The following is a 144,179-nucleotide window of genomic DNA, read 5'->3' as shown; positions in this document are numbered from 1 at the left end:
GAGTTCAAGCTATTTGGATAAAAGGACAGCACAATAAGTCTTGGGTAATCGAAAAGCAGATAGAGGTGAATAAAAAATTGCCATTTTGCCATCATATCGAAAGTGTGCTGGTTCTGCTGAGAAAGGCGATAATGAATACATTCTCCTTATTTTATAAGCGACCATATCAAGTGTTACGGCTCACATCAGAGATGAATCCTGGGTTGCAGTTAGCTACTCGCCCTGTGTTCACACATTTTGACACGCTAAGGCCACACCATTGTCATTTGACACCATTCGCAGCTGTAAATTCTGTTGAAACTTCAAGAGCTAAGCACAATATTTCCCAACGAATTTCTGCTTTTTTTCACCCCTCCGGTATGATCCGTGGTTCAAGACCTGCTTTCGCAGGCTTTATCTTGCTGAAATTGTCGTATTGTGTCGCCAGTGAATCTAACGTCCTTGTCCAGAATCTCTAAATTTATTATTTATGGATAGTGACCACAGAGATGCCAGCTGATCGAGTCGTTCGCTCTGTTTCTTTTTAGCTTTATGATCTACTGTATTAACTGTTATCTTTCTTATCTCTCACCACCATCCCATTCTTCCTGGTATAACACACGGTCATAGAGAAAAGTTGTTACGTACTAACACGTTTCCCCTGAGCCCCATCATACCAACCTGTCCATTTCCTAAAGACTCCTGATTCATTCTTCTGTTGTAAATTGGGTATCCCAAGTAAATCCTGAGTGCTTTGGCTTTCGACGCACAGCTGCCAAGCTGAACAGTCTGTTACGTCCTTCAGAGCCCTTAAAAATGTTGCAGCATTCCTTCAGTTTCTGTACTTCACGGTCCTTTAATTGATTTTTTCTAAGTTCGTCGATAATATCAATTTTACTGCATGTCTTCCTTCGGTTTACTCCGAATGCACCATTAGTGGTCATTAGACTGTTCATTCCATTCAACTGATCCTGTAACCGTTGCCCACTCATACTGAGGGTAGCTACGTCACCAGCGAATCTTATACTTCGTATGACTACGACCTGAATCTTAATCCCACTTTTGAAACCTTTTTATGTTTCCGTCATTGCCTCATTACCGTATAGATGGAGCATTAGGTGTGAAAGTTTCTCCTGATCTTCAGTACTGTGGATCTCCCCGTTGTTCAGCTCCGTTTTTTCATGAAGGGGAGCGACTGGAGTACCAACAGCGCTGTAATTTATTCTCTTTTGGATTCTGAGAAAGACATCGTCATTGTGTTTGCACCCATCTCTGTACAGTACTTAGAGTTTGTTTGCCAATTGTTTAAAGTATCCTTCAGTCTTTCCAGTCAACGTAAACAAGGCTTTCGCAGAAAACAAAAGCACATCTCAGAAAATCAAGAGGTCAGATGGTTAGCTACAAGAGAGACGAGGAAGATGGAAGGAGTATATAGAGGATCTGTACAAGGGAAACACACCTAAGGAGCAGAATAAAATCGAAGCATTAGAGACATAGTACTAAAGAAGAACAATGAAACTTGGAATAATCTATAGGCAAAGATCGGTAATATACAAATGCATAACAAACAATAGGAAACAATTGCGATCCGCGGAGTGGCCGTGTTGTTCGAGGCGTCATGTCACGGATTGCGAGGCCCCTCCCGCCAGAGCTTCGAGTTCTCCCTCGGGCATGAGTGTGTGCGTTGGTTCTTAGCATAAGTTAGTTTATGTAGTGTGTAAGCAGTGACTTCCACGGAGCGCCCCATTCTGCTCTCTCACCATGTCTAATGACTACTGAGGTCGGTGATATGGAGTACCTGACAGTAAGTGGGAGCACAATACACCTAATATGAAAAACCTATGTTTCTGGGGGTGTGGGTTGCGGGTACTCATGATCCTATGAATTCATACTATGAATGCAGCTAGGTAAATGGCTTGTATAGGAGGTGAATCTGGGAAGATCATGTAGATAGTCCTAAGCACCCACCAGTTTAAGGTCACAGAAAAGAGCTCCTAGCTTCGTTCATGGAGAACATCGTTTGGCACTAGGACGCCGTTAAAGTCGCCGACAAGAACGATCTCATCAATTCTTCCCTGAAAAAGAGAGCCACTTCTTTCATAAGGAGTGTCGGCGGTGTGTGGAATCGGACGGAGAATAGAAATTTATAAGTCACAACAGTGTGAGTGATTTGGAATGTTGAACACGTCATGAGCCTGTAATCCCTGCTTAAGGAGTACTGTGACGCTGTTTGTGGTTGGTAAAACGTGGAGCGTAAACGCTGTGTAATAACATGCGTTGGGCAATGCTGCTGTGATCACCTCTATATATCTGAATTCCACGTCCTCTATGAATGATTGCACACAACCACTAAGGTGCGAAGGTGAAGCGTTGGCTGTGGCGCAACCACCGCTGCCTGTTATTGCAGTCGTTGTCCCTGTGATGAACGGTGGGCATCGTCATGCCTTTCATCTTCCGCTGTTGACACCTCAGCTGCTTCTATATTGTCCGCCCATGGAGTATGGGAGGGCAATGGTTGTGGTGAGGTGTCATCCATGACGGCGTGTAACAAAATCCGAGGTGACTGACAGGGGACCAGTTTCTGACGTCAGCTTACGGGGTGAAGAGTTGGTGGGGAGTGAAATGCACCCTTCTTGTTATGTCGAAGCTTATACAGTGCTATTGACTATTTTAATGTGCATGATTACTCTGACTTTAGTGAAACATATTATAAAATTTTTCCACGTCAATGGTCAACGGATCGATATATTTATTTCCTAAGTTTTAATGAAATGAGTAGAGCGTTCATTTACAGCAAATAGAAAGGATAAAATAAAAGTTACCTTTATAGAACAGAAGCTATGTGGCAAAATACTAACGGAAAATTTTAACTGACTTCCGGTTTTACTTCTTTTATCAAAAGACAAATGTATTTTCCCTACGCGGGATCGTACATTGCCCGTTATCAAGATGAATGTGAAATACTGCACTAGTAATTAGACACGAGGTCATATGATGTACTAAATAATGTTAATAAACGTTTCTTAAACGCTGATTGATAATACTTTTGACAAATGGTATTGCCAATATAGTAAATAGTAGCTCGGAATAAAATAAAGCTTTCCGAAGTGGAAACGAAACTTCGTGAAACATAAAAAGGCCGTTGACCAGGATAAAGAGCTTCATATATTTAATTTACGTCTAAAAACTGCCTTCTCCATGGTTCTTTGAAGTTATCGTCTAGATTGGAAACCGTAACGTACTTTGATCACCGATTCAGAGCCGAATTAAAAATGTATCATCTGCGTGGGTCGTAGGGTAAGTATCGGAGAAGGTAATACTTTTAAACGACGTCGGATAATTTTCTGACTGAAGTCCTTACTTACGTTTCAGGGGGAGACTTTTGATCTTTGTGTACAGCGTGCAAAATATTGTTTGAGCACCGCAAAAAAGTGGGTATTCATTTGTCGCGTGAAAGGTGTACGAAACATACTTCGAATTATTTCGAGAAGGCGAATTAAATTTTTCAACGCGCTTCCTTCGCATATAGGGCGTAGCTGCTGCCGATACCTCCCATTCGGAATGCGTCAAGGGTACCATACGGCCAAGACACAGAACAGAATCAGATACTGAGTTCTAATACATCAAACTGGTTTCTCGGTAACCGGGTACCCCTATCGCGAAAAAGAGTATTAAGTTATTCAGAGGCATTTTTGCCAGAGTAAATTTTCTCTGACATTGCAGGCAATGCACTCTTTAGGGATAGTGGCCATGTTAGCAATTTCGCTGTGCGATAGACGTCTGCTACTACACAAAGAGAACCTCATCTCTTTTGATTGTTTCATATATGAAATAGGGTCCAGAATTCTCTTGAAGGAATTTCGCAGTTACAAATGTGTTGTGGTGTTGTAAGACGTTCCAGAGGGTTTGTTAGATCCGCTGTTTACCACAACAGCACGAGTGTCGCTGGCCGGTAGGCACGTTTCTGTGCAGCGCTTTTAGTGTACGCTCTGGACGCCGACTGCTCGAGATTGTCGCATATGGTGTCGACGCGTTTCTCAAAGCACCCGTGCTGGCCATCACTTGAGTCAACTGTTGTCTACTGGTTCTTGCCGGCAGCTCAGTTTCCACACATTAACGTGTCTGCGGTATTCGATCGCCGCAGTATCGACCATGTCCCCGACCTCGTAGTGGCTAGAATGGAGGGTAGTTGTGGCAGGTATGACGTAGAGTTCTTTCACTGTTAGCTGCTCTCACCCATTTCGTGTTAGGCATTCGGGAGATTTGGTACAACATATAAGGGATTTCAGTATCTCCTCATCAACAGCTTTCTTTTTTCTTTTAAATGAACTCTAACTTGCACTAAAATGGTTCAAATGGCTCTGAGCACTATGGGACGTAACTTCTGGGGTCATCAGTCCCCTAGAACTACTTAAACCTAACACACCTATGGACATCACACACATCCATGCCCGAGGCAGGATTCGAACCTGCGACGGTAGCAGTCGCGCGGTTCCAGACTGAGGCGCCTAGAACCGTTCCGCCACTCCGGCCGGCCTGCCTTGCATTACAAGTGATACACTTTGCCTTTCCTATTGTTTCACAGCCTGAAGCAATATTTTATCAGTTACTTAAATCAGAAGGAATTTTCACAAATACTGTATGAAGTGAGGCGTTTCCGACTGAAGAATGTTTTTCTATGAATTGATACGTCAATTTTGGACTTCAGTCCCGAACGTCACGGCCAGTTGCTTCCCGTAATTAGTTGGTACAGTGAGCCAATCCTTGCAGTATTAGAATGTGGGATTTTTTAGTGTGTACGACTTTCTTCATTTCGGAAGATTCGTGGTGTCAGCATTATTTACCCATCGCTGTTCGTTCGTGCTATGAAGAAGTTCGCAGGTTCCGTGGATGTTTGTTCAAAAAGAGGCAATCTAGCGATTTATCGTCACAGCCTTTAATAATGCATGGCAATGACAGATGAGAGGGATGGGAATTCTCAATATATATTATGCAATCTTATATGTGACGCTTACTGCCAAGCTGCTAGCGAACGATATTACAATTCCACACCGAGAGGCTTTCAAGATTTAGTTGACAATAAAAGAGTAAAGAAATAGGACGATAGAGGGAAGGCATTCACTGTTCACCACATCAGGAAGCACTATGTGCTAAATTTGCGGACATGCAGGGCTTTAAGATACTGGTGGTGTGAACAATAAAATTTCTGATGTCGCACGCATTATTCCTCTGTCAGTTGCAACTGTTTTCGATGGAATTGAAAGAAGAGCTGGAGACTTCAAATAACACTGTAAAGAACGTTAGTGAAATGAAGGGGAAGCTTGGAACGAACTGTACGTCTAAAGGTCTTTTTCGTTGAATTTATAGCGGTAAAAGAAGTGTACGAATGTCAATTACAACATCCGGAATGGATTGTACACCTCGGACTTTCAGTGGACATCACTGCACACTGCTCACAGTAAGACACTGCAAGGTGAGAAAAAACTTCACTCTGACGTGCTGCGGATGCGTTTAAAAAGAAGATAGCTTTGTACAAGGAACAAATTTTGACAACGACAGTCCAGTTCCCGAAGCTTGCTAGGTTTGAAGATTTCATTGTGGCCTTTAAAGAACACGTTCCTAAACGTTCTGAGGAGTGTCAGTCGTACATTTGTTTTGCAACTGTTTTCGAGACTGCTTGCCGTTTCAGTTGAAAGTGCCCCTGTGTGCGTGCTGATGTAACAGATTGACCAGCAAAGTAATTGCCATTTTAATGACAAATCCGTTTACGTTATATCTGTAGAGAGCGTTTACATTGCTTTCCTCAGGTAGAGTTCCCACGTCTCCATAATGAGGTTTCAAAAGTGCTACAATATTTCGGTCTGTATATTGTGTAAGGAATGGGGTACCTCAAAGTTCATTGCTCAAAGCGTCATATAAAGCTGCACCCCTTCAATTGGCCATGCAACACTGTCGCTGCACAGAAGTTTGGTGTGGCGAGTAGATTTCGGCATGTTATGGAATGATGCAAAGTTTCGAATGCAGCGATAGCCCAAGGGTGCATTTAGTCCGCATTACGTTCTACTTAAGACCATAGGCGTCCAGATACGTTTCCTGGCTTTGTTTGCACTATGATTTCTGCGCACTCATTCAGGGAAGCGTGAACATGAATTAGAATTTTTATTTTATCGTATTCGGTAATCAGGAACTGCCCTTTCCTCTAAATCTTCATGATGAGTGTACTATGGGCCAGCGCGACTTCCAAGGTTTCAACAGCCTTATTTACAGGTGTTCCATGTTTGGGTTGTTTATTTCAGAAACCAGTCAAGCTTCAAAGCCAGAAAAAATGAAGTAATGGCACCATATTTGTCTTTAATAGTAATTGCACATTTCAGTACAGAAAGCAGTCAAATATCAATTTTTGTTGTCTGGCATGACGTTTCATTTCGCGTTTGAATCAGAAACCAGTTAAACGACTCCGTTTGCCTGCATGGCAGTAAACTGTGGGGACACTTTATGTTTCTTTTTGTCAGTTCGTACTCGCGTTATGAATCAACAATAGTCAGATATTCAAAACTATTCACTGTCGTCAGTGATCAGCTAGCTTGAGCTTTTCGAATAATTCTGATCTGTTTTCCAATGTTCATAGGTTTGTGGTAACAGTAGGCCACTATCAAAGTGATATATCTGCAAGTTCAGAAAACGAACCTCAACACAAAAGGAACCGAGGAGCAGTAAAGGAAGACTCGTACAAACATAATCGTATTCGGAATTCAAGGGTGAAAGGACAAGGATATGTTTCTTACTCTGGAAAAGAAGCACCTACGAAAAAGAAACACAGCAGCATCATTTGTAGGTGCAATGCAAACTGTTATTTAAACATTAACCAGCACATCATTAATGAGACAAGGAGACATTTTCATTCTCTTGAAAATAAAAACTATCAAGATATCTATATTCAGACTTCGATGGAGGTTAAGCGTAGATGGGGAAGCCAGGGTCCAGACAAAAGGTCAGGCAAAGAAAGTGGTAGGTATAATGAAGGCAGTTTTAAAAGGACTCACTTTTACTGACGTAATGTAATGACTGGCGGTGTACTGAAACATGTTTGCAAGAACGTAAATGTGTTTATGGAAATCCATGGTATATCGAGTAACAGATTAGGGAGAATTGGCCAATTATTACTTCAAAATGCCACCCCTAAAGACAGGAGGGGCCAGCGCAGGAGTGGCAAAGCTCTTACTGGCAATATTTGTGTACGAATCCACTATCATACTGAAATACTTGAAGTTAAATAGACCCATTATGGTAGGCAACACAAAAAGTATTTGGATCTCGTTTAAATGTCACAAAACTTCAGGAGATGTTCATTAATGACAATTCTGACTTAAAAGACACTGTCAAGTGCTATTTGTTATAATTCTTATTTTCATGAAACTTTGGTTACTCATTCGCTCGACCACAGGTTGACGAATGCAGTCAATGAGAAAGCATAAACGCTGAAGTGAAAGATAAATCCTTGAACGATAATGCTAAAAGTACGGCAACTGCAGAGCTTATTGTTCATACGAAGAGGGTCAAAAGTTTGGTATGAGTATGAAAGAAACGTCTCAAAATGATGACGAAGAAACCGCCCTTTGTGTTTTGTTTATACGTAGAAGTTGCCGATCCCGTACATTCCTGTTCATCAAAATTTTACATGTGGCAGTTATGGTTTAACGTTTTAGGTTTCTATGACTTGGAAAGCAGCAAGTCAAAAATCTATCTTTATCGTGAGGGTGACGGTAACAAGTCTCCAGATGAGGTGTGCAGTTTTTTATTGAATTACATAGAGACTGAAATATCCAGTACAGTAAAGAGACTGACTCTTTTTAGTGATGGGCCATCAGGACAGAAGAAGAACCGCATAGTTGTTGGGTTTTGATGAACCTCTGTGACAACGGGTGATTTGGCAGTATCACCCACAACTTTCTAGTTCGTGGTCAGCCATACTCACCATTTGACAGAGACTAAGGGGCTATAAAGCGTATCGTGTAAGAAGTGGATTGAATTGAAACACCAGAGCAATGTATGGAGCGTATGCTGAAAGCCAGTAAAACAAACCGTTCTACTGTACACAAATTTTCCTTCCTAGATATCAGAAGTTTCAAATCATGGTGGCCTCATGCATCCAAAAAGCTTAAAAACTCAGATCAAACTTCTGGTAGAGATGTTCCCAAAGTCCAAAACGAGAATTTCAAGATATCCACATTCTAATAATTTTATGACAACAGTAGTACACCTGGAAACGTGTCAGTAAAGCCACGTATTCACGGAATCATTTAGTCAACTCTCAAACTGCTGAAAACAGTGCCTGCTCCTGATTTACTCACCAATTTGACCTACCCTTCAGGAAGTCAGTTTATAAATAATATAATTATCAGGCAAATTACACAAGAATTACTGTTAGGTGTAACTATCTTCTTCCATTCAAACGTTTACGTAAAATATTGTAGTGCAGTCTGAAATAATACATTTCTTTAACATTCTCCATTCGTATTTAGGTCTGAGCGCAAATTCCTTCGTTATTGTTTTAGTTTCCTATAAATATCCAGAAGCTGTGAGACCTAAATAACGTACGACATTACCTGGTATGATATGAAACATTTTACGATAGAATTTTACAATGGCCTACTGCAGAGGCAGAATGTGCTGTGGAATTTGTTTATGAGAATTGAGTAGCTCCTACCGTGATGATTGAAGTAGTTTATTATTTCTTCTGTGTATTAGTAACGTAGTCTCAATATCATTAAAAATTTTGTCCTTTTCCAAATATAGGAGTTTTATTTGTAAATCCTAAAAATATGGAGAATTATGCATTAAAACTACGTTTGCTCTGCTCGTTTACTGTAGAAACCAATTAACTAAAATTCTTTTTCATTCCATTCACAGCAATGTTAAATAACCGAAAATATTTTTTCTTTCATACAATGATTTGCAATATATACTAAGTTCAGAAGAAAATACTGAAGTCACTACGGAAACATATGGTAGATAGTTTTTGTGTTTTTCCAAAGTGGAAAAAGTTGGTGCTTGACTGGTTTCTGAAATAAACGATTCCTTTGACGAACACTCAAACACTGATCGCAGCTCAACTGGCCCTATAAATCATCCGATCATGGCCACATTGAAAATTTTTTGGAACAGCGGGTAAACATAGCAGCCAAAGTCCCGAAATCTGGTAGCTCAACTGGATGTGTAATACTGAAAGTAACTTATGCAACCTCTTCCTTACCGAATTAAGGCCTTTATCAACGATAGCAAAGGTGGTGTTACACGGAGTCAGCTCGATGTCTCCTAAGATGTCCAGCTGATTCTTATTAATGGTACGTAGTTCCTATGGAATACCTGACTTGGGCATTGTTTCTGTAAGTAAACATTTGTCTGTCTTGGGTGAGCACATTTGATGACGTCCACCAGGGTTGCCTCTCTTATATTTTTTCTTTCATACAATGATTTGCAATATATACTAAGTTCAGAAGAAAATACTGAAGTCACTACGGAAACATATGGTAGATAGTTTTTGTGTTTTTCCAAAGTGGAAAAAGTTGGTGCTTGACTGGTTTCTGAAATAAACGATTCCTTTGACGAACACTCAAACACTGATCGCAGCTCAACTGGCCCTATAAATCATCCGATCATGGCCACATTGAAAATTTTTTGGAACAGCGGGTAAACATAGCAGCCAAAGTCCCGAAATCTGGTAGCTCAACTGGATGTGTAATACTGAAAGTAACTTATGCAACCTCTCCCTTACCGAATTAAGGCCTTTATCAACGATAGCAAAGGTGGTGTTACACGGAGTCAGCTCGATGTCTCCTAAGATGTCCAGCTTATTCTTATTAATGGTACGTAGTTCCTATGGAATACCTGACTTGGGCATTGTTTCTGTAAGTAAACATTTGTCTGTCTTGGGTGAGCACATTTGATGACGTCCACCAGGGTTGCCTCTCTTACCCCAAACATTTTCCTTCACAGTACCGCTTCCACCTAAGCCTCAATTATCTGTTGAATATATTGCCATCTCTGCTTTCCCCTACTGCTTTCACCCTTTACAGCTTCCACTCGTAACTCGGATATTAATCCTGATGTCTTAATAGATATCCTGTCACGATGTCCTTTCTTCTCAGTGTTCTCCGTAAGTTCTTTTTTTCGTAGGTTTATCATGGAACTTCCTCATTTCTTACCGTACTGTTAAGAGTCCACCTAATTTCCTTTCTGTCATAATATCCAACCTAATATTTGTCTGTAACGCCACATCTCAGACGCTTCGTGTCCCACAAGTTATTGTTTCCCACTGTCCATGACACACTTCCATAAAATCCTTTGCTCCAAACGTAATCCTGACAAATTTATTCCTCAATTTAAGTCGTATTTTTCGTACTAGTAGACTACATTTTGGAGGAATGTCTTCTCCGCCTATGTTAGCATTTTTTTCTTCCTTTCTTCAGTTGTAATGCGTAGTTTTGATTTCCAAAGTAAGAAGATTTCTTCACTTAATCTACTCTGTACACCTAAATCTATATATATGCTCCGCAAGCCACCAAGCGTTGTGTGGTGGAGGGCACTATTCGCGCCCTCTGTTCCACTCGCGGGCCGTGCAAGGGAAAAACGACTGTCTCAACGCTTCAGTACGAGCTGTTATTTCCCTTATGTTTAAATGGTGATCACTGCGCGATTTGAAAGTTGGTGGTAGTAATATTGAAACGCCCTGCTAAGCCCGCAGGACGGGACAGGTAGTTGGAATTGTGGAAAGGGGCCAAAATGAGCGGCAGTCAGTCACACTCGAACACATATAACTGTATTTATTTGACCAAACATTACAGTACTAGTTTTTGAACTTAGTTATCGGCTGAATACGCCACACTATCCTATGCCTTAAGGGCACAACCACTTTAATTTAAAAGAAACGGCTAAAAAGCAATTAACTCAAAATTCAGAAGTCAAAATGAATATTTAGAGGGCAGAAGGCCTCACGTTAAGTAAGTTCGATAATTTGGCTTAACGCTCAAAAATCTAACACATGAAAAGCAACAACCTTAATTTAAAGACAGATGAAGGCCGATGAGTTAAGCCTCAATTTAAAATTAAAAACAAAGAAAAAAAACACAAGGCAAAATGCCTTATCTTCAATTACGCTGAAGGCCCCAAACAGTCTGATGCTCGAAAGACCCTATGACTTAAAACTCAAGGTAAAATAAATTTAAAACCAAAAAAGCCTTATATTAAACTAGGCTGAAGGTCCCATCACAGCTGCAATCGGCGCTGACTTCGGTCGTGCAGCTTGAGGCTGTTGCCAATGGGCACCACTGTGGGGAGCCGGACTTGGGTATCACGGGGATGTCAACCTCGTCCCGTGTATCCCCAGATCGGTCTGCCGCTGTGGTTGCCCCGGCTGCTGCCCGCAGGGGGGCTGAGCCCTCACCTGTGGTTGATTGGGAGGTCGTTCCAAGGCGTGGCAGGCAGCGAAAGACGTCCCCGGAGGCTGATCAGAAAGCCTCCCCGGTGCGTCTGACAAACCGGTTTCAGGCACTGTCTCTGTCTGAGCCAGATGCAGCTGCCTGCCCTGTTTCAGAGGATCATTCTCAGCCTTCAAGGTCCGGGCAATCGCAGAGGGTGGGCTTACTGGTAGTTGGGAGTTCCAATGTTAGGCGGGTAATAGGGCCCCTTAGGGATACGGCGGTTAAGGAGCGGAAGAAATCCAGTGTGCACTCTGTGTGCATTCCGGGAGGAGTCATTCCTGATGTGGAAAGGGTCCTTCCGGATGCCATGAAGGGCACAGGGTGCAGCCAGCCGCAGGTGGTGGCACATGTCGGCACTAATGACGTGTGTCGCTTTGGATCTGAGGAAATTCTCTCTGGATTCCAGCGGCTATCTGATTTGGTGAAGGCTGCCGGTCTTGCTTACGAGATGAAGGCAGAGCTCACCATCTGCAGCATCGTTGACAGAACCGACTGCGGACCTTTGGTGCAGAGCCAGGTGGAGGGTCTGAATCAGAGGCTCAGACGGTTTTGCGATCGTGTTGGCTGCAGATTCCTTGACTTGCGCCATAGGGTGGTGGGGTTTTGGATTCCACTGAATAGGTCAGGAGTTCACTACACTCAGCTGGCGGCTACACGGGTAGCGTAGGCTGTGTGGCGTGGACTGGGCGGTTTTTTAGGTTAGAAGGCCTCGGGAAAGGACGGGGTGGGTTGCAATGTCAAAGGGTGCATGGCAATTACAGGACGTGCTTGGATCAAGGAACAGTCGGAATTATAGTTGTAAATTGTTGTAGTTGCGCTGGAAAAGTCCCTGAGCTTCAAGCGCTAATAGAAAACGCAGAAGCTGATATCGTTATAGGTACAGAAAGCTGGCTAAAGCCTGAAATAAGTTCTGCAGAAATTTTTACGAAGTCTCAGACGGTGTTCAGGAAAGATAGATTAGGTAGAATTGGTGGTGGAGTGTTTGTGTCTGTCAGTAGTGGTTTATCTTGTAGTGAAGTTGAAGTAGATACTCCGTGCGAATTGGTATGGGTGGAGGTTATACTTAACATCCGAATTAAGTTAATAATTGGCTCCTTCTACCGACTCCCAGACTCCGATTATACAGTTGCGGAACAGTTCAGAGAAAGTTTGAGTCTCGTAACAAATAAATACCACACTCATACGGTTATAGTTGGTGGGGACTTCAACCTTCCCTCGGTATGTTGGCAAAAATACTTGTTCAAAGACGGTTGTAGGCAGAAAACGTCTTCCGAGATTGTCCTAAATGCTTTCTCCGAAAATTATTTCGAGCAGTTAGTCCACGAACCCACGCGAATTGTAAATGGTTGCGAAAACACACTTGACCTCTTAGCCACAAACAATCCAGAGCTGATAGAGAGCATCATGACTGATACAGGGATTAGTGATCACAAGGTCATTGTAGCTAGGCTCAATACCATTTCTTCCAAATCCATCAGAAACAAACGCAAAATAATTTTATTTAAAAAGCGGATAAAGTGTCACTAGAAACCTTTCTAAAAGACAATTTCCATTCCTTCCGAACTGACTATGCGAATGTTGACGATATGTTGCTCAAATTCAAAGATATGGTAGCAACAGCAACTGAGAGATTCATACCTCATAAACTGGTAAGAGATGGAACGGATCCCCCGTGGTACACAAAAAAGGTCCGAATGCTGTTGCAGAGGCAACGGAAAAAGCATGCGAAGTTCAGAAGAACGCAAATCGCGAAGATGGGCTAAAATTTACAGACGCGTGAAATTTGGCACGGACTTCGATGCGAGATGCCTTTAATAGGTTCCACAACGAAACATTGTTTCGAAATCTGGTAGAAAATCCGAAGAAATACTGGTCGTATGTAAAGTACACAAGCGGCAAGACGCAGTTAATACCTTCACTGCGCAGTACCGATGGTACTGTTACCGACGACTGTGGCGCTAAAGCGCAGTTATTGAACGCAGTTTTCCGAAATTCCTTCACCAGGGAAGACGAATGGAATATTCCAGAATTTGAAACACGAACATCTGCTAGCATGAGTTTCTTAGAAGTAGATACCTTAGGGGTTGCGAAGCAACTCAAATCGCTTGATATGGGCAAGTATGCATGTCCAAATTGTATACCGATTAGGTTCCTTTCAGATTACGCTGATACTATAGCTCCCTACTTAGCACTCATATATAACCGCTCGCTCACCGATAGATCTGTACCTACAGATTGGAAAAATTGCGCAGGTCGCACCAGTGTTCAAGAAGGGTAGTAGGAGTAATCAATCATTGACGTCGGTTTGCAGTAGGGTTTTGGAGCATATACTGTATTCAAACATTATGTATCACCTCGAAGGGAACGATCTATTGACACGTAATCAGCATGGCTTCAGAAAACATCGCTCTTGTGCAACGCAGCTAGCTCTTTATTCGCACGAAGTAATGGCCGCTATCGACAGCGGATCTCAAGTTGATTCCGTATTTCTTGATTTCCGGAAAGCTTTTGACACTGTTCCTCACAAGCGACTTCTAATCAAGCTGCGGAGCTATGGGTATCGTCTCAGTTGTGCGACTGGATTCGTGATTTCCTGTCAGGAAGGTCGCAGTTCGTAGTAATAGACGGCAAATCATCGAGTAAAACTGAAGTGATATCAGGTGTTCCCCAGGGAAGCGTCCTGGGACCTCTGCTGTCCCTGATCTATATAAATGACCTGGGTGATAATCTGAGCAGTTCTCTTAGATTGATCGCAGATGATGCTGTAATTTGTCGTCTAGTAAGGTCATCCGAAGACCAGTATCAGTTGCAAAGCGATTTAGAAAAGATTGCTGTATGGTGTGTCAGGTGGCAGTTGACGCTAAATAAAGAAAAGTATGAGATGATTCACATGAGTTCCAAAAGAAATCCGTTGGAATTCGATTACTCGATAAATAGTACAATTCTCAAGGCTGTCAATTCTACTAAGTACCTGGGTGTTAAAATTACGAACAACTTCAGTTGGAAGGACCACATAGATAATATTGTCGGGAAGGCGAGCCAAAGGTTGCGTTTCATTGGCAGGACACTTAGAAGATGCAACAAGTCCACTAAAGAGAAAGCTTACACTACACTCGTTCGTCCTCTGTTAGAATATTGCTGCGCGGTGTGGGATCCTTACCAGGTGGGATTGACGGAAGACATCGAAAGGGTGCAAAAAAGGGCAGCTCGTTTTGTATTATCACGTTATAACGGAGAGAGTGTGGCAGATATGATACACGAGTTGTTATGGAAATCATTAGAGCATAGACGTTTTTCGTCGCGGCGAGACCTTTTTACGAAATTTCAGTCACCAACTTTCTCTTCCGAATGCGAAAATATTTTGTTGAGCCCAACCTACATAGGTAGGAATGATCATCAAAATAAAATAAGAGAAATCAGAGCTCGAACAGAAAGGTTTAGGTGTTCGTTTTTCCCGCTCGCTGTTCGGGAGTGGAATAGTAGAGAGATAGTATGATTGTGGTTCGATGAACCCTCTGCCAAGCACTTAAATGTGAATTGCAGAGTAGTCATGTAGATGTAGATGTAGAATCTAACACTTGACAAGCAAGGAACATTAATTTTAAAACGGCTAAAGGCCCATGACTGAACACCCAACTAAAATAATTTATATTAGGCAGAAGGCCCAAGGCTTTATCTTTAAACAATATATTAATCAGGCTGAAGGCTCAAACAACCTAACACTTGAAAACCAAGGAAGTTTAATTTTAATGCGGCTGAAGGCCCATCACTTAAAACACCACTAAAACTATTCACTTTAATTCAAAACCACTGGCTAAGAGCCATACAAATACACACAACAGAAAATAAGAAAAGGCAGTGCAGCTAACGGCGCTCAGAAGTTTCTTGTATCGGCCAGCACTTGAAACACTAACGTTCACTTAGGTGAGACAGGCAGTCGGCCCCAGCGTTGTCGATTCCATGACAGCCCAACCAACAGACACTCAACGGACCCGCCGATTCGCGCTCCACTCAACCAGAACACAACCGAGAGTTCAATGCAAACGTAAAAGGCGTGGACGCCCACAAGACAGTATTGTTATTTGCCCTGCTATGCTATTATACATACTATTTTTTTCAGGCTACAAGTTTTTTCGTGGAAATTATTCAATCGAATAGGAGTCACCCAGGAAAAGTAATGTAAATTAATTTTAAAACTTGCTTTGGGACATTACCGTTCTTCTCAACTTGTGATGGGTTTCTTATGATGGTATTGATTGCCGAATATACGTATTGTGAGGGCGGAGTAAAAATGTCTACCGCCTTAAAATGGAGACATGACGTCCGAGGGTGAACACTACATATTACTCTTACTACTAGCTTTTGTGCAATCACATATATGCCGTAACACAAGTTATTACAATGACATCTGATACAATTTACAAATCGTTATTACAATGACATCTGATACAATTTACAAATCGTACTTCGAAACCAACTTAATACCTCACTACCTCGCCTCCGATCGGCTGAAGAGGTCAGTGAGTAAATCCAAGGAAGATAAATGTATACATGCAAGTGCAAGGTGCTACACAAAAATATTATAACGTGTATATTTTTATTATACTTTTGTAGAATAGGAGTATAAAATCATTTGCTATGTATTAGGTATTCAATTAATACAGATATACACCTAATGAGGTTTTTATGGCTGAAGGCTTGAAATGATATCCCTAAACACATTACTATTTAGTATAGAAAAACAGGAAATATGAGTTACCTCAGCACCAAATGAGAAGGACGTTAGATCTCGCTATCACAGCAGAAACATAACACAGATTTCATTTCTCAACGTCTTTAGCTAAGCATTTCACAGACATAAAAAACTCCTTCCTCTACTTGTGCAATACTAATGTTAGTGAGAGAATGTTCGTAAGTGAGACGATGAGCTACCAATACAGCCTACACAACTTACTAATTTTGTTGTATTCAAGGATCCGTATGATCGATGACTGTAAGTCAAATACTGTACATCACTATTAACAGCAGAAATTACTGTTACACACAACGAACCATCTCAATGCAGAGTGAGAGAATATTGATACTTCCTTCTGCTGTATCAGATTTCACTTCAGAAGACGCCAAGTACAGTTGTGGTTAAGACATTGTCGAGACTTTATATATTCCGTCTTCTAGGTTGACCATGTATACTCAATGTTTTCCAACTATACAGTTTAACCAATACTTATCGACACACTTCTAACTACATACGTGTTCAATGAAAGTATTCGACATTGTTCATACAGACCCTCTCATTTACTAATTGTTGATAAGGCTGAAACTCAGCAGGAAATTAACATAATACTTTATAACGCAATAATTCTTCAGGGCACTTCATAGCATCATGGTTAAAATGGCTCTGAGCACTATGGGACTAAACGTCTGAGGTCATCAGTCCCATAGAACTTAGAACTACTCAAACCTAACTAACCTAAGGAAATCACACAAATCCATGCCCGAGGCAGGATGCGAACCGGCGACCGTAGCGGTCGCGTAGTTCCAGACTGTAGCCCCTAGAACCGCTGGGCCACCCTGGCCGGCTTATCGCATCATGTTGTAAGATGAGGTATGTACAATATTTTCAACCTCTTATACATTGGGCATTGACAGTATGTATGGGTAATACAATGGACATACTTTAACTTAAATACACTGCTTTATAACATAACGTGGGCTATCACTCAAAATAATTTTATTGAAATCGACTATGACAGGTAAGGCCAACTAACTTACATTAAGCAAGACAAAAAATACGAAAATACGAAGAGTCTATAAATAACTTAGCACTAATAGGAATGTAATATGCTGCAGTGGATGCCAGGTAGTGTATGACAATATCCTACCTTCGGTTAAAAGCAGTAATTCTTTTAACACCCTGTTGTAGACAGCGTCATTCAAATGTTTCTCAAATTCACCGAGTATTTTTTAATGTCGATGGGCATAACATTTCATAATAGTTCCAGATGACAAAATAATCTCGAAAATTAACTGTAGCTATAAGAGTGATTTTACTTTATGTGATATTTACTTGATAGTAGGGACGAAACTGTATTTATCACAACCATTCGCACGTTCCATGCCTTTTGTCTCAAATATTTAACTGCATAATGATGAACAAGCCAGACAAGTATATTTGCTATCTTTTAAGGCATGACCAAATAACTCTATCTCTTTCAAAAGAGCATATAGCTTGTTAAGTGAATTAGCGGAATCTGTATCCTAGATCCTAGATGCTCCAGCACAGTCTATTAACTAGCCAAATGTTTTGGTTGGTTGGTTCATTGATTAGTGGAGGGGACCAAACAGTGACCTAAGGTGGCAGAAACTAAGTGAGATATAACACAAACAGCTCAGACCAGTCAAGGGGAGCGGGAAACAGGCAGACAAAGAGGTTAAAGGAACATTGGGACAGCAGGAAGAGCAACGAACTGGAGGGAAATGGAGAGAGCAGGGCACCCCAGAGAAGCTACAACCCTTGGGCACAAGCACCTTCACTGAACATTCCTGGTCCCATACCGTACAATGATAATGACACGGTAGGAGTAACCCCTAGGGAAGAAGACACAAGAAAAGGGTAAACAAAATGGCATGAGAGACCAGATTACAGAGAGATGGGGGAAGAAGCTGAGCTGTCTGTCGTGGAGACATGGCCAAGACCTTCATAACCAATGCTAGGGCTGACCATAGGATCCAAATTCCAGAGGGAAATTCAGGAAATTAAACCGGAGAAAACAAACCACTTTCGTGAGGACAAACATGACCATCCAAGAGTCATACTCTAACACTTAGGACAGGGAAGGTGAGAGGCTCTATTTTATGTGAATGGTGAATAGGTATAGCCAGTCCTACAAAATATGGATCACTGTGAAGGGCACCACAACTGCAGCAATTGTAGAGGAAAAAACAGTGGGTGAAACTAGTAAGTCTGCTACAGAGACAGCAAAGGGTGGTAGGTTCCCAATACAAGAGGCAGATGTAAGAATGCCATGTAGTGGGAACTTCCTTGATTGCACAGAGTTTACCATGGATGGGGAGGAGGTAGCCCCCAGGATTAGGCCCACGTTTGAGCAAAAAGGGATTAGATGTAGAGCCGCAAATCCACCCTCAAAGAGGTCATGGAGAATTGGAGGTAGGTAGCCACCAACCCAGCCAAATGATCAGCAAATTCATTATGCCGGATACTCACACAGCCAGGAATTCAAAGGAAATCGACTGAGCAACTAGCATCGTCAAGATCGACAAGGAAGTCATGGATGGCAGACACGAAGGGTTTGCGAGGAAAAACACCAAGCAATAGTCTAAAGACCACTCACTGAGTCGGTAAATAGTAAAACACGGGTTAGGGAGAACCATTTAACAAATAAATGACCATCATTTCCACGGTAAACGCCACATGGGGCAGACTAGAAATGGCTTTCCGTGCCGACAATGGCCAAGTGATTGGAGGAATTAGAGCCCATTAGTGTAAAAAACAATAGCATCCTGAAACTGCCTGAGAGAGCAGAAAAGTCGAACGGTCCTCATCTCATGAGATGTAGGCATGGATACGAAGGACATTGATTTTACGAAAACAGAAAACCTTCAGAAGTCAGAATGATGCAACAAATTAATTTGTTATCAAAAAGAAGACCCAAGAAACGGAACTGGAGGACCATAGTCGGATTTGGATGTTGAGGTAAAGCTCCAGATCAGGGTGGTCTGTAGAATGGTTGGTAAATGGGAGAGAACAGAATACTGCGTAAGAGTGTTCACATGTAAAAACTCTGGATGGCACACAGGAACTGTTACTCTGCAGAGACCACCGAGTGGGAGCTAGCCCAATCACAGAAATCATCCAGATACAAAGCAGATGTGGCCAGTGTTCTGGCAGATGCCACAATTCCTGTAATAGCGATGAGAAAAAGATGGACACTTAATACAGAGCTCTGTGGAACACCATTCTCCTGGATCTGTAGAGAGCTGAAATCTGAACGACTGATGTGACAGGAAGTGGCGGATAAAAAAATACACAAAAAAGACCCCACTCAAGGAATATAAGTAGGCTTTGATGGCGGGAAGCTGTCTAGGAGGCCTTACTGAGTTTGAAGAGAACTCCAACAAGATAGCGATGTTCAGAAAAAGGCTGAATAACTGTGGTTTCCAATATAGGCAGACGATTGACTGAAAGCTGCACTCATGAGAGGACATTGGTCAGACTGACTGGCATGTAACTATTCTTGCTAGGCTTAAGGACTGGAATCACCAGACTGTCTCTCCATTAGGAAGGGTAAATACATTGGAGCCAAATATGGTTATACACCTGCAGTTTATGTGGAGGACTGAGATGTAAAAGCAGTTGGTTATAGATGGAATCAGGGCCACGCGCTAAGTCATAGGAAGAAGGGAGACCCAGTAGAATTTCCCATTTAGTAATAGGTTCACTCTGGGATTCCGCATGAGAAGAGGTAAAACATAGGTGAGAAACTTCAGCCCACAGTTTCTGGAGGAAGCACACAGCAGATTACTAGCTGATGTCAATGCTGTGGCAAAATCTGTCTCGCAGGTTTCCTTGAGAACTGATAGAACAGTAAAAAAAAAACACCTAGATGAGAAGGACGAGAATGGAAGATTGCTGTTGAGAACTTAACTTTGGAGATGCACAGTGTTGTCCACCTTGTCATGAAGTGGCAGGAAAACCTGCGGAGGACAAAGTGATCCCAACACATCCATCTGCTCCGTTTGATTGAGTAAAGGGCCTTGGCGTGAAGGCAGTTAAGGGTAATGAGACTTGCAGAGGATGAGTGCCATTTAAGGAGTTGCAAGGTGCGTTAGAGATTACAGATGGTTGTGGAAATTACCATACTATACCATGGAAGTAGCTGGAGGCGAATGAGGCCTGTTGAGTTGGAAACAGCAATGCCATTGGCATGAATCAATTTGGGTGACAGATCTCAAACAACTTAATCAACACAATCTGCAAAGGCCTGGGAGGTATACAGAGACCAATAAACATAATGGAAATCCCGCTGGGGTATTGAATTTACGGAAACATTGGGAGGCGGGAAGGTAATGACGGAATCAATGAGAATTGGTTATCATCGTAGAGATCATCATGTGGCGACGAGTGTAAGGAGAAAGCAGGGGAGAGGAGGTGAGTAAAAGATCACTGGGAGAGTAAGTGCCATTGGCACTACTAAAATGAGTTGGGCAACCATCATTAAGGAAGCACAAATAGTGATCCACAAGAAAATGATCAATGGAGAGGCCCCAGTTAGACGAAAAAGGACTATCCCAAAAAGATTGATTGGCATTAAAATCCCCAAGGACGAGGAAGGAAGAGGGGAGTTGCTGAAAAGAGGGCAGTTGGGGCAGGGGAGGTAGATGGGGTGTCAGGAGGGAGACTGTGACCACAGAGTCAAAATGGACCGAGATGAAGACGGATCCATGTATTAACAAAGTCTGTAGGGCCTAATGTGCAAATATGAACAGAAGCCCTCGAAGGGCCACTAGGTTCCAACAGAAAACATGGAATCCATGAAGGGTCAGTGAGTGAGCATCGGTAATGTGATCCATGTATTAACAATGTCTGTAGCGCCCAATGTGCAAATACCAGCAGAAGCCTCGTAGGGCCACTAGGTTCCCACAGAAAACACGAAACACGTGAAGGGTCAGTGAGTGAGCATCGGTAATATGGGCATCCTGGTAAACGACTCATGCTTCTGATTAAAAGGACATGAGGGATTGTTATTTCAAGATGTGATGGTAATATCCATTATAATTCCATTGAATGAGGATGAGATGTAGATTCTAGAAAGAGATGAATGTTCCGCAACCAACCATGGTGCTGCGCCAATGCAGATGGGATGACATCCATAAATATGAAGTCAGATAGAGGTGTGAGGGGAAATGGCACCTTCAGTGGCACTGGAGGGGCCTTGTTCTGCGAGTTACATTTCTTCTTCTCATCTTTTATATACCAAGGAGAGCAGATGATGGAAAGAGAGCAGGCTTTTGCAATATCCCAACCGAGAGGGTCAGCATTAGGGCGCACAGATTGTGGGTCCCATGTCTGAGTTGTCACAGCAGAACTCTAGCCTGGGAGATCCCCGGTGGACAAGCCCCAAAAGGGAGCCCCATCACTGGCAGGCACTGAAAAAGAGGAACACTTCTCTTTCTGGGGAGGGGGAGCAGCACACAGAGAGGAGTGCATGGGAACTGCGGTTGAGTGGGAGAGGAGAGGAGGGCAGCACTAGGGTAAGGAGGGACCTGGAAGGCCATCTCTTTGCAATGCCAGAGTAAAGGTGCCAGTGGCGATGTGACTGTCCTTATGATCTTTCTGAACACACCAAACAAAATGAATACCCTGCTGGTCAGGTTGGCATAGAGCTTCTCATCAGTTTCAAGAATGATGTAACATAAAAATTTATTCTGTGAACCGTATTCAAAGACTGGCGAGGAGTAATCGACACTGGGATGGTCGCCAAGCATGAAGGGCTGCTGACTTGGTGGCACACTGATCAACAGCGACCCTGACATATCTTACAGAGAGACTCCACTTTGTCAGACTTATTATCGGTATCTTCCAAAAAATATTACGAAAGTGTCCCCATCGGTCCTGGTGCTGTCTAAACAGCAGGGAAAGTGTTCCCATAGCCATCAAGTGGTAGTTCTCCCAGGGGGGAAGGGAAGGCTGTAGGGTGATAAGAAGCACCACATAAACTGATTCATTGCCAAATAAAGAGACCTGTAGAAGAAAAGCCAGTGTCATGAAGCCTAATACATTTCGTATGCAAGGCATCTATCCTGATACCACCCATACTCTTCTGAAACTCTCCCTGTGGGCTTCTCCCAGCACAGAAGGACCATCAGCGAAAGTGGCCATTGCTGGGAGTTCAGATGCACCAAAATTACAAGCAACAATTTCTATTCACTGGCAGGGATGCAACAGCTCTGGTATCAGAAATGCAATACTTGTGTTGTCAGGGAACTCAGCCGGTTACCCGTCAGGCTTAGGCCCCTGCCAACACAGGGATTGCTCTTCTGATACCTGTCGATGGAAGTACAGCCCCATCCTTGCCATAGATGACAGAGAGGGAAATCTTCCCCAAATGGAGAGAAAATTTAGATGTGGAGGTCAAACTGCAAATAGTGACCAAAAACGCCAGAAAGAAAAGATGAAAAGGAAAAGACAAGGGAAACAAAACCCATAGTTAATACTAGTAAGGTAACCAGGTGAATATAAGCATGAGCTCTCACAGTAAGGAAGGAGGGGGCGACAGGGAAGACGTGACGGCAGAGAGAGAGAGAGAGAGACACATGGATGGAAATGGAGCCTGGGAAGGAAGAATGAACTGCAACAGCTCAGGGTCCTGTGGGCGTGAACTCAGAGTCGTGATCCAAATGGGGGAGCTGAAGATAGTTCCACCATGTCGCAGGATGGTGCCACCACTGAACTTCAGTGGAGAAGCCAGCAACAAGGTCCCTTGGGGACCATTTTTCTCTCTGGGTGTAGAAACATATCAGGCGGCAGAGAGGAGACCAATTGACGACACAGAATCAGGAGTGGGACCAAGAACACTCGAGTAACCAGCATGAAACCGCTTAGAGGTGGACAACGGCGGCGCCTGCTCTCTGGGCGTGAGGATCCAGGAGCTGACTAAACAGACATCAGCTAGAATCCTACACGCACCTAAATGAGCAATAACTGTGGTTTGTGCGGAAGAACGCCGACTTGTTAATATTGTGAATAATGGATTCCACGAAAGTAATGTTTTACTAGCTTTTCAGTTCCCTACAGCTATCGTGACTTCACGCGGAGGAGTCTCCGCTTGGCCTCTCTATAAATTTGCGTCGGAAGTGTGCACTCCAACATTGTCATTAGAGGACTTAGTTTCAGAATTATTCAACTCCAAAGCTTTTACATCTAAGGCATTAGTCTGCATCTACAACGTTCACATATCGCAGCAGTAACCGCAATGCGGTAGCCACCAAGGAAGTTATACTCTTTCTTTTACTGCGATATGGCAGAGGCGTATTCATGGGTGTGCTAAGTCTTAAGTATTTTTAGTGATACTTGCTGATTTATCAGGTTTTGGAAGAAATTGTAAGGAGACGTATTCGGTACTGGTGAGATGTAATATTTGTAATTCACTAAGTTCGTACCAATAACTTGTTCTGTACTTCTAGACGGTGTGATAATGCAGCATACGAGTGTAATGAGTGTCACTGAGCGAAGATGAGGCGAAAGAAGAAACTAAGTTCAATTTCGTACATTGTTAACAGTATTTCTCTTGTTTTCTTATGTATTACTTTGTTTGAAGCACGTATTTTTCTTGTTTTCTTATATATTACTTTGTTTGAAGCACGTTTCATTACAAGATAGTGGTAACTTGCACAAAAATGCTAGGCACCAGATTAGCTTGTAATGGTAGAACCGCTCGAATGGAGCAAGTGTCACAGTTATTAGCTGAAAAAGCTCAACAGTGTGTACGCTACGATAAACTGATGGATCAGTTACAACTTTTACGGGTTTCACTTGAACCACTGTCAGGTTCTAGTAATGTTGCAGTTCCACCAACCTACACACTTTTCAACAGATTCTTCAGTATTTAATCTAATCACACCGTTCTCTGGCAAAATGAAAGACACCGTAACGGGGTTCAATAATAATGTATTGACTACAGCCGGAATGATCAGATTGAATTACTCTGTGGGTGCAAGTTGCCTTACGGATGAAGCCAAGACATAAGTGATGTATCACGAAACGCTCAGCTGGGGAAGTACATTTGAAAAATTAGTAGGAGGTCCGCTTCAGAGAGATCGTTATCAGAATTTTTTAGAGAAAAGTTTAGTGATTTCACACAGAAGGGAAATGAAGCTGTGGAGACTTTTTCAGACACAATCCATAACGTAAATGCACAATCATACGATTTGACACAAAATCGAGAAGCGTATCACAGGCAGAAAACAGGCCTCTCAATGTGTTTTCGAGAGGAATTCCTGCGCAGTTTCCACGAAGAGTTCGAATGGAAAACCCGTAGGATTTTGCTACAGAACTAAATGTTACTATATATTTCAATAAACAAATATTGCTACTCGAGTGAGGAGTGAAAAGCTGAAAAGCGAATTTTTGCTTCTGAAAGGAATTGTTATCATTTGGGTTGAAATGGCATGCTACAGATGTGGGCGTTTTGGCTACAAGACAGACACATGCGGGTATAGAAAGCAGGGTAAAAGAAATATGCAGCGGAATGTGTTAAACTTAAACAGTTTTTAACGGGCAAAGAACGTAAAATTTTGTCGATACTGGTGCACACATATCTGATTAGACCTTGTGGGTAGGAGAAGACTAGGGACTACAAGGCATAAATTACGTGAAATCTGAAATAATTATTTGGTGTCATCAGGGACAACACAGCTAATTTTTAGGTTTGGAAGTATAGAGTTTCGTGAACATATAGAAGTGTTTCTAGCTGTGCGACATTCTCGGACTGGAGATCGTCAATAGGCAGAGTGCAAAAATTAATGTTGAACAGTGCGCAGTTGGACTTGGCGGGAACATTTTTCGGATGAGTTTTTCTTCTTCTTCTTCTTCCGGATTATCTACGGCTGGCGCAGCTTCTCCTCCCAAGGCGACATCTTTTTGTGTCTTGAATATCCTCAACCTTCATATTTCTTGCTTGCGTTGCCTCCTAAACATCATTTTGCGAATTGTGTCGTGGGCGACCCCTTGTCTTCCGACGTTCCACATTCCTTGCTTCCACTGCCTCCTAAACATCATTTTGCCAGTTGTAGCGTGGGTGATCTCCCTTCACAGATATCTCCTCTCATTTTCATCCATTACGTCCATATAGTTACAGTAAGTACAGCATGAGCTTCATCTCATCCTTTTGTTTTGTTCCATGGAACAGAGTTCATTGCTCTTACTTCAGCTCGTCCTTTATTAATCCTACGAACGATTTCATTTGCTTGTGACCGGTTTATTAAAAAATACCCAAAGGTATTCTGCCTTTACCTACAATTACAAGGTGTACAACTTTGCTTCCGCCGTTTTTTACCCAACATTTTAGCCTTTAATGAAATAAATTGATTACACATATATCATTCAAAGTATTTTCCATCGCTGGCCACTACTTTCTCCCATCTTTCGGGCAATGTACGAATCCCGCATCGAAACAATTGTCTATGTTTTGAAGCGATCCACGAATCGACCCAATATGTGAATTCTTTATGAGATCGGAACTGTTGGTCAGCCAGGTCATGCTCCATTAATCTAAATAGGTGAGGGAGAAATGTCTGGAGAATACGACGGGTGGAGTAGAACTTCGTATTTTAACGTTTCCAAGTACGTTACGACCTCTTTTGCAACGTTGGGTCGAGCGTTGTCGTGCTGCAAACTCACTTTATCGTGCCTCTCGCTGTATTGCGGCCATTTTTCTTTTAATGCTCGGCTCAAACGCATTAATTGCGTTCTATGACGAGCACCTGTGATTGTTTCACTTGGTTTTAACACCTCATAGTACACGACGCCGAGTTGGTCCCACAAAATGCAGAGAGCAGAATTGAAGCCGTGAACATTCGGTTTGAAGGTCGACGTGGAAGCATGGCCGGGATATCCCCATGATTTTTTGCGTTTAGTGTTATCGTAATGAACCCATTTTTCGTTCCCGGTCACAATGTGATGCAGAAATCGCTTCCGTTTTGCCTCTGAAGCAACTGTTCACAAACACACAAACGCCGCTCATCGTCTCTTGGATTCAGCTCACACGGGAACCAAGGTAGCTCTTTTTGAATCATCCCCGTAGCCTTTAGACGTTTTTAAATGGCTTGCCGTGTCACTCCGACTAATCGTGCCAATTCTACTTGAGTTTAACGCAAGTCTTCACTGAGCAGTGTTTACAATTCTGCATATTCGAAAACATTACCTCTTTCACCACTATGTCGGTCTACGACGTTAAAGTCACTGTGGTTGAAGCCCTGAAACCACTCAAGACACATTCTTTCACTAATAGCGTCCTTACCATAAGTACCTGAGAGCATTCGATGAGACTCAGCCGCTCTTTTCTTCATATTGAAACAAAACAGTAACACTTCCCGCAAATGACGAGAATTAGGATCGTAAACTGAAATTTTCAATCAAGAACCACTTTATGATGCAGACACAAATCGACTAATGTTTGAATGAGGTTATGTTGACCGAGGTTCAAGATAACTGCCTGATGTTTGTGACCTGTTTCTTTCGATTCTTTCGACCGCTACTTACCGTTGTCGCCACCTATCGGCAAACGGCGGAAGCAAAGTTATACACTTTGTATTTTTCCATCTGTCTCCAACTTATCTACTTTTTTCATTCCAACAACCAAGTACTCACAGTTCTTCATGTTCATGTTTAGTTTATCTTTATTGGATCCCTCTCTAAGCTATGTTATCGTATAGTCCAGATCATCTTCATCTTTTACTAGTACAGTCTCGTAATCTGCTAAAAAGCGTTCCGTGTTCAGGCCGCAAGTGGCCCATCGGGACCATCCGACCGCCGTGTCATTCTCAGTTGAAGATGCAGATAGGAGGGGCGTGTGTTCAGCACACCGCTCTCACGGTCGTTATGATGGTTTTCTCTGACCGAAGCCGCTACTATTCGGTCGAGTAGCTCCTCAATTGGCATCACGAGGCTGAGTGCACCCAGAAAAACGGCAACAGCGCAATGCGGCTGGATGGTCACCCATCCAAGTGCCGGCCACGCCGGACAGCACTTACCTTCGGTGATCTAACGGAAACCGGTGTATCCATTGCGCCAAGGCCGTTGCCTAATCTGCAAAACACATGCTAAATAAATTGCTATCCTCTAGTGTCTCTCCCACAACCTGGCATTTTCTACTCAAAATGTGCAGTATCGCTACTAGATACAGCCCAAGAATGGTCGCTGACAACCCACATCCTTGATGCCGACCCTTATTCACCTTGAACTGCTCCCAATCGTAAGCTCATTGTGTTAGTTTCACATAATTTCATGTAAGCCTTTGGCCATCTTTGTTCCACCGTTATCACTTTCAACTTTTCCCACAGTTTGTTGGTGGGTATATTATCATATGCTTTTCATTAGGTCAATTAATGCACCATGTATCTCTATTCCAGCCTTTGTGCGCTTATCACATATTAGTTTCCTTGGGAAGACGTTTTCATTCCTGATGTAACTGCTCGGAATCCGGCTTCATCTAACTGTATCTCCAAGAATTTCGTTAGAGCAAATTTTCCTGAGCTCTGGATGTATTGATCCATGTCCTGGTGCCCTCTAAATCTTACAACTCTTCACAGCCAGTTGAGCAAGATGTATATCCAAATGAAATAAATCCGCCTGTTGCATTTTCACCTCAGGCCAATTTTCTTGGAACAAATCCTTAGAATAAGTTGTTTATTGACCATGACTAATATTATTATGACCTAACGTGCCACTGGTTGACACTCACATTGACTTGATTCGTCTCCTTGCCTCAGCATTATGAGCCCTACGAATCATCGGCTCTGTATGTCCACGTTCTCCTTCCTGCGCCTTCTATTGCCTTTTTAAAACTTCTCTTTCTAATTCTCTACTTAATGTTCCATATATGCCTCTACTTTGACTGCCATTCACATTCAGGAATGTCAAACAAGCTTCTTTTCTCCTATCGATCATCCCTGCTATTTCTGCATCTCACTAAACCGATTCCTCTTCTAATGTTCCCTTTGCTCTCTCCAATTTGTCTGCCAGTAGCTCTTGGTAGGAATGGTATTATCTCCCCTTAAAGCGACCAAGTTATGCGTTATAATCTCAGCGAGCGCAGCATTTTACGATCTCTTCTGTTCGCCACTCCTCCGGAAAGTAAATTTTACATTCCACCAGATAATGGTCACTTCCACAATCTGCCCCTCCTTTAACTCTGACATTCTGAATTTTTAAACTTTTTTTCCTCAAAATTAGATAATCAGTCATTGATTTCGACAATCTTGCATGGTTACATGACACAAATTTATGTATATACTTCTGAGCAAAGAATTTATGTTCTACTCATAATTCCTATGCCTCCATCAACTCCAGCAACGTTTTCCGGTTCTCACTCCTAACATCCTCCCCATGAATCCCAGTACCCTTCCTGTTTCTCTCTTTCTCTACTCTGCTTTTAAAATCTCCTGCCAGTATCAGTTCATGGCGACTTTAAACGACTTCTAGAGTCTCTATTAGCATCTGTTCAAAATCTAAAATTCTTCATTTACTTTAAATTACATTACATTAGATTAGGTTTACTTTCGTTCCAATTGATCCGTAGTGAGGAGGTCCTCCAGGATGTAGAACATGTCAGAATGGCGAATGAAAATTGGATTATTTGTTTAGAATAGGCTTTTCTCCGAAAAAAAGACCCCCAAGCATTCAAACAACTGATTGGCTTCGATGAGGAATGAATCCACGACCTTCAGTGCAGATGCACATTTACCTCCGCCCTCCTGGGGGAATCTAAAATTAACGGGCATGGAGAACATGGATAGAGGCTGAGGATAGGTGGCACTGAACGGAACTGTCAGTGGGCCTGGGAGCGCACGAACATAGTACTCGCATTTGCTCTAAACTCTGTGTCTGGATATCGCAGTTGTTAACCAAATAATAGGAGATGCTGGATTCTAGTCCCGGTCGGGCACACGTTTCCGCTAGACCGCTAGTCCGCATTAAATCCCGAAGCAGCTGATAACATTTGTACCCTCCCTGTCCTTTCTTTTCTCCCACATCCACATTCAATTTACATAACAGGCTTGTCATATGTGAAACAGTATCCGCGTACCAACTTCAAAGGGAAATCTTTGTTCACAAACCAAGGGCGATAGTCATTTGAAAACTTGTTTGTCTCAGGATGTTCTTGCTGTCCACTTTATATACTACGATCAGCATCATTTAGATGGGCACTTAGGCACTTGAAAAACCAAACACAAGATGAAACAACATATGACCTAGTCCTCGCTCTATAAAGACATTAGGAGACTGGTTGGGCACTCCCTAGAATGTAAGTTGACAAAACCTACTTCGGACGGTAAGAACGGACTGCAGCACACCACCATTATGGAGATCCTTCTCACTGATCATGTTGGCCCACGTTCCCGGACTCTGCTGGGTTACCGCTATCCACTATGTGATCACTATGTGATCAGTATCCGGACACCCCCAAAAAGATATGTCCTTCATATTAGATACATTGTGCTGCCACCTACTGCCAGATACTCCATATCAGCGACCTCAGTAGTCACTAGACATCGAGGGAAAGCAGAATGGGGCGCTCCGCGGAACTCACGGGCTTCGAACTTGCTCAGTTGATTGGGTGTCACTCGTGTCAAACATCTTTTCAAACTCCTAAACATCCCTAGGTCCACTGTTTCCGATGTTATAGTGAAGTGGAAACGAGGAGGCACACATAAAGCACAAAAGGGTACAGATCGACTTCGTCTGATGACCGACAGAGACCGCAGACAGTTGAAGAGGTGCGCAACGTGTAACAGGCAGATGTGTATCGAGACCATCACACAGCAATTCCAAACTGCATCAGGATCCATTGCAAGTACTATGGCAGTTAAACGGGAGGTGAGAATACTTGCCGGCCGGAGTAGCCCTGCGGTTCTAGGCGCTGCAGTCTGGAGCCGAGCGACCGCTACGGTCGCAGGTTCGAATCCTGCCTCGGGCATGGATGTGTGTGATGTCCTTAGGTTAGTTAGGTGTAATTAGTTCTAAGTTCAAGGTGACTGAAGACCTTAGAAGTTAAGTCGCATAGTGCTCAGAGCCATTTGAACCATTTTTTGATTTGAGAATACTTGGATTTCATGGTCGAGCGGCTGCTCATAGGCCACACATGACACGAGTAAATGCTAAACGACGCCTCGCTTGGTGCAACGAGCGTAAACATTTGACGATTGAACAGTGAAATAATGTTGTGTGGAGTGACGAATGATGGTATACAAAGTGGCGATGCAATGGCAGGGTATGGATATGGCGAATGCACGGGGAACATTATCTGCCAGTGTATGAAGTGTCAACAGTAAAATTCGGATGCGATGGTATTATGGTGTGGTCGTGTTTTTCATGGATGGGGCTTGCACCCCTTGTTGTTTTGCGTGGCACTATCAAAACACAGCCCTACATCGATGTTTTAAGCACCTTCTTGCTTCCCACTGTTGAAGAGCAATTTGGGGATGGAGACTGCATTTTTCAACACCGTCGAGCACCTGTTCATAACGCACGGCTGTGACGGAGTTGCTACACGACAATAACATCCCTGTAATGGACTAGTCTGCACAGAGTTCTGACCTAGATCATATATAACACCTTTAGGATGTTTTGGAACTCAGATTTCGTGCCAGGCCTCGCCGACCCACATCGATACTTCTCCTCAGATTAGCACTCCGTGAAGAATGGGCTGCCATTCCTCAGGAAACCTTGCAGTACTAGATTGGAAGTATGCCTGCGAGAGTGGAAACTGTCATTAAGGCTAAAAGTGGGCCAACACCAGACTTAATTCCAGCACTACCGATGGACGGCGCCACCAACTTTTAACTCATTCTCGGTCAGGTGCCCGGATACTTTTGATCACATAGTGCATATTAATTGTCGTAGGCGCCTTCTTGCGTTTTGAATGGTTCATGTGGAGTGGGCGGAGCGATGGAGAGGGGAGGCCATAACCGCGTGTGTGACATTTTTCGAAAATTATCATGTTCTTTGGTCCTGTCATTCTCGTCAGTAATAACGCTCCAGTTTTCGTTCTTCGGAAATTCTGTAAGTTGTGTTGCATGGGATCCATCACGTAACTACGTTCCCCTATAACCCTGAATCGTCTTTCGCGGAGAGGGCAAACAGGAGCTTGACAGTTGCGCTTATTACTTACCATTCTCAGGTACAGTCGAAGTGGGACCATTCCATCGCATGGTAGAATTTTGCTTTTATGACACCGAGGGATAAAGCTCATCAAGCTGTCCCTTAGCCGTTAAAGTTCGCTCATCGTTTAAATTTACCATTGTTCAACTTGTGGGAAAAAAACTCTTCCTGATCAGGCGACAAGTGAAGTTCTTAGGGATAATTTGGGCAGGTGAGTGCGAACATTGTGAGGGCTCACCAAAGAGAAGCTGTGCACTACAACCGTGGGCAATGGCATGCCAATTTCAACATTGGGGACATGGTCTACGTTGACAACCATGGAATTCGTGACAAAGGGGGCAAGGTATCAGGTAGGTTTAAGCAACGTTTTGTGGTCCTCACCACGTTTTGTTGTGAAGTACGAGGCCCATCAACCATTTTGAAAGCGTACACATAAGTCAGATTAAATCTGCTAATACTGATTGATATGTTTTTGCTTTCCGTTCAGGAGACGGTGTAGGTTCTTATGGATAATTGGCGGAGGGCTAGAACCAACATTGCGGGTTACCATGAAAGAGAACTCCGTTTATGGGGGTGGGGGAGCTCAGTCATGCTGCGAGGTAGACAGCTCACTCCCGGCCAGCTGAGCACTTTCTTTGGTGACTGCAGGGCTTTTAGTTTCTCTGTGGTTCGAAGGAAGGAGTGGAAGGAGCTACAAGAAGATGGTCGAAGTTGCCGGAGTTTGGTAGTGGTGTCAAATGGCGCACATGAGCTTCTTGGGGAGCAATTGGCCAGTATCGCTGGCGCACGGATTTTCTAATCCCAGCATCATGAGCCGGCTCTTACCATAGAGGATGCTGTGTTTACTGACGTACGTGCTCAGTGAGGCTACCCCTGTCCTAGCTGTGAAAATTCGCCTGGTTCTGGGGTTCCTCCTGGAGAGGTCAGAAAGATTAAGGTGAAAGCTACGGATCGCACCCCGGGCTGTCCAAGTCGCTCAGAACACCTTCATCGTAGGAACTGGTTAGACATCGGGTCAAGGCCTCCTGTGGTTCTCCTGTAGTGGGCAGATCCACGTCCTGCCTCCTCCTGTTCATGGATGAGCATTATCTGTAATGTTCGCAAGGGACTTGTCTCGGTTGTCTGCAGTTTGCTGAAGCAGCTTGCAACTTGCTTTCCCCTTGGTTTTATACTTAAGTTTTGCTGTGTCCCCTCATTATGCATTTAATTGTTGATTATTTGAAGGGGCCGCTGTCATGTGCTCAACTCCCTCCCATTTGGAAATTGGCTAATCTATGTAGAGTAGGTTTAAAAATAGTTGAGCACCCTGTTTGAAGTAACAGTTCAAACTTTCTTGCGATTTTGATTTCAAGTAAGTTTTAGTTTTCACTATGTTGAACTAACGAAATGGGACCCACTTCAATTAGTGTCAGCGACTTTGTTCTTGTACGGTTGTAGATAGCACAATTACTCTCCAGCTGAATAACTGGAATTCTTTATGTGATACTCAATCGGTGCTCACAGCTGTTACAGTTTATACCATTAAGTTAACAAACAGCGATTCATGTAAGAAGGGTGAAGCTACGTTTTGAATTGTGGATATCAGCTTTGAAAGCGGCCTTTGGAGTTGTCAAGATTGTGGTGATACTTGGTTTACATTCAAAGTAATAATTTACATTTAAAGTAATGATAAGTTTTTACTCTTGGTTATTCCCGTGTTTTTACTCGCTCTACTTGTGGCATCTTTCAGAGCTGGGCAAAATAATTTAGTTTAGTTTTACCCTTTCACTGTTTAGGAGTGCGTGCTGCACATGTTGTAGCGCTCAACTTGCTCTCACTTACCTTGTCTTCGCCATGAACAGAGGCCCGAGGTCTGCGCTTGGGCTCTGATATGCTGCCAGTCGACTTGCGCCCAATTACCAATATTCAGTGCGGTTGATTTTTGGTAATCGTTTTAAAACTGTGAATCACGTCTAAATTGCTTAACATTTGTTATTTGGAGATTAACTACTTTTCTTAAAACTGGTCATCAGTAATTTTTTAATAGAAAAGCTTTGATGTTTGGTCTTGTTACTGGTTTGTAAAGGAATTTCTTGTTGGTTAAGTATTTTAGTAGGTGGTACTTCATAACCAATGATTTGCTACGGTTTTCCCCATTTCTTCCTCAAGAACGGGGTACACTACGGTAAAGCCTCTTTCATTCTGAGTACCTAGCGCTTGTGGGATGTGTAGTAATAAATTTAAAGTTGCTTGTTGTGTCTGAGCTGGTGTCCGTGGCCTATGTTGAGGAGAAGGGATGAGTGGTGTTTGAGTTGCACATGTGCGGTGACAATAGCGATCAAATTATAACAGGTTGTAGCTGGGACAGCGCAAGCTCACTTCTTCCTGAGAGAGCTCTGATGTACGTACACGTCATTTTAATCTTAATATTGGACAAAGAATTGTCAATTCTGAACACCCTCAGTCGTAAACAGCTAGCTCTCCACTCTCTCTTTCCCACGCTCCCTGTACGTTTCACCAAGTTCCGAAAACGTTGTCCTTATTAAATCCAATAGAGACACAAATACTGTATCATTAATATGGTCTAAGCCCGCCGAGGAAGCAACGATAAAGCTGTAAAGATTGGTTTCGCTCAGTACGACGGGCTTAGAGAGAGTTCTGTGACGTTGAAGCGTGTAGTAGTAACCGCGTGGAGGTCAGGAGAGGCTCTAGAACCCGTAAGAACTCACTGATGTAGCCCATGTGGCGGCATTTATACGTAGGTTTGAACTTAAATAGTGGAAACAATATGCAATGGAATCTACTATTGTCGCTGATAGCACACGTTACCGACATACCTACCTTACCTCCGAGTAAATGGACTCGCCCGTCCCACGTCACCGGCATGAGCACAATAGAGGGAAACGCAGTCACTTGTGTGTGAGCGATCTAACGTAATGGTATCACTATGTCTTCGAAACAGGAACAACGGACTTGGATCAAGATCGAATGTGCCAGAGGTTGTACAACACGACAGTGTCTTGAAGGTCTGCAAGACGCATGCGGGGAATCGACATTGCTCTACAGAACAGTGGCACGTTGGGTAAAGTCCTTCAACGAAGGCAACCTAACCTAACAAACTGTTGCAGGCACGCATCGGGCAGGTCGTCCGAGCGTGTCTGAAGAAGAAGTGCATGCTGTTGCAGCGTTAGTGGACAGTGATCGACGCCATACGAATCGCGAGATCGACCACAAAACCGGATTAGCGCATGCGGCTGTGCTTTGCATCCTGAAAGAACTCCTGGGCATGCGAAAAACTGCATCACGATGGGTTCCGCATGACGTGACGGAAATGCAGAAATGGATGCTTTACGACGCTGCTCAGGCGCTCTTGGAGCGCCATGAGCGTGAAGGAGAGGCTTTCTTACGCCGTATCGTAACACTGGATGAGACATGGTCCACATCGTACGAGCCAAAACGGAAACGCCAATCCAACGAATGGCGTCATTATGGGTCGCCGCGAAAGTCGAAAGTGCCTCAGAAAGTTATGGTGATTCTTGTGTACGACTCTGGTGGTGTTATCCTAACGCATTACGTTCCTCCACAGTAGACCGTCAATGCACAATATTAGTATGGTTTCTTGGAGCATCACCTGCGACCAGCTTTGTGAAAGAAGAGGCGACACTTTCTGCGCAACCACCAATGATTTTGCACGATAATGCGCTGGCGCATACAGCGCAAGCTGTGGCTACTCTGTTCGGTCGATGGGAATCAGAAGTACTGTTGACATCCACCGAACTCCCCGGAATTAAGTCCTTGTAACTTCTATTTAATTGCGAAGATGAAGGAACCATTTCGTGGCATTCGCTTCAGAACTGTTCCAAACATTCGACAGGCAGTAGACCGCTCCATTCGCCCCATCAACAGAACAGGATCGGCTAACGGTATACTGAGACTTCCACATTGCTGGCAAAGGGTTTTACACTACGCTGGTGACTAGTTTGAAGGACAGTAACAGGTGCAAACATGTATCTCTTTTGTATCGGTCCGCAGCTCGTGGTCTCGCTCTCGCGTTCTCGCTCTCCGAGCACGGGATCCCGGGTTCGACTCACAGTGTGGTCAGGCAATTTCACCTGCCTCGAGATGACTGGGTGTTTCAAAAACGTTTAAACGTGTGTGAAATCTTATGGGACTTAATTGCTAAGGTCATCAGTACCTAAGCTTACACACTACTAAACCTAAATTATCCTAAGGACAAACACACACACACCCATGCCCGAGGGAGAACTCGAACCTCCGCCGGGACCAGCAGCACAGTCCGTGACTGCAGCGCCTTGGACCGCTCGGCTAATGCCGCATGGCCTGACTGGGTGTTTGTGTTGTCCTCACCATTCATGAAAGTGGCGTTACTGGACTGAGCAAAGGATGGGAATTTGTACGGGTGCTGATAACCGCGCAGTTGAGCGTCCCACAAACCACAAATCGTCATCATCATCATCATCTTTTGTATCGGTTGTGAATAAATAGTTACCACTTTTTAAGTTCCAACCATCTTAGTTTCCGTTGGTGAAACACTCGTTATACCATTTCCTTGTTATGTGTTCTGCGGACGCGGAAACCGCCCCCCCCCCCCCCGCCCCCCCGACCCCCCCCCCCCCCGCCCCCCCCCCGTGGTGTACGCTCGTGACTGTGACGTCGAGAGCTAGCGACGTCGAGGTGTGCTGGTGCCGTGTAGACCGCACACGTGGCATAGTGCCCCTGATTACTGCTCCCTTTTGTATAGATCTACGCTGTAGCACTACATTTATTGCATTCGTAGATTTATAGAAAGCATATGGCAATGTTAACTAGACTACAGTCTTTGCAGTTTGTAATGTAGTTGGGATAAGATATAGAAAGCGGGAAGTTATCGTAATACAGCTATAATGTCGAAGGACGTGAAATGTAAACCAAAGTGGAGAAGATTCCTGAGAGGCGAAGCGAATTTTGTGAGTGATTCATTAACAGCCGTGAAGAAGAGCAAAGTTTTCAAAATCGAATTCTTTAGACCAATGAAGCGACGTTTAAACTTGATGGAACAGTTAACAGATGAAATGACGTTCAAACATGATGGACCAATTAACCGCCACTGTGCCAGGGAGAATCCATACGTAATAGAGCAAAGGCATGTTAATCTGCCACGAGTAACAGTGTGGTGTCGTCTGTCTTCTAGGGGGCTAATCGGGCCGTACTTATTTGGCAGCACTGTCACGGGCGACTCGTACTTGGAAATGATAACTCCTTGGCTTAGCGTCGTGTTTGGAAATGAAGATTATTACTTGCAACAAGATGGGGCGCCCCATCACTTTCACCTGGATGTGAGGGCATTTCTCAATCGTACATTGCCTGAAAGATGGGTAGGACGAATAGAGACGGTGGAGTATGTCGCTCGATCTCCAGATTTAACCTCTCTAGACTTCTATCTGTGGGGTACTCTCAAGAGCACAATTTACGCTGCGAGACCACTCACACTGGATGATGTTAGAGATGAAACTGAGGAAGCCTGTGATGCTATTCCGTAGGAAACAATAAAATTGACATGTCGCTCAGTCCTAAATCGTTGTCGACGGTGTGTTGCGATGGATGGACACCAGTTTGAACATTTAGTACCTTACGTTGGCCCACGAGGCACCTAACACCACTGAAATCGTATCTCTAACACCTTTCATTAAAGACATGTTCGTTTTCAATTTATGCGACACCCTATATACACTACGAGCCATTAAAATTGCTACACCAAGAAGAAACGCAGATGATAAACGGATATTCATTGGACAAATATACTAGAACTGACATGTGATTACATGTTACGCAATTTGGGTGCATAGATCCTGAGAAATCTGTACCCAGAACAACGGCCTCTGGAGTAATAACGGCCTTGATATTCCTGGGCATTGAGTCAGACAGAGCGTGGATGGCGTGTACAGGTACAGCTGCCCATGCAGCTACAACACGACACCACAGTTCAAAAAGAGTAGTGACTGGCGTATTGTGACGAGCCAGTGGCAAGAACACCATTAACCAGCAGTTTTCAATTGGTGAGAGATCTGGCGAATGTGCTGGCAACAAACCGAGTACGGAGGTCGTGGATGCCCCGCAGTGCAGTGGCGATCAGCTTTTTCTTGACGTAGCCCCATAGAAAAATATCCAACAGTGTAATGTCAGGTGAACGTGGAGGCCAATTCATGTCGCGCCTTGTCCAATCCTGCGTTCTGGAAATGTTGCATTTAGAGCTTTCCGAACATCGAGGGACCAGTGAAGTGGAGCAGCATCTTGCTGAAATCAAAGGTTTGGTTGCAAGACTGCAACCTGGGGAAAGACAAAGATCTCCAGCACGTCTACATACGTCGTTCCTGTAACAGTTGTTTCAGGAAAGAAGAATGGTCTAATTATTTGGTCACACATGAGGCCACACCAAACGTTCTCTTTCGGGCTATATCGTACCTTTTCCCTGGCTCTTTGTGGATGCTGCGACCCACTAATCCGAGCGTTATGATTGTTCACAGTTCCAGAGACAAGGAACGTGGCCTCGTCAAAACCGTTACACTTGACAGGAACTCAGGATTCGGATCGATTCGGTTAAGCATTTCATATGCATCATCGCTGCTTGTTATTAGGCTTGATGCCTACAGTATCTGTACCTTGTATGAATACAAACGCAAACGCTTTCTGAGTACTTTATGGACAGTTGTACCAGGCATCTGGAGTTTCAGAGAAGCTTGACGAACTGATTTTTGTGAACTTTTTCGGAATGTTTGGTGGATATTCTCAGCTTGTTCCTCAGAGACCCGCCGAACTCTTCCATGCCCCTTTTCAATGCTGCCAATTTCCAGTAAACGACAGTGCCATGCTTTTATGCTCTTGGTGTCTGGTGCTGTTTACCTGTAATCCCCACTAAGCTGCCTTTGCAGCATAATAGCGGATTTAAACTCTGCTTACTAAAGTACAGTTTGTGCCAACTGATGCCATTTCCACTTCTACGGACAACAATTCAAAAATGTAAGTGCACCAAATGTTGAAAAAATATAAGCAGCAACTTTAAGTCCTTATGACGCACCCAACGGAAAAGTCAGACCTGAAACAAATAAGGTTTTACTATTTCTAATTGCGTCACAAAATAGGGAATTTCAGTGTAGATACGCTGTATACTTCTGTGGCGCTGGTCAGCGCAATAGCCGTTGAATCTCACAGAATTTTTTATCTGTGGCATTCATAGTCCCATCGTCAGCTTTCCTGATTTTTGTGTCTTGGAGACTCGATGGAGAGCGACGTCAACTGATTACAGTGTTGGGCTTCATATCGCAGGTCGCCTCTACCCACCAGCAGTTGTTTAATGTGCATGGACCTGCCTGCTTCTTGACACATAGTTGCGTAATAGTCGTCAATCCGGCAACCAGTAGGGTACAAAATGTGCAACCTAGGCACAATTGTTCTCTTTTCCCCGCACATCGGATTCACACTGCGACAATAGGATTAGCCTTCAGGCCGATTGTATTTTCGTGTTTGTGAACCTTTGATTTTGTCTGACGGAATACGTCTGTGGCTGCAGACTCCATTCATCCCCCTTGATGAGATCAGTGTGCTAAAACAAAAAATACAAAAATCTGATATGGGTGAATTGCTAAAGGACCAAACTGCTAGACTAACACACTACTGAAGCTAACTTAACGCTAAGAATAACACACACCCATGCCAGGCGGAGGACTTGACCCTCCGGCGGGAGTGGCCGCGTAGTCCGTAACGTGGCGCCTCAAACAGCACGGCCAATCCGCACCGCAGATTTCGGTGTGTAAAATTGGTTCAGATGGCTCTGAGCATTATGGGACTGAAGATGTGTAAGATTAGTGAACTTCCTCATGAAGAAGCTGTGCTACACTATGTGATCAAAAGTATCCGCATACCTGGCTGAAAATGACTTACAAGTTCCTGGCGCCCTCCATCGGTAATGCTGGAATTCAATAAGGTATTACCCCACCATTAGCCTTGATGACAGCTTCCACTCTCGCAGGCGTACGTTCAATCAGGTGCTGTATACTTGCTTAGGGGATGGCAGGCCACTCTTCACGGAGTGCTGCACTGAGGAGAGGTATCGCCGTCGGTGGGCGAGGCCTGGCACGAAATCGGCGTTCCAAAACACCTGAAAGGTATTCTATAGGATTCAGGTCAAGGTTCTGTGCAGGCCAGACCACTACAGGGGTGTTATTGTCGTGTCACCTCCCCGCCACAGGCCGCGGATTACGAACAGGTGCTCGATCGTCTTGAAAGATGCAATCGCCATTCTCGCATTGCTCTACAACAGTGGGAAGAAGAAGGTGGTTAAAACATTGTTGTAGGCCTGTGCTCTTATAGTGCCTTGTAAAACAACATGGGGTCCAAGTCCCCTCCACGAGAAACACGACCACACCGTAACACCACCACCTTCGAATTCTACGGTTGACGCTACATGCACTGGTAGATGACGTTCACCGGGCAGTAGCCATACCCACACCCTACCATCGGCTGGCCCCTTTGCGTACCATGATTCGTAACTCCACACAACGTTTTTCCACTGTTCAATCGTCCAATGTTTACGATGCTCCTTACGCCAAGCAAGACGTCGTTTGGTATTTACCGGCGTGGTGTGTGGCTTGTGAGCCGCTACTCGACCATGTAATCCAAGTTTTCTCACATCCCGTCTAACTTTCATAGTACTTGCAGTGGATCCTGACGCAGTTTGGAATTCCTGTGTGGTGGTCTGGATAGTTGTCAGCCTATTGCACATTAGACCCTCATCAACTGCGGTGGCCTCTGTCAGTCAACTGATCATGTCGACCTGTACGCTTTCGTGCTGTACGTGTCCCTTCACGTTTCCACTTAATGATCACATCGGAAACAGTAGACCTAGAGCAGTTTAGGAGTGTGGAAATCTCGTGTACAGACGTATGACACAAGTCACACTCAATCACCTGAGCACTTTTGTGAGTTCCTCAGAGTGCTCCATTCTGCTATCTCACGATGTCTAATGACTACTGAGGTATCTCATTGATGTGGAGTACCTGTCAGCAGGTGGCACCACATCGCACCTATTATGAAAATGTATGTTTCTGGTGGTGTCCGTACACTTTCAATCACACAGTGTATTTTGTTTCCTGACTGGGTTATTCATTCCACGGTCGCCATTTCCGGTCATCTTGGTTCAACGTAAACAGGCATCATTAGTTCTCCTACTTATTGCACAATTCGCAGTATTAGAAATTCGGGGTCCTTATTATCTTACAGATCTCTCATCTGTTAACGTTAAGTGGTGCACTTTCTTCTCATTCGTTGTACCGATGTACTGGCGCCACTTGTTGAGATTCTCATCCATGGTGACGTATTTTAAAAGAAGACTATCGTAGATATCCTGTGTCAAGACCTTTATTACTTTTCAAACTTCGTCCAATCCGTTACATTCTGTTTCATTGTGTGACATAGAGCAAAAAAGCAGTCTATATATACTGATATACTAACGAAAAAACTGTGACACCAAAACATAGTATTGTTGAAATTTCGGGAAAATATTTGTCTAAGCAACATACTTAAGTGACTGACTCTCCAGGTTAATGTAAGCGAGAGATATGCCTTTTTTTTTGTCATCAGTCTACTGACTGGTTTGATGAGGCCCGCCACGAGTTCCTTTCCTGTGCTAACCTCTTTATCTCAGAGTAGCACTTGCAACCTACGTCCTCAATTATTTGCTTAACGTATTCCAATCTCTGTCTTCCTCTACAGTTTTTACCCTCTACAGCCCCCTCTGGTACCATGGAAGTTATTCCCTCATGTCTTAGCAGATGTCCTGTCATCCTGTCCCTTCTCCATATCAGTGTTTTCCACATATTCCTTTCCTCTCCGATTCTGCGTAGAACCTCCTCATTCCTTACCTTATCAGTCCTCCTAATTTTCAACATTCGTCTATAGCACCACATCTCAAATGCTTCGATTTTCTTCTGTTCCGGTTTCCCCACAGTCCATGTTTCATTGCCATACAATGCCCATACTCCAGACGTACATCCTCAGGAATTTCTTCCTCAAATTAAGGCCGGTATTTGATATTAGTAGACTTCTTTTGGCCAGAAATGCCTTTTTTTGCCATAGCGATTCTGCTTTTGATGTCCTCTTTGCTCCGTCCGTCATTGCTTATTTTACTGCCTAGGTAGCAGAATTCCTTAACTTCATTGACTTCGTGACCATCAATCCTGATGTTAAGTTTCTCGCTGTTCTCATTTCTACTACTTCTCATTACCTTCGTCTTTCTCCGATTTATTCTCAAACCATACTGTGTACTCATTAGATTGTTCATTCCGTTTAGCAGATCATTTAATTCTTCTTCACTTTCACTCAGGATACCAATGTCATCAGGGAATCGTATCATTGATATCCTTTCACCTTGTATTTTAATTCCACTCGTGAACCTTTCTTTTATTTCCATCATTGCTTCCTCGATGTACAGACTGAAGAGTAGGGGCGAAAGGCTACAGCCTTGTCTTACACCCTTATTAATACGAGCACTCCGTTCTTGATCGTCCACTCTTATTATTCCCTCTTGGTTGTTATACATATTGTATATGACCCGTCTCTCCCTATAGCTTACCCATACTTTTTTCAGAATCTTGAACAGCTTGCATCTCTTTATATTGTCGAATTATTTTTCCAGGTCGACAAACCCTATGAAAGTGTCTTGATTTTTCTTTAGCCTTGCTTCCATTATTAGCCGTAACGTCAGAATTGCCTCTCTCGTGCCTTTACTTTTCCTAAAGCCAAATTGATCGTCACCTAGCGCATTCTCAATTTTCTTTTCCATTCTTCTGTATATTATTCTTGTAAGCAGCTTCGACGCATGAGCTGTTAAGCTGATTGTGCGATAATTCTCGCACTTGTCAGCTCTTGCCGTCTTCGGAATTGTGTGGATGATGCTTTTCCTAAGGTCAAATGGTATGTCGCCAGACTCATATATTCTACACACCAACGTGAATAGTCGTTTTGTTGCCACTTCCCTTAATGATTTTAGAAATTCTGATGGAATGTTATCTACCCCTTCTGCCTTATTTGACCGTAAATCCTCCAAAGCTCCTTGAAATTCCGATTCTAATACTGGATCCCCTATCTCTTCTAAATCAACCCCTGTTTCTTCTTCTATCACATCAGACAAATCCTCATCCTCATAGAGGCTTTCAATGTATTCTTTCCACTTTTCTGCTCTCTCCTCTGCATTTAACAGTGGAATTCCTGTTGCACTCTTAATGTTACCACCGTTGCTTTTAATGTCACCAAAGGTTGTTTTGACTTTCCTGTACGCTGAGTCTGTCCTTCCGACAATCATATCTTTTTCGATGTCTTCACATTTTTCCTGCAGCCATTTCGTCTTAGCTTCCCTGCACTTCCTATTTATTTCCTTCCTCAGCGACTTGTATTTCTGTATTCCTGATTTTCTCGGAACATGTTTGTACTTCCTCCTTTCATCAATCAACTGAGGTATTTCTTCTGTTACCCATGGTTTCATCGCAGCTACCTTCTTTGTACCTATGTTTTCCTTCCCAACTTCTGTGATGGACCTTTTTAGAGATGTCCATTCCTCTTCAGCTGTGTTGCCTACTGCGCTATTCCTTATTGCTGTATCTATGGCGTTAGAGAACTTCAAACGTATCTCGTCATTCCTTAGAACTTCCGTATCCCACTTCTTAGCGTATTGATTCTTCCTGAGTAATGTCTTGAACTTCAGCCTACTCTTCATCACTACTATATTGTGATCTGAGTCTATATCTGCTCCTGGGTACTTCTTACAATCCAGTATCTGATTTCGGAATCTCTGTCTGACCATGACGTAATCTAATAGAAATCTTCCCGTATCTCCCGGCCTTTTCCGAGTATACCTCCTCCTCTTGTGATTCTTGAACAGGGTATTCGCTATTACTAGCTGAAAATTGTTACAGAACTCAATTAGTCTTTCTCCTCTTTCATTCCTTGTCCCAAGCCCATATTCTCCTGTAACCTTTTCTTCTACTCCTTCCCCTACAATTGTATTCCAGTCGCCCATGATTATTAGATTTTCGTCCCCCTTTACGTACTTTCAATATCCTCATACACTTTCTCTATCTGTTTATCTTCAGCTTGCGACGTCGGCATGTATACCTGAACTATCGTTGTTGGTGTTGGTCTGCTGTCGATTCTGATTAGAACAACACGGTCACTGAACTGTTCACAGTAACACACCCTCTACCCTACCTTCCTATTCATAACGAATCCTACACCTGTTATACCATTTTCTGCTGCTGTTGATGTTACCCGATACTCATCTGACCAGAAATCCTTGTCTTCCTTCCACTTCACTTCACTGACCCCTACTATATCTAGATTGAGCGTTGGCATTTCCCTTTTCAGATTTTCTAGTTTCCCTACCACGTTCAAGCTTCTGACATTCCACGCCCAGACTCGCAGAACATTATCCTTTCGTTGATTATTCAATCTTTTTCTCATGGTAACCTCCCCCTTGGCAGTCCCCTCCCGGAGATCCGAATGGGATCTTTTGCCAATGGAGCGATCATCATGACACTTCTTCAACTACAGGCCACATGTCCTGTGGATACACGTTACGTGTATTTAATGCAGTGGTTTCAATTGCTTTCTGCATCCCCATGTCGTCGATCATTGCTGATTCTTCCGCGTTTAGGGGCAATTTCCCACCCCTAGGGCAAGAGAGTGCCCTGAACATCTATACGCACCTCCACCCTCTTTGACAAGGCCATTGGCAGAATGAGACTGACTTCTTATGCCGAAAGTCTTCGGGCGCCAATACTGATTATTTATCAGACTTTAGGTAGTGACAGGGATTGAACCCGGGACCGAGGACGTTTTGATTATGAATCAAAGACGGTACCCCTAGACCACGGAAGTGATGCGATTACAAACGTGAGATACTTGTACATAACAACTGTCATAAGCTACAGAACCTTGAATATAAGCAGGTAGACGTTCGTTCATTGGGTTGTAAAGATGCCGGATGTGAGTTTGTGGGTAGGAGTCCCACGCCTGTTCCACCCGGTCGATCAATACAGGGACAGATGATGCTGTTCGTGGATGATGTTGGAGTTTTCTTCTGATGATGTCATGTATGTGCTCTTTTGGAGACAGGTTTCGTGAATGAGTACGCCAAGACAACACGTCAGTAATCTGTAGAGCATGTTGGGTTACAACAGGGGTATGTGGGCGAATTATCCTGCTGGAAAATATTCTCTGGGACGCAGTCCGTGAATTGCAGTACAACACGTCGAATCACCAGACTTACTAACAAATTTGCAGTAAGTGTGCGTTGGATAACCACTAGAGGCTTCCTGCTGTCATACGAAATCTCGCCCCCGACCTAAACTCCAGGTTTAGATCCATTGTGTATAGCATCCAGCCGGTCTGGCCGAGCGGCTCTAGGCGCTTCAGTTGGGAACCGCGCGACCGTTACGGTCGCAGGTTCCAATCCTGCCTCGGGCATGGATGTGTGTGATGTCCTTAGGTTAGTTAGGTTTTAGTAGTTCTACGTTCAAGGGGACTGATGACCTCAGATGTTAAGTCCCATAGTGCTCAGAGCAATTTTAACACGTTTGTTCCAGGAACTCAGCTGGCCTCCTAACCAACACATGGGCATAAGCAGCTATTATCAGAAAACAAGACAGATCTCCACAGTGCCCTTCAATGAGCTTTCACTTGACACCACCACAGTCGTGAATGTCGCTGATTTGGGGTCAGTGTAATGCAAGCCATAGGACGTTGTGCTCTGAGATGTCCTTGTAGTAACCGATATATAATAGTTCTTTGTGTCGCATTGATGCCAGCTGCTGACCAAATTGCTGCAGCAGATGCAGTACGGGTGTGTCAAGAGGCATACCGCGGACACCATGGCATTCCCCCTAGGAAGTACCACATGGCCGTCCAGAGAACTGTCTTCTTGTGACTGAACATTCTAGCGATCACCGCTACCAGTAATCGAGTGCAGTGGCTACATTCCTGCCAAGTCTTTCTGCAGTATCGCAGAAGGAGTACCCAGCTACTCGAACCCCTATTACACGACCTCGTTCAGCATCAGAGAGGTGTTGATAGTGGTGTCTTTGTCGCCTTAAAGGCATTCTTGGTTCATATCAGCTCACTATGTCCTTTCTCAAAGAGGTGTTTTTGATTAATGTCATCTCACTATGTCCTTTCTCAAAGAGGTATTTTGTAATTAATATCATCTCACTATGTCCTTTCTCAAAGACAAGTAACGCTCAGAACCGTAAGAGCGTGTATTTAAAGCAGACCTGATTTGCTTCGTCATACTGGCGCTACTAGCACCACTATTACGAGACTGGTGCGAGATTCCCGTAGACGTCGTCTTTTGGCTGTAGACACAAGCCTACCAACATTCGTCTATGTTACACAACTCCTTATTGGTGCTGCAATTTTTTTCAGTCCATTTAAAACTGTGTCGTCTCATCTATCCGCCGGACGCTGTTCTGCATTGTTCTTTGGACAAGCGGACGTACTGCTGATTTTTGACAAATGTTTTCTTAATTTTTTCCAGTTTTTGACCTTTTCCTCGTTCAGCATTGCTGGGCTTCTTCGTCGAAGTAGACGTTGGCACAAGACTTGTTGCCTTCCCATCAATTATTAAATGTGTTTAAAATTTCGTGGTGATATCATCGGTTTCCCTTAAGCTAGACTCATTCTCATATTTTTTTTTATATTATTCTAGCCATGGGCTTGCGATCACGATATCACAGATCTTATCATTGGTATACAAGCATTTGTTTGATTTTTGTTCAGTATTGTGATCTATAATTTGAGAATTGAGGAATTGCATGGAACGAGAGGACGTTGAGCAATGAAACAGAAAAATCAGTCTCCCTCGTAAGAAGAGTGTTTAACATAGACAGCAGAGAAGCAGTGGTCGTAAAAACGTTCGCAGTGCGTGAAACATACCGGTGTTAACCATTGCAACGACAATGAGGGCTAAGCTCCTAAAGCGTTAATTTTGGGGAGGGAAGCACGGCCAAGACAAGAAGGAGTTGAAAACAATTCAAATGTGACATTAGAAGACCTTTTTATGGAGTAGTATAACTGAAGAAACTTCAATTAAAATTTAGGAGGAGAACGGTTAATACAAATATTTTAAGAATAGCAAGAGTATAGGTTATCAGTAAAGTGGATTGATAAAGAAATTGGAAAGCGGAACACAGAAATACTGTATAAAGTAAACGTATTCACTGACTAAGGAAAAAAGACTGGAATTGGATATCAGAAGTAATGTTTATTGTCACTGAAATAATCATGGGGTTAGATGTACCATTCGTACAATGTCGTATGTCATACAGTGCTGTGAACTATTATAATATGCATGATTGCTCTGATTTCAGTGAAACATGCTCTACACTTTCTTCCACGTTAGTGATCAACTGATTTATAAAGTCATGACCCATGGATTGACGAAACGAGTAGCATGTTGCTTTGTAGCAAACAGAAAGATTTAAAAAAAATGTTATTATTACACAACCGAAGCTATATGAGAAATCATGAATGGAAAATTTTAACTGCATTGCAATTTTACTTGCCTTATCAAAAGAAAAATGTTCTTTCTCAGATGGAATGATACGTGGCCGTTATCACGGTGACTGTGAATTATTATAGCTAGCAGCTGGAAACGATGCCATACGATACAGCAAATAATCTTGACTAATGGTTCTTAGATGCTCTTTCATGACACTTCCATAAATAATATTGCCCATACATTAAAGAGAAGATTGAAATAGAATGAAGCTTTTCGAACTAGAGAGGGGACTTTGTGATGCGTGAAAAAGCCCGTTGACCAGGCATACACACTTACTGATGTTTCATTTACGTTTGAAAGCTGCCATCCAGCCACGGTTCTTTGAAGTTATTATCTCGACTAAAAGTCGAAGCTTACTTTGATCAGCGATTCAGAGGCGAACTGAAAAATGTATCATCTGCACGGAGCGCGAGGGTAAGTATCGGAAGAGGTAATACTTTAAAACCACGACGGATGATTTTTCTGACTGTAGTCTTTAGTTATATTTCAGGAGGAGACTTTTGACCTATGTATCAAACATGCAAAATATTGTTTGATCACAGTCCAGAAAATTGAGTATCCATTTCTTTCGTGAAAGGTGAACGAAACATACTTCGAATTACCTTCAGAGGGCAAGTTAAAATTTTTACGTCACGTCCGTCAATATAGGCCGAAGCTGCTCCAAGGACCACGCATTTGGAGAGCGTCAAGCGAACCGTAAAGCCGAGACACAGAATAAAATTAGATATTGAATTAATCTAAATCAAATTATTTTATCGGTAACCGGGTGAACCCTCAACGAAAAAGAGTATTAGTTTACTCACAGTCCTTACTACAAGGATAAATTTTCCCATACTCTACAGGCAATGCATTCTATACTAATGCTGGCAACATTAGGAATTTCGCTGTGCAATGGACGTCTAGTACTACAGAACGAGGACCCCAGCTCTTTTGATAGTTCAGTACGTGAAATGGGGTCCACAATTCTCTCGAAGGAATTTGGCAATTACAAGTGTATAGTTGCATTGTCGAATGTTCCAGAGGGTTTATCGTTCTTAAATCCGTGGTCTCCCACAATAGTACGAGTATCGCTGGTCAGTGGAGACGTTGCTGTACAGCGCCTCCTGGTGTCCGCTCTGGACGCTGACTGCCGAGGGTTGGTGGTTCGATGTAACGACGCCACCGCTGGTGTCGACCGATTCCTCAAGGCAATCAAGCTGGCCGTCACCCGAGTAAACCGTCGTTTACTGGTACTGCCGGTAGCTAAGTTTCCACACATTAACGTATCTGCTGTATTCGCTCTCCGCAACATCAACCACATACCCGGCATTCTAGTGGCTAGAATGGCGGATAATGATGAAAGGTAAGACATGGATTTCTTTCACTGTAGTCTAGTTGGTGTTAGATTATCTAGAGATTTCTTATTTTGTACAAGCGATTTCTGTTCGTGGTCAATAATTTATTTATTTATTTTTATTTAAAGTGATTCTGTTCTCCACTGCACGTGATTCAGTTTTGCCTTTCTCATTCATCTAGCATGAAGCAAAGCTTTATTTGCTATTTAAACCAAATTTCTTCTCAGGTTGTGGTTCCACGGAATTTCCACAACTACATTATACTACACGGCTCAGCCCCAAGAAGATCCTTTTATGATTACTTTGTTAACTTACAAAACTTTGTTAACTTACAAAACAGTGGCATAAATTTGGAGTTATATCTAGACATCTCATCCGATCTGTCTGTTTTAATTTCCCTTTGAAATTGAAGAGCAATTTTCGAGACGTGTGCTTAGAGGCTCTATGCTTGAAGATACATGTGTAACTTTATCTGAAATGAAACACGGTGAACGAAATTACTGTATGTGCTCTACAAATATATTAACTCTGAAGTACAAATATGTCGTTTGTATGTTCCTAGGAAGGTAACACTGTGATCCTAAAATTATATTACCCGGTGTGGATGGCGAAAAGAATAAGCTAGGACTTTATTTACGTTCTTCATAACACCAGTGATACAATTAAGACTGATATTAAGTCAGTGACTACAACTACGGATATTATATGCGCCTCAAAAAGAACTATTGAAAACGGACTTACACAGTTTTGATAAAATAAAATTAGATTATTCCGCGTGATAATAAAACAGTAAACAATTATACAGTCAACGTTTCTACTGTCTTTGCAACGATCCCTTCAAAATAGTTTCAAAGGACAGCTACAACGGCGGTAGAAACATTTTTGGCTTAGTTGCAGTTCTTTGCAATGACGCTGTTTAAGACACAAAATGTTTTAATGAAATTTACACTCACTATGGGAGCCTAAACAAATACACTGAAGCGCCAGAGAAACCGATGTAGGCATGCGTATTCAAATACAGAGATTTGTAAACAGGTAGAATTTGAGGAAGAAATTTCTGAGGATGTACCTCTGGAGTACAGCATTGTATGGTAGTGAAACATGGACTGTGGGATACCGGAACAGAAGAGAATCGAAGCATTTGAGATGTGGTGCTATAGACGAATGTTGAGAATTAGGTGGACTGATAAGGTAAGGAATGAGGAGGTTCTACGCAGAATCGGAGAGGAAAGGAATATGGGGAAAACACTGATAAGGAGAAGGGACAGGATGATAGGACATCTGCTAAGACATGAGGGAATGACTTCCATGGTACTAGAGGGAGCTGTAGAGGGCAAAAACTGTAGAGGAAGACAGAGATTGGAATACGTCAAGCAAATAATTGAGGACGTATGTGGCAAGTGCTACTCTGAGATGAAGAGGTTAGCACAGGAACGGAATTCGTGGCGGGCCGCATCCAACCAGTCAGTAGACTGATGACCAAAAATTAAAAAAAAAGAATATGGCGCTTCGGTCGACAACGCCTCTATAAGACAATTAGTGTCTGGCGCAGTTCTTAGATCGGTTCCTGCTGCTCCAATGGCAGGTTATCAAGACTTAATTGCGTTTGAACATGGTATTGCAGTCCGCAAACGACTGATGCGACACAGCAATCCGAAGTAGCGATAGAAATGGGTTTTTCCGGTACGATCATTACACGAGTGTAATGTGAATACCAGGAACACGTTAAAACATAAAATCTCCGATATCGCTGCGGCCAGGAAAACATCCTGCAAGAACGGAACAACGATGGCTGAAGAGAATCGTTCAACGTGACATAAGCTTAACCCTTCCGAAAATTTCTGTAGATTTGGATGTTGGACCATCAACAAGCGTCAGCTTGCGAACCGTTCAACGAACCACCATCGAAATGAGCTTTCGGAGGCGAGGGCCCACTCGGTTTTCCTGGATGACTACACGACACAAAGCTTTGCGTTTCGCTTTGGCCAGTCAACACCGACATTAATCTGTTGATGACTCGAAACAAGCTGCCTGGTCGGAAGAGTCTCGTTTTAAATTGTATCGAACGGGTTAGAGGCAAACACATGAATCCATGGTCCCTGCATGTTAGCAGCGGTCTCTTCAAGCTTGTGGAGGCTCTGTTATGATGTGGGGCGAGTACTGCTGGAGTGGTATGGGACACCTGATACATTTAGATATGACTCGACAGATGACACGTGCGCAAGCATCCTGCCTAATCACCTGCATCCATTCAGAGTACATTCCGAAGGTCTTGGACAATGACAGCAGGACGGTGTCACACTCTACACCTCCATAATTGCTACAGTGTGGCTCCAGGAACACCCTTCTGAATTTAAACACTTCCGCTGCCCGAAAAATTCCCCAGACATCAACAGAGTTGAGAATAACCTGGATGCCTTGCAACGTGCTGTTCAGAAGAGATCTCCACCTGCTTGTACTCTTACGTATTTATGGGCAGCCCTGCAGGATTTATGGTGTCAGCTACCACCAGCGCTACTTCAGACATTAGTCGAGTCCATGCCGGCTCGTGTTGCTGCACTTCTGCGTGCTCGCAGGGGCCCTGCTTGGCATTAGGTTCTTTGGCTCTTCAATGTATAACTTATATCGAGATCCCTCATGAACATGGACGATAATATTAGTTGTGAAGTGTAAAGAAATCGTGAGACTTTGTGTGACTGGTAGATTATTGTGTGCCAGCGTACGAAAATAAAATTTAAAGATACGCACTCCAATACATTTGAGGGCCATTCAGCTAACAGTTACAATACTGCTAATTTTCAATCGATAGTTCGCCGTCGTTCAGTGCGATTATCAGAAAAAAATCGTTATTGCAATGGCGTTATACGCAAGGTCATAACCCCACTGCCACTTTGCCGAGGCAGTCTCCTCTGCCGAGGACCAGGCAGACGAACCTGTGCTTTGATGAGGTAGCAGCTGCTGCCTGGACACCTACACATGCCATCATTTCGCCCCCATCATCGTCAGTACGAGCACCTTATTAGTCAAATAACGTTATTAATATCTGAGTACATTTCTCGTGGAAAACAGCGGTCTGGCGAACAGTACTTTAAATTGAGCACAAACAGTCTAGATCGCGAGAATCCTTGATGTATTGGTAACACCATGACCGAAACCAGTTACCACAAAATAAAGGTTTTTCGCGGTCACGACTGTGTGTGTTCATTGTATATAATGTTATTATCCACTAACACATTCTGATTCCACGAGTGCCGAGAAGCCGGTATTATGCAGTAAATCTTCCTGAAACACCATCCTGAGATCCTCCTTTTTTCTTTCTTCAATTCATTCGTCCGTCTGGTTTGACGGGGCCAAAAACGAATTCCTTTCCTATGCCAACCTCTTCATCCCAGAGTAGCACTTGAGGACTACGTCCTGTATAATGTGTTGTTTGTCTTCTAGACGAGGACAGCTTGATGCCGTGTGACGTGTCGGAATGAATAACAAAACCGTCTGAGACGTGTGTTACGATTAATCAAGGAAAACTCCCTTGTTGGGAAACGGGGCCAGAATTAGTTGGTTACTGTCGAGTTGCAATTTACAATTTCTTTATTGATTACTTCAACCATTAAAAGTCATTTCTTTACCACTTGACCGGGAACAGATCCATTAAGCTAGCAGGCATGAGTGCCTTTTCAAAACAATTTACTTTACAGTAAACGGCCAAGCCATATTACTTAAAACCAACTTTGTTAAAACATTTGATAACAAATCAAAATTTTCCAAGTAATGAAATTAAAAAGCTTTACCGTTAATAGCCAAGCCATTTTACTTAAAACAGACTTCGATAAAGTATTTAATAACAAAATTAAAACTTTCCAAGTAACGAAACAAAAATACCAATTTGCATACAATTTCGCTACCGAATATGTAAGGAGCTACTTCTTTCAAATTTTGCTATAACAAGATATTAAATTACAAGGGCTCGCTAACAGGTAGGCAGAACTAGCATTTTCAAAGGATGCCAAGTAGATTAAAACAATCAAAGTAAAGATACAGTCATTCACCTTTTACAATAGCTAACAATCTTAAGGCCACGTAATTTTAAAAAACCCTCCAATGAAAGGCAAACTTAAACTTTTTAAACAGTGGCCAAAAACAATCAGAGTAAAATACAACCACTTTAACATTTCACAATAACTAACAACTTTAATACCATGTCCTGCCACCAAAATGTCCTGGGATAGAAATAATTAACCGACCGGGTTTAAGGGCGGCCACAATTGTCTCCCGAAGGATGCTCAGGCTAGAAGCGGACTAACAGACCCACAACGCCTCACACTCATCAATCACACCGACATCACACGAGGCCAGGGGAGGAGGAGGAGGATTCAAATCAGGAACCATAATCCCCACCCAAAAATACACTTCCTCCCAGGCAGTACTAATAAGAAGTCAAAAGATTAGTGTCTATGATGACACCGGCGATAGCGACAGGAAATCCGAACGCAGGAGGCCACATGACAGAAGAAATGTAATCTAAAACAATAATCCCTGCCCAAAAATACACTTCCTACCGGGCACTACTAATAAGAAACGGAAAAAATCACTGTCTATGAATACACCGGCGACAGGGGTAGGAAACCCGAACGCAGGAAGCCACGAGGCAGAAAAGACACTGGTTGCACAAACCAAACTTATTTAATTAACATCTAAAGTTTTAACCAACTTAACTTGCAGTTTATCAGAGAAATAGCATGTGAACTCCGATGCAAAGGTTCCTCACACCCGACCATGTCCACGTCGCCAGCGTACCCAACAGAACACAGTCACGCAGCCACGTGCTCTGTCACCGAAGCCCTCGTCTTCTCTGCCCGCACGGCGGCAAAATACCACACCTCAGGCTAGGCGAGTTACTAGTCCATCATTCCCGCCTCCAGACGGAAAATTTAAAGACGTCCGTAGCCGCTCCCACCAAGTAGTGACTCGGAACCACAGCCGTGACCCCGGGTGTTCACAGCAAGAGCTTACAGCCATGTCCCGTCAACTTGTCCCACACGTCTCGCACCGCCAAGATAGACCACGCGGTTTCTCGGAACAACAGCCAACTCTCCACCGTCACGCCACGCCGCGGCCTCCTCGCACGACATTCTCTACTTCCCGATTTAAAAAAAAAAAAAAAACGACCGACCGACTCGTCACCGCTAGGCAACCAACCGACCATCCCTCCAAATATCTTATTCCCTTACACAACAGGAAGCAATGACTCGAAGATCGATAAGACCAGACACGCCGCCAGAAGGGAATCTCAACAGAATCGTACGCAGAATAACTATAAAGAATCAATTAACGATGGAATGGAAGGACTCAGGACAATCTTAACAGCGCGATATATGTTGAGAGCCGTCACACGGCTCACCGTCAGTTCGTTTGACGTCAGTCGAGAGCTGTGTACCTCTCTAGCCGACATTCATCTAAATGTAGATGTAGATGAATGTCAGCTAGAGAGGCGGGTCTGCAAGAACAGGACTGGAGGGTTCAGTCAGCTGTAGCGCTCTCGATGATAATAACAGGGCGAGCACAAGTAAAACAGAGCAGCCAATTTTTCTGTCTGTATGAGAAAATGTTTATCCGTTCGTGCAATGTGATAAAGTTGCAAAGTGTTTCGTACGTAACAAAGAACTACCGAGTAATAAGAAATATTATAATGTGTTCCATGCCAATGAATACGAGAAATACCAAGGAGAAGAACGTTGCAACGTAATATCGAAATTTAAAGAACATGCTAATGTTCAGGACTATCAAAAGCAGCTAAGCGTCTTTTCATCATACCTAAGGAATAGATATTCGTATGGCCAAGAAAGACAGCCCGTTTACTGAAGGAAACTTTGCAAAAGAAGTTATTCTGATGGTCTCTGAAGAAATAACTTTGGTCTCCTGAGACTATTGTGTGAAGTAGTTGGGAAATGCGTGTATATATCCAAGAGAAATTTCTTGATATGAAACCTGAGTTTGTACATTATTCATTAGCTATCGATAAGAACGGTGACATATCAAGTACTGCGCATTCAGCTACTTTCATTAGGGTCGTCAATGACAAGTTGAACATCATGGAGCAATAACTGAATTTAGTTCCCTTCAGGGCACCTCCACAGAGTTGGACATTTTCAAAAGATGAAAGAGCTGTTGAAAACTCTGGATTGGCCTGGAAGAAGTGTTTTCCTGTCGGAACAGATGCGGCTCCCTGGATGGTAGGAGTCCATACTAGATTAATAACACGAATGAAATAACTTACAAACCGTGCTCCTGCTCCAATACAGGATTTCATTGCGATCCACTGCATTCTTCATTAACAGAATCTTAGCGCCAAGTTCATTAAAGAGGAAAATGTTATGGATACCGTGGTGCAAGTTATAGATTATATTTAGCCAAGGGGCCTCAGAAATAGTTTAAAACTTTTCTTGAAGAATGTGGGTCAATATAGTGAACTCAGATATCAAATTACGACTGCAGTGTGCGCTGGATAATTGTGGGTAGGGTGTTTGTTCGATTCTTCGAGTTAGGAGACGAAAGACCATTATTAATGATTTATCAATTTGCCAATTTCTGGTTTAATATGTTACTTGAACGACTTAAATACCTCACTCCAAGACAAGGCCTTCATCTCAAAAGATATGTGCTTTCGAATGAAAAATTTCAAATTGGCGTTGCATCTGTGGACGAAACATTTTTTGTAAGCATTGCCCATTTTTCTCAGTTGCCGCGCAGATATTACTCTCTCTGAAGAATATGCGCAACTCATATGAAATCTTCGTAACTAGGCGGTGTCCAGGTTTCAAGGTGCAGAAACATTGTCCACTACGTTTCACCTGTTTGCAATCTCGTATGCAATGTCTATTAACAGTGCCCCTACCAGGTACCAAATCTAAATTTTTAATCGATAATTTGAATATTTCTAGAAGAATAAACATCATCAGAAGAAAAATCTGGCTAGTTGCTACAAGCATGTTCGTCAAATCAGAATTCCGAAATTATAAGAACTTGTTGCATATATATTATGTATGTTCGTTTCTACTCATGTGTGCGAACAGTTCTTTTCTATTTTGAAATTAGCAGAGTTCAAATTTGGAACCATGCTGTTAGTTCACAGCCTAACATGCAGCCTTCGACTGCAGATATTTCAGACATTACGGCCTTACATAGAAAAATTAGTTAAACAAAAACGAAACAGAAAATTTCGGATAATGTTCACAAAATAGTTATGTACAGCTCGCTTCCAAATTGTAGTGAAAATGGTATTATGTTCTGTTCTATTTAACTTATAAACATGACTCCTTTTTACTTTAAGCTAGACTGTTGATATAATTTTTCATAGTATAACCCGAAATGCATTCTTTTATAATCTGCGACCATTATATAACTGAAACAGCATTCCAGTTACGGTGGCCAAGACGTCTGTTAACCCCTGATTTGTTTCCTGACTTTCCTAAACTGTTGCATCCCTCACTCCTCTCCCCTGCAGCACCATTACAGAGGGCAGTGACATCATTTGTTGAACTCTCCTTCCCTGGGAAAGTGTACAGTGGTGTCCGCTAACGTCACGCGAACGCTACCTTCCCTCCTCCCACCCTCCCTCTGTGTGTATTACAAACTGTCTTCCTCTATAGTTTTCACCCTCTACAGCTCCTTATAACACCATGGGAGTTTTGTCTTAACATATGTCTTACCATCCTACCCTTTGTCTTGTCAATGTTACCCATATGTTCCATTATACGGAGATTCTCCGGAGAATCTCATCATTCCTTACCTTATCAGATGACCAACTTTTCATCATACTTCTATAGCATCACATCTCAAACGTTTCTATTCACTTCTGCTCCCACAGTACATGTTTTATAACCATACAATACTGTACTCACAACGTACTTTCTTAGAAACTTCTTCCTCAGATTAAAGGACAGTGTTTGATACCGGCAGGCTTTCCTTTGTCAGGAACTCCATCTTTGCCGACGCTCGTTCGCTTCTTATGTTGTCCTTGTTAAATCCGCGATGTCTTATTGTGCTTCCAAAGCAACGGAAATCCTTAACTTCGTAAGCTTCGTGGTGATTAGTTTATGTTTGTCAATAACCTCACTTCGGCTAGTTTTCATTACTTTTCTCTTTCTTCCGTTTAATCTCAGTCGATCTTCTGCACACATTCAATCTTCATTACAGTAATAATAATCGTTGTGGCATTGTTGGCCGGGAGGCCCCAATGCGGGGAAGTTCGGCCGACGTATTGCAAGTTCTTTTTAGTTGACTCCACTTCGGCGACTTTGCGCGTAAATGATGATGAAATTATGACGAAGAACAAACAGCACCCAGTCACGAGGCAGAGAAGATCCCTGACCCCGCCGAGAATCGAACCCGGGACCCCTTGCGCGGGAAGCAAGAACGCTACCGCAAGACCACGAGCTGCGGACTTCAACACCCCTTCAACATCTCTTGTAACTCTTGGCTACTTTCACTGAAAATAGCAATGTCATAACCGAACGTTATTATTGACATCCTTTCATCCTAAATTTTAAACTCACTCTTTGTTCCTGTCTTGTATTTCCGTCATTGCTTTTTCGATCTGTAGACTGAACAGTAGGGACGAAAGACTATGCCTTTGCTTTACACCCTTCTTCACATTTTTTCTGCAACTATTTCACCAAGGCTTCCCTATTTATTGCATTCCTAAGTAATCTACATTTCGGTATCATGTCTTTCCCAGAGTATTGTAGTACACTTTTTTTTTGTGAATCAGTTGTAGTGTTTCTCCCGTTAACCAGAGTGTCATCTTCAGAATATATCTGGCTATCCAACGTCTATGACTGCTGTTTTTAGAGATGTCCAATACTATTCAACTGAGCTACATGTTGTGTTACTCCTTATCTCAATATTCACATCTTCAGCGACACTGAAAATTATCTCATCATTTCGCCGTACTTCATTATTTCACTTCCTTCTAGACGATACGCTTCAGTCTTCCCTTCGTCATTACTAAACTATTATCCGATTCTGTATCTGCTTACAATCCGTATCTGATTGTGGTATCTCTGTCTGACAATATCGCAATCCAGCTGAAATATTTCCATATCCCAGCGCCATTTTCACGTATACTAGCTCACATTTATTACACAACTCCAATAATCTTTCTTCTCTTTCATTCCTGCTGTCCACTCCATATTCTTTCGTATACTTTTTTCTCAAACACCACACTGTCACATTCCGGTCCCCCATGATTACTTTATTTTCAATTTCCTTTACATACTGAATCACACGATCAGTGTTCTCATATACTTTCTCCGTCTCTTCATCTTTTGCCTGCGACATTGGCAAATGTACTTGAACTACTGTAGGCGGCGTTTCTTTGATGTCGATCCCGATGAGAACAACGGTATCACTGAACTGTTCACACTCTCTCCTACCTTGTCAATCATAATAAATCCTACTGCCGTTACACCATTTTCTGTTGCTCGTGATACTAACCTGCATTCGTCGGACCAGAAATTTTTGTTTACTTTCACATCAATTTACTCACTCCCACTCGTGGCAGTCGCCTCCCAGAGATCCGAATTGTCTAATTCGGAATCTCTGGCCAATGGCGAGATCGTGATGACTCTCTTCTAATTCCATGCCACGAGCCCTGTAGATACATATTTTGTGTCTTTCAAGAAGTAGTTTCCATTGTCCTGTGCATCCTCACGCAGTTTATCACAGTTAATTGTTCCGTATTTTAGGGGCAATTTCCCACCCCAAGATCAAGCGAGTGCCCTGAACCTCTGTCAACTCCTCGACCGTCTTTCACAAGGTTGGTGGAAGAAAGAGGGTGACTTCTTATGCCAGAAGCCTACGGCCGCCGTTTACGATGAATTTTATTCAAAATGTTTGCAGTGTATAGCTTCGAATACAGGAACCAATGACGTTTTGATTACTGGTCAAATGCACATATCCTAGACCATGTTGTCGTTTAGTGGTGTCCACATCCTCAACATTTCTGCACTCTGAGTGTGAAAAAATCCAGATACAATTAGTGAGGTTGCCAGAAAACGATGAGCATCACCATTTGAAAGTGGCGAATGAGATCCAACTGTTTATGATCTTTCGTAAGGCGTTTATGTTGACAACGTCTTATCCTTGGGATTGGAGGAAAAAGTTAGACAACCGGCGTTTGAATCTGACTGCAGAGCGATTTTACTGCCGCCAACGTACATTTCGTGTAAGGACTTTGAAGATAAGATTATGGAGGTTAGGGCTTGTGCGGAAGCATAGAGGCAGTCGTTTTCCATTCGCTCAGTTTACGAGCGGAGGAGAAAAGAAATGTCTACTAATGATGCAGTGCACATTCCGCGACGCGGAGTATGTACATATGTAGATGCAGATACAAAAACTGATCGTCATGTATCCGATCCACACTCTTGCTTTCCAGTCTTCTGCTGCCGAGGTTGTGTGGATGATATTTTACCGAAAGCCTGATGATAGCCCTCCGATCCCACAGACTCTACACTCCAAGATCAATAGTGCTTTGATTGTCATTTACCTCAGTGATTTTAGAAGTTCCGAAGCAACGTTATCTATCCCTTCCGCCTTATTGGAACTTAAGTCCTTCAAAGTTGTCTGAAACCCTAACTGAAGCACTGTACGATATTGTACCATCACACCAGGAGATATTTCCAAATAGTTAATTTAAATGCCATAATTGTCGATCCGCCATTCCATATAATATGTATCATAGATATACTGGATTAGCCGAGATCGGAGGTACGAAATAATCTGTGATTGCAGGCGATGCATTTCAGGGAATGGTAACTGTTGTCGCTCGACACGAGCGCGAGTGTAGCAATTTCAGCGGAGCAGTCTGGGAGCTGAGTCGTAGCAGTGCACTAACCGACTTGTTAGGCTTGTGAGGTAACGACCATTTCGCTCTCATTTAAGTATATGGCCGAAAGAGTCAGCCTTCAGGAACTGTGACGATAACCCTGTTGTACAGGACCGGATGCCACAAACGGTGCAGATTCACCACGAGATGGGGAAACCCACCGGCGTCTATTGTCTATTGAGGTCTAAGCGCTATAGTGTGCGAGTGAGACAGACGAGAACCTATGTCACAGGGAAACCCTGTAGAAGGAGTTTGTGGCCAAGGAGACGCGGCACTGTTAAATATGGCGGACCTAAGATCGGCCATAAAGGGAAACATTTATGAAAACTATTAAATTCTGTAATAATGCATGGAAGCAAGCCACAGTAATTTTAATCAGCCATACTCCACAACTTTCCTGGTGATCCCAAAAAAGCTTGAATATTGATCATATCTATAATAGTTTAGGATTTTCTGTTAAAGTAAAATTAACAAGTTTTGTAACAAAGACATTAATGCTAAAATCTGGAGTCACTGGTCGATCTTAACGATCGACATTTGATACAGAAGCGCCTCATTACGTTACAAATGCTGTAAATATCAACCCTGTAACTTTTTTGTTTAAAAGATATAGTAAATTTAAATCATCAGTATTTTCAGTTAAGCATCAGATCGCCATTTCCTCCACACAAAACTCAATGAACGATGACAGCATGACACCTTATTGAGCCATTAGGTAATACAATATCTGATGTAAAGTTTAGTGCATAATACTTACTTTCTTCTTTAATTATTTATCAGAAAGCACATTGGTGCAAAGCTACCGGCCGTGACATTCAAAGTTAAGAAGAAAATTGTATTGCTTTTGTGCAAATGAATTTAACGTCTATTATGTAATGGATATTACTGAGTCGAAACAAGGCCCCCGGAGTAGACAACACTCCATTGGAACTACTGACGGCCTTAGGAGAGCCAGTCCTGACAAAACTCTACCATCTGGTGAACAAGATGTATGAAACAGGCGAAATACCCGCAGACTTCAAGAAGAATATAATAATTCCAATCCCAAAGAAAGCAGGTGTTGACAGACGTGAAAATTACCGAACAATCAGTTTAATAAGCCACAGCTGCAAAATACTAACACGAATTCTTTAAAGACGAATGGAAAAACTAGTAGAAGCCGATCTCGGGGAAGATCCGTTTGGATTCCGTATAAACATTGGAACACGTGAGGCAATACTGACCTTACGACTTATCTTAGAAGAAAGATTCAGGAAAGGCAAACCTACGTTTCTAGCATTCGTAGACTTAGAGAAAGCTTTTGACAATGTTGACTGGAATACTCTCTTTCAAATTCTAAAAGTGGCAGGGGTAAAATACAGGGAGCGAAAGGATATTTACAATTTGTACAGAAACCAGATGGCAGTTATAAGAGTCGAGGGACATGAAAGGGAAGCAGTTGTTGGGAAGGGAGTAAGACAGGGTTGTAGCCTCTCCCCGATGTTATTCAATCTGTATATTGAGCAAGCAGTAAAAGAAACAAAAGAAAAATTCGGGGTAGGTATTAAAATCCATGGAGAAGAAATAAAAACTTTGAGGTTCGCCGATGACATCGTAATTCTGTCAGAGACAGCAAAGGACTTGGAAGAGCAGTTGAATGGAATGGATAGTGTCTTGAAAGAAGGATATAAGATGAACATCAACAAAAGCAAAACGAGGATAATGGAATGTAGTCGAATTAAGTCGGGTGCTGCTGAGGGAATTAGATTAGGAAATGAGACACTTAAAGCAGTAAAGGAGTTTTGCTATTTGGGGAGCAAAATAAATGATGATGGTCGAAGTAGAGAGGATATAAAATGTAGACTGGCAATGGGAAGGAAAGCGTTTCTGAAGAAGAGAAATTTGTTAACATCGAGTATAGATTTAAGTGTCAGGAAGTCATTTCTGAAAGTATTTGTATGGAGTGTAGCCATGTATGGAAGTGAAACATGGACGATAAATAGTTTGGACGAGAAGAGAATAGAAGCTTTCGAAATGTGGTGCTACAGAAGAATGCTGAAGATTAGATGGGTAGATCACATAACTAATGGGGAAATATTGAATAGGATTGGGGAGAAGAGAAGTTTGTGGCACAACTTGACCAGAAGAAGGGATCGGTTGGTAGGACATGTTCTGAGGCATCAAGGGATCACCAATTTAGTATTGGAGGGCAGTGTGGAGGGTAAAAATCGTAGAGGGAGACCAAGAGATGAATACACTAAGCAGATTCAGAAGGATGTAGGTTGCAGTAGGTACTGGGAGATGAAGCAGCTTGCACAGGATAGGGTAGCATGGAGAGCTGCATCAAACCAGTCTCAGGACTGAAGACCACAACAACAAACAACATTACTGTTGCTTTATTTAGAAAGTGAAAGTGCTCAAGCTTTGATTGTTTAAATATGTTGAAATGTAAAAAAATGTAGAATACGCTGTAGCCAATCAGGTGGACGGCTTCAGGAAAGGTAACTGCCCTACACAGTTGAGTGACGATGTTCGACGAGCAGGAAACGCGACCGGGGAAGGGCAGATACAGTGCGGATGCAGGCGCGAAAGCGGACAGTTCGGCTGGAGACACCAAAGGGTACAGCTCGGATTGAGACGCGAAAGCGGGCAGTCAGTCTTTAGCCAGCTAGGAAGTGAGACAACTTAGAAAGTCTTGCGTTGTGTGGAATAGCGGGACTTTTCGTGTGGAGTATCGGATTTGTGTTTCGGGATGCGATTTTGAATGATCGAAATGTGTCAAATGGATATGCGGTCGAGTGTAACCGTAACTCTAAATACGACCACTAATCGATATTAGTTTGCTTTCTGAATAAAAATTATTCTAAACAAATTGCAGCTGTGTGGCCTACATCATTTATGGATCGTTAATTTAGTTCCCGATATTATTACTGCTGTTATTATATATTTTGTTAACTTTGCATTTCGCTAACTTGCCATCAGTCAGACAGTTAAACCAAAGGGTTAGAAGTGTGTAATTTAGGACGTGTAATACGACACGTGCGGTTCAACTCCTAGACGAGTTTGAGCCAAGACATTTCGACGAAGAGGAACCAAATGTGAGCCCGATTAACTTTGGGATGCCAGTTCGCAGGCTGTTTGGCTAATCAGTGCGCAAAAGGGATATTCGCGCAGTAGTATGTTACCGTGTAAGTTTCACCGCGAAAGCGATCGGTAACATGTGATGGCATGTAGAATGTAGCTTAGTTGTGTGCAGTTACGAGAGTTCATAATTCTTGAGTATTCGTAATAAAACATACGGTTCTTGATCTCATAACAATCATTCTTCTCAATCGATTCAGTCATCATTCGCTTCACTAAATGATCAGCACATACAGTCAGTTAACTGTTAAATTCATGGATAGAGTTGAACAAGAAATCGTAGGAATTTAAACAGCCCAGGTATGTTATAGCCGGAGGCCGTATATCTTTCGTAATGACGTCCGTTTCTTCCTCTACTCGTCATCAGATATTTTCTCTCTCTCGTAGGGGTATTCAATGTACCCTTTCCACCTGTGCGCTCTTTACTCTACACTTAACACTGGTACTACTTTTTTACTCTTAATGTTGAAGCCTTTTCCTTTAATTTCACTAATTTCTGATTTCAATCCTCTGTATTGTGAAAGTCACTGCGCCGAACATTTATTTTTTTACATTTTATCGCATATTTGCTGTAGAGATTTTGCCTTAGCTTTCCTATGCTTGCTATTGACCTGTTATTCTGTATTACTGCTTTTCCTGAGTGTTTTCGTACCTCCATCCTTCGACACTCAACCGATTTCTTCTTTTACCCAAGGTTTATTCACAGTTATCTCCATAGTATTTATATTTGTCAGTCCAAATTACTTGATTGTTCATTTTAGACTGCTCCACTCCTTTTCCACCCAACCGCCTACTGTAATTTTCTTTATTACAGTATCTACAGCCTTAGAGAACTTCAAACGTACATCGTCATTCCACAGCTGTTCAGTACCTGCTGCCTTCATCGGTGATTCTTAAGATTCTGTTAAAAGTGAGTCACTTCTTCACCATTACTAATTTGTGATCTGAGCCTGTATTTGCTACCAAATATGCCTTACAATCAACCATCTGATTTCAGAATCTCTGTCTCCCGATGATGTGATCCAGTTGGAATCTTCCACAAACCTTCTTTGATAACCAAAATTTATTGCAGAACTGCATTAGTCTTTCTCCTTTTTCATCCCTATACCGATACCAATTATCCAGTCACTTTAATTTCTACTCTGCCCCATACTACAGTCTTGCAGTCGCCATGAGTACTATAATTTCATTGCGCTTTACACATTGTCCTTCAAAGTCTTCATACACTTTCTCTGTCTCATCATCTTCTGTTTCTGACGTCATCAAGTGCACATGAACTACTGTTGTTGACGTTGGTTACTGTTGACTCTGATGAGAAAACGCTACCACTGGACCGTTGGCGGATACTCACGCTCTACCTACTCCCATAACAATGTTCTCTGTTCTTATAAATACGCTCCTATACTTGTCTGACTTTATCTTCTTTTAATTCCGCTGCACTGACCCCATCTACATCTAGAATGCATCTCTGAGTTTTCGTTTTCAGATCTTCTAGCTTCTCCACGATTTGAAGACTTCTTACATTGCATGATACTACTCACAGAGTGTTACCATTTCGTTACTTATTCAATCTTTTTGTCTTTCTCACTTCTCCCTTTCCAGAACCAAGAATGGGAGACCAGTCTGGAGAGACAATCACTGAAGCTTTTTCCATTACAGGACACATTCCCTGTGGATACGAATTATGTGACTTCTATGGAGTGGTTTACGCTGCCGTCTGCATCCTTATGCCGCTGATCATTGGTGACTCTTCCGCCTTTTAGAAGCATTTTCCCAAACCAAGGGAAAGAGGTTGCCACAACCTATGTTTGTCCCTCTTCTCTCTTTGAAAAGGCCGTTGGCCTGACGGAGATAACTCTACACATCTTTGGCTGATGATTTTTATTCAGCGTTGAGACAGTGGCTGGGTTCTAATTAGGTACTCATGACGATTTTATTACTACCCGAAAATGCTAACCACAGACAGTGATAAGTTTTACAAACTGGTTTTCGTCTCCTACCATAACATCCGAATTTCCTCATAATAATTATGCATTTAAATGTTTGCATAACCTTTCTTTCTTTATACGAATATAAAAGAAATTGTATATATTATTTTTTAACCTTCCTAAGTCCTTAACGACGATGTCACTTTGCGCCTGTGCAAATAACGATAACATATTAGTTCGTTTTAATGTGTATTATATTTCTCTGAGTTGTTCGACATGACGGATGGTGATCTCAGTATGGAAGGACTGATTGGATGGCGTGTCTATACTAATCTAAAACAAAGAGTACATTAGTAACAAACAAAATAAAACATAGCCATGAATTAGTTTGTAGTTATGATTAACAGACGGGTACTGCACAATGTTAAAGGCTTAGGGAACTAACTGTTTTCAAAATATATCCTGTGTTGACGTACTCAACGTCCTAATACCCTATGCCCTATTTACAAGTCCTTTAATTTGTAATGATAGTTGCTATGAAGTCTTACATTTATTACAACGATAATACCACATCACAAAACAAACATTTTTCGTTATTTATGGGCTTAAGAATTAATCTTTTTTATTTTTTTCCCTTAGAAGCAGCACGGCAATCGCGTGTTTTCGTAGCAGAAAAGTTTTTATGATGTTTCTTCGGTGTTCCATTGTCTTTTCAGTCTATATGCTAGACATATCTGGCATTCTTTCTTGATGCAATATGTTCATGCATGAGTACCATCTTTACTTATTTTACTTTAATCTTCTATCTTAAAATTATTCAGTTCGCATATCATCATTTTTAATACTTTTATTTTCATCAGCATGCACCCATTTATAGACCTCATGAAACTCGCTTTTAATCCTCATAACTTATAAATATTTTACTATTTCTCAATTATGTTTCTGAGCTGTACACACTACGAAATTAGTTTTCAGACTCCGTCAACAACGCTTTACTGTCAGTGAGAAGAAAACGTTTTACAATGTCCTACTCGATTAAAAACAAGGCTTAAAACTCGTTAACAATATAGCATATTTGTCATTTATTGTTTGATGATATAACTAATTCTGATATATTTTAGGTTTGTCAAAAGTAAAGATGGCAACAATGCAACGCTAATTCTGATCTTATGATGTAAGGTAGCAAAATTTGGAAGACGAAGAGTAACATCAATATAAAACTGCATTAGCATTTGTCAGTTGGGACTTGAAAGCTACAATTCAGTCCTTAAAAGAATGATTTTACTTAGGGATCTATCACAATTTTAATTTGATGTATTTCTGTGAGCTTCGTTATGTTGCTTATACCAGAAGTTAAAGCTGTTCACTGAGGTGTCGCCTTGTCCACCAGCTTCGAATTGGTAACTCTGAGGTTGGCTGGGGAAGAGACGTGGCGTGACGAGCTGGTGGTGGCGCGGTGGCGTCGGGGACTTGGCTTACACCCGCCATCTGCGGACCTCTATCCCGGCAGGTTGGCAGACCTACAAGGGCGTCGGATGATACTTGCAGTACTCGACTACCCGCCATACGTCATACTCAACAGCGACGCTAATGTATTCGATGGTGTTGAGACACGCATCATTTTAGAGTTCGTCAAAAAGGTATGTAGTAGCAGTAGTGAGGGTAGTAGTAGTAGTAGTAGTAGTAGCTTTATTCGTCCTTAGATCTATTTTTACAATGACATAGGCTATGTCAAAGTATTTACAAGTTTAGACCAATTTAAAATAAGCTAATTCCTATCCACACACACTTACAGACTTCTAGTTAGAGACAATCATTGGATTTTCTCGTGGTATACAATACTATTTTTACAAATATCTTGTTACACAATGTAATACCTCACTGTTCACTCATATCGCAACACCAGTCACTGCGGACACTATACATGCATTGTTTCATAACACTTCACTCACTACGCACACACACACACACACACACACACATACACACACACACACACACTGGTGATCTCAGGGCCATTTTCAGTACCAAAAACTTCCCATTTGCTATCCTGAAAAACTGAGTCAGATTGCTTTTCGTCAATAATATGAAAAGGTATACCCTTTTCGATTATTGGTGGAGTTTCACTTTTCACTGTACTATAGTCAGTTCTGGAAAGGAATCAGCACGATTCCTATATTGCTCTGAAATCTGTCATGCAGAAAGAATATTCATCAATAGTTGCAGTGAACTAATAAATTATCACCAGTTTTCCGATTTAATCCGACAGTAGTCGTATGAATATCCCATCATTGTTTTCAATGTTATTTTAACGAATGTGAAACAGAATAGGTTATATACACCTATAACGATGTCGAGTTGAATTAATTTTCAACTACACATGTCAACGAGGTATATATATTATAATACCCACACATTACTTATTTTATTCAAAACAAACAAAATTGAACATACATTGCATCAAAAATTAAACATACAATTTTAACCAAACTAAAACAAGTTTTTGATTAATAATAAAGACAATTTAAATGTGGGAATCACACAGTTTATTTTGGTACAATGATCGAAATTCTCTCTTCAACAAGAGCGCTTTCGCGCTTTGATTTGTACAGACAAGCTCGTTGCATGTGACTTTCTTGTCGCTGTACTGATGTATCTTAATATGAGCCTCAGTTACACAACAGTTAAACCAATATTTCCGTTATTACTTTTAGGTACATGTATTATTTCAGTCCGCTCTGTCCAAACTATCGACATAAACTCCCTTCAAATGATCATGGCATGTCCACTTCTCACGCCAAACACACCGCTTCCTGATTTATTGGTTCCGCGCCCTACCACACTCGTAATACCTTCCTCTTTTTCCCTTTCTTCCCTCTTTCGGACTATTTACAGTATTCTCCATTCCACGCAGTGGAAGTCCCCACTTCTTCATCTTCTTAGGTACCTGAGGTGCTAGACATCACCTTTCTATTTGGGGCTTTATAAGTTCCCGTTCAATACTGGTAAGAAAAGTAGTTCTCGTCAGTACTCTATCTTCATTTTATTAAATTGAACTCTGAAAGTTACTTATGAAAGTAGAAAGACGAATGGTAACACTGATGGTCGCATGGATGATAATTGTCAGCCAGAGCACACAACCTGGATAAACTTATTTATGTACTACATAAAATAGGCACGTTCAAACAACAATATGAAATACAGACCTTCGAAGTGGACACGAAACTATTCAAATTCACGTCTGTGAAAAACCCATACGGACGACGACATAAAGAAATGAAAATCACCAGTTGGCATGTATCACCCGCGCAACTACTCCAGGATTAATAAACTGCTCCAGAGGACTTACTTCTATATCTCAGCGAATAAAAAAGTTCTGAGCATTTACCATGCAACAACCTTGCCTCTCTGAATGAAATCATTTGCAAAAAACTCGCTTCAGTACAGGATGTACATAAAGTCCAGCAACTAATTCAATGTTTTATTTTTATTTTTTACAAACATTATATATGAGAACGATAAGTCACATGGCAGACGTCAACACGGTAATCAAATTCTTTCCATACCCGTCCCAGCATGGCATCGTCGACTGTGGCAGTCGCTTCCCGTATTCTCTCCCGGAGCTCTGCTGCATCGCGTGGTAGAGGCAGTAATACACCAGATCTTTAATGTGTCCCCACAGAATAAAGTCACATGACGTAAGATCTGGTAATACGGGAGGCCATTTAATGAAACAGCTGTCCCCGTCTGTAGTACGGCCGATTCATCGATGCAGCAGCTCCCAGTTCAGCAACATTGTGAATGGTTTCATAGACAGATTCTGTCGTATGACTATCTACACTGTCACTGGAGCGATTTCAAGTTCACAAGATGCACGACACAACAATTTCTTTGAACTCCTTATGAATGTCTATAGACGCACTCTATATTCACTTCACTCACACTGTGACGTCCGCTTCTCTTTGCCACCCACAAGCAACGCGTCGTAACGAATTTGTTGTGGCAGTGGTAAATGGCCTTCATATTTGTTTGCTTCTTAACGTACTTGGTTCTAAATATCCGTTGAACAGCTGTACAAACTGAACTCCCCCTGTTTTCGACTAGCGTTGACTATCGGCAAATTACCAAACTACGCTGCTCGGTGTACATGAAAAAACTTTCAGGCTTTCTCTTCAAAACGACATATGTATAATATCTGAACAATGTTTGGTTCTTGTGCAATCAATAATTGAAAGTGTACCCCCACTTTATAAGCACCTTGCATCTAGCATTTATAAATAATGATGACTATTATGATCATATGTAGCTACCCAACACACAAAGACAGATTGAATTTTGCGCGCGCCCGATCACCAGATAGAAATATCAGAGATATCGTTATGCTCTAAATTGTAAACAAAATATCGATATTTGATTTATACACAGCAATTTACGAGCCAGAATCAACCATACCCATTGTTCTTGCAATGTATTTTTACATCAGAAAACACTTTGGAATTTCGTGTAATGATTTTGAAGAATACTCAGTATTGTAGAACACTCAGTGCAATGTCGTTTATTGCAAGTGAACCACACTTCTCGAAATATCACTATATACACACAAAGAAAACAAATAGCATGTAGACGACTATTCATTAAGAGCGTCGGTGACGTCCGTCAGAGCTGGTCCTAGCTCGGCGAGGAACTGGCTGTACTGCTGCTGCGCTGGTCTTTTATAGCCGGCGGAGGTCGGCGTAGTACTCCAACTTTCCCTGTGTCTGTGAGGCGACCTCTGCAGAAAAAGATTCGCATTAGTCTGTAGCAAGTTCTGTTTATTTTGAAGAATTGTTTTCCTCTTGTTTGCGCCTGTAAGTGCTTGTATATGTTATATGGTACACAGAGATGACATGAGTGTAGTCTACCTGATAGGGGCCGTCTTTGCCAGACGTAACAGATTTATTTAATTTGATGCAGTACAGCAACTATGACATCTATGACAAATAACGAAAAGAAATTCCGTCCTTTATAAAGAGAAGATCTCAGACTGTAAGATATGCAGACATCAAATTTTGTCAGTAAACAGTTTTCTCATAATCGAATAACTCCCTCATGGTGGAAGCAATGGTATCTCTCAGCACTGCTAGCAATATTTGGCAAGCAATACAGCGACAAGAAAGTCACATCCAATGAGCTTGTCTGTATAAATCAAAGTGTGACTGTGCACTTGTTAAAGAGAGAATTTAGACCATTGTATGAAAATAAACTGTGTTATTCCCATATTTAAATTAACTTTATTATTAGTCAACAACTTGTTTTAGTTTCCTTAAAACTGACATCAATATCAACCAAACATTATAGTACCTACGATACTAGTACAATAACTTTATCTTGCTCGCCAACATGTTTGTTATCTTCTGCTGATAATGCTATATCATGGTGTCTACATGATACTTCTATGAAATAACTTACTGCAAAGGAGTAGTACACTTTTGTACAGGTGAGGAGTGAGGGTTTGTATGGTGTCAGTTGCCCAAAGTCGGCCGTACATTATAGTAATGTCATGTAATTACAAAACATTTGTCATCTTCTGCTCATAATTTCAATTCTTCCAGTCACACAGTGGAGGCAGTCACACAGTGGAGGCTATGAGATGGTCCATCCTACCTGAGCACCATTTTTCAGTAAACTGTAACAAATTCCCTCATATAGAAACTTGTTATGGGAAAGTTGTATCACATTGCTCCACACACTGCTATGTTACAACAGAACTGTAACGAATTTGGATGGTTAGTTTACAGGGCGGAGAAATGTGGTAAACTGACTTGGTAACTGATATCACCCGAAATCCATGGTGAGAGTATATGTACCATATCCAGTCGGTAGGTTTTAGCTACTAGATCTCAAGTAGTGTATTAACAGCAGACAGTATATGCGCCATAACTTGGCAGTGAGTATCAGCTATAATAAGTGTCCTCAGTTACAGATAAGAGTCTAACTGAACTGTAACAAATTGTTCCATACATGACCACTGTACAGCATAATTGTAACAAATCACCCCATGTCACAGCAGTATTGAACAAGCTGCCTATGTACAGAATGTTTGACATCTTATACTATCACACAGTGGACAAACCAAGAGCTTCATGGCACACATCGCCTCATTTCAAATAAACTGTAACAAATTATACAAAATTTGTCCATACATTGTCATGTTACACCAAAGTTGCGATAAACTGGCCTGCGCATATTTATGTTAGAGGCCAAATTCAACAGATCTCTTCATACATTGCCAAACTGCAGAAAAATAGTAACACATTACCCCATATATCATCACTGTAACATGAAATTTTAACATTTAGCCTCATATGTTTCCACCTAAGCAAGCTGAGGTTTGTTCCAACAAGTTACTTCGCGTTCCAACAAGCAAAAATCCTTGGTTAGCTAGTTTAGACTTATGATATCTATCAAATCAAGATTTTCTCCAAAAAGCTAAGTGTTTATGTCATGAACTGCTGGCTAGGCTGACATACTTGTCTTAGCACAGCCGCCTTTACATCACACCAACTTGGTGAATAAGGAGAGAGAATATGGGAGTAGCTGCATGTGTATTACATCACAGAGGCTGCGCTGAGGTGTTTACACAATGAAATTTCCTAGCGGATTAAAACTACATGCTGGACCGAGATTCGATCTCGGGACCTTTGCCTTTCATGGTCAAGTGCTCTACCATCTGAGCAACCCAAGCACAACTCACAATCCACCCTCACAGCTTCAATTCTGCCAGTACCTTTTCTCCCGCCTTTCAAACTTCACAGAAGTTCTGCTGCGAACCTCGTAGACTAGTACTCTTGGAAGAAAGGATATTGCGGAGACATGGCCTAACCAGCTGGGGGGATGTTTCCGGAATGAAATTTTCACTCTGCAGCGGAGTGTGCTCTGAAATGAAACTTCCTGGCAGATTAAAACTTTATGCCGGACTAAGACTCGAACTCGGGACATATTCCTTTCTCTGTGTGAGGACGGGTCGTGAGTCGTGCTTAGGTAGAGCAGATGGTAGAGCACTTGCCTGCGAAAGGCAAATGTCCAGAGTTCGAGTCTCAGTCTTACAGACAGTTTTAATCTGCCAGGAAGAATTGTAGCAAACACTCCACTACCGAGTGGAAATTTCATTCTGTTTACATAATCTTAGTCAGCAGCTGATTAAGTGCTTTCCATGACAGAAAAATCTTGAGATACTGGCATCAGCGAGTTTCAGTGACATTACTCGAGGCGTGGAACATTGGGCAGTTGGTCACTGTCTTGCTGTGACAAACTGATATCCACTCCTGGAAATGGAAAAAAGAACACATTGACCCCGGTGTGTCAGACCCACCATACTTGCTCCATACACTGCGAGAGGGCTGTACAAGCAATGATCACACGCACTGCACAGCGGACACACCAGGAACCGCGGTGTTGGCCGTCGAATGGCGCTAGCTGCGCAGCATTTGTGCACCGCTGCCGTCAGTGTCAGCCAGTTTGCCGTGGCATACGGAGATCCATCGCAGTCTTTAACACTGGTAGCATGCCGCGACAGCGTGGACGTGAACCGTATGTGCAGTTGACGGACTTTGAGCGAGGGCGTATAGTGGGCATGCGGGAGGCCGGGTGGACACACCGCCGAATTGCTCAACGCGTGGGGCGTGAGGTCTCCACAGTACATCGATGTTGTCGCCAGTGGTCGGTGGAAGGCGCACGTGCCCGTCGACCTGGGACCGGACCGCAGCGACGCACGGATGCACGCCAAGACCGTAGGATCCTACGCAGTGCCGTAGGGGACCGCACCGCCACTTCCCAGCAAATTAGAGACACTGTTGCTCCTGGGGTATCAGCGAGGACCATTCGCAACCGTCTACATGAAGCTGGGCTACGGTCCCGCACACCGTTAGGCCGTCTTCCGCTTACGCCCCAACATCGTGCAGCCCGCCTCCAGTGGTGTCGCGACAGGCGTGAATGGAGGGACGAATGGAGACGTGTCGTCTTCAGCGTTGAGAGTCGCTTCTGCCTTGGTGCCAATGATGGTCGTATACGTGTTTGGCGCCGTGCAGGTGAGCGCCACAATCAGGACTGCATACGACCGAGGCACACAGAGCCAACACCCGGCATCATGGTGTGGGGAGCGGTCTCCTACACTGGCCGTACACCTCTGGTGATCGTCGAGGGGACACTAAATAGTGCACGGTACATCCAAACCGTCATCGAACCCATCGTTCTACCATTCCTAGACCGGCAAGGGAACTTGCTGTTCCAACACGACAATGCACGTCCGCATGTATCCCGTGCCACCCAACGTGCTCTAGAAGGTGTAAGTCAACTACCCTGGCCAGCAAGATCTCCGGATCTGTTCCCCATTGAGCATGTTTGGGACTGGATGAAGCGTCGTCTCACGCGGTCTGCACGTCCAGCACGAGCGCTGGTCCAACTGAGGCGCCAGGTGGAAATGGCATGGCAAGCCGTTCCACAGGACTACATCCAGCATCTCTACGATCGTCTCCATGGGAGAATAGCAGCCTGCATTGCTGTGAAAGGTGGATATACACTGTACTAGTGCTGACATTGTGCATGCTGTGTTGCCTGTGTCTATGTGCCTGTGGTTCTGTCAGTGTGATCATGTGATGTATCTGACCCCAGGAATGTGTCAATAAAGTTTCCCCTTCCTGGGACAATGAATTCACGGTGTTCTTATTTCAATTTCCAGGAGTGTATTTAGCAGTCTGTTACATGAAATGTAATGAAAATATGGTCACATTGGCCTACAGGCCCCATCCAATGAAGTTCGGCCGCCAAGTGCAAGTCTTATTTCAGTCGATGTTACATTGGAGGACTTGCGTTCCGGTGATGAGGATGAAATGATGATGAGGACAACACAGCACCCAGTTCCCGAGTGAAGAAAATCTCCAACCCTACTGGGAATCGAACCCAGGCCCGCTTGTATGGGAGGTGAGTACGTTACCACCCAGCTAAGCCTGTAACAATTTTTGGTTTTCATGATGATGTACACAATAATATGTTACAATTTGCAACATGCCCACTTTTATTGCCTTGTTTAACAATGTAGCTGTAAAACGGTGATACATGGGCTTATGTCTTCATTGTGATATAGCATATGATGACAAACGTTTTGTATATGGTGCAATATAATACAATTTTACTTTAACATGTGGTGATTTGCTACAATTTCCCTGTAACATGGAGATGTATGAAGAAAATTTTTATAAATTTTGTTCTTATCTGCCACTCTGCATACTATTTGTGACCCAACAGCTCACATAAACTGCCAAGTGATGGTACATAAACTATGAATTTCACGTCTTGCAATACTGTTTTAAGATGCAGGAATTGACACCAACTCTCAAGTTATGCTACAAAACAATTTTCAGATTTAGTAACTGATACCCACTGTCAAATTATCAAACACACACACACACATACACACACACACCCACACACACACACACACACACACACACACACACACACACACACACACACACACACAAACACACACACACACACACACATACACACACACACAGTCAGTTCCTGGTGTCAGAATACTGTATAAGTTACAGTAGCTGACACCATTTGTTATGATACCTATACTATCACCATGCATTACTGATAATGGTAGTACCTATGATCAGAATTGTGATACCCACCATATCAACTGAGACATGCAAATGTATTCAAGAGATAAGGACAGTCACCCTGCAAATTAGCCATCATTATCCTACATTGTAAACTGACTGCCATACCTTGTTACAATATCACTGCAATATAAAAACGTATATAGATATTTGTTAGTGTTGTGCTATAAATGGGGCAATTTGTTACAATTTGGATGCAAAATGAGGATTTACTGTGGTGGCAGAAGCGAAGTGTTTTGTAGCCTCCTCTATGTGATGGCACAAGTTAACAGTGTGTGCTGAAGATAAAAAATGTGTAGTACTTCAGAGTAAAGATATAATTTTTGCATAGGGTCACTATAAAGTTTGAAAATCGGTAGCTGAATATAGAGCAACTCTCGTCTCTTACCTATAAAAATACACATTACTGCTGTTCAGTGTGCTATTCCCTGTGAGTTCCATCAGCTTGCTCCATAATACTGCCAACTTGGGCTTCTGTCTGTAGATCTTCGTAGGTATTGCACATTAATTATTCAACATGCTAATGTGTGACTCTGTTTCATTGAAAATCTTCACACTTTTAGGTAAACTGCCACCATAATTATAAGCTCATCCAATTGTGTATTTCCACTGTAGTTGGTATTGGATTATCACATAAACACATCCATTTACCGGTAGATAATGTCAGTTTATTATCCCAGTAACCAGGATTTTTGAAAATCACAATTGAGTAGATCTTAGTATACCTAGAGTTACATATTTACTATGACTGAAACTTTAACTGTATGATGTATTGAACAATAGTAATTGATTAACTGTGGTTTCTGATGGTGATTTACTTAGAGGATGTCCCATGATAATGCCCACATTAGAGAAAAAATAATTAGTTAATCATACACATATACATTAACATTATACCATTATATACCATTTAATACACAATGACAGTTTATCCTTTACCTGAGATGGACGTGATAGTTTTGTTTTTTGTTAACTCTTCAGCAGTTACTAAGCAACTGAAAATGGGTCAACACTGATTCTAAATTCAGGAGGCACAGTCCAAAGTGACATCACAAATAGACTTGCTGGAATATGGGCATCCTCACTGATGCAACCAAACTTGCAAGCATGCTGCACATCTCTGACTCGAGATAAATGTATGTGCACAGTAATGATAGATTCATTGTCAACTGACCATCATTGCCCACCCAATAGTATTTGGGATAGTGGCAGTCACCAAGTCCACTCAGTCACCATTTCAACTGATCATCTTTGCCTCACCCAGTTGTATACTGGACTGCAGCAATAATCCTATCGACTGACCATCATTGTGTCAGTTATATCGAGGGTAATGAAGTCAGCATATCAACGGACCACCGCAGCCCCACCCAGTAAAATGATCATCACTGCCCCAAACAATCGTATCATGGGATAATGGTAGTCACCATACCAACTCATCATCCTCACCACTTACATGATGTTTTATTGAGCGGCTGGTTACAATTTTAATGTAACATATCGATGAACAGGGCAATTTCTAAACATTTTGCTATAATGTATCGTTGTAGAGGGATTTTCTTGCAATTTTCCTATAACTCAGCGATGTATGGAGGATTTTGTTACAAATTTGCAGTAAAATACCGGTGAATGGGAAAACTTTGCACAATTTTTATGTAATGTGGTGCAATTTATTACAGTTTACTTATTACACAGTGATATATATGGGCGAAGGGTCACGTGAACTCTGCTGTTCGATAATACAAGTTGGCATTATTACTATAATGGTTCAGAGGTGGCTGATGCCATAATAGCCCTCATTTCCTACCTTTATGGATGTATGTTCCTACTACTGTTCAGTATACTACTTTACTGAAGAGTTACGTAGTTTTCACTGTGCAGCAACGTAAGTCTACATCTGTATCTACATCTACGTCATTACTTTGCTATTCACGATAAAGAGCCTGGCAGAGGGTTCAGTCAAGCACCTTTAACCTGTCTCTTTACCGTTCCACTTTCGAACAGCGTACAGGAAATATGAGCAGTTACATTTTTCTGCGTGAACCCTGATTTTTCTCATTTTATCATGATGATCATTTCTCCCTATGTAGATGGGTGCGTACAGAATGTTTTCGCAATCGGAGGAGAAAACTGGCGATTTAAATTTCTTGAGAAGATCCCGTCGCAACGAAAAATGACTTTGTTTTAATAATTGCCACTCCAATTCACGTATCATGTCTGTGGTACTATCGCCCTATTTCGCGATAATACAAACGAGGTGCCGTTCTCTGAACTTGTTCTTTGTCATCCGTCAGTCCCACCGGATGCCGATTCCACTCGGCACAGGAATATTACAGAATGAGTGTGCAAGCGTGGTGTAAGCAGTCTCTTTAGTAGACCAGTTGCACCTTCTAAGTGTTCTGCCAATGAACCGCAGTCTTTCGTTTCCTCTACCCACAACATTATCTATGTGATCATTCCAGTTTAGGTTATCTATAAATAAGTATTCACCATTTCTGCAGGGTCGTATCTACGAGTTCATTATAAATCATACCTGTAAGCTACCCATAACATTATCTATGTGATCATTCCAGTTTAGGTTATCTACAATTGTAACCTCTAAGTATATAGCTGAATTTACAGCCTTCAGATTTGTGTGACTTATCACGTAATAGAAATTTAGCGGATTTCCTTTCGTACCCATGTGAGTAACTTCACGCTTTTCTTTATTAAGGGTCAGTTGACACAGTTTGCATCATACAGATACCTTATCCAAATCATTTTAGAGAGCGTTTTGTTTATCTGGTAACTTTACAAGGCGGTAAATAACAGAATCAGCTGCAAACACTCTAAGACGGCTACTCAGAATGTCTCCTGTGTCGTTAATCTAGAACAGGAACAATAGCGGGCCTATAACTCTTCCTTGGGGAACGCAGCATATTACTTCTGTTTTAGTCGATGACTTTCCGTCTATTATTATGAACTGTGACCTTACTGACAGGAAATCACTAATCCAGTCACACAACTGAGGTGATATTCCATAGGCACGCACTTTGGTTACAAGACGCCTGTGAGAACGGTGTCGAAAGCCATCTGGAAACGTAAAAATACTGAATGAACTTGATATCCCCTGTCGGTAGCACTCATTACGTCATGTGTATAAAAAGTCAGTTGTGTTTCACAAAAATGATATTTTCTGAATCCGTGCTGACTATGTGTCAATAAATCGTTTTCTTGGAGGTAATTCATAATGTTCGAACACTGTATATTTTTTAGAACCCTACTGCAAATAAAGGTTAGTGGTATGGGCCTGGAATTCAGCGGATTACTCCTACCTCCGTCTTTGGGTACTGGTGTGACTTGAGCAATTTTCCACTCTTTACGTACGGATATTTCTGTGAGCGAGCGGTTGTATATAACTACTAAATATGGGGCTATTGTATCAGCACACTCTGAAAGGAACCTGACTGGTATACAATCTGGACCAGTGGCCTTGCCTTTATTAAGTGATTTAAGCCGCTTTCCTAAACCGAAGATATCTACTTCAATGTTTTTCATCTTGGTATTTGTTCTTGATTGGAATTCAGGAATATTTATTTCGTCTTCTTTGGTGAAGGAGTTTCGGAAAACCGTGTTCAATAATTTTCAAACAACTTACGGGAATTCAACCTGGTAATGTTTACAGCGACCGCCTATATTTCGGCCCGAGTACACACCGCCATTTTCAAGGCATAAACTGCAGACCTCGGGTCTGGAGTAATTAAGGAAAGATAACACACACACACACACACATACACACTGAGCACTTCCTGAATTACTCAAAGAACAGAATCCCCGTAAGTTGTTTGAAAATTATATACGCCAGGAGAAACTCAGTTCTAGCCTGTTCAATAACTCTGCTTTAGTGGCACGTCATCAGTTACCTCAAAGTTGTTATCACGCAGTGAAGGTACTGATATCGTCTGGCCACTGGTGTGTTTTATGTATGACCACAATATCTGTGGGCTTCTGCCAGATTCCGATACAGAGTTTCGTTGAGGAAATTATTAAAAGCATCTCGCATTGAAGTATGCGCCGTATCTCGAACTTTTGCAAAACTTTGCCTATCTTGGGGATTTTGCGTTCTTTTAAATTTGGCATGCTTTCATTCGTTGCTTCTGCAACAGCGACCTGACGCGTTTAGTGTTCCATGGGGGATCAGTACGATCACTTATTAATTTATATGGTATATATCTCTCAATTGGCATCCGTACTATCTCTTTGAAATCATTCCACTTCTTTTCTACCTTTACATTATCAGAACGGAGAGATGGAGTCTGTCCCTTAAAAAGACGTTAAGAGCTGTTTTCTAAGCATTTTTAAATAGATACACTTTGAGATTCTTTTTGGTGGTTGTAGGTGTTACGACATTCACCCTGGCAGCATCTGTCTTATGGAGCTATTCCCTGTATTCATCATGATATTCCCTATTTGTCTAGCATTATTTGTTTCTTATAGGTCAAGTATGCTTTCGCATCCAGCTATGCTTCGAATGGGCTCATGAACTAATTGTTCATAATAATTTTCTGATAAAGCATTCAGTACAATTTCGGATGATTTTCTATGCCTTCCGCCGGCTTTAATCGTATAATTTTTCCAGCATGTAAGGGGTAGATTGAAATCTTCACCGACCGTAATTGTGTATGTGGGGTACCTGTTTCATACGAGACTTAAGTTTTCTTTGAACTGTTGAGAAGCCATATTTCCTGAGTCGGGGGAGGGGGGGGGGGGGTGGTCGTTAGGACGATCCAATTAATAGTTTACTCCGATTGTCAAGTATAACCTCTTCCCACACTATTTCACCGGAACTATCTACCTCAATTTCACTACAAGGTAAACTACTTCTGACTGCAATAAATATTGCCACACCAAGTGTGCTTAATCCTTCTTTTCTGAACACCGTTAGATCGTTTGAAGAAATTTTGGCTGAACTTATTTCCGGCTTTAGCCAGCTTTCTGTACCTATAACTATTTGAGCTTCAGTGTTTTCTATTATGACTTTTTTTTAGCTCTTATTCGTTCCCAACACAGCTACGAAAATTTACAACTACAATATCGATCGTTTTTGCCAATTACTTTACTGTGTTTTACGTACCCCTTTTTAGAAGGACCCTTTTCTGTGGTTTCCTGTGACCCTCTAACCTAAGAAAAACCTCCCAGTCCCTTCCACACTGCCACCGCTACCCACGTAGCCACGTCCTGTGTGCAGTAGACTCCTGACCTATTAAGCGGAACCCGGAAAACTACCACACGATGGCGCAATTCTAGGAATCTGCAGCGTACACGGTCACCGAACCACCTCAGCCTCTCATTCAGACCCTCCACTCGGCTCTGTACCAAAGGTCCACAGCCAGGTCTAACGACGATGCTGCAGGTGGTGAGCTCCGCCTCAATCTCGCAAGCAAGACTGGCAGTCTTTACCATTTCCGCTAGCCGACCAAAAATAGACAGAATCTCCTCCGATCCAAAGAGACTCACGTCATTGGTATCGACATGAGCCACCATCTGCAGCCAGATCTGTAATCTTCATGTCATCCGGAAGCACCCTTTGCACATCCGGAATGATTCCCTTCGGTATGCACACGGAGTGCACAATGGCTTCCTTCCCTCGTTGGCAGCCATGTTCCTATGCCCCTAGGCCCCATTACGCGCCTAACGTCAGAGCTCCTAACTACCAGTAAAACCACCCTCTGCGAATGCCCAGACCTTGCGGACTGCGAAGCTTCCTCTGGAACATGGGGGATGACTGCATCCGGCTTAGAGACTTCTCAACCACAGATAATGCCCGAAACCTGTTCATCAGACGAATTGAAGAGGCGTTACGATCGCCCCCTTGGGAAGTCTTTCGCTGCCTACCAGACTTGGGAATGATCTCCCACTCGACCAAGGGTGAGGGGTAGACCCGAGGCAGCCATGGCAGTGGACCAGTCGGGGGATACGTGCGACGTGCTTGACGTCCCAGGCATGCCCGAGTCCGACCGCCCACTGTGATGCCCCTTGGCAGCAGCCTCAAGCTGTGTGACGGAAGCCAGCACAGCCTGAAGTCGTGAGCGAAGGGTCGCCAGCTCAGCTCGCATCTGTGCACAGCAATCACAGTTCCTATCCGTTACTAGTGTCACTCCTGTTGAAGCTCATAAAAATATTTAACAAACGAATGGTGTACTCGCCTTATAAGCAGCAAGAACTCGAGTTGCCGTCTCACTGACGATCTAACCGATACTGTCAGCATCATCAGCAAAACATGACAACATTTTATGCTGCAGGGTTTAGTTAGTAACTTAACACAGACGGAACAATAAGGCGTAACAGTAATGTTTGTCTGAGTTAGATATCGGTTTTTGCTGAACCAAGACCAGTTTTGAAAAATTTAGTTGTTAAAATAATATTGTTTATTTTGGTATGAAGAAAAGACTATTCTCGTCAACAAGTGAAATACTATCTTTACGTTAGATACTCTGCAATATCCAATATTTCTGAGGTTATTAAAGAACAAATCTTTCCATTTATTGCTTTCTTCAGTTTGTGGAACAAATTTCGAACTAAGACGATGAATTAACGTTTACGTTTACAACTCTGATATTCAAATACTTAATTTTAGGGGCCATTGTGGTTGCAACGTGTGGTACAAGTGTTGCTTGACATGTAGATTCATTCAATCAACAATCTTAACTCTAGGGCGCCGAAGGGGGTGGGGGGTTCGTTGTACCCACAATTTTTGTATGTCCCCTGCTTTTGCCCAAGTGACTTTCATACTACATATTCCGTTTTAGTTATTGTTTTATGAAACGTTACTGTCAATATATTTTATAGAAAATTTCTTCTTTGAAAGAAAAAATAAACTTATTATGGGCCCAACAACCCTCCCCCCCCATTCCCACCCCCTTTGGGCTTCGATGCTACAGAAAATTTCCCGTAGTCGGATTTCGTATTTCTCATCTCTACAACAATGCAATCTAGTTTCTTGTTAGTTGTTGTTGCTGTTGTTGTTGTTGTTGTTGTTGTTGTTGTTGTGGCCTTCAGTCCTGACACTGGTGTGATGCAGCTCTCCATGCTACTCTATCCTGTGCAAGCCTCTTCATCTCCCAGTACCCACTGCAACCTACATCCTTCTGAATCTGCGTAGTGTAGTCATCTCTTGGTCTCCCTCTACGACTTTTACCCTCCACGCTGCCCTCCAATACTATATTCGTGATACCTTGATGCCTCAGAACATGTCCTACCAACCGATCCCATCTTCTGGTCAAGTTGTGCCCCTATCCTTTTCAATACTTCCTCATTAGTTATGTGATCTACACATCTAATCTTCAGCATTCATCTGTAGCACCACATTTCGAAAGCTTCTATTCTCTTCTTGTCCAAACTATTTAACGTCCATGTTTCACTTCCATACATGGCTACACTCCATACAAATACTTTCAGAAACGACTTCCTGATACATAAATCTATATTCGATGTTAACAAATTTCTCTTCTTCAGAAACGCTTTCCTTGCCATTGCCCATCTACATTTTATATCCTCTCTACTGCGACCATCATCAGTTATTTTGCTCCCCAAATAGTAAATCTCCTTTACTGCTTTAAGTGTCTCATTTCCTAATCTAATTCCCTTAGCATCACCCGACTTAATTCGACTACATTCCATTATCCTCGTTTTGCTTTTGTTGATATTCATCTTATATCCTTCTTTCAAGACACTATCCATTCCATTCAACTGCTCTTCCAAGTCCGTTGCTGTCTCTGACAGAATTACAATGTCATCGGTGAACCTCAAAGTTTTTATTTCTTCTCCATGGATTTTAATACCTACTCCGAACTTTTCTTTTGTTTCCTTCACTGCTGGCTCAATATACAGATTGAATAACATCGGGGAGAGGCTACAACCCTGTCTTACTCCCTTCCCAACCACTGCTTCCCTTTCATGCCCCTCGACTCCTATAACTGCCATCTGGTTTCTGTACAAATTGTAAATAGCCTTTCGCTCCCCTGTATTTTACCCCTGCCACCTTTAGAATTTGACAGAGAGTATTCCAGTCAACATTGTCCAACTCTTTCTCTAAGTCTACAAATGCTAGAAACGTACGTTTGCCCTTCCTTAATCTAGCTTCTAAGATAAGTCGTAGGGTCAGTATTGCCTCACGTGTTCCAACATTTCTATGGAATCCAAACTGATCTTCCCCGAGGTCGGATTCTACTAGTTTTTCCATTCGTCTGTAAAGAATTCGCGTTAGTATTTTGCAGCTGTGACTTATTAAGCTGACAGTTCGGTAATTTTCACATCTGTCAACACCTGCTTTCTTTGGTGTTGGAATTATTATATTCTTCTTGAAGTCTGAGGGTATTTCACCTGTCTCATACATCGTGCTCACCAGATGGTAGAGTTTTGTCAGGACTGGCTCTTCCAAGGCCGTCAGTAGTTCCAATGGAATGTTGTCTACTCCGGGGGCCTTGTGGTATTCTTGATATTCACAACAATCGGTTTACGTTCAGAGAAAGTGATTGGTGATGTCAGTCAGCTATTTTCTATGCCTCGTGATAGTGGGTGTTGTGTAGTGGGTGTTGTGTGATGTCCTTAGGTTAATTAGGTTTATGTAGTTCTAACTTCTAGGGGACTGATGACCATAGATGTTATGTCCCATAGTGCTCATAGCCATTTGAAGCATTTGAATCAGTCAGCTGTTATTTATCTTGTAAGCTTGCAGAGAGTTAGTACAGTTCCCTACTGTTCACATCCAGACTTATAAATGAGTAAAAGAATACGTGACTCGTCTTTAGAAAGAGTTCTGAATGAAATTTTAGATGAAGATTCTGACTCAGGGACTGAAAGTGAATATGAGGATGGTGTTATGGACTATGATTCAGATCGGGAAAGTGATGTGGATGTTAGAGAAAATTAAGATAGCGCAGCTTCAGGCAGTGACCATCAGGACGTTATTGTGACCAAGTCTGGAAGAATGTACTACACCCCACAGCCTAGAATTCCTCGGAGGTCTGTTGCTAATATAGTGAGAGAGAAGGCAGGAATAACTCCAGCTGGTGTTTGCCATTCACCTGGAGATGCCTTGAAGTTACTTCTTACGCCTGACATCATGGATGTTATAGTCAAACATTCAAATGAAGAAACAGTTAGGCGAAATGTTACTTTGACTAATGAGAAAGAATTGTACGCCTTTATAGGAATCCTGATACTCATCGGGGCAAGTAAGGACAATTCCGTCAGTGTACACGATCTTTGGCCAGACCTAAGGGCTCGGCCAGTTTACAAGAGTATAATGGCAAGAGAACGGTTCAAGGAACTTATTGCAATTATAAGGTTTGATGATAAAAGTACCCGACAGCTGGGAAGGGAAGAAGACAAGATCACAGCAGTCCGTGATGTTTTCAACAAAGTGAAAGATAGGTTTCCACTACTGTATAAATCATGAGTTCACTTCGGCCAAGTCTGGTTTAGAGGGCGCTGCCCCTTCAAAGTATTTATGAAGGATTAACCTGGCAAGTATGGCATCCTTATACACATGATGTCCGATGCAGTTGACAGATACATCTTGAATATGGAACCCTATGCACGTAATGTTCAGAATTTGTCGAAAGAAGAACGGGGTTCAGCAGCTATCGTCTAACGTCTGGTAGCACCTGTGAAAAATACTGGTCGAGATATTACTACAGACCGAAACTACACATCGGTGGATTTGGCTGAAGAGCTGTACCAAGACTGCAAAGTTACTATAATAGGAACTCTCCTGTCAAACAGGAAGCATATTCGAGACATAATGAAGAACACGTCAAATCGAGAGATATATTCATCAATGTTCGTGTTCACAGACCCTTCAACAGGTAGGTCTCCAGTAGCTTTGATGACCTACATAGCAAAAACGAAACCAAGTAAAGTCTAACTGATGTTGTGAATAATGCACCAAGATAAAGGCACTGTTGGATGTGAGAAGAATAAAACCGAGGTAAATGAATATTATAATTCCACTAAAGGTGGAATTGATACCATTGATCAAATGGCGCGTATGTACACCTGCAAGATGAGAACAAAGAGATAGCCTCTATCTGTATTTTACTCTTTCATTGACATTTCTGCGATCAATGCAACCACCGTATTCATCCAGCAACATCCAAGATGGAATGAAAAGAAACACTACAAACGGATACCTTCTCCAATCTGGGATGGAACTAGTGAAATTGCAGGAAGAAGAAAGAAGTGCCAATACAAGAGGGTTATCTAACCAAATTGTTCAACCAATGGAGATTATTCTACAAAAGAAAATCAAAGAAGTGACAACAGAAGCACGTCAGCCTCCTGCAGGAAAAGGTCGGTGCCACATTTGTGTAAGAGTAGCTATAAAAAAGAAGCAGAAGTACAACAATCTCAGTAAACCAAAACAGTATTGTGGACAGTGTCATAAACATGTTTGTTACACACATTCAGAAAAAATTGTGAAGTGTGTCTCTTGCCTTGCCTCAGAGTAGTCTATTGTATATGAACACATCTGTATTTTCTAGTAATATGTCACTTTTTATTCACTCGATTCAATATTTATAACAATTAACTACATTTATAAACCGATGTCTTAGTTAAAAGACCAAAACCACTTTGAAAGTTGTAATTTTTCGTCAGTGAACATATTTAATACCTGTGGGCTCCAGAACCCCCCCCCCCATTAGGCATGCATGTTAGGAAAAAGGCTTAGGCTTCCTAGGGTTAATATGCTAACGATTTGCATTTTTATCAATTTTGATGGAGCACTTAAGTTACGAAAGTTGTGTAAAATCTGTTTAGTACTCAAACTCATTGTGTGCTTTGATAAATAACTTTATTTTAATGTAAGATTAAATTTCCATTCATAATCAGATATATGAAACTATACTTGCGTATTATAATAAGAAGCCACATATAGATTGTCCTTGAAGATTTTGATTATATTTAAAAGTAATTTTATTGTGGTACAATTTCGCATTTTCGTGATATCCATCATTTTCTTTGGCCTTATCGCGTGACTCCTTCTTGTATTAGCAGTTTAATGAAGTGGTATTTATGTCATATTAAATATATGGTTTAAGTGAAACAATTAATTGGAGATCTCATTAAAATGATTTTCATCTCCCCCCTCCCCCACCTCTCCAACCCTTCCCCACCTCGCCGCCCTATAAAATTGTGCTTGGTCAGTCTTGTTTGTCTTTGGTTATATTGTGTGTTTACACCTTGTACTTGAGTATTAAGATGAAATTTTGGTACTATTTAGTAGCTGCTTATGAAAGTACATTTTGAAGTCTTTCCATTTTGAAATGATAATGTTTTGATCAGTAACTTGTGCTCGCAAACTCGAAATTTGATTTTTGTACGTAAGCGCTATTAGATCTGTATGAAATGTAACAAAAAGCAACACTAACCAGTCAGTATTATCGATTATATATTCCTACTGCACAATGCGATTAATAATCTTATACCTAATTAATGAGGAACTTGGTGAGGTGAAGAAATACTGGAAAACTTCTACATGCATGCAGTGAATATTTTAAATGTTTAAATAACATCATGACTCTTGACGTAACGCATTGTGTCTCGCTATTTTCCTTCCATTTAATTGGTACTTGGAGACATGTGTTCCACTTAAGCCTAGTATGATGTGTCGACTGCCAGCTAAGAGTGTTAATTTAGCAGAATTCAAGAGTTTTGTAAAGTTATAGAACAATTTAGATGTGGGCGTACTCTATAGCCTTTATGTATTTTACATGTGAAAATAACACTGTGGCATGTGAGACAGGCATTGTGTTGCTGACATATTTTTTTTTACATGGGGTTTTAATGTGTAAATGTAAGATACACACTTTACATATTTAGGCATGGAAATAAATTTGACATAACGATCGCGTTTTTGCGAACTTAATAATTTTATGGTAAATAGTACATCATTTGCGGCCGTTTCACTTTTGTGGCCGGTGAAATAACATGTTATCATCATGATATTCAAATGTGTCTGTGTGTGAATGTGTGTGTGTGTGTGTTGTGTGTGTGTGTGTGTGTGTGTGTGTGTGTGTGTGTACGCAGGCAAATGTGAGATGAGGTGTGTGTGTGTGTGTGTGTGTGTGTGTGTGTTGTGTGTGTGTGTGTGTGTGTGTGTGTGTGTGTGTGTACGCAGGCAAATGTGAGATGAAATTACTGATGAGGAGGCCGAACTTTTGCTGACGGAATGACACACTAGATTACAGCTGAAGCAACATCTCACACCTGCAAATAGGCAACAATTGAGTTTTATAACATATGTTCAAGCAGCCACCTTCACTAATGATTGTTTATTTGTTTCGGTTTAATTTTTCAGGTGTAACAATAATCGGAACATTCATTCCTAAAACGTATAGGCAGACATTTCCTCCTGAAACGACGAATAATGGCATTAAGTGGTGAAATGCCTGTGAAAACAGGATGTATAAGCTTTTGTGTTCTAATAACAGCTCTAACGTGAAGGGTAAAAGGAAAACTATCTGAAATGGAGGAAGAGGGAAGAAAGGGAAAGGGTTGGAGGGGAAATCGTTATCCCCAGGCACACAGAGCAATTCCGTACGGTAATTGCAACAGGTGAAAATTTTAGATGGACTAGGACTCGAACGCGAATGCTTCACTTGTCTACAATGTTTTCTCAACCGTCTTGGTGTCTCGGAAATGCTTCCTGTCCGACCCAACACTGATCATAACGTACGCTACACTGCAGTCACTCATTCATTACACTACCTACTCGTAAAATATTGGTTCCTGCAGTGGTTCGAACTATAAATGTGCACCCGCACAGAAATATATTTCATAGAACTATCGCGTTCGATTATATTAACGTAAACGAGTGTGTCTGTTCTATCAGACATGTCTGAGAACCGTTTCCGGGTGCCGAAGACAGTTAAGGCAACTGTTCTGGAAAAGTGGAAGCTGTAGGTTCGAATGCCGGTCTGGCACGAATTTTAAGCTTTCGCCACTGGAATATCCTGTGCCTCTCTGCATCATGAATTCGCAACTATCCCTTTCCCTTCTTTTCTGCTTCCTCAATTTCAGAAAACGGAGCACAGGGCGCGTCATCACTAATAATGCCTATTTTGTCAGACGTTAATATAATCCAGTGTGATGGGTCTATGACACATGTTGCAGTGCGGATGTACGAATATCGTTGAAACCCCTACTGGAATCAAGAATCTGTGAGTAGCAGGTGTAATACACGAGGAAGGTGCAATGCAGTTTGCGGTAACAGACAATGTTCCCTGGTGGCCGAGACTGCTAATTATAGAGACGTGTGGCATCCGGCTCAGAGTCCAAGTCTGGCATAAATTTTCTACTTTCGCCATGTAAATAACGCAATGACCTCTCCAGTTGGGAGTTACGATTCCCCACCTACCCTTCTTCTTTTCTTCAGCAAATGAAGTGCAAACTTGTGTCACCCCAAGTGTTGCCTGTTCCGACTGACATGTCCGACTGAGTTACATTAACATAAATGAAAATTAATGCGACTACTGTCTTAAACTAGGAGAATGAAAATCGTGTATTACAGCAGTGCTAGAGAGAGGATCTGGTTAATCATACCTTGGAAATGGAAACGAGAACGCGCGGGTAAACAAGAGCTGTGCGCTTCTTAGGCTTCAAGTCAGCTGTCAAGACTGGAATTTCTCATACTTTTGGCTCCAAGTAGATATGGCAGGAGAGAAGGGTTGGGTACTTGAGTTTAGAAGTCGATAGCCAAAACTCTTTCTCAGAGTGCGAGTCTCTGCATCAGTTGCTAGAACATGTGCAGTTGATAGTCCCTTGGTTATAAAGATTGCCAAAATTATCAGAGAAATCAGAACTGATCAGCCTTATCCTTCGTGCAGGATTTTTCAAAGTGAATGATATCTCAATTATGACTGCTTCTACTAGATATTGTGGAATTTAGTTTAATACTGATTCCAGTAGCGTTTCCCGCACAGAAATATATATCACAGAGCTATTGCGCTCGATTTTATTAACGTAAACGGGGTAAACGGGTCTTGTCTGTTCTATCAGACATGTCTGGGAACCATATCCGCGCGATCGCCACGGTCGCTGGTTCGAATCCTGCCTCGGGCATGGACGTGTGTGGTCTTTAGGTTAGTTTGGTTTAAGTAGTTCTACGTTCTAGCGGACTGATGACCTCAGGTGTTAAGTCCCATAGTGCTCAGAGCCATTTGATACCTATCAGTTGACATTAACGTGCGATGTGTTCACACTTTACCTTTATGACGACTTGTTAGGGACAGTTTCAGTGATACGACTGAACCTCTATGGACGAACGTCAGGTGATTCTTAAGATCCGAAAACAGTGATGTTGGCCGCTGTCGATTGGTACGAACTCAACATTCCAACTCATCCCAGCGACTCCAGGCAGGCCTATCCATTCCAGGAATATTGTTGTCTATAGACCATCGTCACACAGATATTGCTTAATGACAGGGTGCTTCGACACGCTTATACAACCATCGTCCATGAACTGTTCCACTACTGTGCTCAGTACATAATGCAACAGAATTTTGTCACATCCTTCCGCATTTAACATTTCCTTAAGCGTAATAATGAGACCACATTCTAACAGCGAAAAAATCTCTATATTGTAACACTTTTTCTTTCTTACTTCCTTTCCCCGGGCCTTTGCCCCGCTTCAGAGCGGGGTCGGCTTTGTTAGTATGGATTTAGCAGTGTTCATTGCAGAGGGTGGCCGGATGCGCTTAATGACGCCACCTCGAACCCCCCAGGAAGAAGGAGTGTACCCCAGCTGTCTGCGTCTAGCGTAAGTCATTAAATAGTGCGAACGTTTTCAAATGTCTGTGTGTCTTGTAACTGAGGTTGAACGTGGGGACCAGCCAAGTATTCGCCTAGCGGGATATGGAAAACCGCCTAAAAACCACATCCAGGCTGGCTGGCATACCGGCCCTCGTCGTTAATCCGCCAGGCGGATTTGATCAGCGGCCGGCGCGCCTACCCGAGTCTCGGATACTCTGGCGAGTTCGCTATATTGTAACACTGCCTCCGCCGTATTTCACTGCTACCATTACACGTGATGGCTTCCCAGGAACTGAACCTCTTCCATCGGACTGCCACGGACACAGCGCGACTCACTCGTTTTCAGTCATTCAGTGTCCATTGGCATCGCTCTTTACATCATCTCAAGCGTTTTCAGGTGTAACAATAATCGGAACATTCATTCCTAAAACGTATAGGCAGACATTTCCTCCTGAAACGACGAATAATGGCATTAAGTGGTGAAATGCCTGTGAAAACAGGATGTATAAGCTTTTGTGTTCTAATAACAGCTCTAACGTGAAGGGTAAAAGGAAAACTATCTGAAATGGAGGAAGAGGGAAGAAAGGGAAAGGGTTGGAGGGGAAATCGTTATCCCCAGGCACACAGAGCAATTCCGTACGGTAATTGCAACAGGTGAAAATTTTAGATGGACTAGGACTCGAACGCGAATGCTTCACTTGTCTACAATGTTTTCTCAACCGTCTTGGTGTCTCGGAAATGCTTCCTGTCCGACCCAACACTGATCATAACGTACGCTACACTGCAGTCACTCATTCATTACACTACCTACTCGTAAAATATTGGTTCCTGCAGTGGTTCGAACTATAAATGTGCACCCGCACAGAAATATATTTCATAGAACTATCGCGTTCGATTATATTAACGTAAACGAGTGTGTCTGTTCTATCAGACATGTCTGAGAACCGTTTCCGGGTGCCGAAGACAGTTAAGGCAACTGTTCTGGAAAAGTGGAAGCTGTAGGTTCGAATGCCGGTCTGGCACGAATTTTAAGCTTTCGCCACTGGAATATCCTGTGCCTCTCTGCATCATGAATTCGCAACTATCCCTTTCCCTTCTTTTCTGCTTCCTCAATTTCAGAAAACGGAGCACAGGGCGCGTCATCACTAATAATGCCTATTTTGTCAGACGTTAATATAATCCAGTGTGATGGGTCTATGACACATGTTGCAGTGCGGATGTACGAATATCGTTGAAACCCCTACTGGAATCAAGAATCTGTGAGTAGCAGGTGTAATACACGAGGAAGGTGCAATGCAGTTTGCGGTAACAGACAATGTTCCCTGGTGGCCGAGACTGCTAATTATAGAGACGTGTGGCATCCGGCTCAGAGTCCAAGTCTGGCATAAATTTTCTACTTTCGCCATGTAAATAACGCAATGACCTCTCCAGTTGGGAGTTACGATTCCCCACCTACCCTTCTTCTTTTCTTCAGCAAATGAAGTGCAAACTTGTGTCACCCCAAGTGTTGCCTGTTCCGACTGACATGTCCGACTGAGTTACATTAACATAAATGAAAATTAATGCGACTACTGTCTTAAACTAGGAGAATGAAAATCGTGTATTACAGCAGTGCTAGAGAGAGGATCTGGTTAATCATACCTTGGAAATGGAAACGAGAACGCGCGGGTAAACAAGAGCTGTGCGCTTCTTAGGCTTCAAGTCAGCTGTCAAGACTGGAATTTCTCATACTTTTGGCTCCAAGTAGATATGGCAGGAGAGAAGGGTTGGGTACTTGAGTTTAGAAGTCGATAGCCAAAACTCTTTCTCAGAGTGCGAGTCTCTGCATCAGTTGCTAGAACATGTGCAGTTGATAGTCCCTTGGTTATAAAGATTGCCAAAATTATCAGAGAAATCAGAACTGATCAGCCTTATCCTTCGTGCAGGATTTTTCAAAGTGAATGATATCTCAATTATGACTGCTTCTACTAGATATTGTGGAATTTAGTTTAATACTGATTCCAGTAGCGTTTCCCGCACAGAAATATATATCACAGAGCTATTGCGCTCGATTTTATTAACGTAAACGGGGTAAACGGGTCTTGTCTGTTCTATCAGACATGTCTGGGAACCATATCCGCGCGATCGCCACGGTCGCTGGTTCGAATCCTGCCTCGGGCATGGACGTGTGTGGTCTTTAGGTTAGTTTGGTTTAAGTAGTTCTACGTTCTAGGGGACTGATGACCTCAGGTGTTAAGTCCCATAGTGCTCAGAGCCATTTGATACCTATCAGTTGACATTAACGTGCGATGTGTTCACACTTTACCTTTATGACGACTTGTTAGGGACAGTTTCAGTGATACGACTGAACCTCTATGGACGAACGTCAGGTGATTCTTAAGATCCGAAAACAGTGATGTTGGCCGCTGTCGATTGGAACGAACTCAACATTTCAACTCATCCCAGCGACTCCAGGCAGGCCTATCCATTCCAGGAATATTGTTGTCTATAGACCATCGTCACACAGATATTGCTTAATGACAGGGTGCTTCGACACGCTTATACAACCATCGTCCATGAACTGTTCCACTACTGTGCTCAGTACATAATGCAACAGAATTTTGTCACATCCTTCCGCATTTAACATTTCCTTAAGCGTAATAATGAGACCACATTCTAACAGCGAAAAAATCTCTATATTGTAACACTTTTTCTTTCTTACTTCCTTTCCCCGGGCCTTTGCCCCGCTTCAGAGCGGGGTCGGCTTTGTTAGTATGGATTTAGCAGTGTTCATTGCAGAGGGTGGCCGGATGCGCTTAATGACGCCACCTCGAACCCCCCAGGAAGAAGGAGTGTACCCCAGCTGTCTGCGTCTAGCGTAAGTCATTAAATAGTGCGAACGTTTTCAAATGTCTGTGTGTCTTGTAACTGAGGTTGAACGTGGGGACCAGCCAAGTATTCGCCTAGCGGGATATGGAAAACCGCCTAAAAACCACATCCAGGCTGGCTGGCATACCGGCCCTCGTCGTTAATCCGCCAGGCGGATTTGATCAGCGGCCGGCGCGCCTACCCGAGTCTCGGATACTCTGGCGAGTTCGCTATATTGTAACACTGCCTCCGCCGTATTTCACTGCTACCATTACACGTGATGGCTTCCCAGGAACTGAACCTCTTCCATCGGACTGCCACGGACACAGCGCGACTCACTCGTTTCCAGTCATTCAGTGTCCATTGGCATCGCTCTTTACATCATCTCAAGCGTTACACACCTCTGTCAACACACACGAGTGGTTTAATGGCAGCAGCTCGGCCATTGCACCCAGTTGTTTGTACCTCCTCAAGTACAGCCATTGCGCTATCTGTGCTGCTGCTATCTCTTTGAAACACACGAGTGACTCCTTTCGCTGATTACATGCGATTTTTTACAGCCAACATCCACAACGTGCTGCAGTAGTTTTCCATCAGTACGTGAGGTCTATCTTGTCTTGGTTCAGCTGTCGTTTTTCGCCTGGGTTTACATCTCACAGTCACATTACCGACTATTAACTTGGGCAGCTTTAGAAGGGTTGAAAAGCCCTTGACAGATTTTTTTTTTTTTTTTTTTTTTTTTTTTGTGACAGCCACGTTAGAAAGTCATTGACTTCACACCCATTTTGTTACTGCTTCGCTACTGACAACATATGCCGCCCTCCTTCAATATTGATTCTACATCTACATCTCAGTCTACATGGATACTCTACAAATCACATTTAAGTGCCGGGCAGAGGGTTCATCGAACCACTTTCACAGTTATCTATTATTCCAATATCGTACAGCGCGTGGAAAGAATGAACACCTATATCTTTCCGTACGAGCACCGATTTCCCTTATGTTATCGTGATGACCATTCCTCCCTACGTAGGTCGGTGTCAACAAAATATTTTCGCATTAGGAGGAGAAAGTTGGCGATTGGAATTTTGTAAGAAGATTCCGTCGCAACGAAAAACGCCTTTTTTCAATGATGTTCAGCCAAAATCCTGTATCATTTCTGTGACACTCTCTCTCATATTTCGAGATAATACAAAACCTGCTGCTTTTATTTTAACTCTTTCGATGTACTCCGTCGATTCTACCTATTAAGGATCCCACACCGCGCAGCAGTATTCTAAAAGAGGACGGACAAGCGTAGTGTAGGCAGTCTCCTTAGTAGGTCTGTTACATTTTCTAAGTGTCCTGCCAATAACACGCAGCATTTGGTTAGCCTCCCCCACAACATTTTCTATGTGTTCTTTCAAATTTAAGTGTACACCTCGAGCGACATGTAGTATGTTACGTCTAAAGAGAGTGAAGCCTTTTACAATTATTTTTTCCTGCAGTTGTATTAGATGTATGACACTCGAGGTAATCCAAACATGGTTTCAACATTTCATTCACCTATGTGAAAACCATGAGAGTTTTCCATGCATTCTTCGTGATTAATGGTGACTTGAATAACACTAAACATTTAATGCCACTGAAGGACCCATAAAACATTCTAAAGATGAGTGTCATTTGCCCAGATCGATAAGTTTTTGTAGACGAATGTCCAAAGCTTGCACTGTATTTGAAGCTGTTAATTGCTTAAAATAAAGTGGACTTATCGTTTTGATCCCGAAGTATTTACCGGTGCTACTTTCATTGCTATAGAAACAACAAAACAGATGGAATCAGTCCGCAAATAGGGAATAGTTTCTACGTGAATCTGATCACGTAACAACCATGGACGTTGTTAGGCTTACAGCAGCCTAAAAATACGCCATGATCCAGCAGCATGACTTTTGTTTAGGAACCCAGTAAGGACTTTTCCTAAGCAGGACCGTAACGTAAAACATTTCCTATACAGTCACAAGCCCATGCTGTAACATTTCCAATATGATGACATTAAGTCGCATCACGAGAAGAAAAAGAGCTGTTTCCTCAGTCGTCACTGTTAATCCTTATAAAAAGGACTCTATGGTGAAAGAGAAAAAGAGGATTGACGACCAGTAGAAGAAGTATCTCGGATCAGACAGCACACAGGACAGTGGATAAAAAACATATTTATTTGAGCAAAAACAATGGAATGTCTAAAAATAGGCTATACTACCCTATGGATAAGGATACAGCGTGATTTGCTGCAGCGATACACAAAGTAGGTGCTCTGAAGGTGGATTAATTCTAAAATGGGTAGTCCTAAAATGGTTTCGGGATCCATTAAGATGAAAATGATGCCACGTGAATTTTGAAATAAAAACATATTTCCAATCATTCGGAGGAAGTTCGGTGTACGAAGTGCATACTGCTATTTCTTGGTCACATGTATTCTATGTATGTTGGATTCGGATTACAGTCTTTCAGTTTCGAAGGTGTTATTCCACCAAGAGAGATTATAAATGAATTCCTGACCACAGTATTGTCGGGAATTTTTTTCCTTTTTTTCCTTTGTTTTATCAAGTACTATCAGAACACTATTGCAGAAACAACGAAACAGACATGCCAGATTTAAACAGACGCAAAATCCCCAAGAATGGCGTCTTTTACAGAAGCTCGAAAGTTAGCGCGGACTTCAATTCGAGATGCCTATAACAGTATCTACAACGTAACTTTTCTCGAAACCTGGCAGAAAATCCAAAGAGAATCTGGTCGTATGTGAACTATGTTAGCGGCAACAAACAATCAACGCCTTCTCTGCGCGTTATCAATGGAGATACTACTGACGATAGTGCTGCCAAAGCAGAGTTACTAAACACAGCTTTCCGGCATGCCTTCACAAAAGGAGACGAAGTAAATATTCCAGAATTGGAATCGAGAACAGCTGCCAACATGTGTAATGTAGAAGTAAACATTCTCGGAGTAGTGAAGCAACTTAAATTACTTAATAAAAGTAAGTCTTCTGGTCCAGACTGTATACCAATTAGGTTACCTTTCGGAGTATGCTGATGCATTAGTTCCAAACTTAATAATCGTATACAAGCGTTCACTCGACGAAAAATCCGTACCCAAAGACTGGAAAGTTGCACAGGTCACACCAATATTCAAGAAAGGTAGTAGGAGTAATCCACTAAATTACAGGCCCATATCGTTAACGTCGATATGCAGCAGGATTCTAGAATATATATTGTGTACGAACATTATGATTTATCTCGAAAACACCGTCTATTGACACATAGTCGACATGGGTTTAGAAAACATCGTTCCTGTGAAACACAACTAACTCTTTATTCAAATGAAATGTTGAGTGATATTGACAAGGGATTTCAGATCGATTCCGTATTTCTGGATTTCTGGGAGGCTTTTGACACTGTACCACACAAGCCGCTCGTAGTGAAATTTCGTGCTTATGGAACATCGTCTGAGTTATGTGACTGGATTTGTGATTTCCTGTCAGAGAGGTTACAGTTCGTAGTGACTGACGGAAAGTCATCCAGTAAAACGAAAGCGATTTCCGGTATGTGCCAAGGTAGTGTTATAGTCCCTTTGCTGTTCCTTACCTATATAAACAATTTGGGAGACAATCGGAGCAGCCGCCTTAAGTTGTCTGCAGATGACGCTGTCGTTTATCGACTAATAAACGCATCAGAAAATCGAAACAAACTGCAAAACGATTTAGAATAAATATTGGAATGGTGCGAAATGTGGCAGTTGACTCTAAATAACTAAAAGTGTGAGATCATCCACATGAGTGCTAAAGGAACTCGTTGAACTTCGGTTACACGATAAATCAGTCTAATCTAAAAGCCGTAAATTCAACTAAATACCTAGGTATTACAATTACGAACAACTTGAGTTGGTAGGAACACATAGAAGATGTTGTGGGGAAGGCAAACCATAGACAGCGTTTTATTGGCAGGACACTTAGAAAATGTAATAGACCTACTAAGGAGACTGCCTGCACTACGCTTGTCCGTCCTCTTTTAGAATATTAGTGCGAGGTGTGAGATCTTTACCAGATACGACTGACGGGGTTCACCGAAAAAGTTCACTGAAAGGCAGCACGTTTTGTATTGTCGCGGAATGTAGGAGAGACTTTCTCAGAAATGATACGGGATTTGGGCTGGACATCATTAAAAGAAAGTCGTTTTTCGTTGCGATGGACCCTCTCACGAAGTTCCAGTCACCAATTTCTGTTCCGCATGCGAAAATATTTTGTTGACACCGACCTACATAGGGAGCAATGATCACCACGATAAAATAAGGGAAATAAGAGCTCGTACGGAAAGATATACATGACTGCGTTAATAAAAAATTTTGAAGGTGGTTCGATGATTGCTCTGCCAGGCACTTAAATATGATTTGCAAAGTATTCATTTAGATGTAGATGTTGAATTACAATACAGATTAATCGCAAGTACAGAGATTTATGCCACTCACAAGAAAGTAAAAATAAAACACTATTGATAATGCAGGTTGCCCCATACCACGTGTCAAAGTGGTCGTTTGCAACGTATTTAGTTTTCAATATCTACTGTACTGCGTTTTCAATTCACCGATTGCGAACACATGTCAACGACTGCTTAGGTATATATGAAAATAGATCCAAGAGCTTTCACAAATCTTATCCTAGACTTCTAGAAGTTGTACAGGCGACTTAGTACGTAAGTTGTTGATATCGAACCGTATACGAAGATGCACTCTTTGACAGTAAAATAAATTTGAAGATCGGATCATTTTCAAATCTCCCACTTCACGGCACGCACAGAGCGGAGACGATTTACTCCGACCATCGTGCACTACAGAGACCCTTCGCATGGGAAACATTAATACTCGTCATCGGATCCTCTTTTACGTGACAAGGACGTTCTCTTCCAAATCTGGAGTTCGGCGCGTCCTTGTAGCACGACAGTAAACCCTCATGGTTGTGAACTTATCAGCTCCTCGCAGCCGTTGCTGCATTCGAAGTGAAAGGGCATGCGATGTTACGATTAGGACTGATGATGGCGCCCTCATCTCAGTTTTTGTGCTACCATGTAGCTGGAGATTTCGCAGTCATTCGACCATTAAACTTAGTTTTTATCCAGATAGTACATGCCGAACGTGGATTCCTTATCAAAACTTTATCTACACTGTCTAGTCACATTAATCTCTTTCTTGACGGTACCAACAGGAGAGTGGAGTCATGTAGACTCCGTACCGTGGCCAGCTGAGCTGGGGTTCTCGGCGGGGGGTCCATTGCGCGAACGGCCGCATCGAGGTGGTCCCATTTCTCTATAGGATTTGAATTTGATGAGTTAGATGGGCAGGTGTGCACATCACGTTGTCCTGCTGGTAGATGTCATCGTGCCGAGGAAAAATAAACTCCATGTAGCTTTGGAAATGGTCCCGAAGGATAGATACATACCTGTGTTAATACATTACATCTTTCAGAATGACGCGATCACCTAGGGAATGGTACGAAAAACTTCCCCACACCACGATGCTGCCTCTGTTGTTACAGGGTTTTCCGACGTTACACGCCGTACACGTCAACGCCAGTGTGTCAATTGTAGCATAAAACATGATTCATCAGACAATGCCACCAGTCGCCACTCAGTGGACGTCCAGATGAGGTACTGGCGTGCAAATTCCAGTCTTCGTCACCTGTTAACACCAGTGAGAAACGGCGCAGGAACCGTACGGCTGCGGGGGTCCATGCCCAGAAACACCGCTGAGTGGTCGTCGAGAAGACAGTGTTGGTAGCAATTTTGTTCATCTGGCCGGTCGCTGGTCAATAGCTGCAGGTTTACGTGCCCGTACAAATCGTTCATTTATCCCTGTCATATAAGGCTCTTGGTAGACCACTGTTGACTCTGCGCCTGTCTTGGATAGATCGTTTTTACATGCACGGTATACTTTCACCATGATAGCATCTGAACAGTTTACAAATTTAGCCATTCTTGACCCGAAAACTAAAAATCATGCTCATTTGGATGTCACATAAAGTGCTCTGTTACCGAATTACGCCAATGACTGCAATTTTTTCCGTACGCCCCCCCCCCCCCCCCCCCCGCCGTCCACCCTTGTCACCGACACACACTATATACCCTCCGTCACTAGTGCTGTCACCTGCCATATATGAGTGGTCTGAGCGTGGGGGGGGGGGGGGGGGGTTGATCTGCTATTCTGTCATTCTGCGCAACGGATTAATCTGAGATGTACCATTTACCCTGTGGCTCCTGCAAGATGCAATTTACACCCCCAATACTACAGAAGCCAGACAGACGCTCCTAACGTTCTAAACAGAAAAGCCTGAAAAACTTTCAGCAATAAATATCTTCTGGAGTCGTCCGCTGTAAGGAAATGACACAAAAATTCACAAAAATTTCTTACGTATCTAGTGGGATGCTTGGGTACTGAAGTAGTGCTAGTTATTGTAAGAAAAATATGAAACGAACGAAAATTATTATTTATTTTGTAAAAATTCTGAGAAATCACAATGGCACTTTTAGTTACGAATTGAGTAAGTTATATCCTGTTTCTTTTCGGAATGTGACGTTACCTCTCAAGGATAGGATTCGCTAATGAAATTTATATACAAAGTTTAAAATTGTTACTGACTTGGCAGAATGGCCGAGAGGCGCGCCTACTCAACTTGAATAATTATCCTGTACAATGTTGCTAGGTACGGTCGAGGCTGTCACGTGTGAAATGCAGTGAAGTGTACTGTTGTGAAGGAAATATGGGGCTCGCAATAGCTGTAGCACACAATACCATAAGCTGCGATGACTGCTGTCTGCACCGCTCGCTGCGGACAAATAAGATAGCTCTCGTTCTATCTAGATTGACCTTCGCCAATCAAACTCCTATTCGCCCCTAGTCTAACTATTGGCGTGGTACACCGATCAGATAACCAGTCCACCGCGATGCCAGTCAAAAATTCGCTCGCAGGCGTTTAACTATAACTCAGTCCGTTCACACCGCACAGTGAACAAGGCTTAATCGCAAGGACTCAATATAGAGTCGAACTTCGATTCGCTCTCGACAGAGGTGATCCCCCAGTGAAGTACTGAGGAGAGACTCGTTCCTCGCTCATAGAGCGACAACGGAATGGAGCATCTCCATGCCAGACATAAAGGAGTGTATCTTTTGGTCTCTTCCATTACTTCTTCAGCTCAAGGTGTCAGAAATATCGTCTGTCAATCAGCATTGCTCTTGTAAAAAGGGAGAATCACATTTCGTTTAATGCGACCAATCAAGAAATCTGTAGTATCGGCGTTTGGCGTTTTCTGTCTCCCTGTGAAAATCTCTGAAACTGTGTGCTATGTGCAAAGAATGCGTAGCATGGACGCTCCCACACTCTGTGGCGGAATTTGCTTTTAAGCCGAACACGGGGTCATTCCCCCTTTCACTCAGGCACACGCTGTCTGCTCCACGGGTGGCTGAGGTTGACTGGAGGGACCAGCCTTCCGGTGTGTGGTCTGCCTGTCTCGAACTAAAAGCTCCTGTGACCAGCGTGTCTGGAATGTATGTGTGTACGCCAGCCTCGAGTATTTCTACCCCGATGCGCACTTCTTATTTGCATATCGTTTACATGAATTCATACAACATTGACTTTATGTTATAGAGTTCGGGTTCAAATGATGACCCTTGATATGCGGAATATGATTGTAAGGGCGGAAAATTTTAAGTAATGAAGGTCAGGAAACCACGACGTCTTAAAGTGGTTATTGCACGTTGAAGTCGAACATATGTGGTGGTCATCTTAATCTGACTGGGCGGTATCTTATCTCCCCTCTACAAACCCTATTTAGGTATTACTTCTTAAAATGCTATAATGCTTACTATAGGACATAGTATCTCGCAGTCGTTATGCCCCAGTCTCGTATAAGGGAACCAGGAGCTGAAAAACCGACGAAATAACGAATTTTGGTTGGGTTTAGCTACACTTCGGGTTTTTCTGAATCAGAATACGTATGTTTTTGTGAGTCTGGTGTATGTTAACCGCAAAGAAGGAGTGTTTTCTACACAAGAACAAGCCCCTTTCTATCTGCTGTACACTGATCTGTCTTTATCCCGGCTGCATCAGACATTTTTGCTTTATTTATTCTGTGACCACTGTTTTGAAAGTTGGTCACCCTCGTGCTAAACGAGTGTACATAACAGCTGAAAATCAGTTCAGCGTTCCGTTTTCATTTAGCTCCGCGTAGTGATTCTAAACAGCATTGGAGTTTAAGAAGTAATTTTGTTGTGTTTATAGGTATATTCTGTCCGTGCAGATCGTAAATATGGGCAGAACAAAGAAGTATAACAGTAGGAATAAGTTTAAAGGTAACCCAGGACCTCTGTCATTCTCACAGTTCAAAGGACACCGAGTCATGGCGTATCAGAGAGTTGCTGTAACTGGTGATGTATATACCACACCTCCCAGCAAAGCCAGTAGCAGATGTTATAACACTTGTATATTGATCCTTAGCCGGAAAACATCCGCTTGCTACAAACGGGATCGCTTGTTAAAACTGTATTGTGCACCTCAAACCACCTGAAACAGGTGTCACGTATGCAGTGTTGTCTTTCAATGGTGGGTCAGTGAGAATGCTAAACGTTTTCAGTGACACGGGCATAGATTCTGAGGTGAACATGAAGAATGCGCTTTTGTAAGTCGACCAGCTATAACTGCAGGAGGTTGAAGAAAGTGCGCTACAATTGACAAAAGAGGGCAGAACTGAATATGGTTCAATTGGCTCTCAGCACTATGGGACTCAACATCTGAGTCATCAGTCCCCTAGAACTTACAACTACTTGAACCTAAAGACATCACCCATATCCATGCCCGAGGCAGGATTTGAACCTGCGACAGTAACGGTGGCGCAGTTACAAACTGAAGCGTCTTGAACTGAATAGATTGCCTTCAGACGTAAGCAAGAAGATACAAAAACACGCTACGATGACAGTTATACACGTGGCGAGGTTTTACTTCGTTGCAAAAGTTGTATGATAAACTTTAAATTCATTTTCCTGAAGGTACGAACCTTTCGCCTAAGGTATAATTTTCTTTGAAACTAAAACATCTCTATCAATGAACCTTCGTAGAAATATTAATTACACGAATTTAATAAAAATGTACTAGAATTACGGCAATACAGAAAAATTTTGAGGAACACTTAGAAATAATTTTCTTTACATCACAATTTGTTTGTTCTCATCCCTATTTGTGAATAGCTACTGTGATAACAATGTTACTGTTATACACTGAGCCGCCAAAGACACTGGTATAAGCTTGCGTATTCAACTAAAGAGAAACGTAAACAAGCAGAATACGGCGCTGCGTATATACTCCTATAAAGGACAAAAAGTGTCTGACGCAGTTGTTAGATCGGTCACTGCTACAACAATGGGGGGTTATCAAGTTTTAAATGAGTCTGATCGCAGTGTTATTGTGAGAATTTGCTCGTACGACCGTTCCACAAGTGTACAGGGCAATCAGGAATCCAGTAAAACATCATGTCTGCGACAATGCGCCGGCCGGAAGAAGATCCTGTAGGAATGGGACCAACGACGACTGAAGAGAATTGTTCAACGTGACAGAAGTGCAACGCCTCCGCAAATTGCTGCAGACGTCATTGCTGGGCCATCAACAACCACTCAATGAAACATCACCCATATGGGCTTCCAGAGACGAAGGCCCACTCGTGTGCCCTTGATGACTGCCCGTCAACTACGACATTGGACTGTTGATGACTCGAAACATGGTTCCTGGTCGGATGAGACTTGTTTCAAATTGTATCGAGCGGATGGACGTGTGTGGGTATGAAGGCAACCCCATGAAAGCATGGACCATACATGTCAGCATCGAACTTTTCAAGCTGGTGGAGGCCCTGTAATGGTTTGGGGCGTGAACAGTTGGAATGATATGGGACCCTTGTACGTCTAGATACGACTCTGACAGGTGACATGTAAGTAAGCATCCAGTCTGATCACCTGCATCCATTCACGTCGATTGTGTATTCCGACGGACTTGGGCAATTCCAGCAGGACAATGCGACACCCAATAAGTCCAGAATTGCTACAGAGTGGCTCCAGGGACACTCTTCGGAGTGTTAACACTTTCACTGGCCATCAAAGTCCCCAGACATGAACGTTATCGAGCATATGTGTGACGCCTTGCAACGCTCTGTTCAGAAGAGACCTCCATCCCCTCGTACACTTACGGATTTATGGACAGCCGTGCACTATTCATGATGTTAGTCCCTTCCAGCACTACTTCCGACATTATTCCAGTCCCTGCCACATCGTGTTGCGGCACTTCTGCGTGCTCATGGGGCCCCTACACGATATTAGGCAGGTGTACCAGTTTCTCCGACTCTTCAGTCTATATGTAACACGCTCTGGAGAAAATAGGGCAACTTATGCCTCTTCCAAATTTACTTTGATTTGAACAAACAGTTTTTGAGAAAAGTGTACCATCGGTGGTATGGTCAGCCACAGGAAATTCGCTCAGGACCTTGACCGTTAATGTTCAGTTCGTGGTTGCTTGCAGGTGAATGCAACATGGAGCCTGCTTGAAGATACAACGTGTAAGTGGGGCACAGTATGGGAGAACGGCTCTGGAAACGGTATGCTGGGCGCCGTGGCGGTTGACGAGGCAGACCTGGCGTTCGCTGCGGTCTACCCTTGGTACCCTGAGTACCTGTTCTTGGAGTACTCGCGGCCCTATATTAGGGCCGGCATCGCGTGCCTGGCTCCGCGACCGCTGCTGTTACCTGGCTGGCAGGTCCCCATACTGCCCTTCTCACCTCCAATGTGGGCGGCCGTCGGTTGCTCCGTGGTTTTCGCCACGGCTGCACTGTTCGCTGTGAAGAAACTATCGGATTGGGTTCTTGGTGAGTTGCACCTCGGTTGTCACCTTCCAAATGTTAAATGCCAAAGTTATAGAAAAGAGACGAGAGTTCTGCTCGGAAACCCATATTGCTTTTGCATATTTTGAGAAAACATTGGACAATGTGAGAACAGATATGCTGTGGAATGTCTTTGTTGAACGAGGTTATCTCACCTCATAATTGCTCTTAAGAGTCTGTACACAAACACCGCAAGTGTTATAGATATGGGGAATATAGCAACAAAGCCAGTGAATACAAACAGAAGGGATACCAAAACTTCCTTGCAGATTAAAACTGTGTGGCGGACCGAGACTCGAACTCGGTACCTTTGCTTTTCGTGGGGAAGCGCTCTACCGACTGAGCTTCCTAAGCACGACTCACGCCCCTTCCTCACAGGTTTAATTCCGCCAGTACGTCGCCTCCTACCTTCCAAAGATGGTATATTTCGTACTAGAAACATCCCCCAGGCTGTGGCTTTCATCCAGAAGTGCTAGTTCTGCAAGGTTCGCAGGAGAGCTTCTGTGAAGTTCGTAAGGTAGGAGGCGAGGTACTGGCGGAATTAAAGCTCTGAGGCGTGAGTCGTGCTTGGGTAGCTCAGTCGGTAGAGCACTTACCCGCGAAAGGCAAAGGTCCCGAGTGTGAGTCTCGGTCCGGCACACAGTTTTAATCTGCCAGGAAGTTTCATATCAGCGCATACTCCGCTGTAGAGTGAAAATTTCATTCTAAAAAGGAATACTAGAGAGATGCTATATTTCTCCAGCACTCTTGAATTTACTGTATATATATAATACACATGTTTTCGGATGGGGTCCGCCTTTAGCAAAACACAGTTTTGTTTTTTATCCCAAACATGTTTTGCAGCATCATCAATGGGCTTTTATTTTCTGGCTTTTTACCACATGGTGTAGTTTACCTGAGGTATGATGTTTTTATAGCGCCTGTTTTCCTTCACGATTTGACATGTTTTCTTTATTCATCGTCTTCATCACTGCGAAGTTCTGTATATTGAGCTGTCACTGTTTACAATTGTTTGGGACTTAGTAATTTTCATAAAATGGTGACTGGGTAAGATACACTCAGGATATTAAGTGCACGATGTTTGTCTTGCGGTTTTTGTGAAAGGGAGGAAACTTAGAGTACGGTTGCGGATTTAGTGGCCATCAAACTGCGGACTGCGGGCCGCATGTGCCTGAATCAAGTATTCCTGCGGCCTGTGGGGTCTCAGTCGTATTTTATAATAGTATGTATTTAGCAAGTATCAGTCTAATTCAGAAACTCAGCTAACTTCAAGAGCTTCATAAGAGTGGAATTTTCCTGCTCAGTAAGAAACAAAAATACACACACAGTAATATTTTAAGACGCGTTTAATTATAATTCACAGTGGTGAATTCCGTCGTGAGCTCACGAGCAGAGGGGTAAGTAGTGCAGTCACTGCAGTTTTAGAGGACGTCAGTTGGGGAATGTTTCATTGCTTATTTTGAAATACTCACAACCCACAAACGTCCGCGTCTGATACAGATAAATTGCTGTCGTATAGTTTTTTTTTATACAGAAGTAACATGGACTCGTGAATGACGGTCATCTTCAAAAGCAGCACCTATCTGTAGCAAGGAACATTAAGTTACTGAAGGCTGTTGCGATTTATTGCAGTTAGTAGCAGAAAATTTAGATGATTTCTCCTATTCAGTCGTGCATTAGTACGAATACCACTATTAATCTATGACATTGGCGCATGTAGTGTCACAACTGTAAGTCATCTTAAGTTGGCAGCGATCTGGAACGGAGAACAGTCAGCACGAAGTGTTCCGAATGGAGCCGACCTTTAACGGTCGGTACTTGAGGCCAGCGGCCACCTCATCTCATCCTTACTATACCTAGTCTACTGGAGGCTTGTAACATAATGATTTAAGCAGATTACCAATTAATAATATTATAGGTAGATATGTGGGCCCCGGTACTGCCCCACAATGTCAGTAATGGTTCTTGGCGGAAGTTCGATGATCACTGCTTTAGGTACTGTGCTCATCATTTATCACAAAGCGACAACAGCTGATCACTGACAGATGAGTTTGGTAAAGTAGAGAGTAGAAAGACAAGCAAACACTTTTCCGTAAAATTCTTCTGGGTTGCTGGATTTGTCGTGTTTGAAATGTACCAACATGTTGGCCAGTCTGTAACGTACCACCGGTTAGCGAGTAGTTAAAAGCGGTTTAAATACCTGAGAATACCTTGCCTTCGGTGTCCCTCGACGATTGCATACATGAGCAAAAATATGCTTGTTCAATACATACAGGATACCATAATGGATTTCACTGCAATGATGGTGGCACAGAAGTGAAGTAAAGTAAGAACGTAGATTTATTCACTTCAAAACCTGTACCTTATGAGCCCATGATTAATCTTGAGTGTAATAAGCCTCGTTGTTACTACTACAGCTAATCGATGTTAGTACGTACTACACTGGCGATATTTCCAGATGTAGTAATTTGATAGAAATGCGTGTGTAAGGTCCACTGCATTGTTCAAGATTAATACTCATCAAAGTACGAATATAAACTCACATATCTTTCTGCCTTTTGCCATATTAAATCAAATTGTTCAACACTCCGAAGTCGCTGCACTGTTATAATATGATGTTTACGAAAATGTTGCTCTATTTTAAATCCAAACCTGAATCATGCACCAAGACCGTATTTCAACTGTACGCACAGATCTGTCCTCTAGTCGTCCAACACTCACCCCTCTAACAATAGTCGAGGCCGAGTATTTATACTCTTCCTACAATGCACTACCGAATATAATAATGTAACACATAAATTAATAATATGAAAAAGTTTAACATCATTATCAAACACTCTATAATATTTCCTACTTTGATAGAACAAGTTTAAGACATTTTCTAAACTCCTAAATATCACATTAGTATTGAAATTGCAGAAATAAGTATTTTAACAATGCTAAACGATCACCTATCTATATTAGGTTAATTAGGCTCGAGATTTAATTCCTAACATTTAAAAATGATGAGGGCGAAATATATTATTCTTTATCCAAACATTTCCTGAATCTGATTTTGATTGTTTATGGTACAATGGGTCTTATGACTACTATTGTTTGGTATTGCTTCTGATACCCTTTTTCCTATTATCGAAAACTAATTGAATTTAATTGTAGCTGGAGATATAAGAGTATTGATCTAGTAATACATATTGCAGGGGTAGTAACCACAAGCCTGGAAAGTTATAAGTCTTGCGGTCTTCTTCAGTGTAAGCACGATTACACACTGATGACGGCCACATACAGAGTGGTCGATGCGTTGGCACGTTTTAAACGCGACGCGTTCTACTGCCCTGAAGAATTCTAGGCCTCGCACCTTCTTGGAACGTGTATGCTGATAGAGGTATGGCAGTGGAGCGGGGTCCTAATAAATTCATATACCATATATTTCAGCTGCACAAGTTTGCGGGATGTATAGGATTTCCGAATGTATTCCAGGAATTTTTTGTAGTAGTGAGTTCGTGGTTATCTTTGACGAGGGTAGGCGTTTGAAGCAGGCAATGAAGTATGGATAAACAATGCTCTTTTCTTCTGTCAGTGTACTGACTTGTTTGATTCTCCCACTACAAATTCTTCTTCAGTACCAGTCTCATTATCTCGTTGTAGCTCTTACATTCAACAATCTCTATAATTTTTTGTTATATTCCATTCTTTTTCTTCCCTATAGATTTCACCCTCTACTGGTACCTCTAGCATAAGGCGAGTGACCTCCTAATGTCTTCACACATCCGCTATCGTCAGGTTCCTCTGTCGGCGTTTCCCAGTTATTCCTCTCCACACCCATTCTGTAGCATACCTCTTCATTTTATTAACACAACAAAACTATTATTTTTAGGAGTAATAATTGTGATGTTCTGCTATCTAGTTATTTCTAGTAATTAGTAAATAACAGTTTTTGTCTGCTTACTTTTTAAATGGAAACTATCCTTGTCATTGTTGGCACCTATCCAGGTACAGGCGATGGGCCGGCAGGCGGGCGGTACTCGACGGTGGAGGACTGCTTCTTCCGTTCTTTGGGCCTGCTGGTGCTGCAGACACCCGACCTGGAGCGGCGCCACACACGTGTCGTGGGCCCCACGCGCCACGTGCTGTCCTGGCTGCTGATCGCCTACCTGCTCGTCACCGCCAGCTACGGCAGCGGACTCTCCTCCGTGCTTACCATACCCAGGTATGAAATAGGGTAGTTACCATCCAGTTAGATTCAGAAGAAGATTGGGGCTTCAACAAAGGCACTGGTTGCACGAAAGTTTGAGCATTTCATAGGAAGGCTTACTACTGTCGTTCTAAAACGTACAGCAGCTACGACACACCACTCCAGATATGTCCAGGCTAGTGCGGTTTACTCCAGGCTATACCAGATTTTGCATAAGATTTAGTAGAGTAACTGAGTGACGTAAGACGGGTGGAACTTCAACAAACAGTAACAAGGCAAGAGTACATCAGTCACTAGTCCTGTCGGCGATAGCAGAGGTGCCGCATACCTCCGTACTACTCTAGCAAATATAAGAAAACACGCAACTCAGGTAATATTCCATATGTTTCTTCCTCGCTTCCAGGCCAGCCATACATTTTCTGTAGTTGTGGCCATCAGATATCTTGCTCATGAAGACATTCAGACTTTTACGATATAGGTGATGGTCGAAAAGGAAGGCATGGTGTTGATCCTTCCAAGAGCTCACGACCCGACTTCGGAAGCATTACGAAGAAGTTCGAGAAAAAAGAACTGAGGGAAATAAAGTACGCCAGTGCCAAAGATCTGCAACTTACGAGAGAAATGCAACGGCTCAAAAGACTTAGGAGAACATGTGTATCAATGTCCGGTACGTTTAATTTGTTTTGATACAGGCGGTACCTGTGCTCTTAATGTATTGCTTGAGTTATTTGCTTTCGCTATGTGCAACAACTGAAGTCGTTCGCCATCTATCGGCTGTGTTACGCACTGTAATAAGAGGCGATCCCTCAGATGGAAACCGGCCGCTGTGGCCGAGCGGTTCTAGGTTGGGGATTCGAATCCTGCCTCGGTCGTTGATATGTGTGATGTCTTTAGGTTAGTTAGTTTTAAGTAGTTCCAAGTTGTAGGGGACTGTTTCCTCAGATGTTAAATCCCATAGTGCTCAGAGCCAGAGCCTCAGATGGAAGGGAGTATCAGTGTCTCAGGGGCCACATTGTGCTCGAGTAAGATACACAGACGACACTTGTGATTTGTGAACGTTGTCTTCAACCAAGCACATGCAGTACGACTACGTAATGCAGTGGAAGTTTGATCAAGTACGATTGACTTAGCCATATCACTGTAGATGCCAAAATCTCTCTATATGACATCCATAGGCTATTGTCAAGCTACAGGTAGACGGTTCATGATACAAGTCGAGTTTTACAAGATTGGAAACGCATTACAAGCCCACCTGAAGACCTATATCGGACCACCTCTGGATTGCGCTGTCTTGTGGCTACCCCCAGAGCACTGCAAGACCAACTTAGGAGGACGTCAGGAGCCTGATATCCGATCGAACTGTAAGGAACAGGTTACGAGAGAGGACCGTACAACCCAGTCGTCCAGAGTACCTTGCCTGACGCAATATCTCTGTCTTTCCCATATCAACTGGCAACTTCGTCGCTGACGAGTGTTCTTAGTGTAGTTCACAGACGAGTACAGAATTCCTCTGACGTAAGATTACTATGACCGTGCGTCGAGACGACGTGGTGAGCGATACCTGTCAAATGTTGGCCAGGAAATAAGCAGATATTGCAAAGTTCCTGGGGTGTTGTGGGGAGGCATTAGTGTTGAGAGCCGTATGGGTCTCGTGGTTCTCCATCATCGCCTCATCGTCTCCAACTACATTTAACAGATCCTGTTGGACTATGTGGTCGCTGCTGCATGAGGTGGCTTCCCTATAAGCACTATAAAGCTAGGGCCCATGTCGCGAGCGTCACCAGGGGTGTTTTGCTAAGCCTGGACATTGAATTAATGGAACGGCGAGCGGTTCGTCCCGACCTAAATCACATCAAGCTTGTCGGCGACATGCGTGGTAGACGTGTTTTTGGCCATCATTTCTGTCAAAAACTCTTCAGGAACTCTCAACTGCTCTTATTACAGAATGGGAATGTATACCACAGCGTGACCACCTCAGACTTATGCGGAGCATGCTACATGGATGTCAAGCGGTGATAAACGCTCGTGGAAGGCATACACGTTATTGAAGCTCTCAAAGATCAACAAAAAGCACGAAGGATGGCGGAATGGATGATTGTTTTGGTTTTCGACACTTGTCGCACATTTCAATTCTAGTTCTGTAAATGAAAGAACATCTAATGATGCTTTGTTGGGTGCTTAATGTGTGAAAGATAAAGCTATAATATGGTAACGTATCGAGTCCTCCGTTGAAGTATGGCTGACACCCAAGTCGTGTTTCCCTACTTCTTTTGAGCAGTGTATTTTAGATGCGTTGGAACACAGTCCACACGTCTCTATGAGACAGCGTGAATGTTCGAAAGACCTTAGCCAAGCAAATATTCTGTTAATACTACCTTCAACACATTTAATCCTGTCCAGATTTCGCTCCGTCAGCCTTTCATGAGAATGATTTCAAAATTGCTTACATTTCACCGAATGGCGTCTTCAAAAACAGCAAAGTAATGAGACGTTTCTACAGAAGAGGCATTATTTACAAAGCATGGGTAAATCGATCTTAGAAGTAATTTTTCAGAAGAGATTACTTGAAAATTAATGCTGGCTTAAATGGGCGAATAACGACCTTTGGTCTGTGAACGTCTGGTTTGGTCTTCCTGAAAATCGCATTATTCGTTCCTCTTTTACCGAAAGCACTCTAAATAACCTATATAAAGCTGTGACAGTTGTTGCTACATATTCCACTGGACACAATGCAGTCCGTGATCCATGCTATACTAGTATGACATACATTGCGACTGCTTCACACTGGTAACTCCAGGTGTACTCCAATAATTTAAAGAGGTTTTTGGGTCGGTCGTTGGGGTAATTCAAAACTAACTGCACGCCCACCAGACATAACAGCACTGGGCTTTGATCTGTGGTCCACAAGGAAACTCCAATAGCTCCCTAAGACACGAAATGCCGTATAGAATGTGACTCGACTGTAGCGAATCAAGATGCAGTTCGGTGCGCAGTTTTGCCCGTCCAGGATCGATTTGTAGAAATAATCAGTACTCATGGGTTTGGTTTTGAGCACCTGATGTGACAGTCACAACACTAAAAACCATATGGACCGTAACTGAGTTCCGTGTTTGCCTAATCTGGTGCAGTACAGAAGAGATTTGTGGAATTTTTGATATTGTTTGATCAAGATCCGCACTTCTTACTTAGTTATTCTTCAAAGCTTCCTCCAGTGTCAGAGAAAATGTATGTAGTTCAGTTTCTGTAACAAGTCCACGTCATGATACAGCTAACGTTAACAATCACTTGTGTACGACAGTAAATTCACTGGTTTAGTGTAGTGAAAACCACAGCACGATATTTTCTCCCTTTATCGACGTGTTATTCCTGGCATGTATTAGCGGCAGCAGTGTGTGTCTTATTCACTGAGTTGATAGTAACACATGAAGGTTTAGTTATTTTACCGACGTCGCAGAATATTTTATCATAAATTTGCAGAAAGGTTCGTTTATGACGTGAATTGACAATTCGTGGTACGTCTTTCTTCCTGCTACGCGCAGCCGTCCGTGGAAGCGGTCCTCTTTCGCGACTGTTCCGCTAGAGGGCTCGCTCGGCAGCCGTCGTGCTACAGGTAGCAAGCGACACTCCGAGCTGACCTTAAGCACAGCACGGTCACTTCTTCCGTCATCAGCGTGCACACAATCTCCCACAGTCGAGTGTAGTCACCGCAGGGCAGCCCATGGAGACGCCGGCGGTCAGCGTAGGGTGTGAGCGGGCTAGAGCGGCTGCTGATGTTGCAGAGGCGGGCGACGCTTCGGGGCGCGAACAGTGGAGAAGAAGAGGAGGCGCACGATGACACGGCCCTCTGCCTATAGCCGTGGTACCTGCGGCTGAGAAACCTTGGCGAGCCGTTAGTCTAGAGCTGAGGCATTGGAACTACTCTTCCAAATGGGTGTAACAGCCCGAAGGATTCGCAGAGGCCGAGTTGCAACTCCAAGTTTAAGAAGTGGACGACGGAGTCAGTATGTCGACAGCAAAAGACAGGACGGGAAGCCTTCTCTTAACGTGCCGACACAAGCCGAGTTCGGGATTTCACAGACGGTCAGCGTGGCTCGAGGCTGCTCTGTGTAGGCTAGCAACCCAATGGTCAGTTGGTGCCTTTTCGCGGATGCGAGAAAGGCGATGTCAGTGAAGAGGCAGACAGGGGCCTTAACAATACAGGAGGAGCACTAGCAAGTTGCTCCAGTGACCGACAGCGGTATTTTCAGCGGTCGAGTAATGAAACATAAACTACTGGCCATTAAAATTGCTACACCACGAAGATGACGTACTACAGACGCGACCTTTAACCGACAGGAAGAAGATGCTGTGATATGCTAATGATTAGCTTTTCAGAGCACTCACACAAGGTTGGCGCCGGTGGCGACATCTACAATGTGCTGATATGAGAAAAGTTTCCAACCGATTTTTCATACACAAACAGCAGTTGGCAGGCGTTGCCTGGTGAAACGTTGTTGTCATGCCTCGTGAAAGGAGGAGAAATGCCTACCATCACGTTTCCGACTTTCAAAAAGGTCGGATTGTAGCCCATGGCAAGTATGGTTTATCGTATCGCGACAATGCTGCTCGCGTTGGTCGAGATCCAATGACTGTTAGCATAATATGGAATTGGTGGGTTCAGGAGGGTAATACGGAACGCAGTGCTGGATCCCAAAGGCCTCGTATCACTAACAGTCGAGATGACAGGCATGTTATCCACATGGCTGTAACGGATCGTGCAGCCACGTCTCCATCCCTGAGTCAACAGATGGGGACGTTTGGAAGACAACAATCATCTGCACGAACAGTTCGACGACGTTTGCAGCAACATGGACTATCAGCTCGGAGACCTTGCCTGTGGTTATCCTTGATGCTACATCACAGACAGGAGAGCCTGCGATGGTGTACTCAACGACGAACCTGGGTGCACGAATGGCAAAACGTCATATTTTAGGATGAACTCAGACTTTGTTTATAACATCATGATGGTGGCATCCGTGTTTGGCGACATCGCGGTGAACGCACATTGGAAGCGCGTATTCGTCATCGCCACACTGGCGTGTCACGCGGCATGATGGTATTGGGAGCCATTGGTTACAAGTCTCGGTCACCTCTTGTTGGCATAGACGGTACTTTGAACAGTGGACATTACATTTCAGATGTGTTATGGCCCGTGGCTCTACCCTTCATTCGATCCCTGCGAAACCCTACATTTCAGCAGGATAATGCACGATCGCATGTTGCAGGTCCTGTACGGGCCTTTCTGGATACAGAAAATGTTCGACTGTTGCCCTGGCCAGCACATTCTGCAGATCTCTCACCAGTTGAAAACGTCTGGTCAATGGTGGCTGAGCACCTGGCTCGTCACAATACGCCAGTTACTACTCTTGATGAACTGTGGTATCGTGTTGAAGTTGCATTGGCAGGTGTACCTGTACTTGCCATCCAAGCTGTGTTTGACTCAATGCCCAGGCGTATCAAGGCCTTTATAACAGCCAGAGGTGGTTGTTCTGGGTACTGATTTCTCAGGATCTATGAGTCCATATTGCGTGAAAATGTAATCACATGTAAGTTCTAGTACAATATATTGGTCCAATGAATACCCGTTTATCATCTGCAATTCATCTTGGTGTAGCTATTTTAATGACGAGTAAAGTAGTTTACAGTCAAAAGTATAGGCTATGCATTCAATGTCACAAAATACCAGTAATATTGCATATGGAAGATCCATATGTAAAGTACGGCTTTACGTGGCTATTTTGTGGACGCGCTGGGCGTGTGGTTGTTACCTCCAAGCGAAAGCCATATGGAAAATTATGTTATTGTTATACTGTTGTGAGCGTCATTGGTAGTGTACATGTGACTGCACAGAAAACTATCTTGTGACTGTTGCACAGTAGGGGTAATTAATTATGTGTGTGACATTGCACAGATAATCGTAATTTCAAGGTTTGCATGGATATTACTCTAGTGAACTGATGGGAGTGTAGTTTTGGTGAGTAGTTGGTGTGGTCATGGATCCAGATTTAGCTGCCTGCTAATACAACTGAGTCCTAACTATTCCATAGACTTCTAAGTGGTTAATTGTAGAAGCCATAATCGTTTGCGATTTTGGTGTCCGTGGCCTTATATTGTGGGTGCAAAAGATAAGTAACAAAAACTTAAAGTGTAGCAGGCAATAGGTGTTTTTCTTTTGAAACTAGTGTTGGATGTCTTCCGTTTTTCGAAGTCGATAAACGTGACGTTCCCTTTCACACGTGTTTAGTTTTGTGTAAAGATCTGAATACTGTTGCGCCAACATTGATGAAGCGAATGAGCTGCTGGCCAACTGTAAGAAAGCAAGCAATTGCTGTTGGAGCTACTTTGACAGCAATTCGACCAAGTAATTTCTCCAACCACTAATACCAACCGTATCAGCTGATGAAGGACCAGTCAAAGAAATTGCCGAAGTTGAGGCTTCTCTGAAAGAGATGAAGAGAGGGAAGCCCAATGTCCCGATGACATACCAGCAGAATTATTGTGTTCTCAGCAATGGAGTGTGGTAGGTTGGACAACATATCATTTCAGTCAGATCGTCAGAGAAGGTAGAATACCAAGTGATTGGCAGCCGAGCATAACTGAAACCGTCTTCGAAAAGAGAGGAAGCCTTGCTGAGTGTTCTAATTACCGCCCGATCAGATTACTGAGCCACACGATGAAGATCCTGGAACGCGTTTGTGACACCAATAACGTTCTTCGCCTCTCTACGTGATTGTTTGTAGGCATTCGTACGGCATCATTAAAATCGTCCATCTGAAACCTCATATCCTTAGTGATCCTACGTCGTCCTCGTTTCGTAGTTTCGTCAATAGAGCGCGCCGCTTCATCAACAGAGATCTTAAATTTAGTCCAGCTACTTCTACTGTGGTAATTGGATGGCTGTAATATCTGACATAATGTCAGCCTCCTTCTCCTTGAAGCGCCACCATTTGATTTTTGATGGTCTATCTCTGGCAGAGTACCAAGATGTTGGTAGGTTGATTCTAAGCTTACTATGACTGGTCGGTGTTGCGTTGCGATGATTTCATATGGAATAGCTTTCTTGTCTAATACATCTTAGAGGTTCTGATGTCTTACTAGGACATAATGAATCTGAGTCACGTTTGACCCACTAAAATACATGTTTATGTGAGTTTCACGATTTTTGAACCAAGTGTTCTTGACGACCAAATTATGATTTTCTATATACTCGACGATTCGCTGGCCTTCACCGTTCTTCTCTCCATGTCTACATCCACCGCTGAAGTCATGATCTTCTTTTCTTTGTCCGACATGTCTATTCAGGTCACTAGAGACGGTAAGAAGTCGTCTGATGGGAGTTCAACAGCCTTCTCGTCAAACAGTGCTAGGTAGGCATCTTTGGTTTCTGCGCTCAGGCCACTTGATGGGGCATAGATACTGGGTGATCAAAAAGTCAATATAAATTTGAAAACTGAATTAATCATGGAATAATGTAGATGGAGAGGTACAAATTGACACACATGTTTGGAATGATGTGGGGTTTTGTTAGAACCCAAAAAATACAAAAGTTCAAAAAATGTCCGACAGGTGGCGCTTCATCTGATCAGAATAGCAATAATTAGCATAACAAAGTAAAGATGATGTTCTTTACAGTAAATGCTCAATGTGTCCACCATCATTCCCCAACAATAGCAGTAGTCGAGTAATGATGTTGTGAACAGCACTGTAAAGCATGTCCAGAGTTATGGTGAGGCATTGACATCGGATGTTGTCTTTCAGCATCCCTAGAGATGTCGGTCGATCACGATACACTTGCGACTTCAGGTAACCGCAAAGCCAATAATCGCACGGACTGAGGTCCGGGGACCTGGGAGGCATGACGAAAGTGGCGGCTGAGCACAAGGTCAACACTAAACGACGCTCGCGTGAGATCTTTCACGCGTCTAGCGATATAGGGTGGAGCGCCATCCTGCATAACCATAGTACGTTCCAGCAGGTGTTCATCAGGCAGGCTGGGAATGATGCGATTCTGTAACATATCGTCGCACCTCTCACACGTCATGGTAGCAGTTACAAAAGCTGAATCATGCATTTCGTCGAAGAAAAAGGGCCCGAAAAGGGTAGACGTAAATCCAACCCATACCGTGACTTTCCACGTCGTGCAATGCGGTTTCTACTGCAGTCCTAGGAGTTTCGTCCGTCCACAATACGTTACTCAACCAATCGTCATCTTCCGCCGTCTTTTGAAACTCTCACACCGCAAATGCCCTCACTAAATCGCCGATGGATTTTGTACAGATAACATCAGAGTGTGTGCCTAAGCGCCAACCAAACAGTAGTGTATGGAATTCCGGTGTGATGTGCGACCGCACGAGCGCTGACTTCCCCTTGCATAGACCAACCCACTACAGACTTCATTTCTTCCTGAACTGTCTCAGCAGCATTACGCCTTGCGCTCGGTCGGCCACTACGGGGTCTATCGTCTAAACAACCCGTAGCTTCGAACTTCGAAATCATTCTCGCCACAGCTGCATTTGTCAACGGACGTTTACCCATTCGAATCCCCTTCCTATGGCGATAGGAACTGAACTGAACTAGCACATTCCCCGTTCTGATAATACAGCTTCACTAAAAGAGCCTTTTCAGGTAACGTCAACATATTGCGACTGCTGGCTCATCTGATTCTCTCTCTTTTTTTTTCTTTATTGTTATTTTAAACACCTAGTACAAAGGTGGGCTATCAGCAGCATAGTACGCTGCTCTTCAGCCACGAGTGGCACAATATAAGACATAAAGTAGGTACAGATGATACAATACAAATGGCGGGTAAAAACCTGTAGACAGAAAAACACTATACACGAAGCCGTTCACGCTGGGCAAGAAAAAACACTGAAACCTGTTGACACGGCGCACAAAACACAGACGACTGCGACGGCACAGGCGAACGTTGGGGCGTGACGGCGAAAGAACACTAAACACAAACACAAAGGCACACACGCGAGACACTGACGGCGTTGATCTCTGGCGCGCGAATGTCCACTGAGCGTGTACGAGTCGGGGACCTGCCAAGAGAGGAGGAGGGGGTGGGAGAGAGAGAGGAGAGACCAGAGATGCCATGGGCACGGGAGATAGTGGGGAGGAAGGAAGGGAGATGGGGGGATAGGGGAAGCCAGGGGGAAGAGGAGGAAGGGGGGATGGATGGAAAAGGAGAGAGAGATGGGCAGGAGGGTGCCCAAAGGAAAAAACACCAGAAGTGGGAGGGTAGGATCTAAGTTGATAGGAGGGGTAGATGGAGGGGAGGAGGGCATCACCAGGGAGGGGGAGCTGGCGGAAGCCACGTTGGGAGAGGATTCTCTCTCTCATTATAGCTCCTTTTATACACGATTGTTATGCGCAGTCACTGACGTTTTGCTGTCTAGCGCCATCTGTCAGACATTTTGTGACTTTTTTTGTTTTAATTAAAACCCCATGTCATTCCATGCATGTGTGCCAATTTTTACCTCTCTATCGACATTATTCCGTGGTTTATTAAGATTTCAAATTTATACTGACTTTTTGATCATCCAGTACTTAAGAAGTAGCTTGTTTGTCTATCTGCAGTGTGGACAATTTTCATAAGGAGATCATCGTAACGCTGCACCTCAGAGACTGAACCATGGAATTTCGCTGATGTGATAATACCGACACCGTCAGTTGTTCTGCAGGTTCTGTTGTACAGCAGTTTATAACCACAATCAGTGTCATATGACTTATGTTGACGCAACCTTTCTTCTTGGACTGGACAAATGGCGATGAGCCTCCTTTCGAATCCGTAGTTCACTGCATCGTCCAGTCACAGTCCCGACGTTCAGTGATGAGAGACAGAAGGTATGAGATCGCTTATTTAGCCTTCGCCGCTCTTGCGATGGTTGTGTTGTTGTTGTGGTCTTCAGTCCTGACACTGGTTTGATGCAGCTCTCCATGGAAGCTGCTTCATCTCCCAGTACCTGCTGCAACCTACATCCTTCTGAATCTGTTTAGTGTATTCATCTCTTGGTCTCCCTCCACGATTTGTACCCTTCACATTGCCCTCTAACACTAAATTGGTGCTCTCTTGATGCCTCAGAAATGCCTCACCAACCGATCCCTTCTCCTAGTTACGTTGTGCCACAAATTTCTCTTCTCTCCAATTCTATTCAATACCTCATTAGTTATGTGATCTACCCACCTAATCTTGAGCATTCTTCTGTAGCACCACATTTCGAAAGCTTATATTCTCTTCTCATCCAAACTATTTATTGTACACGTTTCACTTCCATACATGGCTACACTCCATACAAATACTTTCAGAAAGGACTTCCTGGCACGTAAATCTATACTTGAAGTTAACAAACTTCTCTTCTTCACAAATGCTTTCCTTGCCATTGCCAGTCTACATTTTATACCCTCTCTACTTCGACCACCCTCAGTTATTTTGCTCTCCAAACAGCAATACTCATTTACTACTTTAAGCCTCTCATTTCCTAATCTTTTCCCGCAGCGTCACGCGATTTCATTCGACTACATTCCATTACCCTCGTTTTGCTTCTGTTTATGTTCATCTTATATCCTCCTTCCAAGACACTGTCCATTCCGTTCAACTGCTCTTCCAGGTCCTTTGCTGTCTCTGACGGAATTACAATGTCTTCTCCATGGATTTTAATTCCTCCTCCGATTTTTTCTTTTGTTTCCTTCACTGCTTGCTCAATATACAGATTGAATAACATCAAGGATAGGCTACAACCCTGTCTCACTCCCTTCCCAACTACTGGATCCCTTTCATGTCCCTCGACTCTTATAACTGACATCTGGTATCTGTGCGACTTGTAAATAGCCTTTCGCTCTCTGTATTTTATCCCTGCCACCATCAGAATTTGAAAGAGAGTATTCCAGTCAACATTGTCAAAAGCTTTCTCAAAGTCTACAAATGCTAGAAACATAGGTTTGCCTTTCCTTAATCTATTTTCTAAGATAAGTCGTTGGGTCAGTTTTGCCTCACGTGTTCCAACATTTCTATGGAATCCAAACTGATCTTCCCCGAGGTGGGCTTCTACCAGTTTTTCCATTCGTCTGTAAAGAATTCATGTTAATATATTGGAGCCATGGCTTATTAAACTGATAGTTCGGTAAATTTCATATCTGTCAACACCTGCTTTCTTTGAGATTGGAATTATTATATTCTTTTTGAAGTCTGAGGCTATTTCGACTGTCTCATAAATCTTGGTCACCACATGGTAGAGTTTTGTCAGGACTGTTTCTGCCAAGGCCGCCAGTAGTTCTAATGCAATGTTGTCTACTCCCGGGGCCTTGTTTCGACTCAGGTCTTTCAGTGCTCTGTCAAACCCTTCACGCAGTGTCATATCTACTGTTTCATCTTCATCTACATCTTTTCCATTCCTATAATACTGTACTCAAGACCATCGCCGTTGCGATGGTAACCCTTGCGTATTGGCCACGCTGACTGGGCTCTGCCAAAATGTGTCGCTTTCAGGGGACGCCCCAACCATGCTACCGAATCCTTGGGACAGCATTTCCATAAAGATGTGAAAGTGGTTTTACGGCCGGATTGTCATAAAGCTTGTCGCCAAGCAGTTTAAAAGCTGTTGCAAGCATGACCTTAGGCCGCTTCTGACATGGGGAACTGACGCCTTTCGTAGCCGCTCCTCTAAAGAACAGACATTACTTTTTTTTCTTTTTCTTTCTTTAAATTATTTCCCAACCCGCACTGTACCGGTTGTCTCCATCTCGGTTGTAGTTACCATTTAGGACTTCTCTTTTGGTCAAAGATGGTTCAACCGCCCTTTCGCATCATTGAGATGTAAAAGGCTGCCCTGTTCCATGTTCCAAGCCGTTGAACATGGAGCCTGAGAAGTAGAGGTTAGAATGTACGAAGACATGTTATTCATCGAAACCCATCATCATTGGGGCCGTAAAGAACAAAAGGAGTCCAAGGATGGCCAGGAACGAAAGATAAAAAGAGGAGAGGCAGGCATAAGTAAGCGGAAGCTACTCGAGACTCAGCTCGGTACCCTGTGTCGTCAAACACTTATTCACTAGATGTAAACCCCAGGGGGAAATGACAATTAGTGTTTATGTCGCTGTTACCTTCACGGTCACGCAGATGAATTAACTATCAGTTTTCATACTATTTAATACTTAATTAATTGTACTCAATTAATAGTTATCACTAGTTAGCCTAATATACTATGCTTCCCAATTTTATTTCACAGTTAACGTCAGTGTCAAAAGTTTTAATTTCGATGGGAGTATGTATGAATACAATATCACTGACGCACAAAGTGTGCAGTAGCGCGCACGGCAAACAACGAGTTAGTTAGTGTTGAACTGTAGTGAGCAAGAGAGCCCACGCAAAGTGGCGGTTCTCTTGTTTGAGGTAACATCACACAGTATCGCAAAATCATGTGTAATGTGATACGTTTATGTGACGGAAAGTGATTTTATATTAATAAACATGCATTCAAAGTGAATGTATTGAAATAATCTCGTAGTTGAGGGAACCTAGTTCACCATAGTTAGTGTTAATTAATAAAAAAGCACAGTATTACAATTAACTGGAGGGTTATTATACATCATCTTGGTTGTAATGAAGACTGTATCGTAAGCAGGAGAATGTTCCTACTATCATCATTTTCGTTGGAGCTTTCTTTCATATGCTCTCCTCGGAAATTTATTCTTTGCTTTGTGACGCTACATTCAAGTGCACAAAATTAACTATTAGTAATATGTAATTACAAATGAAAATTTTTGCTATGATTTCCAAGTGAGTACCAGATTCATTACACTGCATGTTCAGAATATCAGAACGTCTTGTACTATTATAATTTCATGTCATTGTATCTCCTCCTCCCCCCCCCCCCTTTTTCCTTCGACCAAACATTGACTCCGCTTCAGTGGTTTTCATTGGTTTCACATACTCGTTTCTCGTTTATCTCGAAAACAGAGAATACTATGACATGTCAATTTCTCTTAGTGTCAAAAACGATCTGCATTGCCAAATACTTCTCATAACCTCTGTAGGTGATATTTATCGACTTAAAACAGTGTCCAAGATAAGTTATGTGATCGAAAGGCAAATCAACGCATAGAGTTTTGTACTGATGGCTGTCAGCGGCAAAAAATTAAATATTATGGTTAACCACTAAGCTCAATCTTCGAACAAAGCGCTCATATAAATTTTATGTTTGTATCTGGCGCTACACGTGAAATAAGAGAAGTATATATGTTGTAGAATTCTCAGTTACAGTCACTTGAATTATGAAAATGTTAATGTAAACAACGGTTACATTATTTAAGGCCGATTCTCTGTTGGTGGTTACAACTGAAAATTTCATTGAAAAATTGCGTTAGTTTGTCTGTGAAGTTTAAGATGTTGCATTATTGTGATGGATGGCTCTACATTTTCTAGCTTCGCAGTTTTGGCAATGTAATGGTGTATTACTTTCCTAATATTTATTATATTGCGAATTAGAATTTTTGCCTGACTCAATTCAGGTGCAAGAATATTTTTAGTCCAAAAGAGGGCGTAGTGTGTGTTGAAATTGTTCGTGTAGCTACATGTAAGATGCTGACCTATAACACGAATATTTGTAGCTCATGCTATTTAACTTATTCAAATGAATGATAGCAAATAATGGAAGTGATCGGTATGTGACGAAAACAATTCTTTTCTGTTGTTGAGTAATTTATATACAACTCTGCAGCACAACACTGAAGACACTTTTGGACAACTTATATGCCATCAGAGACAAACAGCGTGTTATTGAGACAAAGTAGACGGTATTTCTACCTTTTCATTTCAACATTTTCATTTCACTGCTGTAATATCTGAGGGCCTTTGAAATGTGACACTAAAATAAGTATAACTTACAATATACAAGTTTTGAAATGAAGATATAACATTTTTAGCATTTACAAGGGAAATAAAAGGGAAAATAGGGTTAGGTGTGAATTGCATTAAGTAAAACGTTATCGATGTGTAGGTGTATTGGTGTATTGTGCAGATGAAGGTTAAAGAATCTGAGTAAGGCAGTAAACGTTGAAGGGCAGCATCAAATTAATAAAAAGAACATAAGCTGCTTTTGACACGGTTTACAGCAGCTAAGGGTTAATATGCCAATATTGTTGGTCTGTTATACATATAAGAGTTGCTATTTAACACAGTAATTTCAATTTTGTTATTTTTCTAGATATGAGCCTCCCATAGACACCGTGGTTGACTTGCATGACAGTGGGCTGCAATGGGCACAAATCGACAGTGCGTTCATCAATTCGCTCAGAGAACTTACAGATCAAGTCTACCTGGACCTGATAGAGCGTTTCCGAGTTCTCACACCAGACGTCCTGCGTTCTCGAGTCACCACACGAGACCTGGCGTTTATCGTCGAGAGACTTCCGGGAGGTATGATCTACTTATCGTAGTTTCCTGCTGGTTGAGTCACCATAAAATGTAAAATAGGATATTCCACATATTTTGTAATTCGTATTGATAAACTAGCCGAGGTTTCCTACGTTCTATTCCCTTATCTCTTAAGTACATATTTTATGGTTATGGGAAATGGTTGTCATTGTCATTCCTGCCGAGGTGACTAATGGTAATTATCTGGTAAACATCTTGTGGTCGAAGCTCTTGTCTCTTCCACATACGCTTCCTAATATGTAAGAAGGAATTATAGTTCCCCTTGAAGAACAATAACAAGAAGAACTGTATGAGAATCATATTCACATTTGAAAATGCGGCTAAACTTTGGCTACTCTGTGCATTGGTAACAATAAAAATTTGTGCTGGGCTTGAGATCGAACCCGGATCTTCCGCTTGACGTGAGGGGTAGCCTTGACAGCATCTCCTACCCCCAAGTACGCTGCCTACACCGATCCTGCCTTCCATATCTTACCGCTTTTGTCTACATCCTAAACTTGCGCAGGTACTGTGAGTCCTGTAATGGACGAAACGTAATGATTAAAGTCAAAGCCCAGTTATTAGGCATGAAACAGAAAATTGCAGAGCCTACGTTGTTAGAACTACATGGACACAGCAATATAGCAAGAAAAACTGTTTTTCCTCTGGGCAGAACCATTTATCGCTGTTACATAATTATCTGGTAAACATTTAAATTCTCCTTTGTTATTGTGACGAGTTGCACGACTGCAAATAACAGGTAGCAATAACAGCAGCTCTCCTGGCTACAGATTTTATTTAAAAAACACTACCACTTTTGGCCTCACACACGGCCAATGTTAGATGACGTCAAATACATCTATTCATACAAAAGTAGCTGCATTTGAAGTGATTTGAAAATGTCCCTGTGTGAGACCGAAACCAGGCGTACTTTAAATGAAATATTCTTGCAACTGTAGCTGGTTTTCTTGCAGGCAGAAATTACTGAATAACTTAAGATTGCTGTAAACCTTTATACTAAAAGAGGTGTACAGGAACGTCAATGGCATATATTCCCTTTTGTATCTGTGATGTTAGTACCTGTAGTGCAATCACAAAAGTCGAGTATCTACTTCGTGTAGGGAACAATTGTATTTAAACGCTTTTTTGTAGTAACCCTGTTGTGAGAGTTTCATTCCAATGTACACACAGCTTTCAGCTAGTAGCTGTAAAGTTCTTTTGGTTTTGAGCGGTTTAAAACTTCTGAAGGACAAGTATGTGAAAAATATACTTCAAATATCGCTCTATTTCTCTTGAAAATGTGAAGGCCCGTGGTAAAACGCAGTTACAGGCGGAAACATATAGGAAATGCAAGATGTAGAAATAACCTCGATTGTTGGAAAGAGAAGTGTGTCGGGATCCGTGCTGTTCTTGCTGAATACTAATGACCTTGCAGACAATATTAATAGTAAACTCAGACTTTTGGCGGATACTGTCTATGAGGAATTGCTATTATTACATGTAGCCAGAGCTTGACAAGATTTCAAAGTGGTCCGAAGACTGGCGACTTGCTTTACATGTTCAGAAATGTAAAACTGTGTACTTCACAAAACTACAAAGAAACGCAGTAGCTTATGACGGTAATATCAATATGTCACAGATGACACCGGTCGACTTATATAAATACCTGTGTGTTATGCTTAGTGGGGATTCAGAATGCAGTGATCTCAAAGGCTCCATACTGAGTAAAGCAGGTGGAAGGCTTTGCTTTATTGCTGATGTTAGGGAAATTCAGTCAATATACAAAGGCCACTAGAATGAGACTTTCACTCTGCAGCGGAGTGTGCGCTGATATGAAATTTCCTGGCAGATTAAAACTGTGTGCCCGACCGAGACTCGAACTCGGGACCTTTGCCTTTCGCGGGCAAGTGCTCTACCAACTGAGCTACCGAAGCACGACTCACGTCCGGTACTCACAGCTTTTACTTCTGCCAGTATCCGTCTCCTACCTTCCAAACTTTACAGAAGCTCTTCTGCGAACCCTGCAGAACTAGCATTCCTGAAAGAAAGGATATTGCGGAGACATGGCTTAGCCACAGCCTGGGGGATGTTTCCAGAATGAGATTTTCACTCTGCAGCGGAGTGTGCGCTGATATGAAACTTCCTGGCAGATTAAAACTGTGTGCCCGACCGAGACTCGAACCCGGGACCTTTGCCTTTCGCGGGCAAGTGCTCTACCAACTGTTTGTAAATTACTCGTGCTAACAAGTCCTAGAAAACAGCTCGAGTGTGTGGGACCTATGAGAAATAGAACTAGCAAGTGATATTAAACCAAGACAGACAAGGGTAGCACAAATGGTCACAGGTATGATTGACCCATAGGATAGTGTCACAGGACTGAAATAGCAGTTTCTTGAAGAGAGACGTAAAGTATCCAGAGAAAGCCCATTTACAAAGTATCAAGAACCAGCTTTAAATGATGAAGCTAAGATTACATTACAGCACGCTGCGTATTGTGCTCTAATGCGCCGTAAGGAAAGAATTAGATTTATTTTAGCGCGCATGGAGACATTTAAATAACCATTCATCCCGCGCTCCATATTTGAATGAAACAGGAGAAAGTCGTAATAACTGGAACGATAAGACGTACACTCTCCTACGCATTTCACAATGGTTTGCACAGCGCGGATATGGATGTTAACGTAGATGTGGAATCCTAAGATTCAGTGTGTGAAGTAAATGATGTTATGACATGTTATAGGAAGCCGTATTCCACCAGTTACGTGAAGAACTAAAAATGACAAAGCTATGTACAACGGCAGAGAGGGCATCTGTTGAATGTAAACTGCAAGTGAATACGTAAATTGCTTTTATGGACCAATTATTCACTTTGTATGAGATATGGGTTCACCTATGCGCATTATGAAGTAAACGGGAATCATAACGGTAGATCAAAGTAGATGGCCCTGCAGTAAAGAAAGGCTAAGCAGGTTTTATCTGTGAAATTTATTATGGAGAGGGAGACATAACCTTGTTTGCCGTTTTTAGAGGTCTTCGTGCAATGCGAGAACAATGGTACAAGTGGACACTTGACATTTCGAAAGTCCACTTACACAGAGCTTTATTTACAGGAAACCATCTTCCATTATCCGGCACAAGTAGTCGGTGTTCCGAATACCTTGATCCACCAAGCCCATGCCATCTCGGACGTCGATAATATGCAACAGGAATTATAACTGTGGTGTCACCGCCAAACACCACACTTGCTAGATGGTAGCCTTTAAATCGGCCGCGGTCCGGCAGTATACGTCGGACCGGCGTGTCGCCACTATCAGTGATTGCAGACCGAGCGCCGGTACACGGAAGATCTAGAGAGACTTCCTAGCACTCGCCCCAGTTGTACAGCCGACTTTGCTAGAGGTGGTTCACTGACTTCTACGCTCTCATTTGCCGAGAAGATAGTTAGCATAGCCTTCAGCTACGTTATTTGCTACGACCTAGCAAAGCGCCATTATCAGTTACTATTGATATTGAGAATCATGTACCGTCCAGACCGACGTTCGTCATTAATGGATTAAAGTTCAGTATTCCACCAGCTACGTCCGTTTTTCTAAATTCATATTTCCTTGTCCTGTTCCAGACCTTATGCCAGCCTGCGTGAGCTTAATCGCGTGCCTTTCGGCCTCCTCTAGTAACACGGTGTTGGCTCTCCTGCCCACCAACAACAATAACAACTGTTCCTCGACAGTGTATTTTCGTCACGCTAAGTACAGAAAACTCAGCAGACGTAAAAATGCCAGAACAAGGACGAGGATGAGGTTTTCAAACTGAGAGTTTATTTACCATATTTAGGAACTCTTCCACCGAGGCTTGTACGGTATTAAGGAGGCGTAATGTGAAAGTGATATTTCCCCCTCCGTCTAAGGTCTCGGTGCATCAGGGGTATGTCGTAGACGACAGAGTTCCGGAAGACAGGTGTACGTACATACGATTTCGTGTGACTGCAGCAAATCAACTACACTACACGTGTTTCTGTAATCCGTGTACAATCGAATTTTTGGTTGTAGTATTCCGGTTTGTGTAATCTTTTCTGGTACTCTACCTTATTGCAGTATTTTGCTATTATTCCAGATCTGAAAATGACTGTGTAATCGGCGGAAACTAGTCACCATTTAATATTATTCCTCATGACCTTTCAGATATATTATTTACCTAATTTTACCTTAACGTCAAACTTTTAGATCCTTTGTCTCCATCCTGACTATGTCTCAATTAACAGCTTTATGTGTTTAGTTGGGCAAAGCATGTGAAAAACCGACGATAATGATTCAGTGGTCTTCTTATGTTGTAACCTCCCCACAAAATACACTCCTGGAAATGGAAAAAAGAACACGTTGACACCGGTGTGTCAGACCCACCATACTTGCTCCGGACACTGCGAGAGGGCTGTACAAGCAATGATCACACGCACGGCACAGCGGACACACCAGGAACCGCGGTGTTGGCCGTCGAATGGCGCAAGCTGCGCCGCATTTGTGCACCGCCGCCGTCAGTGTCAGCCAGTTTGCCGTGGCATACGGAGCTGCATCGCAGTCTTTAACACTGGTAGCATGCCGCGACAGCGTGGACGTGAACCGTATGTGCAGTTGACGGACTTTGAGCGAGGGCGTATAGTGGGCATGTTGCTCCTGGGGTATCGGCGAGGACCATTCGCAACCGTCTCCATGAAGCTGGGCTACGGTCCCGCACACCGTTAGGCCGTCTTCCGCTCACGCCCCAACATCGTGCAGCCCGCCTCCAGTGGTGTCGCGTCAGGCGTGAATGGAGGGACGAATGGAGACGTGTCGTCTTCAGCGATGAGAGTCGCTTCTGCCTTGGTGCCAATGATGGTCATATGCGTGTTTGGCTCCGTGCAGGTGAGCGCCACAATCAGGACTGCATACCACCAAGGCACACAGGGCAAACACCCGGCATCATGGTGTGGGGAGCGATCTACTACACTGGCCGTACACCTCTGGTGATCGTCGAGGGGACACTGAATAGTGCACGGTACATCCAAACCGTCATCGACCCCATCGTTCTACCATTCCTAGACCGGCAAGGGAACTTGCTGTTCCAACAGGACAATGCACGTCCGCATGTATCCCGTGCCACCCAACGTGCTCTAAAAGGTGTAAGTCAACTACCCTGGCCAGCAAGATCTCCGGATCTGTCCGCCATTGAGCATGTTTGGGACTGGATGAAGCGTCGTCTCACGCCGTCTGCACGTCCAGCAAGAACGCTGGTCCAACTGTGGCGCCAGGTGGAAATGGCATGGCAAGCCGTTCCACAGGACTACATCCAGCATCTCTACGATCGTCTCCATGGGAGAATAGCAGCCTGCATTGCTGCGAAAGGTGGATATACACTGTACTAGTGCCGACATTCCGCATGCTCTGTTGCCTGTGTCTATGTGCCTGTGGTTCTGTCAGTGTGATCGTGTGATGTATCTGACCCCAGGAATGTGTCAATAAAGTTTCCCCTTCCTGGGACAATGAATTCACGGTGTTCTTATTTCAATTTCCAGGAGTGTAATTTCCGTAACCTCCCAACAGTAAGAAATATAATTATTTATAGCATTCAGCGTAACCTCCCACAGATACATTCCGTAACCTACCAATGATACAATGCGACTAATCTCTCAATAAAACTGCGACTCACTTATAACCTTTCAATAATTGACTGTCAATTTAACCTGGTAAATTTTGGACGTCAGCAGTGCTGTGTCATGGCCCTGATACATCATTCTGAATGAACTGAAAAATCTTACCTTAATTAGGTCGCCGGATAAAGCGTATATATCTGCTCCTATAATAAATTTTATCTGGCGCAGCTAAGTGCAATGCTGGCCGATAGATTTGTCTTATATAAAAGGAAACAACTGATTTTTCTTTTCAATAATCGGGTTGACCAAGGATCGGAGAAATTAGTAAATTCTTTAAATTGAAGTGAATGATTGTCGAAAGTTACTTTTTATAAGAAATATTATTATTAAGAGATTTTTTAGAAACATTTACATGGGACTTGATGTAACAATACTACATAGGCGCGAGGCTGCTTTTACCTTATCCTACAACGCTCAGGCTCCGCCATCGCTACACACGACCGGCCCAGCCAACACGATACACCAGACTGCTAGCAACTACTTACTGCTACTGCCACACAGTTCCTACTGCAGTCAACACTACTCTTTGGTCTCAGATTCTGTTATAGCTTACATGTCGCAGGCATCGCGTGAGCAATACATCGAAATTACATCTGCTCGAGTGTGCTAGCAACATATTCTTTAATCATGGACCTCTTACAATGTCTTGCCACATTGCAATGCGTGGAAGATATTAACCACGAAAATCTTCGTCTTGACAATCGATAACGTAACGTAGATTCTCTTGAAACCGCATACAACATTGTTTTTTAGGTCGTCATTCGTCTGACTGGTTTGATGCTGCCCATTACTACGAGTTCCTCTCCTATACCAACCTCTTCACCACAGAGTAGAGCTTGCAGCCAACACAGTCATCCCATTTCACATATTCCAGTAACGGCTTTACCCACTACAGCTCTCTCGGGTAACATGGAAGTTATTCCTTTATGTTTTAACACTTGTCCTGTCGTAGTGTGTCTGGTGCTGTTAATGTTTTTCACAATTTACTCTCCATGCATATTCGTAGGAGAATTTTCTTATTTCTTATATTATCAGTCAATCTAATATTCAAAATCCGTCTATAGCCCCACATTTGAAACTCTTCGATTTACTTTCCCGGTTTTCCCACGGACAATAATGCACTTCAAAAGTGTGTGAATTCCGAAGGGAACAAACTGCTGAGATCATCAGTTCCTAGACTTGCACACTACTGAAACTAACTTATACTAAGAACAACACACACACCCATGCCCGAGGGAGAACTCGAACCTCAGGCGGGAGGGACCGCACAATCCGTGACATGGCGCCTCAAACCAAGCGGCCACTACGCCTGGCAAATAGTGCACTTCCAAACAATACTGTACTCGTAACGTACATTCCCAGAAATTTCTTCTTCAGATTAAAGCAGATGATTTGGCCAGAAATGACACCATTGCCTGAAGTAGTCTGTTGTCTATGTCCTTGTCTCGTCGGTGATACATTATGTCGCTTGGAAGTTATCAGAGTTGATTCACTTTCCAGTGTAGAATACAGGTGTGGTTGGGTTTGAACATATGGTTTTGGAGATACGGTGTGCGGTCGTGGGTTTAAAATACACCAATTGTTTGTGTTTGTGTTTGTTCTCATGCGATCCTGGCAACTAATTTTTTTGTCACCCAGAAAGCGAAGGAAAACATACTGACCGTAGTTCCCAGTCTGCACGGCCACATTCTGGTCCAGCCCACTGAAAGAAATGTTTCTATTCTCCTTCTGCTTAGTGGGATAAGGACTATGATTTTAAATGAAAGTATGAAGTTCTGGTTCATACATACAATGAGTAAAATCTGTCACGTACGACGCTTTGAAATTCACTATATTTAACTGACAGTAACTCTTTCTATCATAAATATCACAACTAGCCTCTACGGTACGTTTCTAACAGTTGTCTTCCGCCCTAATAATCCTCAAATGCATGTTTGAAATTAATTCTCACCACAAAAGTGGAAATAATAGTCACCGTTCACCACGCGGATTTGTAATTATCACGAACGTCACACTAACAGTTACTTTAGCGAAAACTAAGTGATCCAGGACGGTGTACAGATTCCTAAGGAATTATTTCCCAACAGAAAGAGAGAAGTTCACTCTTCAATGTTTCATTTCACAAATGACTTATCCCTAGTTTCCAATGTTCCAAAGAAGGGAAAGGCAGTAACACTACTCGCTACTCATCATAATGAGAGACAAGTGAGTGGTGAAGAAAGTGAACACAAACCCGAAATCATACTGCACTACAACAAAAGCAAAGGTGCTGTAGATAATGGGGACAAAATGACAAGAGAATAAAGTTATGTTACAGGAACGAGGCGGTGGACACTAAGAATCTTCATGGAAATGATAGATATTGCAGCACTGAATGCATATATTCTGTACACTGAAAGATTTCCTGAATGGCAGAAGAATAACCGAAGCCGACGTAAACTCTTCACGACTGAACTGGCATTTGGACTCAGCGAAGGCAACATGGAAGAAAGAGCCAAAAACATCAACGCTCTTCATAAAGCTGTACGAGATACACTAAAAGCTTGTGGTATTGCAATTCCTACAGCAGTGATCCAGACCCTGTGTTCCAAGTTACCAACGCCACAACTATGTTAAGATCGGAAATCAAGATTCTGTCGTGTAACGCGCAAGAAACCTGTTTGTAATATACACAAAGAAGAAACTATTATAGCAAAGTGCATGCAGTGCAAACACGTACTTGACTGAAAAGTTGACAAAAGTCTGGTGTTATTTTACTGCAGTGACTGTTGAGGTACATAGATTATTAATTTTCTGTTCGTTGAGTATTGAAATCAGTGAAAGATGTAAACATTCTTTGTACTTTGCATCTGTGATCTGATTAAATACTTCTAATAAGCTGAAAAGCTGTTTTTCAGTACTAAATAAACCCATTCAATGAAAATAAAGAAATCTGAGAACAAATATTACAATAAAACACAAAACTCATTTGGGGTATTCTAAATACCCCACTTGGTAAAATAGAGGTGTGAAAAAGCTTGGTAACGGGAGGGTTAAACTACTACAATCGGGTGTATTTTAGTTAAAAATTTGGTTCTCACTTAATAATTCAAAAACTATAAGAGGTAGCTTAACGTTGCCTCTCAGTTATTAGTTTTAGGGTGAACTGGAGCATAAAACAAATTTTTATGTATCCAAGTCCAATATTTAGCGCCTTCCATTTTTTCTAAATACGTGGATTCAGGTCGTAAGTTTCGTTCTTTAGCTTTGAAACTTGCACCAATTATTTATGAGCTCCAAAGGCATCTTCTACCAAAATTCTGGCTTTCTACCTTTATTATTTAGCGCCACTTTTTTTTCTTAAAGGTAATTTTTACGAAAATTATTAAGACCTGATAAATTAAACGTTATTACAATAAAATATATCTTGCGTTTAGTCTTCAGGAAGCTTTGTCACATTCCCTTGAGTGATATCTATCTTAGATGTTGCGAACGCCAGAAACATCACGCGAAAACAGGTGTACCACAGTGCCTTTTCTGCTTACGAATCTTACTCGGGAATGAGGCGTCATTAACATTGCTGAAGATTTCGTGCGCTGGCAGTAATTTCTCAGCAAATCATGCATAGCGGATATCTTTTAGGAAAACTAGTGTTTGAAATTGATTATGAATCACGACACTCTACAGGAATTTCGCCGAGAACAATTTCAAATATTATTTTCCTTCAATTCATTCGTCTGACATACAGTTAGTATACGAATGAGAACAACGCTATATCATTATACACTGACAACATTTTTGTAGTAATTTTCTAAAGACATGGGTATACAAACAAAACAAAAATAACAGTAAAAATCGGATATCGACGACCTGCCACAAAATCAAAAACCCGCGTGCCTAAAACGGATCATTTCAGGGTTCTAGGAAAGGATCCATCATCGATTTAAAGTAATCCTCTATGGAATGGAAAAGTGCTCACTCTGCAGCAAGAACAAAATTCAAGGTGACTATTTCTGGAGTAAGGTTATTGATAGAGTATATCGGAGCATGCGAGTTGACATACGACAGAAATTGTAGCCTGTTTTTGATAGTGTTAATGCATCTACCTAGTGTAGCCCTATTCACGAACTCTGACAGGCCATGAGCCACAAATTACCTGGATTACTGTCGGCGAGCGAGGGTTTTTCTGGAACAGCAAATCAGACGCAGAAATAATTGCAAACAGTTCATTTTTAACACCCTTCCTACGCTAGCGACATAGCTCCTGTGACAGTCATCCACTCGTATTTTGGTCTCAAGATAACTAGACTTAGAACTACTTAAACCTAACTAACCTAAGGACATCACACACATCCATGCCCGAGGCAGGATTCGAATCTGCGACTGTAGCAGCGCGATTCCCGACTGAAGAGCCTACAACTGCTCGGCTACAGTGGCCGGCTAGTTAAGGATAACATCAGGCTGAGGCCTGCAGAGCGGAATTACTCATTCTCTCGGTTTAATATACACCAGAAGACATAACGAAACGCTGTAAGAACTGCAAAAGATTCACGTTGGTGCCGATATTACATGTTGATCTTAAACGTAAGTAAATATGATGACTGCTGATAGATGAACATAAATAGACTGACTACTGCTCCATTACACTTTTCAGTATTAATAGCTCCAAATAGTGACTATCCGGAAGATACCTACGAATAACTGCCTAGAGAGAACTAATGACGAGATAAAGCTAATTTTAGGAAAAGTAGATGCTAGGCTGAAATTCTTTGGAATAATCTTAGGGAAAGGTAATTCATCTACTTACAAAACTCAAATTCAATATCTTATTTTTGAATGATTCTGTGTCGTAGGCAACAGTTATCTTTTATTTCATTTTCGTACTATTGCACACTTTCAGCGTTAGACCACTTTCAAGTACCATGTCAAAAGATTTTCTATGAAAATGTATCTATTGTAATTTGTATACGACTCACTCCCTGTTTGTCGTTTTAAATAATCAATGATCAGCTAAGATGTATTGTTAAATAAAATATGTTTTAAGAGGATGCCTGAAAATGAGCTAAGCCTGATACTCTACCATACAAAGAAATAAAACTAAAATTAACGGTTGCAGACATTATAAAGTCATCGAATGGAATCACCTGCTGGCGTAGCACAAAAATACTCGGTCGACGATTCTTGATTGTTACTCGTCATGCTGGGACTATTACCACGTTGGATTAGTAGAAGCTACAGAGAAGGACTGTGCATTTCGTCACTTGTTCCCATACAAATCGCAAGAACGTTATGGAGATACTGATGAGAACTCACTGGCAAACGACACAAGAGTGGAGTTGCACATCATGGAAACGTTTAAAATTAAGACTCGAAGACGGGTCGGACAACATATTACTTTCTTCTATTAAATTTAAAGGGGAGCGGGGAAATGATATTACCAGCACAAGTACACGTCACTACAAAATGTAAAGTGGTTTGCGTATTAAAGACGCAGTTGATATACTTTTAAACAGAGGAAGGCAATCTGTTAACGTAATTTGGTACTGTAGTGACGTTGGATAATGTATGTACTAACAATTTTCCCAAATGTAGTGAGCAACTAGATTAATGAAACATTTTGTGCATGAAAAGGCGATATAGAATCCCATTTCCTTTTCTCTACAACACGTTCTGTTATTACACACGCTTTAATCACGTGCTCCAGTGAGACAAAGTTTCAGATGCCTGAAAGGAACTTTGCAGAAGTACTAAACTGCATATTTATTGTGTGGATGGCTATTTGTGTTATTATTTAATAGGCCTATAGCAACGTGTAATTAATTTCATTCTCTGGATAGATAAATTTAATAGTATCAGAAAATTGTATTGATGGCTAGTGTGAGACTAGTTTGGTGTGATATTATCGCGTTTTTTCCCCCAGGGTACTTTTCCATTGGTGACTATATCGACGAGGAAGCGCTGAGCAAATGGTTGCGACCAATGCGCGAGGACATCTACTGGGAGCATGTGGTGATTGCGGTCCGCAAATGCTGGCCTTACCTCGAGCAGCTCAACGACATCATCGACAGACTCTTCGAGGCTGGGATTATAAGCGCATGGCAGGGACAGGTGTGATTACGCCCTGTCTAGGCTGATGATTGCTGTCTAAAATTATAGTTCATAAACGATAGTCATTTATGTCAAAATACTACTTTTAACTTAGCTTTTACTAACAAGTGCCCATCGAGGGTCTATCATTATAAAGATGTAAAGAATCCTAAGACAGTTCTTACATCAACATCTATTCTCTGCGTAAGAATGTGAAATATGTAGCACTGAGTCTTACTATAATGTACAATGGTCTGACAAAAGTCAAGAGATAGCCATACGCACATATAGAAATGGCAGTAGTAACGCGTATACAAGGTATAAAATGACAGTGCATTAGCGTAGATGTCATTAGAACTCAGGTGATTTATATGGAAAGGTTTCCGACGTGGTTATGGTCGCATGACAGGAATTAACACACTTTGAACGAGGAATGGTAGTTCGTGCCAGACGCATGGGACATTCTATTTCGGAAAACGTTACGGAATTCATTAGTCCGTGATCCACAGCGTCAAGAGCGTGCCTAGATTATCAAATTTCAGGCCTTACCTCACACCACGGACAACGCAGTGATCGACGGTCTCCACTTAGCGTAAAGTTGTCAATGCAGAAAAACAGCAGTGCATGAAGTAACAGCAGAAATGAATGTCAGGCGTACGATAAACGTATCCGTCTGGACAGTGCGGTGAAATTTGACGTTATTAGGCTATGGCAGCAGGCGACCGATACGAGTGCCCTTGATAACATCGCATCGCCTGCAGCGTCTCTGCTAGGCTCGTGACCATATTGGTTAGATCATAGGCGACTGGAAAACCGCGACATGGCCAAAAAGTCCCGATTTTAGTTGGTAAGAGCTGATGGTAGATTTACCACGTGGCACAGATCCCAGATGAAAAGATGGCACTGTTCAAAGTGGTGATGGCTCCATGATGGTGAGTACTATGTTTATGTGGAATGAACTGGAAATGTTAATGTTCTACTATTTGCAGACCATTTGCAGCCGTTCTTGGACTTCACGTTCCGAGTCAACGAAGGAATTTTTATGGTTGACAGTATATTACGTCACTGCGTCATAGTTGTTCGTGATTGGTTTGAAGAACATTCTGGACCATTCATAGGAATTATTTGACCGACAGAACTCCCAGCATGAAGCCTATCGAACTGTTATGGGACATAATCGGGAGGTCAGCTCCAGCACAAATATCTGCACCAGCAACACTTTAGCAATTATGGACGGCTATAACGGAAGCATGACTCAGTACTTCTACAAGGGACTTTCTACGACTCGTTGTGTCCATGACACGTCCACTTGATGCAATACGCCAGGCAAAAGGAGGTTCGGCGCGATATCGGGGTGTAACGTATAACTTCGGTAACCTTGATGTATACGAAGGGTAGTCGTAAGGATTTATCAGCTCGAAAAAATCAAACGACAATCATGAAACTTGATGTCACTTGCCCCACTTCCTCTATAGATTGATCCTTCTATGTCACTTATTCTGCCCAACGATGGGTAACTTGGCGCAGTCAATAATTTCGCTGTTCAGGAAACATTCTTCAAAGAAAACAGCCTAGTCGTCATTCTGGAAATGCCTCAAACGCATTACTTTCTTCATCCCAGGAGAGAGGAAGAAATCATTACTTGCCCTGCCAGGAGTACATGGAGTAAGGTTAAATTTAATACTCCAAGTGAATCTGTTTATAAGCCATAGTGTACTTTTCTCCGGCCGCTCACGAAGTAACAATGCACTTCCTTCGAATAGTGGATGGCTTCATACTCCGGAGGGAAATGCCACCATCTGCGATTCCTGTGGCGTAAAACTCGTTGTATGCTACATTTTAACTGAATGACCTTTATACTGTGACGACATGGCGGAAGCAAATCTGGGTATGGATCTGCCCTCTGTCGCAGCTGATGGCGAGACGAGTGTGGCAAAACGGATTAAATTTCGAGTAGTGTTCGGACTCCAGTCAAGGCGTGCAGGTTGAAAATATTATTGTGTTGCAGAGTGACTGGCTTATCCTTTTTATTCTAGAGCTCAATCACACACAGCTACCTGCTCTACTACTTTAATTCCTCCCAGAGCTTCCTTATCAATTCCAAGTTATAGGACTCAATTCGACATTATCTTATCTCTCTCTGTCTGTTTATCTCTCTTTCCGCGTGTGTGCGTATGTGTGTGCGTGTGCGTGGCTACTGCATTTCTCTATATGAACTGTTGCTACAGTTTTATTGTGCCAGTGGTGTTGTTAGACTCAGCCCTGGAAGTCTTGGTTTCAATGCTGTGTAGGAGCGAATAATCTTCCTGGTTCCGGTGCCTCTAAGACTACCCTAGGTCCACTTAACCTGCCATCAAATGAGTACCGATGTACCGGGTAAAACAAGGCCGGACCATTGGGCTCGCCACTCTCCCCCTGCTGGTGATTCATCGGAGGAAGGCTGCACTCTGCACTGTGAAGGCTGTAATGGCAACAGCCTGGTTACGGGCTTGCGCCAAATACGGTAGTTTTACCCATTAATAAACAAGAAATTTTATTACTTTAGCCGGTTTCAGGCACTTAGTGGCCTTCTTCAGTAGGTTATAACCATGTCGTTCAAAGTGCCTCTACAAAAGTGATATAAAGAAGTTTCCTTATACCATTTTTGTACAGGCGCTATGAACCTTTGACTACAGCAATATGCTGAATGGTTATTATTGTTGAACCGGCCGCGGTGGTCTAGCGGTTCTAGGCGTTCAGTCCGTAACCGCGCGACTGTTGTAGATTCGAATCCTGCTTCGGGCATAGATGTGTATGATGTCCTTAGGTTAGTTAGTTAGTTAGTTAGTTCTAGGGGACTGATGATCACAGATGTTAAGTCCCATAGTGTTCAGAGCCATTTGAACCACTTTTTTTCTTATTGTTGACACTCGCAGGTAATTTTACTAGTCCTTTCCACAAAAGTGTCATAAAATCTTAGTCCAGACGTAACACTGTTGTCGTGCAGGCAAACCAACAAATTATCTTCACCACCACCCACACCTTATGCCCCAAATAGCAGCAGGTGCGACTAATATGTGAAGAATGGTTTGGGGAGTTGTGGTGGAGTAAAAACACTCCCTTACAGAGCTTCCTAGGACCTTCTTCTTGAGAACCTCCTGTAACCTCGTCACAAGATTTAGTACTATGCTACTGTAACACTTTTGCCCCTTAAGGGAATAATCTGTCAGCAACTCACCGCGGAAGTATACAACACATCTCAGCATAACATTACCTTTTTCAAATCATTTCCTATGAATCACTTTGATACAGTAATCAAGATGGTGGTTTCCATTTGAGTACGCGGTTATAGAAATAGTCTGAGATGACAGGACAGCTGTGGCTTTTCTACTTCTGCGACGGTTCCACAGCTGTTTAGAGTGGGTGGAATCAAGTGGGTTGCGAATTTGTCGCAGTGACAACGTCGTGAAAAAATGTTGAAAATTGGTTCATGACACCTGTTCTTTTTACTACTATCACCTCTAATGTGATACGCCGAAACGGGCTGCCTCTTCGTTCTTCGTCAGCTACGCTAGTTTGATGACATCTTTCTGTATTCAGACATAACTGTCGTAAGTAGTATGACTATAAGGTAAGCGTTTCTTTGACACTACAATAGTGAAGCTATAGTCACAAGAGATAAAATTTTTCTTTAAAAAAAGGGATTACATTACCAGTTTCAGCGAACTACTTCGTCCTTTTCTGATGTAAAACATGAGTTGGAGAATATATAATGGGAATTATGACCATACATATGACAATTACAGATATAGTGGACCAAGCAACCGAGGCAATGGTAGCACAACTAAGTCACTACATGCTATGCCCAACCGCTCATTCCTTGTCCTAACATAAAATAGGTAAAAGCTACAGCATAGTAATGACTGACAAGGATTCTTCCAATGCGTTTTGTCGTAACACCTCGGTCATATAGGTCATATAAATTCGCAAGTTGGAAAATTAAGTTTTTCCTTTATTGTTATTTTAATACCTTACAAATGGTAGGTCAGCAGCGGCATATCTTCACCGCTGTTTGGCCACAGAATAACAGACAGAAAACATGGAGACAGAAAAACCGACATACATGAATGATAAAAACCAGAGACATACATGAATGATAAAAACCGGAGGCATACATAAGAAATGAAATGAGGGCGTTCGCGGAAGGCACTGAGTGTACAAGTAAGTTCAACAGTGCACACAAACGTAGACAAACAGTTTCACACGCGAACAGAGGAACTCACTGAAGAAGAACACTGTCGCACGTAGGTGAAAAGAACACTGTAGCACATTTTTGATGATCTTCGGTGCACTGAACACATGAGATGAGGGGGAGGGGGCTGCCAATGGGTGCAGGGGACAGTCATGGGGGAAAGAGGGGGGAAGTATCCAATGGGAGACAGGAAGGGAAAGGGAATGGGAGAGGATGGAGGAGAGGGTAGGGTTATGTGAGGAAGCCCACGGAGGGGAGAGGGAGTGGGAAACTGGGAGCGAGGAGGTGGGAGGGAGAAAGAAGGGGGAAGAGGGATAGTGGGAGCCCTGGAGGAAAAGGGGAAGGAAAAATGGGGAGGATTAGTTATGATAGAAGGGGTATATGGAAGGAACGAGGACATCATCAGGAAGGGGGAGTTGGCAAGGGTGTGGAAAAGCGTGCAGATGGAGAACAGTTGGGATGCAAGAGAACAAGTGCGGCAGTGGGTTGGGGTGGAAGAGGATGGGAGAGACAAGTGGGTGGGAAGGATGAAGCTTGTGTTAGGTGTAAAGGATTCATATCCGTTTGAGGAAAATGTGGAGGAGTGGGAAAGGAATCAGGTCGTAAAGGATCTGTGTGGGGGATGGGAGACAGATGTGATAGGTGAGGCAGAGTGCACAGCATTCACGGATTTGAAGGGACCTATAGTAGGTGGGAGGGGTGGATATACAGGTGGGGTGGGCATAACAAAGGATGGGGCGTACAAAGCATTGATATAAAGTGTGGAGGATTGTGGAGTGGTCCAGACCCGTGTATGGCCAGAGAGGAGTTTGAGGAGATGGAGACAGGTTCGTGCCTTGGCTTGGAATGTTCAGAGATGGGGGGTCCAGGAAAGGTAGCAGTCGAAGGTGACACCAAGTTACTTGAGTGTGGGGGTGAGGTTAGTGGGCGGCCTTAAATTATAAGATAGATATCCAGGAGATAATAGGAAGGGGTGGTTTTGCCTATGATGATAGCCAAGGTTTTGGAATGACTGACTTTGAGCAGGCACTGGTAGCACCAAGTGGTGAACTGGTCAAGATGGGATTGGAGAGGGCCCTGGGAGCGTTGAAGGGTGGGGGTGAGGGCATGGAATGTGGTGTCATCAGCATTTGGGACAAGAAGAATGGGACTTTGGGGCGATGGCATGTCTGCCGTATAGAGAAGGTATAGAATAGGGGAGAGGACGGAACCTTGGGGCGCACCAGCAGAGGGGTAGAAGGTGTACGAATTGGTGTTGTGGATGGTAACATAGGATGGGTGATAAGAGAGGAAGGAAGCGATCAGGGCGAAGGTTTGGAGCTTGAAGAGGAGACAGGAATGCCATGCATAGTCCTTAGCATGTTTGAGGTAGTGAGAGAGGAAGATGGCGGAGCGATGGGAATTGAGTTGTTCAGAGACGAGTTGATGGAGAACGTTATTGGCAGAAAAAGAGGGCTAGAGGCCACATTGGGTGGGGGAAGGAGGTGGTGCAGGTGGAGGTGCTGGTGGATTTGTAAGTTAAGAATGGATGGTAAGAGGAGATATCATAGGGTAGTTTGGTGGGCTTGGGGAACATCAGGATCTGGGAGGTTTTGCACAGGTCAGGGTATTAGCTGGTGGATAGGACCACATTGTATAGTGTGGCCAGGAGGGTGAGGAAGGAAATGGGAGCTTCACATAGATGGCAGTAGGTGACACGGTCATGACCAGGAGCAGTGTTGTGTTTTGTGTGAACTGCAGTTATGATGTTTTGAGTTGTTATGGGGTTGTTGAGATCTGTGTGTGGAATGTTGTCCAATTACTGGAAGCTAGGTTTGAGTGGAGAGGCAGAGGTGTCAATCCAGTCTTGGACATCAGGAAAGAGGGAGTAATAGAATAGAGGATCTTCATGGATTGTTAGTATACTGGAAAGGTAGAAAGCCAAATAATTGGCCTTGGTAAGGTTGTCAGTAAACGGTGGGTCATTATGGAGGAGGGGTTACTGCAGAGAGGGTTTAGGTCCAGTAAGGCAGTTGAAGGCTGACCAGTAATTAAACGAGTTTATTGGTAGGGTAGCATTTAGGCGGGTGCTGGTCTGGCGCCAGTCCCAGCGATTTTTGGCTGTGAGCAGATTCTGAATATGTCTCTGGAGTGGTCAGTGGCATTGGAGTGTGTCCCAGTCTCGTGTGTGGAGGAAAGCACGGTAGAGATGATGGGATTCTCGCAGGAGGAGGACAGCCTATGGGGGTAAGGTGGCACAATGTCGATTAATGGCAGTAGCGGGAAAATGAGCCTCAATGGTCTCAGACAAGGTCTGCTGGAGAAAGGAGGCAGCATGGGTGATGTCATTAGGCTGGTGGTAGGTGAGGGGATGTCTTTCAACCTTGGTATTGAGGGTGGCCTGGAAGGTATTCCAGTCAGTGCAGGAGAAGTTATGGACATATTTCAGGGAGGGTCGTTGCGGGGAGTGACATGTGGGTTACATCCATCTAACATGGTAAAGAGTACAGGGAGATGGACACTACCGATGGGGTCTAGGAATTCCACCATTATGCATCCAAGGAGGTTGGGGGAGGCCAGGACTACATTCGGAATGGTATTTGATTCAGGACGGGTGTGTCGTGGAAGTGGGAGGTGATCACCAAGCAGCAAGATGAGGATCCGATGCCACTGCCTGAGTTGGGCAGCAGAACAAACATGCTTGTTGAGGTTGGTGGCAATCACATAAAAGGAAAAGGTATAGTCAACATGGGAGAGGCAGTCAAATGGGATGAGTTCTGCAGGACTGATATAGATGGTGGCATAGGTAACGGTAAGACCAGGGAAGAAGAGGCTAAGGATGAGTTGTTCAGTGGGGTTGGGAAGGAGAGGTTGGAGCTGAACAGGGATTTGGCGATGGTGGCGAATGGGGACACAGCCACATGCTATCGGGTGGTGATTGTCGGAGCAATGTAGGAGGTAGGGTGATGTGCTGACAATACATTTGGGTTGGAGAAAACTTTCATTAAGGAGACGAGGGTGTGCATGAGGAGATTCTGGTTGGTAGGGAGGGAGCAGATATTGTTCAACAAGATTTGATGGTGTTGTGCCATGGTGGGGTTTAAACTACGGTGCTGAGACGGGAGAAGGTAAAGTGAGCCTCGTTATGGGAGTAGGTGGCGAAGGTATTGAGGTGGAAAATGGAACGGGCAGCCAGGGAGATCTGTTGGTGTGTATGGGGTTGTTGAAAGGGATGGACAATCTGGAGGATAGTGGTCACAAAGTGGATTATATCCTTGACTGTAGGGGGAGGGGACGAATGGAGTTTCAGGGAGGGGTTGGGTCATCAAGGGGACTGACAGGTATGGTGAGTTTGGGAGTAGAGAGGGGGGGGGGCTTCAGGCTTAGCACTTCTGGGAGCAGGTAGGGTGAGAAAGGTTACAGGTGTTGCCGCATGGGGGGGGGGGGGGAGGACTCCAGGTTGAGACTGTATGAGGAAGTGCACTTGTTTGCAGTTGGGGCAAACAGTGGCCTCATGGCACTCCGATGTATGGTACACGTCGTATTGAAGGCACCTCTGGCAGCAAACAGACTAAGGAGGTGAACGGGATACCCCCAAAAAGGGGGGGGGGGCTGGCAGCAGCTTAGTGCGCCGCTCTACAGTCTACAGAATTTGTTTTAAAAAAGAATGAAGATAATAAGTAATAAAAGGAGGAGATAAAATTGGTGACCTAAATGATAAAATGGAAGAAAATTGGGGACCTTAAAACATAAAACAATGGGTTGGTTATGCTAATAAATTACGTAGGAAGCACACAGGTAAAATAAGAGACAGGCAATTAAAAAAGATGGCGACAGTCTGGTTTCTGTTCGCAAGTGATATGAAAAACTCACCCGTCGACAGCATGATTTCTGTTCACAACACTTTGGAAAGACACACAACATTGAACTCTCACTTGAACACTGCACTAAAAAGGTGACACAAATATGACACCACAGCCGAGGGCAAACGGGGGGAACCTGGACAGATGATGGGAAAGAGAAGGGTGGAAGGAGAGGGAAAAAGAAGTGGGGGGGAGGGAAGGGGAAGGAGCCAACGGATGACGAGGTTCCATAAGAGGGAGGGCTTGGTAGACACCAGAGGGAGTGGGGAAAGGCATAGGAGAGGAATGCGAAAGGAATTTTGGTGGGAGGGAGGCATAGAGAGGGTAGATAGGGCAAAAACAGGATGGAATTGCAGGAAGAGGGAGCCTGGGGAAAGAACATAGGAAATGTGGGGGAGATGATAATCGAGTTGATAGGAGGGATAAATGATGGGAGAGAGGGCATCAGGGAGGAGGAGTTGACGAAGCCACCTTGGGAAAGGAGATGAAGGGTGTAGAGATGGAGGGTAGGGGGGATACAACAGGGTGAAGGCGCGGCAGAGGGTGGTGGTTGGAGAGGAGAGGAGCAACCTGGAGATGAGGGGGATCAAGGCGGCGGGAGGTGTAGAGTATGCGGATATGTTCAAGGAATAGGAGCAGATGGGGGAAAGGAATCAGGTCGTAGAGGATCCGCAGCCAAATGCCGGGATGGTTTATTTGGAAAGGGATGGCCGACTTTCTTCTCCATTCTTCCCTAATCCAATGGGACCAATAACCTTGCCGTTCGGTTCCCTCTCCTGGATCAAGCAACCAACTGATGTCATATTTTCTGCCGTAATGCTGTAATGCCATCAGACAGGTTGCTTGCAATGTCCTGAAGCGCGCCGTAGCCAACCCTTGCTTTACGGGTTACGACAGAAACGGTGATGTAGTTTCCATTCCTTCAAAGGTTAACCATTTCAGAAAGTATGAGATTTAGAACAGTTTACCTCTAGTTTTCATTGCCATAGATAAACCATAAATGTACCATATAAAAAAAATTACTTTGTGTTGAATGGCCGGCCGGAGTGGCCGTGCGGTTCTAGGCGCTACAATCTGGAGCCGAGCGCTCCCTACGGTCGCAGGTTTGAGCCCTGCCTTGGGCATGGATGTATGTGATGTCCTTAGGTTAGTTAGGTTTAATTAGTTCTAAGTTCTAGGCGACTGATGACCTAAGAAGTTAACTCGCATAGTGCTCAGACCCATTTGAACCATTTGTGTTGAATGTGATATTTCATACATTTATGAATTGCGCATTCCCGCCCATCGTGTGAGCCCCTAAGACAGGTGCACCCATGGCCAACATAATTCTTCACATTATGTGTCGTATGTATTTGAGGTGGTAATGTTACCAGTGACACCCTGATTTTTCTATGATGTCTGTTCTTTCGGACATTTCCACAAGAACTGATATCATATACACTGACACAAATAGGGCGGGCGGACACTAATCCCTTCTGCACACATGAACACAAACGCTAGACCTCGTACGGTAATCAGCGACATGCTACAAGCACTGAGGACAATGGACATGAACACTTCATCAGTAGTGTGCGGAGAAGTTGAAAATTGGAGTCGGTCAAGGACCATGTACGGATGGCCGAAGAGGTTAAGGCAACCGTTCATGACAAGCGACAAATCAGGGTTCGACGCTCTATCCGGCACAAATTCCGAACATTCTGCTCTGACTTGTTTCAATGCTCACGGGCAGCTACTGTCATTGTTGCGTTTGCTTCAACGCTGTATATTGCTTGTTTGAACATGCAGGATCGAATACTCACGTCAAGTACGTGAGTTAAGGTTATAGTCGTGTTTGTAGCAAGACCAATATCTACATGGACGTTGTGTTGACGTCTGGTGCAGCATATATTTTCAGCACTGCGACGCTTGTTCTGGTTTCTCTTGACGTGGCAGCAGAGGGCGGTGCGCCAACAGTCGTTCACTGACTGGTATCAGTAAATGGGCAGCACCACATCATCTTTTCAGTGGTTTTGCGAAGGACAAACGTTGCCAGAAGGCATTCGTCATTGTCATACAAAGCTAGATCGGATGTGATGGTATGGGTTCCCATGACTGCATACGATAGTCATCTGCGGTTTGCGTTTGCAGTAATTTTGTCAGCAGCTGTTAAATTTCTCTTGAATTAAAAGCGTTGGGTGTGCTACCTTTGGGGTCTACATGATTAATCATTCTGCAAGATAATGGAAAACGGCATGTTGTCCGCTCTGTTACGGAATGCCTCATTAGACGGGGTGTTCAACTGTTGCCTACTCCAACACGTTCTTCAGATCTCTCTTCCACTAAAGTATGGTCAAGGATTGTTGAGAAATTTTAAAGCCACTATTCACGAGTCACTAAATTGAATAAAAACTGGTGTGAATAAACATGGAATGACTTACCCGTATCTTTCATCCAAGCTCAGTCCGATTCGATAAATAGCCACATTATAGGCACAGCTACTCCCAGTCCTGACAATTCTGTGTGCATAATTCCGCTTACCACAAATTTAATCAAATTTTCTACCAACTGTACTGTACACCCACAATAATTATATTTCCGTTATTTGCTATTCTTCTTTCTGTTGGAGTTTTAATGGCCAGCAGTGTGCATATCAGAAAGCCGACATAGAGCGCTGTGAATGTCTTTTGCAGGTATCTCGCAAGTGGCTGGTCCCACGAGTGCAGCTGGCGGCCCAGGTAGGGTTGCGCTCGTACGCGCAGGCGCCTGATGGACCAATCAAGCTGCAGCTGACCCACGTGCAAGGGGAGTTCGCTCAGCTCATCCTCGGTATCTGCCTCTCGCTGGTCATCTTCCTGCTAGAGATCGTCTGCCACTGGAAGACTAGCGGTGCCAGAGGGTTCCAGCTCAACTCCACGATTAAGGTGTCACTGACGATGCATCGTCGAGAGGGATCCCTGAAGAAATAGGCGCGTGCAACTGTATGGTTGTCAGCGACACACTGGAAATGTCACAACTTAATCTATTACACTTACTAGTGTTATTCGCAAATTCACCACGGCAGCATAGTAGTTTTGTAGCTCATGTCACCCAAGCGGTAGGACTGCAGTAGGCTCTAGGGCATCGATTAGCCAAAGCAGTTGGTAAGTGCGGTTATCCAGATTATTGCTTTGTCCGGCACCCGATAATTGATGAAAACATATAATGCCAGTGGTTATAGCAAAGCGAAACAAAGAAACATTGAAACAAATACAAAAAAGTACAGACGTCTTGCAAATAACGCGAAGAG

General features: G+C 42.9%; 1 protein-coding gene across 1 annotated transcript; it reads left to right on the top strand.

The window, feature by feature from the left end:
• Positions 1-48,264: 48,264 nt before the first annotated feature.
• LOC126336053 (glutamate receptor ionotropic, kainate glr-3-like) lies at positions 48,265-143,859 on the top strand. Its single transcript, XM_049999533.1, has 7 exons — positions 48,265-48,284; positions 65,597-65,846; positions 102,091-102,433; positions 106,439-106,655; positions 120,884-121,095; positions 132,675-132,862; positions 143,584-143,859. The coding sequence occupies exons 1-7, from the start codon at positions 48,265-48,267 to the stop codon at positions 143,857-143,859; spliced, it is 1,506 nt and encodes a 501-aa protein (XP_049855490.1).
• Positions 143,860-144,179: the final 320 nt, after the last annotated feature.

The sequence above is a fragment of the Schistocerca gregaria genome, chromosome 2 (genome assembly GCF_023897955.1).
Source record: "Schistocerca gregaria isolate iqSchGreg1 chromosome 2, iqSchGreg1.2, whole genome shotgun sequence".
NCBI lineage: Eukaryota > Metazoa > Arthropoda > Insecta > Orthoptera > Acrididae > Schistocerca > Schistocerca gregaria.
Note: the sequence above shows the minus strand (reverse complement) of the source record. Positions and strands in the feature narration are given on the sequence as shown.

Excerpts from the sequence above, each read along its gene's own strand:
- LOC126336053 (XM_049999533.1), top strand. The coding sequence starts at position 48,265 with ATGGCGGATAATGATGAAAG. Across the intron at positions 106,656-120,883 it reads TCCGTGCTTACCATACCCAG|ATATGAGCCTCCCATAGACA; the intron begins GTATGAAATAGG and ends TTATTTTTCTAG. Across the intron at positions 132,863-143,583 it reads TAAGCGCATGGCAGGGACAG|GTATCTCGCAAGTGGCTGGT; the intron begins GTGTGATTACGC and ends TGTCTTTTGCAG.